Consider the following 144,179-nt stretch of genomic DNA (forward strand, 5'->3'; position numbering starts at 1 on the left):
CTAGCCTTTTAGGGGTACAAACAATAGTAATTGGGGCCTAGTGTGGTTGTGTACGTGTGATATACATACACTTTTTTTGGATCATATTTTCTATTCCGCTATTCAATAAAAACCTTTCTAGGGCAAGATCTTAAATTACAGAAATATGAGGAGACCGTCAAATAAGGGCCGTGGCCTGGGTCGTGGTGCTGCTGGTAGAGCTCCTGTTGCAAGGAGAGGACATGGTCGATCTGTGCCAGCTACACGCACAAGTGAAACACCTTCCTCAAGTGTGAGTAGGCGACAGAACCTGCATCAGTATTTGGTAGGGCATCAAACGCCCCTAGAAGTGATGAGGCCAGAACAAGTTGAGGCGATAGTAGATTGGTTTGCTGCTGACAGTGCCTCCAGTTCCTTCACATTGTCTCCCACCCAGTCTACTGCAGAAAGGTCAGAGTTGGCACCTGCAGCCAATGTCCAACCGTCTTTCACCTCACCCCCTTGCAAATCAGGCCAGCAGTCTGAGCCCCAAGCCATACAGCAGTCTCTTATTCTTTTTGAGGACTCTGTCAGCAGGGTTTCCCAGGGCCATCCACCTAGCCCTGCCCCAGAAGTGGAAGAGATTGAGTGCAGCGATGCCCAACCACTTATTTCTCAAGATGAGTACATGCAAGGATCATCGCAGCACGTCTCCGATGATGACGAAACGCAGGTGCCAACTGCTGCGGCGTTCAGCATTGTGGAGACCGACAAGGAGGGCAGGGGTGAAGACTGGGTGGAAGATGATGTGGAGGACGATGAGGTCCTCGACCCCACATGGAATGAACGTCATGCAGGTGACCTGAGTAGTTTGGAGGAAGAGGCGGTGGTCGCACAGAGCCACCAGCACAGCAGAAGAGGGAGCAGGGTGCAGAAGCGGAGCGGCCGTGCCCTAGACACTACGCCCGCTACTGCCCAACGCAGCAAGGGAACGAGCGCACCAAAGTCAGCTCAAAGGAGTTCTCTAGCGTGGAAGTTCTTTAGAAAATGTGCTGATGACAGGACACGAGTGGTTTGCACCCTGTGCAATCAGAGCTTGAAGCGAGGCATGAACCTTCTCAACCTGAGCACAACCTGCATGATCAGGCATCTAAGTGCAAAGCACGAGCTGCAGTGGAGTACACACCTTCAAAACCAAGAAACGTCTCTGGCTCATCCTGCTTCCTCTTCTGCTGCAGTCTCGGCCGCTCCAGCCACATCTGTAGTGATACCGGCACCTGCCACCCCGCAAACAGACGATCTGTCAGCAACACCACCACCTGGGTCACCAACAACCATCTCCACAATGTCCCGTGGAAGCGTTCAGCTTTCCATCTCCCAAACACTTGAGAGGAAGAGGAAGTACCCCCCTACCCACCCGCGATCCCTGGCCCTGAATGCCAGCATTTCAAAATTATTGGCCTTTGAAATGCTGTCATTCCGTCTGGTGGAGACGCACAGTTTTAAAAACCTTATGTCGGTGGCTGTCCCACAGTACGTCGTGCCCAGCCGCCACTACTTTTCCAGGCAAGCCATCCCTTCCCTGCACAACCAAGTGGGGGAAAATATCAGGTGTGCACTGCGCAACGCCATCTGTGCCAAGGTCCACCTAACTACGGATACGTGGACCAGTAAGCACGGTCAGGGGCGTTATATCTCCCTAACGGCACACTGGGTAAATGCAGTGGCGGATGGGCCTGAGGCGGATAGCAATTTGGCGCATGTCCTTCCACCACCGAGGATTGCAGGGCGCTTCAGTTTGCCTCCTGTTCGTAACTCCTCCTACTCCGCTTCCTCATCCTCTACCGCCTCCTCATCCGGACAGCGTAACACCTTCACCACCAACTTCAGCACGGCCAGGGGTAAACGACAGCAGGCAGTTTTACAACTTGCCTGTTTGGGGGACAAACCACACACCGCGCAGGAGTTGTGGAGGAGCATGGAACAGCAGACAAATGAGTGGTTGCTGCCAGCGAGCCTCAAGCCCGGCCTGGTGGTGTGTGATAACGGGCGAAATCTCATAGCAGCTCTGGGCCTAGCCGGTTTGACGCACATCCCTTGCCTGGCGCATGTGCTGAATTTGGTGGTGCAGAGGTTCCTTAAAAACTACCCCGATATGTCAGAGCTGCTGCAGAAAGTGCGGGCCGTTTGTGCGCACTTTCGGCGTTCTCACCCTGCTGCTGCTCGCCTGGCAGCGCTGCAGCGTAACTTCGGCCTTCCCGCTCACCGCCTCATATGTGACGTGCCCACAAGGTGGAACTCCACCTTGCACATGCTGGAAAGACTGTGCGAGCAGCAGCAGGCCATAGTGGAGTTTCAGCTGCAGCACGCACGCGTGAGTCGCTCTGCGGAACAGCACCACTTCACCACCAATAACTGGGCCTCCATGCGAGACCTGTGTGCCTTGTTGCGCTGTTTTGAGTACTCCACCAACATGGCCAGTGGCAATGACGCCGTTCTCAGCTTAACTATCCCACTTCTATGCCTCCTTGAAAAAACAATTCGGGCGATGATGGAAGAGGATGTGGCACAGGATGAGGAGGAGGAGGAGGATGAAGAGGTAACATTTCCAAGGCTTTCAGGGCAGTCATTCGCAAGGGGCTCCGAGGGTGGGTTCCTGCACACGCAAACGCCAGGGATGCAATTGTCCAGCAGGGGCACAGTTCTGGAGGATGAGGAGGATGAGGAGGAGGAGGAGCTGGAGGAGGAGATGGAACCATGTTCACAGCAGGGTGGCACCCAGGCCAGCTCATGGCCATCACTGGTGCGTGGCTGGGGGGATACAGAGGACACGGACGATACACCTCCCACAGAGGACAGCCTTTCGTCGCCTCTGGGCAGCCTGGCACACATGAGCGATTACATGCTGCAGTGTCTCCACAACGACCGCCGAGTTGCCCACATTCTAACTTGTGCTGATTACTGGGTGGCCACGCTGCTGGATCCCCGTTACAAGGACAACGTACCGTCCTTAATTCACTCACTGGAGCGCGATCGCAAGATGCGCGAGTACAAGCGCACGCTGGTAGACGCCATGCTGCTGGCATTCCCATCTGACAGCGGGGCCACAGTGGAAGCACAAGGCAGAGGAGGAGGAGGAGGAGGTCGCCAACGCAACCAGGGCACCGCCAGCACCTCAGAAGGCAGGGTTAGCATGGCCGAAATGTGGAAAAGCTTTGTCAGCACGCCACAACAAACAGCAGCACCAGCAGCTCAGATGGAACGTCTTAGCAGGAGGCAGCATTTTACCAACATGGTGGAGCAGTATGTGTGCACACGCCTACATGTAGTGAATGACGGGTCTGCCCCCTTCAACTTCTGGGTCTCCAAATTGGGCACATGGCCTGAGCTTGCCCTTTACGCCTTGGAGGTGCTGGCGTGCCCTGCAGCCAGTGTATTATCTGAACGGGTATTTAGCACGGCTGGGGGCGTTATAACAGACAAGCGCAGCCGCCTGTCCAGAGACAATGTGGACAAGCTCACGTTCATTAAAATGAACCAGGCATGGATCCCACGGGACTTTTCCGTACCTTATGCAGAATAGCAATGGATACCGACCTTACCCACCCATTGTTCCATTTTTGCTCTTTCTCACTCTTTTGGGGTGTACCCTCATTTAAAATTTTTGAAAAGAAGCAGTGTTGGCTACCTCGTCCTCCTCCTCAGGGCCAGATTAATGTAGGGGCTATTGGAGCTGCAGCTCCAGGCCCCTACCTTTTATATAGGCCCCGGGTTGGCCATATTCACTGTTACCGCTCTTCTGTCACTTGTAAACACAGAAGTCTGGCTTCTATGCTCGCTTCCCCAGGCAGCACCCTCAGAACCTCCCCACACAGCGTGAAGGCCGGACAAGGAGGGACAGTTGGCGATGCATGGATGTGTTTATGGGCTTCAGAGACAGCATCCCATGTTGAATTAGGCATGCATGGCTGCACCCTTCCTCCTCTGGGTGCATGGCAAGGCACGGCCCTTAAGGCCCTTCAAAATCCTCAGCACCAAGCCCATGATGCTGTTAATCCGGCCCTGGTCCTCCTCCACCGCCGCTTCCACCTACACCGCCCATAGGTGTGCGCAGCCTATTGCATTAAGGTGTGCACCCCAAAGTTGAAATACACATGCATGTGTTTGCCAGCAGGGAGAGTAATGTATCGGGGCCATGTACCTGTAGGCAAGGAGAAATAGAGCAGAGCAGGTCCCAGGGAGATCTTTCCCATCTCCTCACTGGCAATGCTATGTGCCCTAGGTGATTAGGGTGTGCCCAGGCACACCCAGCACACCCTGTGCGCACGCCTATGTCACCGCCACATCCACCACCACCTCAACCTCCCTCCTACTCCATATGGGCCTCGTCCTTCAGAGATGAAGAAGAACATTGTTTTATTTTTCTGTTTTTTTTTGTTGTTTTAAGTTATTTCCCTATCCACATTTGTTTGCAGAGCACTTGCCATGCTCTTAATTACGTTTTGCTGCCATTTGCAGCACTCTAGCCCTTTCCTTTGGTGTTTTAGAGCCATTTTAGTGCCTTAAAGTTCGGGTCCCCATTGACTTCAATGGGGTTCGGTGTCCGGGAAAAGTTCGGTAAAAGTCCGGGACACGGACCCGGACTTTTTTTTAAAGTTCGGCCGAACCCGTCGAACACGGACATCTAGGTGTTCGCTCAACCCTAGACACTATGTATCTAATATAGATTGCTCATTTTTTTGTGTTTTCCACCAAGCGCTGCATACTCTTGTTTTCATTCTACTGGGTTGAGGTACAACAACTTTCTTATGCCAGCAGCTGGTAATATCAAAACACTATTTTTCTTTGATCTAGCGCAGTATATACCTGTTTTTATCTATTGTATCTGATCTCCTGTGTACCGACCCGGCTTTGTTTCTCCGTCTACGTTTGTCTGCTGCCTGTCCTGACCTCGGCTTGTCTCTTGGATCTCCTTATAGTCTCCTGTTTACCCTACACAAACCAGTTGTCTCCACATTCTCAGCTGGGCCTACCTGGGGGCGGCGACCTGGTTCCAGTCTGCTGCAAGTCCATCCCCACCATTAGGGGCAAGGGTGAAGAAGCAGGCTGGGGCTTAGACTCCGCGCCCTGGGGAATCCTGAGCTGGGGATCTATAAGGGCTCACTACCACAGACCCGTTGACAAGGAGATGAAATGACAGGTGAAATAAAAATTGTAAATCCACCGGAAGTCTCCACTGAGCATAATCCGCTGATGCAAACAGTAGTGGGATGCGTGTTGAGGCAAAAGAATACTTGGGAAAAAATTGGTATTTGACTATTTTTTCATTACTGGGTATAATGCACATGTCAGAATAATCCTAATAACAAATCAGAGCCAGATTGTCACATTATATTATGTCACAAATGATTTGTCCCTTTTAGATAACATGTAACTTTTTCTGTTCATGTACATCTTTATCCACCGCTCTGCTGACAATGCCTGTCATGGTATTGCACACTGTACAGCAGGCTTGTCATATACAGTAATGGCTTCTACTTGAAGTCAGCTTGTTAAATTAGAAGACAAGGTTTTTATTTGCACAGATGCTCACCAAAAAAATGCATTTACGCCAACATTTCACAGTGTATGTCCAAAACGATGTTTTATTTTAGAATAGTGGTGGAGGGAAAACCTGTTTTTCTCTATCACCCTTCCAAGACGGCCTACATATGAGAGATTGTGGCTCCACCCTGCAGAAAACACAACTAATTTGCAGCTGTTAAAAAGGTCCCACCCATACCTTGAGCCAGTTCAGTTATGTTTCCAACCTACATCGGAACCTTTTTTTTTTTCTCTTACCTGAAGGCTCTGTATATCTGATAGGTACCCCTGTAAGGCAGGTATGGATGGCCTCTGGGTGGTTCCTCCCTATCTGTGTCCTTGTACAAGGAGCTTACAGGTTGCCAATACATGCCAGGTAGTCGGTTACCTTAATGAGAAGGTCCCTCTATACCTGAAGTCCTGTTGTCTCTGCAGGAGGAGTCTCCTCCATTGCTCCTCTGTAGCTGGTAAGCGGTAAGGATTTCGTAATTCCCGCCAGGTGAGTGTGCCTCAAGCCTCGTTTTGAAGACCGGAAGTTCCGGTCAAGAGGGGAGGAGCGAGCAGATCCTGGAAGGAAGCTCAAGAATGGAGGAGACGCCGGACTCACAAGGAGTGATGGCAGACTCTCTGGCTGCTAAGGGGCAGAAGCACCCCAAAGAGACCCAAACAACCGCACATCCCATAGAGGAAAAAGCGGCGGTACAGGTGGCTGTAGGGAACTCAGATAGACCGAGTAAGTGACTATACCGGTGATGTCTATGGCTTTGGGACAGGCATGCCTTTTTTTCCCTTAGTAGCAGCCGCTGTGTTTAACAAATGGTGTCTTTTTAGAACACACATGTTTTCTCTCTTCTGTTTTTGTGTACAGGTCTTCCCTCAACCCAGGAGGCCTCTGTCAGACCCCATCAACTTCAGCTAGCACCAGCATGTCTAAGAAGTGCGGTAACTATGGGGATAGACTGTCTAGATCTTACACAAAGCCATTTTGCCATACATGTATTAATAAGCTGGCTGGGCAGGAAGCATCTGTTTTAATGAAGGATTTTCTTAAATCAGTGCAGGATGAGATGTTTGCTAATTCAGGACTACAGCAGCTACCCCTCAGACCCCAACACAGGCAGAGGAAATCTCCAGGAAGAGTCTATCCTCCCAGGATAGTGTTTGGTCTAGAACAGGACCCTCTTCTCTTCTTTCAGGATCCCAGCCCTTTCCCTCGGCACAAGCAAGGGATGAGGAGGATCCAGGAGAAGGTACCAGTCAGGTCAGATCCTTTTCCAGTTCTGATGAAATCTCTGACAGTGACAGTGAGAAGGAAAGGGCTGGTTCCAAAAGGAACAAAAGTGTCTTTCCTTTAGATAGCATGGAAGGTCTCCTTAAAGTTGTGTATGCCACTGAAGGGATCCCGACACCAGCCAAAGAGTCTTCCATTCAGGATAAAATGTACAAATGCTTGGGGAGAGCCCAGTACAGAGTAATTCCCATTCACCAATCCTTAAAAAACATGATTCGCCAGGAATGGAAATTTCCTATGAATGCTCTGTCCAGGCCTAAGACCTGGAAAAGGAGATATCCGTTTGAGTAACAACAGCTTGGATCGTAAAATCGAGTCCGTATTAAAAAAGGCTTGGTCTAAACATATCTCAACAATGGAGGGATCACAAGACATACTAGATTCCCTATCTGTGATTGTGAAAGCGGTGTCTTACTTAGCAGACGTAGCTGTAGAGTCGGTAATAGCCTCTGCAAGAACAGCGGCTCTTGTGAATTCTGCTAGGAGGGCAGTTTGGGTTAAAGCGTGGGAAGGAGACGTATCTTCCAAGTTAAGACTTTGTGCTTTGCCTTTTGAGTAGTCCTTTTTGTTTGGCTCTGGTCTGGATGATGTTTTATCCAGATCCTCAGAGAATGGGAAAAAATTCCCCACTAAGAGGAAGGACAAGTTAGGGAGGTATTCCTTTCGGAACTTCCAAGACAGAAACCAACAAAGGCCCTTCAGGGGACAAGCCAAGAGAGGGGGTTTGGCAAGAGGTAAGCAAAGAACTAACTTGCTATTCCTCAAACCTGGACTCAACGCCAAGGAGACCAAGTGACGCCAGCGTCAGGGTAGGGGGCAGGTTAGCCCATTTTGTTCCCCAATGGGAAAACATCTCAATCAGCCCCTACATTCTCCAAATCATTCGGGAAGGACACCGACTGGAGTTTTCCTCTCTGCCAGTGGCAGAAATAACGGTGACATATCCCTCAAGAGATATGCCAAAAAGGGAAGCCCTGCTAAAGGGTATTCAAGAGCTAGCGGAACAGAGGGTAATTACCCCTGTACCGTTAAGTCAGGTATTCCAGGGCTTTTACTCTCACATATTTGTGGTGCCAAAACCCTCAGGAAAATTCAGTCTGGTCACCAACCTCAAAAAGCTAAACAAATTTCTGATATACAAAAAGTTCTCTATTGAGAACATTTATGCAGTCAGAAAAAATCTGTTAAAGGATGTCTTCATGTCTACCCTGGATCTAAGGGATGCCTACCTTCATGTCCAAATTCATCCGGAACATCAGGCATTACTCAGATGCGCAGTAGTGACGGAAGGAGGGACTGCACATTGGCAGTTCAGAGCTCTTCCATTCGGCTTAGCGGCCAGTCCAAGGATCTTTACGAAAGTCCTAGCAGAAGCGGTAGGTCATCTTCATCTTCAGGGCCTAAACTTGATTCCATATCTGGACAATATTTTGATCTTTGCAAGTACGGCGGAGCAAGTCACGGCAGACACCCAAAGAGTTCTGTCTATCCTACAGACACTAGGGTGGATTATAAATGTGGAAAAATCTTCAATGGAACCAGCGCAGGTTTAGGTCTATCTGGGATACCAAATAGACTCCAGAGTGAAAAAACATTTTTTCTCAGAGGAAAAAGTGGAAAAGGTGGTCTCGGCTGGGAAAAAATGTCTGTTCTCGCCCTCTGTGTTCCAGGAGACAGATTATGAGGATTCTGGGTCTGATGACAGCTTGTATTCCAGCAGTAGAGTGGGCCCACCTTCACTCACGAGACCTCCAAATTTTCCAGCGGTTCTCTTGGAACAAGAGACAGGAGTCCCTAGACGAGGAAATTATTCTCTCTCCACAAATAATATCGTCCTTACGGTGGTGGACAGTTCCTCAAAACTTGAGGAAAGGCAGACATTGGGGTCAAGAGCAACCCTTAAGGATCACCACGGACGCGAGCACCGGGGGGGTGGGGAGCTCATTTAGAGGCAACTCATGCCCAGGGCACCTGGGATATCCAGGTAAGTCAGGCCTCATCCAACTACAGAGAGCTGAAAGCGGTGGAAGAAGCCATAAGGGCAATCGAAAGGGACATTTCAGGAAAAGAAGTCCAGATCCATTCAGACAATGCTACAACAGTAGCTTACCTGAACCATCAGGGAGGGACCAGGTCCAACACCCTGTTATGGTTAGCTCAGGAGATACTGTGCTGGGCAGAAGAGAGAGTGATTTCCCTATCAGCGGTACACATAAAAGGGAAGGACAATTGGGAGGCAGACTTCCTCAGTCGCCATTCCATCAAGCAGACATAGTGGGAACTGAATCCCAGAGTGTTTCAGCTTTTAGTTTGGAAGTTTGGTCAGCCGGAAGTGGATATGTTTGCCACTTGGCAGAACAAAAAAGTAAGCCTGTTCTTTTCTCTGTCACAACAGAAGGACATGTTGGGCTTGGATGCTCTGGCGCAGCCATGGCAGTTCAAGCTAGCATATGCATTTCCTCCTCTAAGTCTGATCCCGAGAGTTCTACGGAAGCTCAGTGGATGTCCGGACCTATGTCTCATTTTGATTGCGCCTTGGTGGCCCAAGAGGACCTGGTTCACAACTCTGATGTCCCTGTCAACATCAGCCCCTAAGATTCCAGACCTGTTACTACAGGGACCATTTATTCACCCCAGACCGCAATATTTTTCAATTAACAGCCTGGTTAGTGAGCGCCAAATTCTGAAAGACAAAGTTTGTTCAGATAGGGTCATTGATACCCTCCTCCTAAGTAGGAAACCTGTGACAAGGAAAATTTATTCCAAAATTTGGAAAAGATTCTGTACTTGGCAGAGTCAGAAGAAGAATTCCTCTGCCTCGATCCCCGTGGTCCTGGAATTTTTACAGGATGGGGTAGATAAGGGTGTGGCAGTTAACAACCTTTAGGGTACAGGTAGCGGCACTTTCTGTTTTTCTAGATAAAGGCCTTGCCAAGGAACCTTTAAAAGATATTTGTTAGCAAGGGGAAGAGCTACCCCAATTAATAGGGCTAGTTTCCCAGCGTGGAACTTAACTCAGGTACTAGAGACATTATCTAGTGAACCCTTTGAACCTTTAGATAAGGTTCCCCTGAATATTTTGTCTGTTAAGTTAGCTTTTCTGTTGGCAATTACCTTGCTGGAAATGAGGGAAAAACACTATATAACTGCGCAAACTGTTGGCGCTATATAAATCCTGTATAATAATAATAATAATTACCAAAACTGCCTTTACACACACATGAACTTTAATGACATCCCAGTCTTAGTCCATAGGGTTCAATATTGAGTTGGCCCACCCTTTGCAGCTATAATAGCTTCAACTCTTCTGGGAAGGCTGTCCACAAGGCTTTTTACACAGAAGTGGCTGCCTGCTCACCGGTGACATGGCCGACATGTTCACCCGTCCTGCTTCCTGGTTCGCGTCATCCGGCCATCTGGTTTGCCGGAGGCTCGATGACATCACTGCCGCGCATGCGTGGGAGCCGCCGTTCACGGCACAGGGCTCTGAAGGAACGGCACGGGTGCATTGAAAGTAAACATCTCCTAAACGGTGCAAGTTTAGGAAATATTTACAGTACCTATAGGTAAGCCTTATTAAAGGCTTACCTATAGGTTATAAGAGAGGGTTTACAACCTCTTTAACTCTGTTAGCCCTAATCATCTCCTTCTCCCCCTAGCTATTACTTTCCCACTATTTTTCTCTTTTTCATAAATCGTTTTTTTGTTTTCATTAATTTTGTTACTTTTTTCAGTGTGACAAAACAAAAAAATGAACAAACTAAAAGAAACACCATTTATTTAATTGTTATTTTAGAAGGGCACACAATATATATATATATATATATATATATATATATATACCTATATATATATATATATATATATATATATATATATATATATATATATATATATACACACACACACACACACACAGTATCTCACAAAAGTGAGTACACCCTCACATTTTTGTAAATATTTTATTATATCTTTTCACGTGACAACACTGAAGAAACTACACTTTGCTACAATATAAAGTAGTACACCTTGTATAACAGTGTAAATTTGTTGTCCCCTCAAAATAACTCAACACACAGCCAATTAATGTCTAAACCGCTGGCAACAAAAGTGAGTACACCCCTAAGTGAAAATGTCCAAATTGGGCCCAAAGTGTCAATATTTTGTGTGGCAACCATTTTTTTTCAGCAATGCCTTTACCCTCTTGGGCATGGAGTTCACCAGAGCTTCACAGGTTGCCACTGGAGTCCTCTTCCAATTTCCCATGATGACATCACGGTGCTGGTGGATGTTAGAGACCTTGAGCTCCTCCACTTTTTGTTTGAGGGTGCCCAACAGTGGTCCTTATCATGTTGGAATACTGCCCTGCGGCCCAGTCTCTGAAGGGAGGGGATCATGCTCTGCTTCAGTATGTCACAGTACATGTTGGCATTCATGGTTCCCTCAATGAACTGTAGCTCCCCAGTGCCGGCATCACTCAGACAGCCACAGACCATGACACTCCCATCACCATGCTTGACTGTAGACAAGACACACTTGTCTTTGTACTCATCACCTGGTTGCCACCACACACATTTGACACCATCAGAACCAAAAAAGTTTATCTTGGTCGCTTCAGACCACAGGACATGGTTCCAGTAATCCATGTCCTTAGTCTGCTTGTCTTCAGCAAACTGTTTGCAGGCTTTCTTGTGCATCATCTTTGGAGAAGGCTTCCTTCTGGGGTGACAGCCTTGCAGACCAATCTGATGCAGTGTGTGGGGTATGGTCTGTGCACGAACAGGCTGACCCCCCCACCCCTTCAACCTCTCCAGCAATGCTGGCAGCACTCATATGCCTATTTCCCATAAACAACCTCTGGATATGACACTGAGCATGGTGCTCTCAACTACTTTGGTGGACCATGGTGAGGCCTGTTCTGAGTGGAACCAGTCCTGTTAAACCACTGTATGGTCTTGAACACTGTGCTGCAGCTCAGTTACAGGGTATTGGCAATCTTCTTATAGCCTATCTTTATGTAGAGCAACAATTATTTTTTTCAGATCCTCAGAGAGTTCTTTGCCATGAGGTGCCATGTTGAACTTCCAGTGACCAGTAAGAGAGAGTGAAAGCGATAACAGCAAATATACAACACCTGCTCCCCATTCACACCTGAGACCTTGTAACACTAACAAGTCACGTGACACCAGGGAGGGAAAATGGCTAATTGGGCCCAATTTGGACATTTTCACTTAGGGGTGTACTCACTTTTGTTGCCAGCGGTTTAGACATTAATGGCTGTGTGTTGAGTGATTTTGAGGGGACAGCAATTTTGAACTGTTATACAAGCTGTACACTCACTACTTTACATTGTAGCAAAGTGTAATTTCTGCAGTGTTGTCACATGAAAAGATATAATAAAATGCTTACAAAAATGTGAGGGGTGTACTCACTTTTGTGAGATACTGTATATTATAAATATATTATTTACACAGGTTAAAACCAAAAAAATGCATCCTTTTTTTTAATGATGCTCTGTATATAAATTTCACAGAAAATAAATCGACTTTTGGAAAGATATTGCCAAATGACAGCCTACCCTCAAATCAAACTGCATCTTTCACTTTGTTATCTGAAGGAATGGACAAGTCATCATCAAATAAACAGGCCCTTAGTGGAACTATACAATAACTCTGGGTCCTTAAAAGCAAAGTTTACCTTTTCCAGAGAATAGCCTATGAAGTCCAGTTTTGTAAAATGTTAAATGATTTTATTGTCATTTCGGTAGGCCGTTTGGGTTCCCCCATGAAGCCTGGCTGAAAAACTCCCAGTTAGCAACTCCTACGTGTGGCCTTGTTACTAGAGCATGAACATATTGTGTTTATGTTCTGATGCCCAAATACATTTTTTTTCTTTCCCTAAAATGCTCTGTTTAAAGTGGCACTCAACCCCCCATGTTGTTTTTCCCCTCTTACCTGTAGCGCTGCATTGATTACAAGACACATACTCACCTGCACAGTGTTATCCCGCTGCAATCTGCTGTTAGAGTGACATTAACTGGGTCCTGCACCGCCACTTTGGTCCTCTTCAGCCGGCTGCACCTCCTGGGGGCAGGAAGCCAGCTACCAATGATGCATCAGGCTGCCCCCCTGCAGCCTTCTGGGAAATGTGATGTAAGTATCCTAGTAGTTATTCTATCTATTATTCACAATGATCAAACAGAATTTATGCTTGGGAAATCAACATCAATAAATATAAGAAGAACACAAATAGTGGCGCAGTTAAAAGATTATATCCCAGAAACAAGTGCATTGGCATCTTTGGACACGGCAAGAGCATTTGACTCTATAGAATGGTTGTTGCTAAGGGTGACAATGAAGAGATTTGGATTTGGGGAAAAAATTATAAGATGGATTGGTATACTATATAAGCAACCTTGGTCAAATATACTGGTAAATGGCAGGTTATCATCTTCTCCTGTAAGACTGTATAGAGCAGTGATGGTGAACCTTGGCACCCCAGATGTTTTGGAACTATATTTCCTATGATGCTCAACTACACTGCAGAGTGCATGAAGATCATGGCAAATGTAGTTCCAAAACATCTGGGGTGCCAAGGTTTGCCATCACTGGTATAGAGGGACTAGACATGGGTGTCTTTTATCTCCCCATCTGTTTGATATTGCAATAGAGCCATTAGCTTTAACCACTTTACCACCGGAGGATTTTGTTGTCTTACGTCTGGGCCACTTTTTGCGATTCGGCACTGTGCGACTTTAACTGACAATTGCGCTGTCATGCAACGCCGTACCCAAACGAAATTTACGTTCTTTTTTTCCCCACAAACAGAGCTTTCTTTTGGTGATATTTGATCACCTGTGCAATTTTTACTTTTTGCGCTATAAACAAAAAAATAGCAACAATTTTATAAAAATAACAATATTTTTCACATTTTTTTATATGAAATCCCCCCCCCCCCCCATAAAAAATGTAAAAATCAAAATTTTTTATCATTTTAGGCCAATTTGGTTTCTGCTACATATTTTTGGTAAAAAGAAATTGCAATAAGCGTATTTTAAATTGGTTTGCGCAAAAGTTATTGCGTTTACTAACTAAGGGAAAGATTTCTGTCGTTTTTGGTGTTTTTTTTTTTTAACGAGTAATGGCGGCGATCTGCGATTTTTTTGCGGGACTGCGACATTGCGGCGGACAGATCAGACCCTTGACTGACATTTTTGACACTTTTGGGGTTACCAGTGAGATTACTACAGTAATCAGTGCTATAAATATGCACTGTTACTGTAAAAATGACACTGGCAGGGAAGGGGTTAATTTTATTGGAGAGGGAGGGGTTAATGTATGCCTGGTGCTTACTGACATGTGTGGGGGGAGGTGACTGAGTGACACAGGGACAGATCATAGGTTCAGCTATGCTGAATCCTGCAATCTGACCCTGCCTGTCACTTAGGAGATCCGCCAGCTTTGTTTACACAAGCGGGCGGATCTCCAGACTCGATTCCCCGACGATCGGGGAAGAGCAGCGGCGATCGCTGACGCTCCTCCCCTGGCCCGACTCCCGCTGTGACTGAATACAGCGGGTGCGAGCCTCCGGCGGCGCGCGCGCGCCGCCGAGAAGGGGGAGTGTCTAGCGACGTAGTACTACGTCGCCAGACGATAACGAACCACTTTGCCGCAGTAGAGCTCCAGTGAGCAGCGGCAAAGTGGTTAAGATTTAGACAGTCCAGGAAATATAGAAGGATTACTGTAGGTGGGAAGACAGAACATATTGGTTTATATGTGGATGATATGATATTATATATGAGGGATTCCCAGAGCACATTAGAGGAAGCAATGAAGATTATAGATGCCTTTGGAGAATTTTCTGGTCTAAAGATAAACTGGCAGAAATCTGTGTTGATGCCATTACAGCAAGAAATACAGTTGGGGTTTGAGAGAAATTCCCCACTTAGAATAGTTGATATTTTTAAATACTTGGGAATTTACATTACTCTGCAACCATGGGATTAGTTGAAGGCTAATGTATATCCCTTAATAGAACATATTAAATATAAATTGGGGATATGGTCGAAAATACCATTGTCGGTGGTAGAAAGAATACGTTTGATTAAAACAATAATATTACCGAAATGCTTATATGTATTTTCACATTCACCAGTAATAATACCTAAATCAATACTTAATAAATTGAACTCCCATTTTACAAGATTCATATGGCCTAATGGAAGATGGAAGTTGAATTTAACAACACTACAACTGTGATCAAGGTTGGTGTCACATGGTGAGACTTTATTGCCTTTTACTATACCGATTATGGAAAGTTCTTATTTTCACATATTGATATCAATCTATGTGGTACAAAACAAGGTTGGAGAACTAGATCATTTTTTACCGATTGTGGTCAGTATTTTCTACCTATATTCACATATATCATTTGTATGTGCAAAGTAACATTGGAACATGAGAATTATATCTCTCACACTTATATAGATTGTAGATATTACATTTCTCAGATAATACATTTGGATCTACCCAGATTATCTGCTGGATACTAGAAGTGACCAAGAATTACCATTTATATGCGCTTTCCACATACACCATTTGCTGGAGATTTGCATCTGTAAGGGTTTGCTTGTTCCATCGTCATATTACAATTTATTTCATACCAGTATGCCTGGAGTGTCTTTGAATGCAAATATCCCTATATCAGACCGTTTAACCCCATTATCCACTTTACCTCTGGAAGCTTTACCCCCCTTCATGACCATTTATTGCTTTTTGGCACTGCGTTATCTTAACTGACAATTGCATGGTCATACAACGCTGTACATTTATGACATTTATATTATTTTTTCCCCCTATATATGAAGCTTTTTTTTCGGGTGGTATTTGATCACCAATATTATACATATAAGTCGCGCTAAATATTAGATGGAGATGTGAAGTCCATAAAAGTCCAAAACAATATTATTGATAAATTCCAGGACCAAACTCCCTTAAGGGTATGTGCTTACCAGATGAAGGTAAGGAAAAGGCAGTCTCGCTGCGTGGAAACTTGTCACCTTGACAGTAGATCCAAGCTTCTATGATCGATCAACTCAGTGGACATGGGATCATGAAAAGCAAAAAAAAGTACCGCAATAGCGTAAAACCCAACAAACAAATTGTGACTATCACCAAAGGTGTGGGTAAATGAAAATTGTGATGTGATATGACCTCCACCACAATAAATGAAATAAATAAATCATGCAAAAATATAGGGGACTTAGGGTGAATAACCCCTACCAGAGAGGTTAAGGGTTGATGCCTTGAGTGATTAATGTGTATCGGTTGGAGTAGCCTCTTACCAAACAGAAAAAATAATGACACAGTGAAGAAAACGTTGAAAAAAAGGTAATCGTGCTGAACCACCACCAGCTGAATTCGCCTCTTACCCTGGATAGATATAGATTAGCCAAAGTGCACTAAACAAATCCAGTGTACCACTCAGGAGCCAGCAATTTCACACCTGTGAGAGTTGCCTCTTACCACATATGAAGTTGTATCAAGCCTGTAGGGTAAATCAAGTGGCCAAAGACCGACCCCAAATTGAATCCAAGCCTGTGTGTATACGAATAACCAGGGGATCCGACCAGAGGTGTAGGTAACTGGGTCTCAGAAGTTTCAGCAATATAGGATATCACCACCATAAGAAGAAAGAAAGGGCTCCCATAGCGTAAAACCATAAAAGCATTTTATTCCATAAAAGCAAAAAAACTTACAAAGACCAGGAATGGGTGAGCAATGGAGGTTGCCGCCGGCCGGACGGCTCCGCTCGTCCGCACTCGTGGGTCGCAGTCAGATGACGTCAGTACGCCGTTGCCCTGACGACGTTTCGTCACAGATGACGTTATCAAAGGTGCGGACGGCGTACTGACGCCATCTATTTATAAGAAGAGAGGACTGGATGCCCGGAAGTGGGTGAAGACCGTTCCGCCATCATTGAAGAGGTAATCAGAACTATTACGATCATACATCCACCATCGGGCAAACAATTTAAACTAAGCTGTTCTACGCAGCACAAATAACACCCATAGGGTTGTCAACCCGTGCAAACAATACATTGGTGCAATACATATATAATAAACAATAATGTCAATCCCATAGAGAGGGCTGGCTGCAACGCCATCTAGTGGATATTTGATATATTAAATATGAAAGGTCCATATATATGATCTTATTCACATAGACCCCATCAAGACAACAACAATATTAACCTATTGAATATAATCAAAGGTTGCTGATATATGAAATAAAGTTAATCCTGACAAACCGCTCTCAATCATTGTGTATATTGGGTCAAGAACCGAAACCAACTCAAAAAATTTTGGCCCCACCCTACATCAATAAATGTCACATATACCAGTTATATATTGGTGTTGTCCTGTTACAATCTCAAATGAAATTTAAATGATATACATATTTAAAATTTGTAAAATTATAATAAAAACAATATTTGGTCAAGTGAACTTAATCCAAAATGTACAGGTGATATCATACATCTCCATCAGATGATGAAAATATATTAATAACAATGGAAATAAGGGCTTATATGACTGAATAACCGGATCAAACTAAGCATTATTTATGAACGCATTCACTTCTATATCCACATTCAGTCCAAACGGTACATAAGTTTTGACTCGGTGAATCCAGGTCATCTCTAATTTAGAGATGCCTCTAACTAGGGGTTCACCTCTCCAGTGTGGTGTGAATTTATCTATCCCTAAAAATAAAGTATTAGCGGGATTTTTACCATGGACAAGAGCGTAGTGTTTGGACACTGAGTGTTTAGGAAATCCCTTAAGGATATTGGATATGTGTTCATTGAGTCTCACTTGTAGCGGTCGTTTAGTTCGGCCTATGTATTGTAACCCGCATGGGCACTGGAGTAGATATACAATGCCAGTGCTCATGCAGGAAACAAATGGTCTAATGGCACGAACTCTACCTGTACTGGTAGAAGTGAATTCTTTAACTTTTTTTGCTTTTCATGATCCCATGTCCACTGAGTTGATCGATCATAGAAGCTTGGATCTACTGTCAAGGTGACAAGTTTCCACGCAGCGAGACTGCCTTTTCCTTACCTTCACCTGGTAAGCACATACCCTTAAGGGAGTTTGGTCCTGGAATTTATCAATAATATTGTTTTGGACTTTTATGGACTTCACATCTCCATCTAATATTTAGCGCGACTTATATGTATAATATTTATTAGGGTGTGGTCACACTTGAAGTTGCTGCTGTTCTAATTTATCTGTTCCTTTAGCGCGGTTATTATTCCCTTATTCCACATTTGATCACCAATGTATTTTTTTTGCGCTATAAACAAAAAAAGACCAATGTTGAAAAAATAAAATAAATATATATATATTTATGTTCTGCTATAAAACATCCCAAATTGTTTTTAATTTTATCATAAGTTTAGGCCAATATGTATTCTGCTACATATTTTCTGTAAAAAAATCCCAAAAAGCATATAGTAATCGGTATTTGTGAACTTATAGTCTACAAACTATGGTATATACAGTGCCTCTCGAAAGTATTTGACCCCCTTGAACTTTTCGACCTTTTGCCACATTTCAGGCTTCAAACATAAAGATATAAAACTGTAATTTTTTGTGAAGAATCAACAACAAGTGGGACACAATCATGAAGTGGAACGAAACTTATTGGATATTTCAAACTTTTTTAACAAATAAAAAAACTGAAAAAATTGAGCGTGCAAAATTATTCAGCCCCCTTAAGTTAATACTTTGTAGCGCCACCTTTTGCTGCGATTACAGCTGTAAGTTGCTTGGGGTATGTCTCTATCAGTTTTGCACATCGAGAGAATGACATTTTTGCCCATTCCTCCTTGCAAAACAGCTCGAGCTCAGTGAGGTTGGATGGAGAGCATTTGTGAACAGCAGTTTTCAGTTCTTTCCACAGATTCTCGATTGGATTCAGGTCTGGACTTTGACTTGGCCATTCTAACACCTGGATATGTTTATTTGTGAACCATTCCATTGTAGATTTTGCTTTATGTTTTGGATCATTGTCTTGTTGGAAGACAAATCTCCGACCCAGTCTCAGGTCTTTTGCAGACTCCATCAGGTTTTCTTCCAGAATGGTCCGGTATTTGGCTCCATCCATCTTCCCATCAATTTTAACCATCTTCCCTGTCCCTGCTGAAGAAAAGCAGGCCAAAACCATGATGCTGCCACCACCATGTTTGACAGTGGGGATGGTGTGTTCAGGGTGATGAGCTTTGTTGCTTTTACGCCAAACATAACATTTTGCATTGTTGCCAAAAAGTTCGATTTTGGTTTCATCTGACCAGAGCACCTTCTTCCACATGTTTGGTGTGTCTCCCAGGTGGCTTGTGGCAAGCTTTAAATGACACTTTTTATGGATATCTTTAAGAAATGGCTTTCTTCTTGCCACTCTTCCATAAAGGCCAGATTAGTGCAGTATACGACTGATTGTTGTCCTATGGACAGAGTCTCCCACCTCAGCTGTAGATCTCTGCAGTTCATCCAGAGTGATCATGGGCCTCTTGGCTGCATCTCTGATCAGTCTTCTCCTTGTATGAGCTGAAAGTTTAGAGGGACGGCCAGGTCTTCGTAGATTTGCAGGGGTCTGATACTCCTTCCATTTCAATATTATCGCTTGCACAGTGCTCCTTGGGATGTTTAAAGCTTGGGAAATCTTTTTGTATCCAAATCCGGCTTTAAACTTCTCCACAACAGTATCTCGGACCTGCCTGGTGTGTTCCTTGTTCTTCATGATGCTCTCTGCGCTTTAAACGGACCTCTGAGACTATCACAGTGCAGGTGCATTTATACGGAGACTTGATTCTATTTATCATCATTAGTCATTTAGGTCAACATTGGATCATTCAGAGATCCTCACTGAACTTCTGGAGAGAGTTTGCTGCACTGAAAGTAAAGGGGCTGAATAATTTTGCACGCCCAATTTTTCAGTTTTTTATTTGTTAACAAAGTTTGAAATATCCAATAAATTTTGTTCCACTTCATGATTGTGTAACACCTGTTGTTGACTCTTCACAAAAAATTACAGTTTTATATCTTTATGTTTGAAGCCTGAAATGTGGCAAAAGGTCGCAAAGTTCAAGGGGGCCGAATACTTTCGCAAGGCACTGTATACTGGAGACTTTTTTTTATACCAGTAATGGCAGTGGTCAGCAATTTATAGTGGGACTGTGATAGTATGGCAGGCACTCTGAAACGCTTGGTGTGTGTATCTTGAGGTTCTTTCACTAAGGGATGTGTCGGCTTTTATTCCCTGCTTTGCAGGAAAACAAAAACTGGCACATCCTTGCTGACAGGACAGAGCATTGTAAACAATGCAGAGCTCCGTCATGTCTTCCTCCTCGTTGATCACCGGGTGCCAGCAATCATTCATTGGCCGGCACCCTCTAATCGGCTTGTGCTGTGACTAATCACACCCCCACGCACGCACCCCCTTCACAGAAGTGCTGGATTACGTACTAGGTACAGCATCCGGCACAGGAGAGCAACTCTGCCGCTGTACTCGTATCTGAGGTGGTTGGCAAGTGGTTAATAGGGAAAATCCCAACCATATGTAGCACCCTCCTAGTAAGGTAGGTGCTAGGTAAATGCATCTGTGCTCTTTCTGCTTATCAGGGGAGCCTGATCTATTAGTTTGCCTGTCACATGTTAACAGGTGTGATTCACTGGGTCTGAGGGAGTGTCCCCACTATATCCAATAAGGGAGCTTGTTGGGCAGTGGAGGAAACCGAACCAGTGACATCCTGTTTTATGGCAGTCCCAGTGGGAGGGCATGTTGCAATGCATCCTGGGATTGGCCATAAATAGGGAGGGGACATGTGACAGTGCGTCTTTGGCGGGAAGCAGAGTCCCAGGAGGAGGCAGACAGCTGGTCTCTCCTGCAGTGTGAGAGGAAGGTGGTTTTAGGCAGTCGGCCTAGTGAACCGGGTGTGGAGCTGAGCTGCAGAAGGACCAGAGTGCTGACAGTGGAGTTGGTAGCAGAGTCCCTCAGGAAAAACAGTGTCTTGAGTATTTGGGGATTTGCCACAGGGTCTGCCTAGGAGAGGGGACCACTCCAGAGAAGTCAAGGGATCAAGGAGCCAGCTCACTCAGGAAGCTTCACAGTAAAGGGGGTGCCCTGTAGTTGACCCTGAAGAATAGGAACAAAGGGGGTGCCAGGAAGGGCCCTGAAGGTTGTTCTGCAACTCAATTCTACGTCACTGCTTGTGACAAAGTAAAGCAGCGGCCTAGCCGTGACTAGCGTTATACAGTGCTATTCAGCGTTACTCAGCATTAATCAGTTGTCCCAGCTAATTGTGTATAGTTATACAATTTGGAGTATCCCACTCATTCCCTTCTCCTACCCAAGTTCTAAAAAAAAACACAAAAACCAAAGCCATTGGACTGTTTCCTGACTGAGCTAAAACACTTGGGAAAATGTTGAACTTTCATGCTGTTGCTAATGGTAACCCAGGGGAACCCATAACCAGCAGCTCCCAAGGGAGTAGTGCTACACATACATTTTTTCATTCAGTCCGCCTGGCTGAACAAAAAAAAAAAAAAAAATGAAAGGATTCCCTCACCTACACATTCAAGGAAGATGCAGGAATCCTCCCCAATGCGTCATTGTATACTGACAGTGGGACTCCTCCACCATCAGAATACACCGATCAGCACTGCAGCTGATTGGCTGCATATGGTGAATAAAACAAATATTTCCACCAAGCCAATTTCATGATATGTAGATTCATAGATTGAATTTTCATAATTGGGAACAGCCATACATGGACTGAAATTCATCTGGTTCCTGCTAAACAGGCTGAACTTCGATCCATGAATAGCCAGTTTTACTCTTCCTTTAGGCTCTATTCACATTTAGGCGTTTCGGATTGGGGGCAGAATTGCCACGATTCTGCCCGCGATCCCTAAATCATTACAACTTGCGGGACGCCCGTGAGATTCCTGTGACTTGCAATGGCGCAACTGTCGCCCGACGAATCATGGTAAAATAGCGCAAACAGAATCCCAGGATGCCTGTCGCCCAAAAGAAGTACAAGAATTTATTTTATATTGTCATATTCCCAAAGAACCTGCTCTCTTTCTGCTCCATGCCCCCAGCATACCGATACAAAATTATAAAAAATCCATTATACTGCTGTTTTGACGGATACAGTCGAGAAATATGATAGAATCTGGCAACCTTGGGTTGACAATTTTCTTCCCCCCAATTTTGATAGCTCCCTACTGCTGCCCTGAACCAAACCTGGGGACCCAAAACCCCCACTCCTTATATACTGGCCCCCCCCGGCGATCCTTTTTTTCTTCCCCCTCATTCTACCCCTTCCCCTTTCCTCCTTGTCCCCTCTTGTTACCCCCTTCTCCCTGTCCCCCCCACGCCCTGCTTCCTTCCTTCTGCATACATATGTTGTAGCTCCTACAACGTCTGAGTTTGTTCTACCTTGTCATTTTAACTACAGTTTACAGGTTACCCGTTCGACTTGTTCCCTCATTCTGGCTTACTGTAGCCTATGTTTTCCCTGTTTGGTAGATACCCGTGAGGATCCTCTCATCCCCCTGCCTTTTCCCACACGATACGGTAGACTTGGGTACTGTTCCCTTTTAGTTTAACAATTGGTTGGTTTTGCCTCCCCACCTAGGCACAGTGTGATCCCTATATGGGGTGCCGGTGGGTTGGTAATGCCAATCACTACTCTCTCGTGACAACCCATTTACCACCCCTTGTCTACTAACCCTCACGATTTGCTGTAGTTACGGTTATTGGTCATGCTCTGTTACCGAGCTTTGATTACATTACCTTGCATTATTCTGTATGTCAAACGTTGTTACTCACTTGCATTATTTAATAAAATACTTGAAACAGAAAAATCCATTATACCACATCTGGTGAACGCAGCCAAGATATGTATCCCTCTCAAATGGAGAGAGACTGAACCACCTAATATAAATATCTGGCTAAGGAAAGTTGAGGAAATAAATAATTTAGAAAAATTGGTTTTATCTGCCCATCAACAAACTGATAAATATGAGAAGAAATGGAAACAGTGGAAAGAATATGTTAATTCAGAAGAAAGGTAATCTTTAAGTATAGGATAAGAACTTGCTCGCAGAAAATAGATATATAATAATATAGGAGTGATGAGACCCATGCGTGCCCTTTTTTTTTTTTGTTTTTTGTTTTTTTTGTGTTTCTGGGGGAGGCGGGGGGAAGAGGGGGAGAGAAGGAAAAGGAACGAAACGGGAGTTTTGGGTTCGGTTATAGAATGTCAAAGAAAGGTTAGCGCTCCTTTCAGTGGAAATAAATGTTTTGTAAATTGTAACCTTGAAAGTTAAAATGTAATTGAATATAATTTATATGTAACTGAACTTAAGGAAATAAAGATATAATTAAAAAAAAAAAAAAAAGAATTTATTTTGGGCGACAGGCATCCCGCGATTCTGTTTGATCGATTTTACCGCGATTCTTCGGGCGACAATCGTGGCATAATTGCGCCGTGTTTTGGGTGCCATTGCAAGTCACAGGAATCGCACGGGCGTCCCGTGACTTGCAGTGGTTCGGGATAGCTGGCAGAATCGCGGCAATGCTGCCCCCGATCTGAAACGCCTAGATGTAAATGGAGCCTTATAGTAACTCTTCTTTTCCATTGCAGGTAAATAATGGATTCCAAGCAGAAGCAATGTGCTGCCATTGGGTTCTTAACACAAGAGGCTGTCCAATATCTACAACAGGCTACAAAATGTTAACAGAGAGGACACCGTTGACAAGAGCAATGTCTTGTCATTGGTGACTCTTTTCAGTGGAGTCGTTTCTATGGATGTCGGCCAGCCTGCACCACTCTTTCATGAAGAACTTGATGATGGCACGTTGCCTCTGCTTGGAATACATAAAATGAGCTTCAATTCACTTGCAATGTTCATTTTTAACTACTAGAAAATTTGACTAGCACAGTCCCCTCCTTGTTGCATACGCTATATTATCAAAAGTATTAGGACGCTTGCCTTTACACGCACATGAACTTTAATGGCATCCCAGTCTTAGTCCGTAGGGTTCAATATTGAGTTGGCCCACCCTTTGCAGCTAGAACAGCTTCAACTCTTCTGTGAATGCCGTCTACAAAGTTTAGGAGTGTGTCTTTGGGAAAGTTTGACCATTCTTCCAAAAGTGCATTTGTGAGGTCAGGCACTAATGTTGGATGAGAAAGCCTGGCCCGCAGTCTCCGCGCTAATTCATCCCAAAGGGGTTCTATCGGGTTGAGGTCAGGACTCTGTGCAGGCCAGTCAAGTTCTTCCACCCCAAAATCGCTCATCCATGTCTTTATGGACCTTGCTTTGTGCACTGGTCCAAATCATTTAGTCGAAGGGGGATTATGGCGTGGGGTTGTTTTTGAGGCGTTGGGATTGGCCCCTTAGTTCGAGTGAGGGGAACTCTTAAGGTGTCAGCATACCAAGACATTTTGGACAATTTCATGCTCCCAACATTGTAAGAACAGTTTGGGGATGGCCTCTTCCTGTTCCAACATGACTGCGCACCAGTGCACAAAGCAAGGTCCATAAAGACATGGATGAGGGAGTTTGGGGTGGAGGAACTTCCCATAGACACACTCCTAAACCTTGTGGACAGCCTTCCCAGAAGAGTTGAAGCTGTTATAGCTGCAAAGGGTGGGCCAACTCAATATTGAACCCGACGGACTAAGACTGGGATGCCATTAAAGTTCATGTGTGAGTAAAGGCCGGCGTCCCAATACTTTTGGTAATATAGTGTATCATAGCCCTCTCCTCTTCTAGAAGTGTCTGATTACTGCCCAGCACCTCCTCGTCTCCCTATATAACCTTTTATGACTGGCAGGGTAGGGGCAGAGGAGAATACCATAGAATGTCAGCTCTGAGTTTGCTATCTCCGCCTCCATGATGGAGGCATCTGGCAGCAGTCTCAGGGCTTTGGGATGTCCACACCAGGCTTTTATAGGTAAATAACATGCATAACACATATTAATTGCACATTTTATCTCATGAAAAGATTTTTGCTGAAATCAATGATCTGGCAATGTGTTCTCTTTAAAATAAAGTGGGATTTTCCTTAAATACCAGCAAACATCTTTAAAGTAGTTCTAAAGGCACCAGGTTTTTGCCCTTCATACATTCTCTGTGCAGCAACCCCCCCCTCCCGAATACTTACCCGAGCCATATCATGATCCAGCGATGTGCATGAGAGCTCTCTGGGGACTCTCCCTTCTTATTAGCGGAGACAGCAGTGGGAGCCATTGGCTGTCAATCATAGCCAGTGAGCCAATGAGGACAGAGAGTGGGCGGGGCTGAGCTGTGGCTCTGTGTGTGAATGGACACACAGAGCAGCTGCACCAGAGTGAGCCTGCTCAGGTGCCCACAGGGCATCCTACTTGCTCAGGGGACAGTTGGCAGGTGGGAGGGCCCAGAAGCACCGGTGGGGGACCCCAAACCACTGCTCAGAAAAGGTAAGTATAACATGTTTGTTATTTAAAAAAAAAAACAAATAAACGAACTGCCTTTTATATCACTTTAATACCAAAAAAAATAGCTTTCCAGAGCGGAAATCTTTATTCCTTGCAGTCTATGTCTTCTTTCCCGAATCTTCGACCACCTCAAACTGCTGTTTAGGTTTAGTGGCCTCCTGCATGAGTTCATGTAACTGTCCAATCTGCTCTGCGCTAAGTAAATCCAGCTTCTCTTCTGATAGGCTGGCTCCAAACGCCATCTTCTGTGTGTCTGGATTATGGAGAGAGGATTTGGCTTGTTCCCACATCATTGCAGCATAACTCTGGGAAATAAAAGATCAGCCGGTGACTCCAGGATAGATGAAAACTTAAACAATTGTTCAAGGAAATAAAAGACTTATCAAAGAAATGCCGGCCTGTCACAAACCGAGGCAAGCAAAGCAAGCCCACCATCAAAGGTTGCATCAGCGCAGGTTACCTTCTCTAAAATCTGCACTACAGTAAGCAGATAGGGAAATATCAGAAACTGAAGCTAAACACAAGCCTTGACTCCTCCTGTAATAGTCAAACTTGGCCCTGCCCCTGCTTATTTTAAAATGTTTTTAATTGGGTAAGGAAGCTACATTAGGGTTGACACTTTTTCCCAAGCCCGAACCAGTGTTAATATCGTCGACTAAAACGTTTACGTCGACTAAAATAACACAATTTTAGTCTACTAAAATACAATTAAAACTAAAACAATTCAGATGACTAAAATACGACTAAAACTAAAATGGCATTTTTTGTCATAAGACTAGAACTAAAACTAAATTGAAAATTGACATCAAAATGAACACTATTCTGCTGGCCATTTCTAAAATCGGCAACACAATTCCATCTACAGCCTGTAATAATAGCACATTAAAGTTTAAACAGGTATTGGCAGCATCACCCGGCTTCGCCCAAGGCGTGTAAGTAGATGCTTTTTTACTCTAATGTAGGTGCAAAAACTTTAATAAATGCTTGTTTAAACATACTACACCATGAGGATGCCCTTTGTTGTATCAGTCAGTACACAGTGGAGGAATCACACATTTAAAGGACATACACATAATTAGTAGAAACAATCCAGGACTTTAGGGAGTATATAGTAGAAGGAGTAAAGAGGAGCTTATTTCTTGTGCCCCACAGTATGGGAAAGTGTAACTTAACTTGTCATGACAGGTCAAATGTGGAGGTGAGCGCATTATTTGTGTAGCACCCTCCTAGGTAGGGGCTAGAGAGAGTGAGTATAGTTTTTGGCTCTGTCTGCCTATCAGAGGAGCAGCAGGCAAATTCTATATTGCTCTTTGCTTAACAGGGAGCAGGATCTGTGAGCTAGGTCTGCTCATGGTGCTCAGTGTGTGATTCATCTGGTCTAAGGAGTGTCCACACTGGTCCAATAGAGAGGCACATTGGACAGTGGAGGAAACCAGGCCAGTGGGTACACAGGCTTTGATACAGCCTCAGTGATTGGCACAGACTGGTTGTCTCGGTGCATTGTGGGGTGTGGTATAAAAGCCAGGAGCACATGTGCTGCAGGGTCTTTGGCTGGTGAGCAGAGTCCCAGAGGGAGGGTGGCAGCTGCCTCCTTCTCTGTAGCTGTTGGTGTGCATTCACAGGCCGTCGGCCTGCTGGACCAGAAGGAAGGAGCTGAACCCAGAGGTCCAGGAGAACTGACTGGAGTGGTTGAGACACTGGAGACCCTGAAAAAACAGTATCGTCAGAACAGCGGATTGTGTCTAGGGGCCTGACCTGAAAGGGGGCCACTCCGGAGTGGAATAGTCAGAGGACGGGTGTCAGCTGGTGGAGTAAAAGAGGGTGCTAGGCGAGTACCCTGAAGATAATTATCCAATTAAGGCTTAATCTTAAAGTTTATCTAGTGGCTGCATCTACAGATAGGAGTCCTCATCTTTTGTGAATAGTTCAATTCTGGATTATCCCACTCTTCCCTTCTTCTATCCCTATTTAAAATAAAACCACAAAAAACAACTACAACCCCTAGACTGTTTATTGACTGAGCCAGAAGAAAAGAGTTAAATTGTGCATGCTGCAGTTGCTAACGGTAACCCAGGGGAACCCAAAAGTGTAATATCCAGCAGTCCTCAAGGAGGCAATGCTACATTTCAATGGTGGTGGGAAGCACTGAAGCATTGGCACATTACTGTGGATAACATTGGTTGACTATGAATTGCATCACATACTTGGACTATTGAAAGGACACTTGAAAAGTTGCAATTTATTTATATCTATTTTGTTGTTTTTTATTACACTTTCAATTTCTTGCATTGTTTATATCTTGGATGTGTGTATGTGTGTGTGTGTGTGTGTATATATATATATATATATATATATATATATATATATATATATATATATATATATATATTTATCCATTGGGACACTAAGTGCTGGTTCACATACAGTGGGTACGGAAAGTATTCAGACTCCCTTAAATTTTTCACTCTTTGTTATATTGCAGCCATTTGCTAAAATCATTTAAGTTCATTCTTCTTCCTCATGAATGTACACATAGCACCCCATACTGACAGAAAAACACAGAATTGTTGACATTGTTGCAGATTTATTAAAAAAGAAAAACTGAAATATCACACGGTCCTAAGTATTCAGACCCTTTGCTCAGTATTTAGTAGAAGCCCCCTTTTGATCTAATACAGCCAGGAGTCTTTTTGGGAAAGATGCAACAAGTCTTTCACACCTGGATTTGGGGATCCTCTGCCATTCCTCCTTGCAGATCCTCTCCAGTTCTGTCAGGTTGGATGGTAAACGTTGGTGGACAGCCATTTTTAGGTCTCTCCAGAGATGCTCAATTGGGTTTAAGTCAGGGCTCTGGCTGGGCCATTCAAGAACAGTCACGGAGTTGTTGTGAAGCCACTCCTTCGTTATTTTAGCTGTGTGCTTAGGATCATTGTCTTGTTGGAAGGTAAACCTTCGGCCCAGAGCACTCTGGAGAAGGTTTTTGTCCAGGATATTCCTGTACTTGGCCGCATTCATCTTTCCCTCAATTGCAACCAGTCGTCCTATCCCTGCAGCTGAAAGACACCCCCACAGCATGATGCTGCCACCACCATGCTTCACTGTTGGGACTGTACTGGACAGGTGATGAGCAGTGCCTGATTTTCTCCACACATACCGCTTAGAATCAAGGCCAAAAAGTTCTATTTTGGTCTCATCAGACCAGAGAATCTTATTTCTCACCATCTTGGAGTCCTTCAGGTGTTTTTTTAGCAAACTCCATGCGGGCTTTCATGTGTCTTACACTGAGGAGAGGCTTCCGTCGGGCCACTCTGCCATAAAGCCCCGACTGGTGGAGGGCTGCAGTGATGGTTGACTTTCTACAACTTTCTCCCATCTCCTGACTGCATCGCTGGAGCTCAGCCACAGTGATCTTTGGGTTCTTCTTTACCTCTCTCACCAAGGCTCTTCTCCCCCGATAGATCAGTTTGGCCGGACGACCAGCTCTAGGAAGGGTTCTGGTCGTCCCAAACGTCTTCCATTTGAGGATTATGGAGGCCACTGTGCTCTTAGGAACCTTAAGTGCAGCAGAAATCTTTTTGTAACCTTGGCCAGATCTGTGCCTTGCCACAATTCTGTCTCTGAGCTCTTCAGGCAGTTCCTTTGACCTTATGATTCTCATTTGCTCTGACATGCATTGTGATCTGGAACAATCAAGTCCAATCAGTATAATCAAACACAGCTGGACTCAAATGAAGGTGTAGAACCATCTCAAGGATGATCAGAAGAAATGGAAAGCACCTGAGTTAAATATATGAGTGTCACAGCAAAGGGTCTGAATACTTAGGACCATGTGATATTTCAGTTTTTCTTTTTTAATAAATCTGCAACAATGTCAACAATTCTGTGTTTTTCTGTCAGTATGGGGTGCTATGTGTACATTCATGAGGAAGAAGAATGAACTTAAATGATTTTAGCAAATGGCTGCAATATAACAAAGAGTGAAAAATTTAAGGGGGTCTGAATACTTTCCGTACCCACTGTATATGCGATGCAGGAACCCTGCGAATCCACTGCGTTCCAGCATCGCATTCAAATCACAGGCAGTCCATACTATCGTATGCGAATGTCTGGGGGTGTCAATACAAAGTTAACGACACCCCGAAATTAGTTTGCATATCGCAGTGCGAACTGTCAGTTCAGGCATGAATCGGATTGCATAGGTGTAACCACCATGCGATCGGATTCTGCTGCGGACCCAAAAAAGGGCTGTGCGAGTTGTGTCAGAATCCAATGAAAATTCCACCATACAATCTGTATGGCTGAATTCGCATTGCACAGACATCGTATGTGATTTTCAGAGCAGTGCGCTCCGAATCACATGCAATGTCTGTCATTGCACTGACGTGAACTGGGGCTAAGGCTCCGTTCACATATTGGCGTCCCGGATCGCAGGCAGCAGTGGCGGCCCGTCCATTGGGGGCGCAGGGGCACCCCCCCATCCATGCATCCGGCCCCCTAATCTACATGCAGGGCGCCGGATGCATAAATTCCAATAGGGTTTTTTTTTTTTTCTTTAAGCACCCGATTAGAGCCAGAGGCTCTAATAGGCTTCAAAAAAAGGGTGGGCTTGGGGCATAGCCCACCCAGTTGTATGACAATAGCGAAATAATATTCGCTATTATCACACTAATTCTCCTCCCAGCCAATCAGGAAGCGGGTCGTGAGACCCCTTTCCTGATTGGCTGAAAAGAGAAGCGATTAACTGGCCATTGGCCACGAAGAGGGTGGAGACATACGGCCGGAGGAGGTAAGAATGCTGGCTGTCCGGCCGGCCCGCTGGGGGGGGGGATGGATTTGCCGCCCTCCCCAAATTATCATGCACCTGCCGCCACTGGCAGGCATAATTACCTCAGTTGGATGCCTGATGCCCAAAATAAGTTCTTGTACTTTTTTTGGGCGACAGGCATCCAACGATTCTGTTTGCACGATTTTACCCTAAGCGCATCACTATTTTGCTGCGATTGTCGCCTGACAAATTGCGGCAAGACAGTGCCGCATTTAGGGTGCTGTTAAAAAAAAATCGTGCGGGTGTCCTGCCATTTGCTGTGATTCGGAATCGTGGCCAGAATCACACTGATTCTGCCAGCAATCCGGGATGCCAATACATGAACGGAGCCTAAGGGAAGGTTAATTGCATCTTTTTTTTTATCACCAGTGCACATATTATAAAGGGATATTTATAGCTGATTTGTTATAATTTTATGTATTTATTATTCTGCACAAGCAAGGGAATAGGCGCAGCAACACTTATTTGTTTTTTAATTCTCAGACAGAACAATGTACATTTCAGTATAGATACCGGTTATGTAAATGTCATCCTCCCTCTGAATAGAGAAAAGCTGCTCCGGCAGGAAGAATTCTAATATCGCCATTAATTTACTCTCTGCTTAGGAACATAAACAATCTCACTGTGGCACATATACAGCAAAACAAACATATATTTGGAAAATGATGATCCCTGACAGGCAGTTCAGTGACTGTGTCCATCTGTTCTAACAAGGGAGGTGCTGACAAAACCACATGAATTTTTTATAGGATGTTGCTATTTTTTGCAGATCCTGTTTGTTGCAGTTACTCACCAGAAAACACATAACGAATGGAGGTGTCAAAAAAAAAGAACACTCAATAGTAAGTTAACCACTACTGGGTAATCTTACCCCCTTCCTTCCCAGGCCAATTTTCAGCTTTCAGCGCTGTCGCACTTTGACAATTGTGTGGTCATGCAACACTGTACCCATATGACATTTTTATCATTTTTTTCACACAAATAGAGCTTTATCTTGGTAGTATTTAGTGCCGGTTCACACTAGGGCGACCTGGTCGCCTCACAGGTCGCCGCAGGTCGCCTCCCATAGGGAAGCTGCGGACCCATTCTAATAGGAGCGACACAAGTCGCTCCGACCTAGAAAAAGGGTCCGGAGCTTCTTTGGGGCGACCAGGAGGCGACCGCCATAGACTTCAATGTTATGAAGTCCGTGGCGGCCGCTCCGAGGTCGCGGCGCGCTGCTCGCACCGCGACCTCGGAGGTCGCCGCCTAAAGTAGCGTCGCGGTAGTGTGAACCGGCGCTCAATCACCACTGGGTTTTTTATTTTTTGCTAAACAAACGAAAAAATAAAAAAAAAATGTTTTTCATAATTTGGTATAAAATTCTACAAAACAGGTAATTTTTCTCCTTCGCTGATGTGCGCTGATGAGGCTGCACTGATGTGCGCTGAAGAGGCTGCACTGAAGACGCTGCACTCATGTGTGCTGATGAGTCTGCAATCATGTGCACTGAAGAGGTTGGACTGATGTGCGCTAAAGAGGCTGCACTCATGTGAGCTGAGGAGGCTGCACTGATGTGAGCTGAAGAGGCTGCACTAATGTGCGCTAAAGAGGCTGCACTGCTGTGTGCTGATGAGGCTGCACTGATGTGAGCTGATGAGGCTGCACTGATGTGAGCTGATGAGGCTGCACTGATGTGAGCTGATGAGGCTGCACTGATGTGAGCCGATGAGGCTGCACTGATGTGCACTAAAGAGGCTGCACTAATGTGCGATAAAGAGGCTGCACTGCTGTGTGCTGATGAGGCTGCACTGATGTGAGCTGATGAAGCTGCACTGATGTGCGCTGATGACGCTGCACTGATGTGTGTTGATGACGCTGCACTGATGTGCGCTGATGAGGCTGCACTGATGTGCGCTGACGAGTCTGTACAGATGGGCACTGATGAGGCTACACTGGTAGGTGGCACTGATGGGCAGCACTGACAGGTTACACTGATGAAGAGGCACTGACTGGCAGCACTGGTAGGCACTGTTGGAACTGCACTGAATCAGGACACTGATAATCACCCTTTTACACAAGCCTGTTATCGGCATGAGGAAAGGAACATTGTGATCAGCTGTGATTGGACACAGCTGATCACAAGGTAAAAGGTTGATGTGTTTGGCTCTTTACCCCGATATATGATCAGCTGTGTCCTAGTCATATGAAGCCCTCCCAGAACTGGCCGGCCATGCTGTAGCCGTCCTTTGGCTATAGCATGGTCAGCAAGTGGTTAAAGCCATAGTCTATCAGCATAATAAGTCAAAAGTATGTAAGTAAAACCCCCAACTCAGGTAATATTCTCTACTAAAAAGTAGAAGAAAGGGCAACAGACAAACAAACATAGGATTTCCCAGCACACTTACCAACCTCTGTGTGGTCACATGATAACTCTCCCTGACTCCCCAGTGAGCAGTGGACGGAGATCTCTGAAGCATACAAAGTTTTGTCTGACACGTCAACCACGCATGTACACTAGAGGAAGCCTGACCAGTGATAATGCCTTACCAATAGAGTGGAGCAGCTTCCAGGTGCTGACAACCCGTGGGGGAATTAAACATTTCATTATCAGCTAATTAGCAATGTGCGACTGGCCCCCAAAGACACACCTTATTGCTGGTCGTGCTGCCAGCCCCCTGCAAACATTACCCCGTACAATAAAAGACCACCTGTCTTGCAGTGTACATGGGAATGTCTAGGACCCGGTCACATTCCAGTGCTGGAGCACAGAAGCGAAGAGCTCCAGCTGCCCCCAAAGTGAGAAATAAAGTAAGAAGCCCTTTAAAAGGCAACTATAGTCTTTTCAATGTTTTTAAGATATTTATGTGAAACAGATTAGCTAAAGCAGTGGTCTTCAATCTGGGGCTGGATGTGGCCCTTTGCTTGTCTCTATCCGGTCCTTGGGGTACTATTTCATTCACAACTGACACCAGTAGTGGGGCACTATTCCTCCCACAGAAACAAATGATGGGGGTGCTATTCCTCCCTATGATATCAACAATGGGGCACTATTCCTTCCACTGACACCAAGGATGGGGTGCTATTCCTCTCTCTGATATCAATGATAGGGCACTATTCCTTCCACTGACACCAATGATGAGGCACTATTCCTTCCACTGACACCAAGGATGGGGTGCTATTCCTCTCTCTGATATCAATGATAGGGCACTATTCCTCCCACAAACACCAATGATAGCATGCTATTCCGACCTCCGATATCAACAATTTGGCACTATTTCTCCCTGAAACATCAATGATGGGGCACTATTCCTCCCACTGATACCAATGATGGGGCACCATTCCTTCCACGGACACCAATGATGGGGTGCTATTCCTCCCTATGATATCAACAATGGGGCACTATTCCTTCCACTGATACCAATGATGAGGCACTATTCCTTCCACGGACACCAATGATGGGGCACTATTCCTTCCACTGATACCAATGATGGGACACTATTACTCTCACTGATACCAATGATGGGGCACCATTCCTTCCACGGACACCAATGATGGGGCACTATTCCTTCCACTGATACCAATGATGGGGCACTATTACTCTCACTGATACCAATGATGGGGCACCATTCCTTCCACAGACACCAATGATGGGGTGCTATTCCTCCCTATGATATCAACAATGGGGCACTATTCCTTCCACTGATACCAAAGATGGGGCACTATTCCTTCCATTGACCCCAATGATAGCATGCTTTTCCTCCCTTTGATCTCAACAATTGGGCACTATTTCTCCCAGAAAGACCAATGATGGGGCACTATTCCTTCCACTGACACCAAAGATGGGGTGCTATTCCTCCCTCTGATAAACAATGGGGCACTATTCCTCCCACAAACCCCAATGATGGAGCACTGGTGTGCTACTAAATTGCACAGCAGCTACCTGTTAAAAAAAAGGTACTTTCTCCCAAAAAACCCCAAAGGCGGATTAGTGCTACTTTCAGTGAAGGTCTGGTTTAACCACTTGGCCTCCAGGCCTTTTCTGGCACTCTGTTTACATGCAACAATCAGTATTTTTTGCTAGAAAATTTCTTAGAACCCCAAACATACTTTTTTAGGGACCCTAGGGAATAAAATGGCGATCGTTGCAATTTTATTTTTACATCACACAGTATTTGCACAGCAGTTTTTCAAATGCAATTTTTTGGGGGAAAAATAATGAATTGAAAAAAAAAAATACAAAACTCAATATATATCCCAATTTTCTTTTTTAAAAATGTGAAAGATGAGGTTACGCCGAGTAAATAGATACCGAATATGTCATGCTTCAAAATTGCACACGCTCGTGTAATGGGGACAAACTATGGTACTTAGAAATCTCCATAGGTGATGTTTAAATGACTTTACAGGTTACCAGTTTAGAGTTACAAAGGAGTTCTAGTGCTAGAATTATTGCTCTCCCTATAAAATTTGCGGTGATACCTCACATGTGTGGTTGGAACACTGTTTACATATGCATGCACGACTTAGGTATGAGTTTGCTTCTTCACAGCACAGGAGGGATGGGGGCGCTTAACATTTTTTTTTTCTTTTTCTTTTTACGTGGCCCTTTATTTTATTTTTATCACTTTTATTCCAATTACAAGGAATGTAAACATCCCTTTTAATAGAAACAAGGAAAGGACGACAGGTCCTCTTGATGTAGAGATCTGGGGTTAAAAAGACCCCAAATTTCTTCTTTACCTTTTAAAAGCAAAAGATCAAAAAAAAAGAAAAACGTTTGATCTTTTTCTTTAAAAAAAGAAGATTTATTTCTAGCTTGAACCGGAAGTGACATCACTCTCTTTCTTCTTGTTCACACCTGACACAATGTTTGCCCACTAGAGATCTTTACACTGGGCCAACAAGGGACACCTCAGAAACTTTCAATTCCCTTTTATATATTTTTTTTAGTTACATTTTTTACTTTTTCATGGGGGGGGGGGCGCCAGTACAGCTCCTCACCAAGGGCGCTGGAGACCTTAGGTACGCCTCTGCCGGCAAGGGGGCCCGCCGTCCAGTATAAAATCAACTCACCCGGCCGGAAATAAGTAGTGGATGGAGGGGAGGGGCCCGGCGCTGATTCAGTGCGAGGAGGGGAGCTGGGGAAGGGCTCGGCGGCGGCGCTGCTTCTGTGTGAGGTGGGGAGGGGCCCGGCGGCCGTTGCTGCTTTAGTGAGAGGAAGAGGGGCCCAGGCTAGCGCTGGATTTCCATTGCTGATGGTGTCCTGTGTGCGGGGGCGTGTCAGCGTCGCATACTGACGTGACGTTGACGTGCCCCGCCTCCATCAGGTACAACGATCCAGTACAGAACTTCAGTGGATTCCTGCAATGGTGTTCTTCAACAAGCCCTTCATCCATGGCAGCGGTTTCATTGTGAGTAGTTCTTGTGGCCTGAAATCCAGCTCCACTCAATGGTCTCTCCTGTGAGGAATGATATGTACGTACATTTGCATTATCCCACACAATTTTAATAAAAATATATGAATCATATATTTTTCATATATTTTTATTAAAATTGTGTGGGATAATGCAAATGTATGTACACATCATTCCTCACAGGAGAGACCATTGAGTTGAGCTGGATTTCACATAGAGGCCATATGTTACAAGAACTACTCACAATCAAACAGAAACCGCCAGGGATCATCAGCATGCGACGCCGACACGCCCCCGCACACAGGACACCATGGAAATATATATATATTATACCTTTTAGCTGATAAAAAAAAAAGGCTTTGCGTGTGTGTGGGGGGGTCGGGGGGGGGGGCCTCCATGTCCATTTTGCTTGGGGCCCCCAAATTCCTTCAAACGGCCCTGGCTGTCGGCAAGAGGTTAGTTCACAGTACCTGTCCCTCCCCCAGCCTGTGACTGGACAGTAAACTGAGAAGCAGCAGACTGATAGGCTCATCTCTCCATCACTCTGCTCTCTCCTTCTATGAGCAAGATCCTTGCACTGCAGCTTCTCACTCCCTTCTCTGAGCTCTGCTGCACAGCAGACTGCTCAAGGCGGATACCAAGTCAAATCCAGGTACTTACACTGCTTGCAATAAAACATACATTTGATGATGCATAAATGATTTCACAGCTGCAATAATTTGTTTCTCTTACATCTACCTTTAGTTTGGCTTTAGCTTCCTTCGTATAATAAGCTGCTACATCACATTTCCAGCTGAAACTTTGCTTGCTAATGTCATCTGTTACCACGCTGTGAGTTTTTCCTTCTCCTGATGTTCCAATTTCTCCACGCACTAGGAGTTCATCACTGATCAGTGGCCATAACCCTCCCAACACCAACACCTCTGTCCTGCCACCTCCCATCTACTGTATATTTTCCTGCTTGGCAATACCGGCATTATAAAGTCAAAGAAAGGGCATCAGCTGTACAGTACTGACTGTGTGTGCCCGGCCACATACAGCTATGATGATAGAATGCCCTATGAGGCCTTGAAACCTACGAGGCTTCAGGTATCAGCTCAATATATTTGTAAGATGAACCAGACTGGGAATCACAGAGTAAAGTCATAAGACATATGTTAGTGGAGACAGTAAAACAGGGTTCAGTGACTTTGTCTCATGTACTTCTACATTTGTTTTATAACATTTCAAAAATATCTCTAAAATAATGACCTTTAGGCTGCATTCACATGTCAGCGTATTGATCGCGGGCAGAATTGCCGCGATTCCGCCCGCAATCCGGAAATCATTGCAAATCGCGGGACGTATGTGCGTTGCCCGTGATTTGCAATATCACCCCAAACGCTGTGCGATGTTGCCGCGATTTCCGCCTGCCGAATCGCGGTAACAGCACGCAAAAAAAAATGCGGGACGCATTACGCCCAAAAAAGTACAAGAGCTTCTTTGGAGCGCAATGCGTCCCGCGATTTTTTTTTTGCGCGATGTTACCGCGATTCAGCAGACGGAAATCACGACAACATCGCACAGCGTTTGGGGTGCTATTGCAAATCACTGGCAACGCACCGGCGTCCCGCGATTTGCAATGATTTCCGGATCGCGGGCGGAATCGCGGCGATTCTGCCCGCGATCAATACGCTGACATGTGAATGCAGCCTTACATAGCAAGCCTGTGAGTGAAATGTTCCCACACTGGGCTTTTAGAAGCTAAGTCCACCCAAAACTGATATTTCAGTGTTTTAAAAGATGCCCAGTATATCTCATGAGGGTCCTATTGGTTATATCTCTGTGCTAAGTTCCTGTACATGCTGACCTGCTGTGGCCATTGAAAGGGGCTCTCACCATGCCTGCTGGATCTTTATATTATGGAGAATGCTGCAGGAGGCGAGGGAATAATTCAAGGTCAGAAGAAGCTGACCAAGAGTCACACTCAGAGGTCAGGCTCAGAGACCAGGAGTTATAGCAATAGAGAGGCTTCCACCAACCAGCTGGATAAGTACACAAGCAGGTCACTCTGGTGGATGACATGGGCTCCTAATGATGGAGATGGGATTTGCTGCATGTTCGTGCCAGTTCACAGTCCTCTCAATTGCCACACCAGGAGGTGAGCAAGCCAGGGTCCAGTAACAGATATGATCTGCAGTCCCTAACACAGGGTGCCTTGTCGGGGCCTGCAGCTTACGCATGTATTTGCAAATGTGTGCAACCAAACCCCTGTTTTTAACGCATACTGTTAAGACAGGTCAATTCGGTTGGTCGCTGGCTGGTTGGTAAGTTGTGACTGGAAATCTCTGTTTTTTTGTTTTTTTTGATCAAGGTAACAAGTAGCAGTGGAGATAAGGACAGCTATAAGTAAGCAAAGGAGAAAGCTATTGGCTGGAGAGAGCACAATAATCTGGCACAATAATCTGGCAAACAGGAAGTGCAAATGCATGGATTATATAGGAAGTTCATGGGAGGAGCAAAAGGTTAAAGGTTCAAGAGAAACAAGGTGCAAGGCAAGATTGCCCAATGAATTGTCCAGGGAGTGGTCCAGCATCTAAGGTGGCAAGGAGAGATACTGCCAGGCACAGCAGAGGTTGCAGGTTCAGATCCGGGTCCTTCTGACAACAAGGTGGTTTGCCAGGAATACCTTCCAATTAGTAAGAAGGCAGAATTGTTTATGAGGGGAGAGACCCTTTAACATGTAATTACACATAATTTTAATAAAAGCAGGAAAATAAGATTTTTAAGGTGCTACACAGAAAAATTACTTTCAAAAATAGCAAAATTTTATTTCAACAATTGTTTGTCAACATTTTATATGTAACATCATTATACAATACTTATGCCATTACAGGACAGATGCAGTGACTTCGGCTGTACATGTTTTCAAGATAGAGATACTTTGATTCATACCAAAAAATTAGAACCTCAGGACCAAAAAGTTAGATTGGTGACTCGCTATTTGGGTCAGCTTAAAGACATTCGCCAAATCATTCAGAGATACTGGCATCTGTTGGTGGCTGATGATGTGGTCTCCAAATATGTTAGCCCATACCCTCAGACTGCATATAAAAGATCGCTGAAGGACCAATTGGTAGTTTTGTAGTTACACAAACTGAAGGCTCATAAGACCACAGGTACATCGTCCTGTGAGAAATGCAATTTCTGCAGTTTTATGATGAATACCACACTCTACCAAATGGACACCAATACAGACCCAATTTTTATGCTGATTGTCAAACTATTGGTGTAGTTTACTACATGGATTTTGAATGCAAGACTTTCTACGTCAGAAAAACAAAAAGACTATTGTTTCACAGAGTCAGGGACTATGTATCCCTGGTCTCTAAGAAAAAGCTAGAGACTCCCATTAGCCGGCATAAGGGCCTACATTAAGGGTTCCAGTTATCTAAAATGAAAGAGATAGGAGGGAATGTAGAAAAGCTGCTACTGGAGTGTGAAACCAAATGGATTCCCACCTTGGAAGCTACTAAACATCCTGGAATAAATGAATCTATTAGCTATAAGCCCTTTCTTCAAATGAATGTGCTGATTCCACTGAAAATCCAATGGATCTATTTGTATATAATGATTTGTTTATGAAGGTTAATGCCTTGATTGTGCAATTTTTCTTATAAACACCTTGTGTTTATCTGTGACTCAATGATGCATATGGTTATTTGAGGATCCGCCAGGGACCCCACATCTGAAAAAGTTTTCAGATTTGTTTAATGTGTAATGCTCATATATTGTGTTTTTTTTTTTGTTAAACTATTTAGTGGTTGAGTTTTTTTTGTTTTTGTCCACTAGATGGTGGTTTTTATTTTGAGGGTTGTCCATGGGGAAGGGTGATCATACAGCGCCACTTGAGGGAGCAGCAGGGTGGAATGTTTGTAATCCTAATGATGGTGCCATATGCCTATCTCCATGCGTGCCCCCATAATATGGGCCATACCTTACGTGTGTTGCCTGTCCAATGTTAGGGCGCTGCCATAGGCAATTTGCCGTGGGCGTCACTGTATGCCTCTGGCCATTCCTAAGTATGGGTAGATTTTCCAATATGGCGCCGGAGACCCGTCAGGCATGCGCATGACTTCACCTCCGGTGCGGATCACGCATGCGTGATGGCTTTAGTTGGGCGTCCGCACCTCCGTCCGCGCCATTGGACGCCAGAGGGGGTAAAGGGGGTATTCAAGGGGCCTGTTTGGTCACTGATACTGCAGTGGTCTGTTTTAAGAGAAAGGGGATGCTTCCTACCATACAATACTAAGGTAAAAAAAAAACTTTAGACATTTAAGCTCTTGTTGGTCAGTTTGTTTTAGTGTGTTGCCCCTATTGTGATGTGCAATCACTATATGTATATTCTTATGTTTGTTCTTAGAGTGACTATACGGGATTCTCAGCATCCTAATAACATCCTTTCTGAGATCCTATATCTTACATCCACAATGGAAAAATAGTGAATCTTCCTGAATTATACCATACTTTTCTGGCTGTGTTCCTTCTGGCATGTGACATATTGGCAGGTTAAATATTGATGGATGGCTGAGATGCCATTATTAATGAATTTATGACTCATTATTGATTCCCTTCCCAGACAGGCTTTTGTGGGATCTTGGTACTCTCCTCTATGGTTTCACTGTATATCACCTTAAACACTCTCCTGATATACGAGTCACTATACTGATTTTATCATATATTTATATATTGATATTCAGGCAAGAGGGTTCTCTGGATGGTCTTCAAATATATGCATTTTTGAGAAATTGTATACATGTATAACTATTGTCATAACTTACCTTGTATAATCCATGTGCTGTTTGGCACTGGTTCTATAAGTGCTAGCCGCTTAATTGACTAATATGTTATTCTTCATTTGTAGCGATTAAACATGCAGTACTTATAAAAGTCTCCTGAAGAAGCCAGAGTCTGCCGAAACATGTAGAGCCGAAGTCACTGCATCTGTGCTATAATCGCATGGATATTGTATGATGATGTTACATATAAAATGTTGTTTTTTAACAATTGTTGAAATAAAAATTTTCTATTTTACAAAGTAATTTGTCTGTGTGGCACCTAAAAAATCCCATTTTCCTGCTTTTATCAAAATTCTGATTATTAAGGGATGTGGTGCTGATGATTCTCGGACATCCAGCAAGTTGTCTAATGTATTTACACATCTTGCAGGACTGCCATTAACCTGTAAGAAGGCAAGTGTCAGTGGGTGGGGGTTGGCAAAGAAAGGAAAAAAGGCACCGCTGAGTGTAGCTGATGTAACTTATTTCATGACAAACACATAGACTTACATGAGAGCTGGTGTGTATCCTCGTAGCTCAGGGGTCCCTTCCTGGTCCACGATGATCCCGTCCTCTAACTGACCAGCAGCCGGGAGATGATGCTGCAGGGAGGAGCAATCGGAGGGACTGAATCAGACCAAGGCAGCGTTGGAACGCATGCCTCACTGATGAACCGCACGAGCGTGATGGCGTGGAGAGGCAGTAACGCGTTTCGGAGTGTTACCGCCCCTTCACGTCATCATGCTGGTGCGGTTCATCAGTGAGGCATGCGTTCCACCACTGCCTCAGTCTGATTCAGTCCCTCCGATTGGTCCTCCCTGCAGCGTCATCTCCCGGCTGCTGGTCAGCTAAAAGGACGGGATAACCGCGGACCAGGAAGGGACCCCTGAGCTACGAGGATACACACCAGCCCTCATGTAAGTATATGTGTTTGTCATGAAATAAAGTTACATAACTACACTCAGTGGTGCCTTTTTTCCTTTCTTTGCTGCCAGTGGGACTTTGCTTCTGCCTTCAAGAGCTGCCCTCAGTGTTATCGTGACACATCTGTGCACCCCTGAAGTTTGTCCATCAGTCTGGTTGCTCTTCTCCCACCAAGACTGCCTCATTGGAGACCCATCTCCCAGCGGAAGCACCCAACAAACTTTTCTCTCTTAGTGGGTGGGGGTTGGATTATTAAGAGGGCTTTTTAGGACTCACTTTAATCTCAATTTGTGGGGTAAGCAAGGCTCTGTGTAAAGCCTATGCCTTGAATCCAAGAAGCTCAAAAGGAACAATTTGAAGACTAAAGCTGGCATTAAAGGGTTAAAATTTTGCGAAATTCCTGCGGAATCTATAAAGCAGCATGTTGTGTTCAATTGTTGGACATTCCGGAAAAAGAACACACAAAAAAACTTGCACGTTTGTAATCTTAGGTGGTACAGCATTGTCTGTAGGACTTGGGAAAGCGTGCGATTCCGGAACACAGGCCATCTTTAATCAAATCACGAATAATGTGCATTTCAGAGGTGAAGGCCAAAAACCCAGAGGGAGAAAATTAATGAAGGTGGAAGTGATCCTACAGACAGCAATTAGAGTAATTAGCGAGGTGCAGACTGATGGCGCGGTGTTGGCTGGCTGCACAGGGTTACTTGCAAGTCTTACAACTGGAGAACCTGAAGCTAATGTTCCTGTGACCAAAGTCCTCGTTTCAGCTTACAGATCAAACTTGATGGTTGTTGGGGTGACAGCCTCATTTTTTCTTCAGTTTAAAGCGGTAGTATCCCGCTTTTTTACACTTTTACCTACAGGTAAGCCTATAATAAGGCTTACCTGTAGGTACAAATAATATCTCCTAAACCGGCATGGTTTAGGAGATATTTACAGTGCATGCAGCCGCTCGTGCGAGCGGCGCATGCGCTCTGAAGGTCCGGGGGGACCTTCAATCTATTTGCCGGGAGCTTGCCGGAAAATCACTCCCGCGCGCATGTGCGGGAGTGACGTCATCGCGGCTCCGGCCAATCATCGCGCCGGAGCCGTCTCTTCCAGCCAATCACCGCGCCGGAGCCGCCGAACCCGGAAGAGACGGCGAGGGATCATGGCAGCGCCCGCAGAGATGTCCGGGGGTCCGTGTCGGGGCTTCGTTCTAAGGTAAGTAATACATAATGAGCTAGTATGCGATGCATACTAGCTCATTATGCCTTTGTCTTGCAGGTTTTTTTTTTTTGATCTGTGGGTTTACAACCGCTTTAATAAATCAGCCTCACTATTTAAAGTGGAACCTCACTCTCTCAATCAACACTGATTACTGTTAATCCTTATGCTGCAAGTAAATAGGAAATTCTACAGTTACTTCCTGGTTTTAGACCTAGGCAAATTATGTCATACATCCCAGGAGTCTTCAGAGAAGAAACACACCCTCCTGCCTGCATGCCTGAGCTAAGGGAAGATGGATTCCAGGAAGTTTAATGCTACATGAATCACCTGCACTTACTCAAGATGACCCCAGTCAGAAATTCTAGGGTGGGGGTTTAATTACTTCCATACCGGGCCATTTCAGGCACTCCACTCCTACATGTAAAAATCATCTTTTTTTTTTTTGCTAGAAAATTACTCTGAACACCCAAACATTGTATATCTTTTTTTTTTTTAGCAGAGACCCTAGGGATATGTGGCAGCGACGTACACATGCGTTCGCTTCTGCATGCCAGCATGCGGGGATGGGGGCACTTTACATTTTTTTATTTATTTTATTTAAATTTGTTTCATTTTTTACATTTTCCCTTTAATTTTATTTTTTTTTGATCACTTTATTCCTATTACAATGAGTGTAAACATCCTTTGTAATAGGAATAGTGCTTGACAGGTCCTCTTTATGGGGAGATCTGGGGTCAATAAGACTGGAAAGACTGAAATCAGAAGTAAAATAAAAAAAAAAACAACGATCTTGGCTATCCAGCTGTGATCACGGAAATATTGACAACTGCCAGGCCGGGCATGACGTCATAACGTCGCGCCCAGGCCTCCAAGAGTCATAGAGACTGTTGGGGAATGTCTGTTCCTAGGGAGTCTCTATGGTGTACTTCCGCTGCCGGTGGATTCCTTCTCCGGCTCACCTCCGGCTGAGATCACGGCAGCATTGGCAACTGCCAGGCCGGGCATGACGTCATAACGTCACGCCCGGGCCTCAAATAGTTATAGAGACTGCCGGGGACCGCCTGGTCCTCAGTGGTCTCTATGGTGTACTTCCGCCGCCGGTGGATTCCTTCTCCTGCTCGCCGATCGCACGGGTGAGCCGATAGAAGCCCCGGTGGGCAGCGGGAGGGGGGCGGGATGTCCCCTCCTGCCGCCAGTAAGAACGATCAAGCGGCTGGACAGCCGCTATGATTGTTCTTATGGTGCAGGGAATCGCCAGCTAAAAAAAAATGATGGCATCATTCAGATATCCCCACTTTAAGCCCAGGATGTCATATGATGTCCAGCGGTAAGGAAGTGGTTCAAGTGATTTCCAAGCAAAATAAAACATGGAGACATGGATGGTGGATGGGGGAGTTTGCTTATATAAATCATGTTTTCAGTTTGTGGTTCTCAGATACAGTGTAGTTCCGCTTTAAGCATGAAGTACATCATGCCACAGAGTGATATCACAAATTTCATGTAAACTACAACTCAGGCTAACACAACCAACCATATACCATATCTTTATTTGAAAAGTCTTAAATCAATGCAGTCGCTAGCCAACACATTTGGGACCAGGAAGGGCCCTAAAAGCTCAACTGACCTCAGTCTAAATCAGCTAAATTAATTTGAGGTGCGTCAAAGCCAAAGGTGTTCATTGTCAACAGGTTGTTTTCTTTCTAAAGCAGCTACAGCCTGAGTAGAAAAGTCTGTCCTCTGTGAGCCTGCTGCAGAGAACAGCTCTTGCTGCGTAGAAAAGCAGTGGTCTCTCTGCAGAGGTCTAAAATGCACCCTGTGAAGACAGACCTATAGCTCTGCAATCAACAAAGCTCATGCTTCCTATTGAATGGAGAGCCCTAGCTCTGAGTTAATGTCAGACTTCCACACAGACAGCAAGGGTCTCACTCCGCAGAATGCTGGTAGGGGATAGGCTTTTCTTCTCAGGCTGTGGCTGCTTTTAAAAAAAAAAATAAGACTTTGAAGGTCTTTTGTTTTGGTTCACCTTGAATTAGACTAGCTGATTTAAACCTTGAACAAATCATTCCACAAGTTGTTTTTTAAATCCCTCCAAAAGAAGTGTTTACTATTTCAGTCTACCACCCTTTATAATCCACCATACCACCTATTCCAGGAGCAGATAGGTCACAAAGATGAAGTGAATTGCCATGACCGAAGATCTGCATGTGTGCATAGTGTTATACACGCATATTAGTGCATGTAGTAATATACATTTGCATTAGGGTGAAGTAGCATGCATTTCCAGCCTGACTCTGCTTTTTTTTTTTTTTTTTTCTCTGTCTTCTGTTGCTGACCTTGATTTGTGCCCTGACTTCATTCTCTGCCTGCTGTTTTCATACTTCTGCTCATATGATATAGATTCCGGCCTGGCTTCTGACCCTGAACCTGCCTTCTGATTTGGCATGCTTGCTCCCCGGTTGTTGTTCACCCTGGCTTGTTTTGACTATGGCTTTGCTTCCTGCACCGGCAAGATTCTGAGGTCTTTGACTTTGACATTAGAACCACTTTACATTCAGCACCTCTTTGAACTCCAAGGGACTGGATAAGAAGTTCCTTGCAGCCAGGACAAGGGGTGGGGGGGGGGGGAAGGAAAGCTGCCATGGGTGCAATGGTTTACTGTTGTGATGGGGGCACCTTCCTTCTGTTACAAGGCTGACAGGGATAGTGTCAGGAAGGTCCTGCCAGAAGACAAGTTGGCAACCGCAGGCAAGGTCCTGCCTCTTGAATCTCCCAAGGAAGAAGTGCAGTTAGCTAACGCCACGCGCTAGTGTGCGCTAATTGGCAAACGCGAAAGCGCCGGGATGCGAATTTAAGTGCGCATGCGCACGGTAATGTGCACGGCGCACCTCATGACAGTTTAGGGGCCAAAAGGGCTATTTAAGCTGGATCTGCTCCCAGGATCATTGCTGTCTCGTCTACAGCGTTCCGTGCCAGTCCTGCTTCCTGTTACCTGTGTTGTTCCTGAAATCTTGACCTGGCTTGCCTCTGACTACTCCAGTTCTCTGCCTGCACCGACCCCAGCCTCTTCTTTGACCATTCTCCGTCTCTTCACTTGTACCTGATCTGACCTCTCTGTGTATGACCCGGCTTATATGACTCTGCTTACCTTCCAGTATTCCCCAAGGTTTCCTAGTTGCTGCATTGGTCCAACTACTCCCAGGACACCTGCCTCCTTCTGGAACTCTACGCTACCTGCAGTCCTGCAGCCTGCACGTCCACCGTCACTCGTGCAACTCTGCGCCTCCTGTTTACTCTATCAGGGGCTCTGAGTCAGAGGTGTAAGAGAGGCCTTCCTCCGCACATTCAGGCTCTACCTACCAGGTACGTGACAGATTGTGACAGCTGCAGTGATTTTGACAAGCGAGGGACTACTCGGCGTAGGATCCCTAAGCTTACACATCATGGAGGGAGTGGGCGCAGTTTGGCCTGTTTGCCCTGGGCCCTGGATGACCTTTTGCAGGCAATGCTTGCAGCATAATAGTATTCCATTTATCTACTTTCATTTTTTTTTGGATACCGAATATCGAAGTTACATAAAACGTTCCATCTGTGTACCAAGGGGAACATGTACGAAATTCCTCTCCTTACTTCTCTTATTGTTTTACCTAAATGGCACACTAGGGGCCAATAAAAAACCATGAGCCTCCATACATACAAAATTCTCATCCATGGTATCCGCTACAGGGTGCAGAAATACTAAACAAATGGAAAAGCTGTTATGTCATGTTTATTTATAAGAGAAGAAAACTAGTAAGAGCAAGCAAACAGTAAGCAAAGAATAACAGAGGCGGTTTAAAACCTACGAGAACCTCAAAGCCAATTCGCCAAAGTGTTGTTTACAGGGAAGACTCCTGAGCAGCTTGTACAGAAAATATTAAAACAGAGGATGAAGCATTGGACTGATCTATAATATCACCGGGAGGCTCGGAGGCGATCCATCGGCAACAACTTTACCTCCTACTCCCTTGAAACTGCCATAACCTTCTCTATAATAACTCTCATTATTCCTCTTCGCTCTTATAACTCGCGGTCTAATGAAATCACTTTACATAAGTTAAAAAAAATAAATGGCAAAATAAAGGGAGATCTCTCGCTCAAGATTTGCCCCCGCCATGAGTGCATGCAGGGATCTGTTACATCCGGGAGTCGCCAAGAGCAAAGCTGTCCCTTGTAAACAAGAATGCTTCTGTATTTACAAGTGACAGCGGGGAGCAAAGGGCGAGAGGCAGAGCTGGCGAAATAGAATTCCGCCATGTACCGACAGCAAAACTGGGTGCGAGGGCCACATGACAAGTCCTGGTGGGCCGAAATCAGCCCGCGGGCCTTGTGTTTGAGATAGGTGAATTACACTGTAATTTTGCTCTGAACAGGTAATGTGACCATGTCTCTTGAAAGCAGACCGGTACTCAAATGTTAAAGCTGAATTTTAATCTGCTTATAGTTTGCCTTCCTTAGTTCCTCCCTTCCCCCATCAGGCTCTATACGACTTGCTGCAGCTTCTGGGGTCTGTACAACTGAATAAGACTGAAGGGAAGGCTGGAGGTCTGCTTAAAGAGGTTGTAAACTCAAATTTTTTTTTCTTTTTTTCACCCCGCAAGAGAAAGACATAATGAGCTAGTATACATCGCATACTAGCTCATTATGCAATACTTACCTTAGAACGAGCCCCCGCCGTGCCGCTCACTCACCTCTATGACGGGCGACACATGTCCAGTCGCCCGTCTTCCAGGATCGCGGCATCCGGCCATCTGATTGGCCGGAGCCGCGGTGACGTCACTCCCGTGCACGCGCACGGGAGCCGACAGTCACGGCACGGGTCTCTGAAGAAACGGCACCAGCGGCCGTTCCTTCAGAGCGAATGCGCCAGTGAGGTCACTGGCTGCATGTAAGGTAAATATCTCCTAAACGGTACATGTATAGGAGATATTTACAGTACCTATAGGTAATCCTTATCATAGGCTTACCTATAGGTACAAGTTGTAGAGGAGGGTTTACTTCCACTTTAACCACTTAAGCCCCGGAAGATTTTACCCCCTTCCTGACCAGGGGGTATTTTGCGATTCGGCACTGCGTGACTAACAGACAATTGCGCGGTCGTGCGACGCTGTACCTAAACGAATTTGACGTCCTTTTTTTCCTACAAACAGAGCTTTCGTTTGGTGGTATTTGATCACCTGTGCAATTTTTTGATCACGCGCTATAAACAAAAAAAGCGTCAATTTTGCAAAAATAACAATATTTTTCACATTTTTTTATATGAAATTCCCCAAAAAAAAAAAAGTAAAAATCTAAATTTTTTAACATTTTCGGCCAATTTGTTTTATGCTACCTAAAAAAAAAAAAAATCGCAAAAAGCGTATTTTGATTGGTTTGCGCAAAAGTTATTGCGTTTACTAACAAAGGGAAAGATTTTTGTCATTTTTGTTGTTTTTTTTTTAACGCGTAATGGCGGCGATCTGCGATTTTTTTTGCGGTACTGCGACATTGCGGCGGACAGATTGGACCCTTGACTGACATTTTTGACACTTTTGGGGTTACCAGTGACATTACTACAGTAATCAGTGCTATACATATGCACTGTTACTGTAAAAATACACTGGCAGTGAAGGGGTTAACTTTATTTGAGAGGGAGGGGCTGTGTGTCCCTAGGGGCGTGATTCTAACTGTGATTGGCTGTCTGTTGAGCTGTAGTTACACTGATCAACAGTCCTACATAGTAGAACCTTATGATCGGTGTTTCTACACAGGGGAGAATGACAGGCAGCTTGTTTACACAAGCTGCCTGCCTTTCTCCCTCTCCCACGACGATCGCAGAGTGAGCGGCGGACATCGGGTCCGCCGGTCACACGTGCGGGGGGGGGGGGGTCGCGCTCGCTCCCCAGAGCCTCACAGGCTAGTGACGTATATTTACGTCCCTTTGCCTGTGAGGGGCTGACCGCTGCAGTAAATCTACTTGCGGTGGTCGGCAAGTGGTTAAAAAAACAATGCTATACAGTTCTGCTGGGAGGGATGGCCACGATAGTAACAGAATTAATGAAACCCCCCCCCAAAAAAAATACTTTGACTTGATCTGTCTAGCAACCAAAACCTTGGCATTAGGTCACATGATACCTGGGGAAAGGAAAGAACTGTCACTCTGATCATGTAATTGTCTCCAGCACAAGCAATGTCTTCCTTTCACTCACAAGATGGTGGAGTGTGGGTCTTCAGGTCTAGCCTGAAGTCAAGGAGGAGATGTGCAGGAGAGCCCCCCACCTAGTACCCCATTGGTCGGCTGACAATGAGTAGTGGGGTCTGCTGGGCTTTTTGGCTATGTGGTCCCAAGTGTGCCTCACCCTCACCTCCATCAGGAGTCTTGTGCCCCTAGGGATCAGGAAAGGGTCCAATTTCAGGTGGGGACCATATGACATCATAATTGCACTTTTTTGTGTGTGTTTACACTTTTTTGGTTCACTTTTGGTCTTTTGTTTTTGCACACTGCACCTTGGGTTCAAAAACATATAAAATAAAAACAACCAAGCAAGGTCTTCCCCAAGAAAGCTCAATATTTCAGCTGTTTTATCCATCGAATCAACTTTAACCTTGTCTATAAGGAGCTATAGACGGTATCAATGAATGAAAGGATTTGGACATTATGAGAAATACCATTTATTGATGGAGAATCTCTTTAGAATCTCTTCTGCCTAAACAACTTTTCACAGTGATGCTTTTTTTTTTTTTTTTTTTTTTTTTTTAAAGGTCGTGTAACAATAAAACCAGTGGGAGTCTCTTATTGAATTCCATCATATGCTGGAGTCAAGCCTAGAAAATGATATATTTTCAGTATTTCTACTTATAAAGAGATTCTGTGCTGGAATGCCAACCTATTCATAAGAAATCTTTTTTTTTCTGGCATTATTAGAAGTGTATCTCTATTGGTACAGTACAACCGAATACTTTGTTTTTAATAGCTCTGTAATTAAACAGGATTTTTTTTTTTTTTTTTTTTTTAATTAACCACTAAACGTTCTCAGACTGTTTAAAAATGCCCTGGACTTAAAGTGGTTAAAGCAAGCTTGTTATTTCTTTCAGCCAGGGATCAGGTGTTAAGTAAAAGTGATCTGGGCAACTCTATAGCCACCTGATCACTGCTATAGTAGTAAGAGGGGCAGACTAACCCCCCACCCCCCCCACTCCCTTTACTGCTGCTGTCCGCTCTTATCTTTCTTCTACAGCTATAAAATGCCCCATCCATTAAGCAAGTGGAGATAGAGGAATATCTGTTCCTGAAATACCCCTGAAGGTAATGGAGCCATCAATTCTGGTTTCAGAGCTGGCTACTGTAGCCACTAAACGTTCTTCAGACTGTTTTAAAATGCCCTGGACTTAAAGTGGTTAAAGCAAGCTTATTATTTCTTTCAGCCAGGGATCAGCTGTTCAGTAAAAGTGATCCGGGCAACTCTATAGCCATCCGGGCAACTCTATAGCCACCTGATCACTGCTATAGTAGTAAGAGGGGCAGACTAACCTCCCCCCCCCCCTCCCTTTACTGCTGTCCGCTCTTATCTTTCTTCTACAAATAAAATGCCCCATCCATTAAGCAAGTGGAGATAGAGGAATATCTGTTCCTGAAATACCCCTGAAAGTAATGGAGCCATCAATTCTGGTTTCAGAGCTGGCTACAGTAGCTGGGAAAGCTGCAGTGGAGGGTAGGGGAGGCATTGGTGATCTAAATTGACCTGTGATGTCTTCATGAAGATGACCTGCCACTGGCCCATGGCATGCACTTGTACTGTATGTAAACAGCAATTGCCCCACACATGTAAGGGCTTTGTGGAATACAATCGCTGCTAGAACGTGAAAGACATAACCGACCCGTTGATGGCATCACCAAAGAAGATGGCAGGACGGACCCGGCATTTGGCAGCATTGAGCGGATTACTGCAGGAAAACACACTGGATTCCAAAGTGGTGGGAAGGTGGAGGGGAAAAGGTCATCTCTGTCAGTTGTCTACTGCTACTGCGACCACAAGATGTCTGATTTTTGACATTTCACAGATGTGCAAAATTTTGAATCTTAACATGTTTGGGATCTATTTATTCAATGCAATCCATTTTTTTTATATTTTACCAAAAGTTAGGTATTAAATTGTGTTTGTGTGCACTAATATTTATTATCACATGTGTATTTTTTCCTAAAAATATACATGTGATAAATGACTGCGCATATACTATGTGTCTACTATAAGCCCCCAAACATATATTGTATTTTCTGAAAGCACGTTTCTAGAAAAAAAAAATGCAGATTTAAAAAATTTTAAAAATTGTCCCGGATGAGAAGTTGTTCTGTAGCATTTTGTTAAAAAAAAATAAAATATGTTGATGAATTCTTTCCCTGTGCATGTTTGTAGACTTTTCTATGAGCATTCTGTGGCTGTATGCATTCTCCCTGAACTTCGTGGTTTGGAATGCGGCAGAGTAATCTGTCGTCATGACTACTTCTTGTTCAAGTTCTGACAATACAGGAACATGTTCAAGGGCACAGTGGCTTAGTAGGTAGCACTTACTAAGTACGTAAGGTAAGTACTTACCTAATTTCTATCTCGATCCAGCGTTGTGCCTGAGAGTAGCCTCTCCTCACAGGACTCAGTGGGAGCCATAGGCCCCTGCTGCTGTCAATCATATCCTGTGAGGAGGGGTGCAATACCATTGCAAAGAACAGCTAAGTACAACATGTTTATTATTTTAGAAAAAAAAAATGAAGCTTTACACTTTTTAAAAGATTTGCATCCACGTGTCCAACTGTAAGGACTCAGGTCTGAACCTATGACCTCTGCTGTATCTGGCGATGTCTCTTCTTGCTGAGCCACCTGAGATGCTGGACAGCACCTTCTCTGATCCATTGGAAATTCCTGCCTCACGTCTTTCTGCTGAACCATAAACGCTTTGCTCCTTCCATCAATTTCCTTTTTTTAAGCTTTATCTCTGAGCTTTCTGTTTTGCAGATTATTGTGCTCACTCCAGCCAATGGCTCGCTCTTATCACTCCTACTGCCTATCATTTCTCTGCTACCACTCACTACGGACTTTTGGTTTGGTCCTCAACTACGTTTCCGCTTAATCCCAACCTGCGACCACCTGTAATCTACCTTTGGCTTGTTTGCGGACTACACTTTTGCTTGATCCCCACCTGCTATAGCAGCTACTGGACCCCAAAGCTCTGGTGAACACCTGTTAGTGCTTAGACTGTGTACCTCAGGTGAGCCTGTGTCTTCCATCAGGGTAACCTGCTGTTGAACTTATCCAGCTGGTCGTGGGAGCCTCTCTACTGCTATAGCTACCGGCCTCTGAGCCTGACGCTGGACCATGACACCAAGCATTCTTTGTAGCCAGTTTCTTCTTTGGTTGGACTTCTCATGTGAGGACCTTGTCTGCTTGTTTGCTTGACTTTTGGCCTGTATTCTGGTTCTCCTTCATCTCCACCATGTCCAATTCTGTTTCGGTGGTCTGCATTGACGCTGCTTGGTGTGGTCCACAGCTCACCCCATATACTTTTGGGCTGAAATCCGCAGTCTCCTAGTTTAATATGATTTGCAGTTCATCTGGCATGCTCTTGTGCTGGGGTCTGCAGTCCTTCTGCCTGGTCAATTTCTCAGTTTCCTCACGCAGGCTTCAATTCCATTTTCCAGCCTGCTCCAGTGTGTCCGCAGTCCTATGTCCCTCACAGTTCCTGTTTTCACCTCTGCCTCTAGAATGCCCATGTGCTCATCTGCTTCTGTAGTCGTAGTGTAGTTAGTCTCCACACATTGGGCAGGGTGGTCTTAGGGGTTGGCCAAGGGTCAGCATGCATCTAAGTCCAAACCTCTGGGACAGGGCCTCTGATAGAACACTGGCTGGGCTGGAGACTCTACATCCTGAGGAATCTCGCATCACCTGCTCACTCGTAGGTTCACTTTATTTACCTCCATGATAAATATCCTATTTCATTTGGACTTTAGTACTGCACAGGAATTCTGCAGACGTGGTCTTCCTTGGATCATTATAGACCTGTCAGTGCCGCCTAAAGCGGCTCTTATGCCGTAATTTGCCATGTCTGTTGCCTTGGTATACCAATGCAGATGGTTCGGCCCCCCGGGGCCGGCGGTGTTACGGTTGGACTGGGATTTGGGTGAACGCTCTCCTCCTTGGGGAGCAGTGTCTTCCCATGGGGGCGCCGGAGGGGGGGCAGGCCCGGGCCTGGTTGGCGTCGCCCCGGTCCAGGGGACAACCGGAAGGGTGTTCTCTAGCCTTGTATGCCATTGCCATGCGCTCCTTAAGGGGCTATGTCATCTGTTCAACATTGTTCTGTGTTATCTTTCATTGCAGATGTTAACTCTATGTATTCTTGTGCATTTTCCTTTGCACATAAAATTAATAAAAAATTATTGAAATCTAATTTGGACTTTAGCTTCTGTTTAACCCACTGCCCAATCCCAATAACACCAAAGATCTTGCAGCATAATACTGTTACATGCATCTACTTGCATGTAGCAAACTCAATACTTCTATACTGAATATTGAAGCTACTAAAATGTTCTCCCGATCTACCCCAAAAGAAAACACAAACTAAATTCCTATCCTAACTTTTCTCTTATTGTTTTAATCAAACAGCACACTGGAGGACATAGTAAACCATGCAATTCCACATATACCTAAATCTTCATCTTCGGTACCGGCTACGGGGTGCAGAAACACAAAACTCTAGAAAAAAAAAACTTTTGCGTCATGTTTATTTATAAGAGGAGATAACTAGCAAGATCATTGAGGCAGCAAGCGATGAATCACAAAGCCGGTTTAAACCTTCTACAACCTCGAAGACAATTCAGCAAAGTATCATAAACAGGGAACTGAGCAGCCTGTCAGTCAGTTAAGTGATTAATTTTTTCTTCCCTTTTCACGTGCCAGGCTTTATTTTTCAGATTTAATCATTTACTTTTTGTTTTTATGGTTAAATTCTGTCAGTCTTGCATGATTGAATTTTGTTTGCATTGACAGTACCCCAAATGGACTGCGCCTAAATAACTAGAGTACAGGGGCATCAGACTTAATAGGAAATCAAACACAGTATGCCATACCAGATGGAACTAAAAACCACTCTGGAACCACCACAAAAACTTTTGAAACATGTAACGGAAAAGGGCACCCCTGAGCGGGTACCTCCATTGACAGATGCTCCTAGTGCTTCCCGAGGGTTCCAAGCACTTCACCAGACACCGTAAGCACTTCAGACTCCACGAACCGCCGCAGCTTGGTTAGGGTCTTGGCATCTCCTACCCACCCTGGACCTACGACAAGGCTCCAGGTTCCTGTGGGTGAACCTCTCTTTCCCCAGAGAGTGCAGCACGAACAAGCTCTTACACAAGCTCTTACAAGAGCTCAGTGATTATCCAAGGGACTATGGAGGACATAGCAATCCCTTGCAGCAGATTCCCCCAATAAGAGACAGAACTCTAGATTGAGGTGAAGGAACTCTAAACAACTTTATTGAACAAGACTTATATACAGAATTTGGAACATCCCGCCCCCAACAACCGCTTTCCTATTGGTCAATTGTAAAGTACCTGCAGTTCCCCTTCAGGTCCTCCTTAGCCATGCAAATGAGGACTTGAAAATGAGTCAGCAGGGATTGGTCGGATAGCTTGAGTAGAAGGACTGTTCTGTGTAATGAGACAGAAGCCCCCAGGGGGCAATCAATGTACACAATAGCCAAACACAGAACAATGGGAGGTCATTAGCACTTACAATGAGACAGGGCAATCCACATTCCCAATACACAAACAAAAGGAAAACCTTGCTGACATTGAAAGATATGTAATATACACAGCATTTAGGAATTAGATTTCATGGCAAATGGGAATAAATCTTAATATTTCTATATGGAGATATTGCTGGCAAAGATGAAGAAATCCAAACCATTACTTATCTGTCTTTAAATTCCAGTGACGGTGAATACTGTCACAAAACATTTTTAGGATTCTTTATTTCAGGCTGCATCCTTTTGCTCCTGCTTTCATTTTTTTTCGATGGTAGACTGCGTTTAAAGTGACATCAAACAATATCTGCCATCCTGGCAGATGGAACTCCAGCGGTGGCCTGTCCCTCAGCGTCATCACAACCAATGCAGGGCTTTGAACCCTACTTTAATCTTGATGATGTCAGGACTTTAGACATCTGGAGAATGAGGGAGAAGAAGCTGCGGAGACTAGTCTAGCTGCGGGGTGGAACGAAGGTTAGGGTTTTTTTTGTTTCTCTAGACCAGCCTTTCTCAACCTTTTCAACACATAGGGACCCTCTGAAATACACTTTTCAGTATCTGGGGACCCCTGCTAAAATGACTATATCTACAGCTCATGATACATTAGTGTGATGGTCAATTGGAAAAATGCTCCCTAAATGTGTGGTCATTGGGAAGAATCAACCCTTTACAGATAGCTAAAATGGTCACTGGTGTCAGCGGGAACTTATCTAAGAGGCAGGGATTGCTCATTGCTCAAGGAACCTCTAGCAACCTCTGGAGGAACCCTAGTCAAGAAACTCTGTTCTAGACCAAAATGAGCAATGAAGCCTTGCAGTGCAGGCACAGACACACACAAGGTTAATTTTTTTTTCTCTGAGTTGCTTCGGCATTCACATAGACTTGTATGGGGAATAAAGTATAGGGAATAAAGTAGCACAGAGACACCAATTTCTTTGTACAATAAAGCTCAACTCCGGGCAGCTAAAAAATTATCCCTTGCAGTGTGGTTGTGCCTGCACTGCAAGGGTTCATTGCTCGTTATGGTCTAGAACAGGATTTCTCAACTAGGGTTCCTTCAGAGGTTGCTATGGCTTCCTTGAGCAATGAGCAATTTCTGCCTCTCAGATAAGTTCCCACTGACACCATTGATCTTTTTAGCTATCTGTAAGGGGGTGATTCTTCCTAATAACCACAAGTTTAGGGAGCATGCTTTCCACTGACCATCACACCATAGTAACTTTTAGCAGGGGTTCCTCTGATACCGAAAAGTGTATTTCAAGGGTTCCTGTGTGAAAAGATTGAGAAAGGTTGGTTTAGAGCAGGGGTCATCAAACTATGGCCCTCCAGCTGTTCAGGAACTACAATTCCCATCATGCCTTGTCATGTCTGTGAATGTCAGAGTTTTATAATGCCTCATGGGATGTGCAGTTCCGCAACAGCTGGAGGGCCATAGTTTGAGGATCCCTGGTATAGAGAAACAAAAAAAGATGTACCTACCGAACCTTCACTCCGCTCTGCAGCTGGACCAGTCCCCAAAGCTTCTTTACCCCCATACCTCAGCGGTCTAAATTCATGGCATTATCAAGATTAATGTAGGGTCCATAGCCCTGCATTTGATGTAATGACAACAAGGGACAGTCCACCGCTGAAGTGTGGGGAAGTGCCATTTGCCATAGCAGGGAAGCAGGAGCAAGAGGATGCAGCCTGTAATTAAAAAACAAATACTTAAAATGATTCAAAATTTATTGTGGTGGGTCCAGAGTGGTTTCTAGTTCATCAGGTATGGTCCTGTGCTGGGGTCTGCAGCCTGACTGCCTTGTCTGAAAGGGGGAATTTAAACCCACAGAAACTTTTTTGGCCACTTAACCACTTATGGACCAAGCCTATTTCTGACACATGTTGTTTACAAGTTAAAAATCAGTATTTTTTTGCTAGAAAATTACTTAGAACCCCCAAACAATTACATATATTTTTTTAGCGAAGACTCCCTGTAGAATAAAACGGTGGTCGTTGCAATATTTTTTGTCATGCGGTATATGCGCAACGGGCTTTCAAACACAAAAAAAATATATTTCACTGAATTTAAAAAACTTAACAGTAAAGTTAGTCCAATTTTTTTGTATATTGTGAAAGATGTCATGCCAAGTAAATAGATACCTAACAAGTTACGGTTTAAAATTGAGCACACACGTGGAATAGCGACAAACTACGTTACTTAAAAATCTCCATAGGCGACGCTTTAATATTTTTTAACGGTTACCAGTTTAGAGTTAGAGGTCTTTTTCCGGAATTATTGCTCTGGTTCCGACGATCGCAGTGATATCTCACATGTGTGATTTGAACACCGTTTTCATTTGAGGGCGCGACTTACGTATGCGTTTTCTTTCGTGCTCGAGCACACGGGGACGGGGGCGCTTGAACTGTTTTTTTTTTTTCCTATTTATTTTATTTTTAACATGTTTAAAATAATAAACAAAAAAAAATCTGATCACTTTTATTGCTGTCACAAGGAATGTAAACATCCCTTGTGACAATAATAGGCAGTGACAGGTACTCTTTATGGATGGATCTGGGGTCTAAAAGCCCCCAGACCCCTCCACTGCACTGCACTTCAAAGTATTCAAAATGTTTGAACACTGACAGTTTTGAAATTGGCGCCATTGGCAGCTGAGTAAATGGGGTTGGCAGACTTCACTTCTGGGTTACATGATCGGAGACACGATCAAAGCTGAATCTGGCTTCGTTCGGGACTCCAAACAGCCGGCGGACGTGGCGGCTGGTTGCTTGGGTCTCCCAGTGGAACGTCCCCTCCCGCTTGCTGAGATAACGGCCGAGTGGCTGCTGAACATCATCAGTTAGTATCTCCTGAAAGCCAATCACTGGCTCTAAAAAACAGTGCCGGGTGATGCATGCAGCTGCAGGCATCATCCCGGTACAACCACTTCTTCACGGCTACGTACAGGTACGTCAGTTTGCAGGAAGTGGTTAAAGCGGAGATCCGGCCTCAAATACCTTTTTTAACTAAAAATATCCCTATAATACTAATCCATCGCCCTTTACAGAACCGCTATACTCATACTTACAAGGTGTACAGTATTGGATTTTAGTCAAAATCTTACTTTTAAAAATGCTGCCTGGGCGCGGCCATCTTAGACGTGGGCATCTGAAGCCGCAGTGTAATCTGCTGTGTCCTTCTTCCTGATTCCAGGGAGTGTTCTGGGAGTTCTTCCTGATTCCAGCCTCCTGGGAGTGATGACAAACAGCTCCCAGGATGCAATGCAAAGGCGGAAGTGATGTCGGTGGCCGTGGCCATAGAGGGGGGAGAAGGAGGAAGTACAATCAAAAATGCCCAGAAAATAAGGTAAGGGGCCCCCCGAAAGAAATGCCCAATTGTTGATCAGCATAGCGAGCACTCCAGGAATCAATAAAGTTGCAAAATAGGCCGGAACTCCACTTTAAAGCTCTCTTTTATTGCACCAAGAAATAATTTCCAAAACCCTCTGCTTTAAAATGATTCTAAATCTTCTCTTTTTTTAAAAAATAACATACACTTTATACTTACCCCTGTGTAATGGTTTTGCACAGAGCTTCCTCAATCCTCCTCTTCTAGGGTCCCCTGCCTGTGCTCCTGGCTCCTCCTGCCTTCTGAGTGCCCTAATAGCAAGCCGCTTACTATGTGGGCACTTGAGTGAGCGAACTCCCAAGCTGTGTGTTTGTCGCCCCACCCCCTCGTCACTGGATTTGATTGAAAGCCAATGGCTCCTGCTGCTCTCACTGAGTCCAGTGAGGAGGGAGAGAGCCGCTGCTTTTGGACGCAGCACTGGATCAAGATCAGGCCCAGGTAAGTATTTAGAGGGAAGTGGAGCGGGGCAGGCTGCTCGGGGAATGAATTAATCACTTCTGGATCGGAAGGATTTGCCCCTTAATGACCAGGCCATTTTTTGCGATTCGGCGCTGCATTACTTTAACTGACAATTTCGCAGTCCTGCGAAGCTGTACTGGAAAAAATGTCCTTTTTACCCCCCACATATTGAGCTTTGTTTTGGTGGTATTTGATCACCTGTGCGATTTTTATTTTTTGCGCTATAAACAAAAAAAGAGCGACAATTCTGAAAAAAAAACAAAAAAAACAATATTTTTTCACATTCTGCTATATAACATTTCCCAAAATTTTTTTTTAAAAAAAATCTAAATTTTTCATCCTTTTAGGCCAATTTGTATTCTGCTACATATTTTTGGTAAAAAAGCGTATTTTGAATTGGTTTGGGCATAAGTTATCGTGTCTACAAACTAGGGGAAAGGTTTATATTATATTTATTTCTTTATTTTTTACTAGTAATGGCGGCGATCTGCGATTTTTAGTGAGACTGCGACATTGCGGTTGACAGATCGGACCCATAACTGACATTTATGACACTTTTGGGTGGACCAGTGGCATTACTACAGTAATCAGGGCTAAAATATGCACTGTTACTGTAATAATGACACTGGCAGGGAAGGGGTTACCTAGGGGTGATCAAAGGGTTAATTGTGAGCCCAGGAGAGTGTTTTCTAACTGTATGGGGGCGTGGCTTGTGAAATGAACACAGAGACCTGTGTTCCTATATAGAAGGATCACAGGTGCTCTGTGATCATTTCAGAGAGAAAACACAGCTGACCGTCCTTCTCTCTCAGCGAGGAACGATCGCGGGTGCCCGGCGGCAATCGTGGCCACCGGTCCCGTGGATCGGCATCTCCACTGCCTAGCGGGGGGGCGGGAGCGCGGCGCCAGTGGCTTGTCCTCACCCCCCCCCAGCACCACTCCCGCGAACTGATGTACCCGTACGTCGATCCTGCCTGCCGCAGTATATATGCGGTGGGGGGGGGGGGGGGTCGGCAAGTGGTTAAGGTAAAAAAATAATTAGCTTTTAAAGACAACTTTAAGGCTCCGTTCACATGTTAGCGTATGGATCGCGGCGCGATTCCGCCCGCGATCCGGAGATTATTGCAAATCGCGGGACGCCTGTGCGTTGCCCGTGATTTGCAATAGCCCCCCAAACACTGAGCGATGTTGCCGCGATTTCCGCCTGCCGAATCGCGGTAACATCGCGCAAAAAAAAAAAATCATTACGCCCAAAAAAGTACAAGAGCTTCTTTGGAGCGTATTGCGTCCCGTGATTTTTTTTGCGCGATGTTACCGCGATTCGGCAGGCGGAAATCGCAGCAACATCGCTCAGCGTTTGGGGGGCTATTGCAAATCACGGGCAACGCACAGGCGTCCCGCGATTTGCAATAATCTCCGGATCGCGGGCGGAATCGCGGCGATTCTGCCCGCGATCCAAACGCTGACATGTGAATGCAGCCTAAGGCCATTCTGTGTCATGAAACTTTAAGCACGTTATCCAAAGGGCTGAAAACTAGAGGAGGGGGGAGATCTGTCTGGTGGGCTTTTTAAAGAACTGGTCCTCTTTACCAGAGTCTGACGAGTAAATTATGGTCGACCATCTGAATAAATTCTGAGCTCTCCATTAAAACAGCAGCCTGTGCATTAAACAATCTCCGCACATTCCGTATACCACCCTCTTTATGCACCTACTTGTTATTATTGGCTCCAGTTATTTCTGAACACAAGACATACATTTCAAATTCCCTGCTAGAAATCACTATGAGCAGGGAGTGCCATCTACTGAAGAGTTTATGGAAAAAGAGCTTTTTTTTTTCCCATCTTCGCATCCCTTTGTACCTCCATCCTATTATTTCTTCTTATATATTACAATTCATATTTATCCATCATGCCATACCATCAGGGAGGCATGTGATTGGCCCCAAATTTATTCTGCAGCACTAACGACCCTAAATACAATGTCAATAAGAACTATGTTCAGTGTAACGAAGAACAAGGAGTCCTGGAAGTGACCATGACGATTTGGCCCCCACAGAGCCCTGATCTCAACATTATCCAGTTTGTTTGAGGCTACATGAAGAGACAGAAGGATCTGAGGCAGCCTTCATACACAGAGGATCTGAGGTTAGTTCTCCAAGATGTTTGGATCAACCTACCTGCCGAGTTCCTTCCCGTGTGTAAGTGTACCTAGAAGAATTGATGCTGTTTTGAAGGCAAAGGGTGGTCACACCAAATATTGATTTGATTTAGATTCTCTTCTGTTTACTTTTTTTTTTACTCTGTTTGGTAATTAATAAAAAAATAAAAGAGATATTAACACTTCTATTTCTAAAAGCTTTCTTAATTTACAGCATTTATTCACACCGGCCTAAAACTTTTGCACAGTACTGTAAAACAATAAATCAGTAAAATTTCATGAGCTTTAAAAAGGAGAAAAAGTACAGTCAAAGCTGGTTTGGCCATACTTCTCCTGTGGATCACTGGAGTGCAGTTCAATTTGCACTCCTGTGACCAGTTTTCAGCTGACAGCGGGCTGAAGCCCCCTGTCGGCTGACGTCACAGAGACGGTCCAGGCTCAGGAAAGATCGCGTCCAAATGGTTGGGATCCGCTCACATGCCTGGACCGACACCCAGCTCAGCCTCTCAACGTGCCGCTAAGAGCCTGAGCTGGAGACTAAAGCCCCCCACAGTCCAGCGCTCCAGTGAGCAATGCAGGGCCAGAGCAGAGAGCTACTGACTGACAGTCACCAGCTCTCTGCTTGGGGGGCCTGTGAGAACAGAGTGATCTGCTCGGTTCTCAGTCTTAGACGCCAAGGGGCAGATACAACATCGAACAGATGCGCTAGGCAAATATGGTTTTCCTGTTGCTCCCTTCACCCTCAGTGTTGAACAGTGGCGGCTGGTGCTCCATGGGCCGGGGGGGGGGGGGGGAGTGGCAGACGGACCACACCATAACCCCCCCCCGACCACACCAGCATGCACACCATAACCACCACCCTCCTCCCCGGCTCACTCACCCTGGACATGTGGAGGGCAGGCAGCAGCAGCTTCCCCCTCAGTCTCCTGTGTCTCCTCGCTCCTCCTCCTTGGCCAATGGCATGGCTTCTCCTTTCGGCCAATCTGGAAACAGGTCTCAGGACCCGCTTCCTGATTGGTCAGGAGGAGAATCCATGTGACAATAGCGAATATTCATTCGCTATTGTCACACAACTGGGTGCGCTCAGGGCGCAGTGCTCTGTGCCCCGAGCCCACCCTTTTTTGAAGCCTATTACAGCCTCTGGCTTTAATCACATGCTTTAAAAAAAAAAGAAAACCCCATTGGAATCCAAGCGTCCGGCGCCCTGCATGTAGATTAGGTGGCCGGACGCATGGATAGGGGGGTGGCGCCCCTGCGCCCCCAATGGACGGTCCGCCACTGGTGTTGAATAGAGGAAGTCCTCACACAGAGCTGAAGACTCTCTCCCTCACCCCATATGATAGAAGGTTCCCTTTAAACAAGAATATGCTCTATAAAAATATATTCTTCATGTGTCAATTTCACTAAGCTATTATCTATTAAGAAGTGATTAAATATTAAACACAGACAAAAAGCGTAATAAATCAACATCTCCAAAGTACTGAGAGTTTGCTGAAAGCAAGGAAGTTTACAATTTACAGTGACCCCCCCCCCCCCCCAAAACCCCCCCCCAAAAAAACGATTATCAAACCTTCAGTATGCGGTGGGTGTGATTTTAGCCTCTGTGTTTCATATAAAATGGCTTCATTTGAATAAAATAAATAAAACCCCCGAAGCTCTCCGCTTGCATACAACATCTTCAAATAATTAGAGACAGGCCTCTGATTAATAGCTCAGAATATTGGAGGAGAAAAATAAACTCCAGGCAAATTTTGAAAAAAAAAAAAAAAAGAACCCAATAATTAAAACCTCACATAAAAGTGGTTGTAAACCTCAGACATGAAATATGAACAAAGCATATCCCTCTATAGTGTGTACTTGTCTCAACTAAAGGGTTACTAAACACACAACAGTAAAATCAGTCTGTATATGCAGTAAAGCATGCTTGTTATACTCACTGAGGAACCTAAGGGGTTAATCCTGCGCATTGTGTAAAAAGGCTGTTTGATCCTGTCTTCTTTGATCCTCCCCTTCTTCTACAGTCCCCAATCCATCTCCTGATAGAACAGAGCCCTAGGGACACTCTGCACCTGCTCAGTTTGGTGTGTATTGCTAAAGAGGTTTTTTCTTGAGAGAGTGCATGTGTGCAGCACAGGGCCAATCAGCACCGTCCAGACAGAGGGTCAGGGGGCATGCAGCCTCATAGGACTATCCGGGGGGGATGAAAACTCCTCCTACAAGCTTTAACCAGTACTCTGCTGGACACTGATAGAAATTAAAGACTGCTATATGCTGCTGATGAGAAAAGGTATTTAGCAGTTTATATTTACTAAAATGATTAAATTTCCATGTTCTGTGTACTCTGGGAGACCAGATATAGTGACTGCAGGCTCCTGGGTTTAGTAACACTTTAACCACTTAAGCCCCGGAAGATTTTACCCCCTTCCTGACCAGGGGGTATTTTGCGATTCGGCACTGCGTGACTTTAACGGACAATTGCACGGTCGTGCGACGCTGTACCTAAACGAATTTGACGTCCTTTTTTTCCCACAAACAGAGCTTTCTTTTGGTGGTATTTGATCACCTGTGCGATTTTTTGATCACGCGCTATAAACAAAAAAAGAGCGTCAATTTTGCAAAAATAACAATATTTTTCACATTTTTTTTATATGAAATTCCCCCCAAAAAAAAAGTAAAAATCAAAATTTTTTAAAATTTTCGGCCAATTTGTTTTATGCTACATATGTTTGGTAAAAAAAAAAAATCGCAAAAAGCGTATTTTGATTGGTTTGCGCAAAAGTTATCGCGTTTACTAACAAAGGGAAAGATTTTTGTCATTTTTGTTGTTTTTTTTTTTAACGCGTAATGGCGGCGATCTGCGATTTTTTTTGTGGTACTGCGACATTGGGGCGGACAGATCGGACCCTTGACTGACATTTGTGACACTTTTGGGGTTACCAGTGACATTTCTACAGTAATCAGTGCTATATATATGCAATGTTACTGTAAAAATACACTGGTAGTGAAGGGGTTAACTTTATTTGGGAGGGAGGGGCTGTGTGTATCCCTAGGGGCGTGCTTTCTACTGTGATTGGCTGTGGCTTGAGCTGTAAGGACACTGATCAACGGATCTACATACTAGATCCGTTTGATCAGTGTCTTTACAGCGAGGAGAATGACAGGTGGCTTGTTTACACAAGCTGCCTGACATTCTCCCTCTCCCCCGCCGAGTGACCGGCGGACATCGGGTCCGCTGGTCACATGCGCGGGGGGGGTCCGTGACCACGCGGGAGCGCGCCTCCGGGGGCGCGCGCTCGCTCCCTAGACCCTCACAAGCTAGTGACGTAGCCCTACGTCACTTTGCCTGTGAGGGGCTGACTGCCGACGTAGATCGGCGTTAGGCAGTCGGCAAGTGGTTAAGAGCACCAAGTGTAATTTCTGTCTGCTGCTTCATTCCTCGGGTATCTGCATGAATCACTTCTGACAAGTTTTCCTGACACCAAGCGGAAAAAATAGTGACAGGGAGGGACCCCCAGCTGATTGACAGCCTTAGCTCTATTCCTGTGTGCTGTGTGAAGGGGGTGTGTCCCTTCCCTCCAATCAGCTCTCAGAGCTCTTCTTGCTGAGCTCTGCAGAGTATAACCCAGATCCCATCCGCCTGCTTTCTGACATCTCATACTAGCTTTATAAATTCTGCACTTTGAATTGACGTGGAGAAGAGAATACAGCAGATAAACATGTACAACTTATGAAGGAGGATTTGTTTCATCTCTGTGTATCACCTCAAGCCAGTCACTTTGCTGGGTCTATGTAAGGGTTTACAACCACTTCAATGTTGATTGAGAGAGTAAAGTTTGCTTTGAACATAATGAATGAATTAGTGTGTTTAGCTTGTGGTGATCGCGGTGTAGTTCCGCAATAAATGAAAACGGCCTTTTTAATCGATCAACAAATAGGAAGTTGAAGCTATTAGCAACTCCATACTTTTCCTGCAAAAATAAAGTTTAGCCTCCCCTTCAGTCTCACCAACCTCATTATTATCCTTTAATTTGCTATGTAGCTTCCTTAACCAATTAAAAACATTTTAACCACTTCTGGACCGGAAGGTTTTACCCCCTTCCAGGCCAGGCCATTTCTTGCGATAACGCACTGCGTTACTTTAACTGACAATTGCACGGTCATGCAACGCTGTACCCATAAATTGATGTCCTTTTTTTCCCCACAAACAGAGCTTTCTTTTGGTGGTATTTGATCACCTGTGCGGTTTATTTTTTGCGCTATAAACAAGAAAAGAGCGACAATTCTGAAAAAAAAAATAATATTTTTTACTTTCTGCTATAAAACGCAGCCAATAAAAAAAAAAAAAAAAAATCTAATTTTTCATCCTCAGAGACATCAATGGGGTATGAGGAGCGGCTCTGGAGGAAGCATGCAGAGCCGATGCTCCCTGTATTTCTCCTCTCACAGGCGGAATGCATTTGATATCACTCCGCCTGTGACAGGACACAGCCGGAACTACACAGGAAACATCCGCTCCGCTCTGACAGCTGACAGCACGGAGCTGAGATATCGCACGGCACTTGTCAGGAAGCCGCAGCCCGCGTGCGGGAGACTTGGGATGTCTGTAAACAAAAAAAAAGACCGACAATTTTGAAAAAAATAAAAAAAAAAAAAAATATATATATATATATATATATATATATATATTTTTTTTTTTTACTTTGTGCTATAAAACATACGCAATAAAAAAAAAATGTAAAAAAAAAAAAATGTAAAAAAAAAAAATCGAATTTCTTCATTAATTTAGGTCAATTTGTATTCTGCTACATATTTTTGGTAAAAAAAAAAAAAAAAAAAACATCCCAATAAGTGTATATTGATTGGTTTGGGCAAAAGTTATAGCGTCTAAAAACGATGTGATTTTTTTTTTAAGGATTTTTTTTTTAAGGATTTTTTTTTAACTAGTAATGGCGGCGATCAGCGATTTTTAGTGGGACTGCGACATTGTGGCGGACAAATCGGACACCTGACGCTTTTGACACTTTTTGGGGACCAGTGACACTAATACAGTGATCAGTGTTAAAAAAAAAAAAAGCACTGTTACTGTACTAATGACACTGGCGGGGAAGGGGTTAACACCAGAGGCGATCAAAGGGTTGTGTGTGTCCCTAGGGAGTGCTTTCTAACTGTGGGGGGGGGTGAACTGACTGGGGGAAGACAGAGATCCGGGTTCCTGCTTAGCGGCTGGCGTGAATTCTTGTACCATATGTGGTTTATGACTTCTCTGTTATCAGAGTGACATATGCTGTAGGTTTGGGAAGCCCGCAGTTTTGACCACCTGGTGGAGGTCTCCTGGTCTGATGTGGAATCTATTTTAGGATTCTTCGGTGGAATAATTCCATTATTTAAATACCTACACATTGGGTTGAGTTACTAAAGGCAAATCCACTCTGCACTACAAGTGCACTGCATGTGCATTTGGAAGCGCAGTCGCTGTAGATCTGATGGGAGGATCTGAAATGAGGGGGAGCTCTGCTGATTTCTATCATCCAATCATGTTCAGGCAAAAATGCGTTTTTTTAAATTTCCTTGCATGTCCCCCTCAGATCTCCAGTAACTGCACTTCCACGTGCACTTGCAGTGCAGAGTGGATTTACCTTTAGTAAATAAACCCTATTGTGTGGACTTTTGTACTACTGTTTTGAGGACATTCTTTTGTTTTGTATCTTTTATGTGCAAATTGTGTGTTGATGAGCGCAACACAATTGGCTTGCACTGCTTTTAACCGCTTCCCGCCCGCCCGCCCGCCACAGTTATACTGTGGCAGGGCGGCCCTCCTGCATGAACTGATGTAGGTATACGTCGGTCACGCGCCTGCAGCTAGGGACATATATTTTAGGTACAACGTCGCACAACTGCGCTAACGCAGTGCCGAATCACAAAATAGGGCCTGGTCATTAAGGGGGAAAATCCTTCCGGTCCAGAAGTGGTTAAAAGAGCATTTAAGATATTTTATATATACAGTGCCTTGCGAAAGTATTCGGCCCCCTTGAACTTTGCAACCTTTTGCCACATTTCAGGCTTCAAACATAAAGATATAAAACTGTAATTTTTTGTGAAGAATCAACAACAAGTGGGACACAATCATGAAGTGGAACGAAATTTATTGGATATTTCAAACTTTGTTAACAAATAAAAAACTGAAAAATTGGGCGTGCAAAATTATTCAGCCCCTTTAATTTCAGTGCAGCAAACTCTCTCCAGAAGTTCAGTGAGGATCTCTGAATGATCCAATGTTGACCTAAATGACTAATGATGATAAATAGAATCCACCTGTGTGTAATCAAGTCTCCGTATAAATGCACCTGCACTGTGATAGCCTCAGAGGTCCGTTTAAAGCGCAGAGAGCATCATGAAGAACAAGGATCACACCAGGCAGGTCCGAGATACTGTTGTGGAGAAGTTTAAAGCCGGATTTGGATGCAAAAAGATTTCCCAAGCTTTAAACATCCCAAGGAGCACTGTGCAAGCGATAATATTGAAATGGAAGGAGTATCAGACCACTGCAAATCTACGAAGACCTGGCCGTCCCTTCAGCTCATACAAGGAGAAGACTGATCAGAGATGCAGCCAAGAGGCCCATGATCACTCTGGATGAACTGCAGAGATCTACAGCTGAGGTGGGAGACTCTGTCCATAGGACAACAATCAGTCGTATACTGCACAAAAAGAGTGGCAAGAAGAAAGCCATTTCTTAAAGATATCCATAAAAAGTGTAGTTTAAAGTTTGCCACAAACCACCTGGGAGACACCAAACATGTGGAAGAAGGTGCTCTGGTCAGATGAAACCAAAATCAAACTTTTTGTCAACAATGCAAAACGTTATGTTTGGCGTAAAAGCAACACAGCTCATCACCCTGAACACACCATCCCCACTGTCAAACATGGTGGTGGCAGCATCATGGTTTGGGCCTGCTATTCTTCAGCAGGGACAGGGAAGATGGTTATAATTGATGGGAAGATGGATGGAGCCAAATACAGGACCATTCTGGAAGAAAACCTGATGGAGTCTGCAAAAGACCTGAGACTGGGAGGGAGATTTGTCTTCCAACAAGACAATGATCCAAAACATAAAGCAAAATCTACAATGGAATGGTTCACAAATAAACATATCCAGGTGTTAGAATGGCCAAGTCAAAGTCCAGACCTGAATCCAATAGAGAATCTGTGGAAAGAACTGAAAACTGCTGTTCACAAACGCTCTCCATCCAACCTCACTGAGCTCGAGCTGTTTTGCAAGGAGGAATGGGCAAAAATTTCAGTCTCTCGATGTGCAAAACTGATAGAGACATACCCCAAGCGACTTGCAGCTGTAATCGCAGCAAAAGGTGGCGCTACAAAGTATTAACTTAAGGGGGCTGAATAATTTTGCACGCCCAATTTTTCAGTTTTTTATTTGTTACCAAAGTTTGAAATATCCAATAAATTTCGTTTCACTTCATGATTGTGTCCCACTTGTTGTTGATTCTTCACAAAAAATTACAGTTTTATATCTTTATGTTTAAAGCCTGAAATGTGGCAAAAGGTCGAAAAGTTCAAGGGGGCCGAATACTTTCGCAAGGCACTGTATATATATATATATATATATATATATATATATATATATATATATACACATATATTATTAACCCGTAAAAGCCTCCCTGGTGTAGACATCTCAAAGCCCTAAGACTGCTGCTGGGTGACACCATCTTGGATATGATGTCATCAGCCGCAGCAGACTCTGAGCTGTCACACTTTATAGTATTCGTCTTCGTTCTGCACCTGGTAGCTACATAATAGGTTATGCAGAAAAGGGAAAGGCAGGGTGGAAGAGCTGGGCCAGCACAGACAGCAATTAGTGAGAGCTATGACATGCTAGGAGAGAGGGGGCTTTGCTAGGGAATTGACTCTTCATGGAGTTGTCAAATCTTCTAGCAAGGGCAGAGGCCCACTGCAAGTGAATAAAAATTTGTATATGAAAAGGAAAAAATGCTGCACATTAGAATGTAAAATACTTGATGTTGCTGTGCTTTTACCTGCAACGTTTTAGGTTAGCAACAAAGTCTCTTTAAGGAGTTAGCTGGTACTTTCTCTACAGCACTTCTCTATGTGTCTTTGCTGCCATCTGGTGGATTGTACAGTTATTGTACCACTATGATGACAGTCCTGTGTCTTTGCTGCCATCTGGTGGATTGTACAGTTATTGTACCACTATGATGACAGTTCAGTCACTTGTATGTAGAATCTTTTCAATGTGAGAATAAACAGAACATGAAGACAAATTTGTTTGGACGTAAAAAATGATGACCAAACTTTGTGTCATTGTATTTAAAAAACTTTGTTCCTTTGTTTAACCACTTGCCCTGCGGGACAATTTCTCACAAAAGTAAGTACACCCCTCACATCTTTGTAAATATTTTATTATATAATTTCATGTGACAACACTGAAGAAATGACACTTTGCTACAATGTAAAAGTAGTGAGTGTACAGCTTGTATAACAGTGTAAATTTGCTGTCCCCTCAAAATAACTCAACACACAGCCATTAATGCCTAAACCGCTGGCAACAAAAGTAAGTACACCTCTAAGTGAAAATGTCCAAATTGAGCCAAAAGTGTCAATATTTTGTGTGGCCACAATTATTTCCCAGCACTGCCTTAATCTTCTTGAGCATTGAGTTCACCAGAGCTTCACAGGTTGCAACTGGAGTCCTCTTCCACTCCTCCATGATGACATCACAGAGTTGGTGGATATTAGAGATCTTGCGCTCCTCCACCTTCATTTGAGGTGCCCCACAGATGCTCAATAGGGTTTAGGTCTGGAGACATGCTTGGCCAGTCCATCACCTTTACCCTCAGCTTCAGGCAGTGGTGGCCTTGGAGGTGTGTTTGGGGTCGGTATCATGTTGGAATACTGCCCTGCGGCCCAGTCTCCGAAGGGAGGGGATCGTGCTCTGCTTCAGTATGTCACAGTACATGTTGGCATTCATGGTTCCCTCAATGAACTGTAGCTCCCCAGTGCCAGCAGCACTCATGCAGCCCCAGACCATGGCACTCCAACCACTATGCTTGACTGTAGGCAAGACACACTTGTCTTTGTACTCCTCACCTGGTTGCTGCCACACACGCTTGACACCATCTGAACCAAATAAGTTTATCTTGGTCTCATCAGACCACAGGACATAGTTCCAGTAATCCATGTCCTTAGTCTGCTTGTCTTCAGCAAACTGCTTGCAGGCTTTCTTGTGCATCATCTTTAGAAGAGGCTTCATTCTGGGATGACATCCATGCAGACCAATTTGGTGCAGTGTGCGGCGTATGGTCTCAGCACTGATAGGCTGACCCCCCACCCCTTCAACCTCTGCAGCAATGCTGGCAGCACTCATACGTCTATTTCCCAAAGACAACCTCTGGATATGACGCTGAGCACATGCACTCAACTTTTTTGGTCGACCATGGCAAGGCCTGAGTGGAACCTGTCCTGATAAACTGCTGTATGGTCTTGGCCACTGTGCTGCAGCTTATAGCCTAGGCCATCTTTATGTAGAGCAACAATTCTTTTTTTCAGATCCTCAGAGAGTTCTTTGCCATGAGACGCCATGTTGAACTTCCAGTGACCAGTATGAGAGAGTGAGAGCGATAACACCAAATTTAACACACCTGCTCCCCATTCACACCTGAGACTTTGTAACACTAACGAGTCACATGACACCGGGGAGGGAAAATTGCTAATTGGGACCAATTTGGACATTGTCACTTAGGGGTGTACTCACTTTTGTTGCCAGCGGTTTAGACATTAATGGCTGTGTGTTGAGTTATTTTGAGGGGACAGTAAATTTACACTGTTATACAAGCTGTACACTCACCACTTTACATTGTAGCAAAGTGTCATTTCTTCAGTGTTGTCACATGAAAAGATATAATAAAATATTTACACAAATGTGAGGGGTGTACTTACTTTTGTGAGATACTGTATATCTACTTTTTTTTTTGCTAGAAAATTACTTAGAACCCCCAAACATTATGTATTTTCTGAAAGCAGACGCCCTGAAGAATAAAATGGTGGCAGTTACACAAATTAAATTTAGTGCACACAAACACAATATTAAACCCAATTAAAATATACAAAGGGGATGTTTTCTTGAGTAATTAAATACTGAACATGTCAAGATTTAACCACTTAAGCCCCGAAAGATTTTACCCCCATTCCGACCAGGGGGTATTTTTGCGATTCGGCACTGCGTGACTTTAACGGACAATTGCGCGGTCGTGCGACGCTGTACCTAAACAAATTTGGCGTCCTTTTTTTCCCACAAACAGAGCTTTCTTTTGGCGGTATTTGATCACCTGTGCGATTTTTGATCATGCGCTATAAACAAAAAAAGAGCGTCAATTTTGCACAATAGCAATATTTTTCAAATTTTTTTATATGAAATTTCCCCCAAAAAAATGTAAAAATCAAAATTTTTTAACATTTTCGGCCAATTTGTTTTATGCTACCTATGTTTGGTAAAAAAAAAAAAAAAAAAAAAAAAAAAAAAAAAAAAAAAAAAAAAAAAAATCGCAAAAAGCGTATTTTGATTGGTTTGCGCAAAAGTTATCGCGTTTACTAACAAAGGGAAAGATTTTTGTCATTTTTGTTGTTTTTTTTTTTAACGCGTAATGGCGGCGATCTGCGATTTTTTTTGCGGTACTGCGACATTGCGGTGGACAGATCGGACCCTTGACTGACATTTGTGACACTTTTGGGGTTACCAGTGACATTTCTACAGTAATCAGTGCTATATATATGCACTGTTACTGTAAAAATACACTGGTAGTGAAGGGGTTAACTTTATTTGGGAGGGAGGGGCTGTGTGTGTCCCTAGGGGCGTGATTCTAACTGTGATTGGCTGTGGCTTGAGCTGTAAGGACACTGATCAACGGATCTACATAGTAGATCCATGTGATCAGTGTCTTTACAGCGAGGAGAATGACAGGTGGCTTGTTTACATAAGCTGCCTGCCTTTCTCCCTCTCCCCCGCCGATCGCCAAGTGACCGGCGGACATCGGATCCGCTGGTCACATGCGCGGGGGAGGTCCATGACCGAGCGGGAGCACGCCTCCGGCGGCACGCGCTCGCTCCCTAGACCCTCACAAGCTAGTGACGTAGCCCTACGACACTTTGCCTGTGAGGGGCTGACTGCCGACGTAGATCGGCGTTAGGCAGTCGGCAAGTGGTTAAAATTCTGCATGCTTGTAAAATGGCAGAAAATGACAATACCTAAAACTGTCCATAGGTGACATTTTAACCTCTTCTGCACCGCCTGCCACATATATATATATATATATATATATATATATATATTTATTACGGCAGGGTGGCCTGGCTGCGCAAAATCACGTACATGATTTTGTAAACGGGATTTGGGGGGGCGCATGCGCCGCCGAAGCGCCCATCCCGCTGTGATTAGACACAGCAGGAGCCAATCAGCGTGTCCAGTTAGCCGCCAGGACCCATCGATTGCTCAGCGGAAAGACAAAATGGCGGTCTGTCTATGTAAACAAGGCAGATAGCTGTTCTGTCAGGGAGGTATAGAGAGCTCTTGTGTTTCAACTAAGCTAAAACACAGATCTCTCTTTTCCTCTAGCACATCCATCCCCCGCAGTTAGAAAGCACTCCCTGGGAGCACACTTAACCCCTTGACCCCCCCCCCCCCCTAGTGTTAACCCCTTTCCTGCCAGTGTCATTTATAAAGTAACAGTTCATTATTTTTTTTAGCACTGATCAGTGCATTGGTGTCACTGGTCCCAAAAAAGTGTCACTTAGTGTCAGATTTGTCAGCCGCAATGTCACATTCCCGCTAAAAATTGCTGATCGCCGTCATTACTAGAAAAAAATAAAAAGTGAATAAATGTATCCCATAGTTTGTAGACGTGATAACTTTAGCGCAAACCAATCAATTTACACTTATTAGGATTTTTTTTACCAAAAATATGTATCAGAATACATATTGGCCTAAATTGATGAAAACAATTGAGTTTTTAAATTTTTTTATTGGGAACATTTTATAGCAGAAAGTAAAAAATGTTGTTTTTTTTTCAGAATTGTCGCTCTTTTTTTGTTTATAACGCAACAAATAGAAACCACAGAGGTGGTCAAATACCACCAAAAGAAAGCTCTATTTGTGGGGGGGGAAAAAAAGGACATCAATTGTATTTGGACCGCGCAATTGTCAGTTAAAGCAATGCAGTGAATATCGCAAAAAAATGGCCTGGTCATTAAAGGGGGGTAAAACCTTCCAGAGCTGAAGTGGTTAAAAGCCTTTACAGGTTATCAGTTTAGAGATGAACGTTAGCTCTGGTGCTGGAATTATTGCCCTCACTCTGATGTTCACTGCAATACGTGAGAAGACATTCCCATCGGGGCCTGCAGGGGGCGCATTAGAGACACCAGTTAAAAAATGAAAACAAAATATAAAGGGTAAGGCTGGCCATAAATTATACAATTTTCTTCTACAACTTTACTTTAGATTTACCAAAACCATATAATATGAGGTCACACCTAGACACTTTCAATGTTGTAAGGCAGGGGATTTTCCAAATATGGCCCTCCAGTTGTTCAGGAACTACAATTCCCATCATGCCTAGTCATAGAGGACCTATGTGCGCATTTGTATTTGAACAGGAGGGGACAGGGGAGCTTTTAACCACTTGACCTTCAGAAGGTTTTACCCCCTTCATGACCAGGCCATTTTATTGCTACTCAGCACTGCACTATTCCAACCAAATCAAATAAAAAGCTTTATCCGGAGTTTCGCTTTAAACATTTTGAGCTTCAACAGAGAAGAAGGAGTCCATACCTCCCACTCCTTCATAAATAGTTTGGCTTCTGCTGGGCTGATAGCTTTGTGTCTTCTGAACTCCTCCTTCACATACTGGTCACCAAGAGCTTTCAGGTGGAGGGGCAGTGTGCGGTGCAGGAGAAGGATCTTCCTGTAGAGGGACCTCACCCGGGACACGTGAGAAGACATTCCCACCAGGGCCTGCAGGGGGCGCATAAAAGACATCAGTTAAAAATGAAAACAAAATATAAAGGGTAAGGCTGGCCATACATTATACACATTTTCTTCTACAACTTTCCTTTAGATTTACCAAATATGAGGCCACACCACAACACTTTCAAACCAGGCGTCTCCAAACTATGGACAAATATATATACAGCGCTATATAAAATCAAATAAAGTGACAATGTTCATAATACAAATCAATGACTCTTTTAAAGTGCAATATATATTCCTCTTAGGTGCAATATATAATGTCCATAAAGTGCATTTAAAGTAAAGTGCATGAAAGTCCACTAAGACATAAATATAACCGTGGATTTAAAATTCAATCAAGGTGCTTGATAGATGTTTCCATATATAAAGTGCAAGTGACACCACCACCGTTTAGCCGCAAGATGGCCTCTCACCTCACTGCAGCATAAAACCAACAATGAATCCTCAGTAAGACCAGTGTAAGGGATGCCACTTCCTGAATCGATCTCTCACCATCCCATGGATATAATATGTGAATAAAGACTATTTTCCATCCGTTTATCGGATCGGATGATCATCCGATTCCCCCATAGAGGAGAGCGGGGACCTGACAGCTGTGTCTCTGCACACAGCACGGAGACAGAGCTGCCATCCTCCTGCTCAGCGGGGGATTGGCGAATCGATCCCCCGCTGAGAAAAACGTAGTCCCCCGATGGACTACCATGTGTGAAAGGGGCCTTAAAGTGCCACTAGAAACATATATAATATATATATATATATATATATATATATATTTTTTTTTTTTTTTAGACATTTCTTGGGTATTAAACCCAAATCCAAAAATTTAATATATTGCAGCTTACCAATCATTAGATGTGGTAGCTGCATTAGTTTGACCCCTTTTGGGCTTTTTTCCCCTCTGTTTTCACCTGGTGATCTGACCAGTAACACACCTCCTGTTTTTGGTGAAACACAAATCTGGATGAATGAGCAAAGGAGGCACAGCAGACAGTAGGATTGTCATTCTAGGAGGGAGGGTAGTGTTTGATGTATTAGCAGATTTATACAGGGCCGGCCCTACCATGGGTCCCACTGGGTCCATTGGACCCAGGCAGCACTTGGGAGAGGGGCAGCAAATTGGATCCCAATATTTTTTTCCAGCAGTTTTGTGTGTCATCAGTTTGTGGCGCATTACGGGTGGCATTTCCCCATCTCATACTGCCATCTATAGTGCAAACTGATGAGTATGAGGAGGCGGAACGTCTCCTCCGGGGAACGCCCCTCATGTGATTGAGGTGTGCGCAATGACGTCAGACATCAGCGCACTCCATCTCACTCAGGGCAGGTATCATTAGTACAGTGACAGTGTATATTTTTAGCACTGATCACTGTATTAGTGTCACTGGTTCCCGCAAAGTGTCAGTTAGTGTCTGATTTTTCGCTCTAATATCGCAGTCCCACTATAAAAAAAAAAAAAAATTCAAAAATAAAAATTCCATAAACATATCCCAGAGTTTGTAGACTCTATAACGTTCACGTAAACCAATCAATATACAATTATTGTGATTTTTTTTTTTACCAAAAATATGTAGCAGAATACATATTGGCTTAAATTTATGAAGAAATTACATTTTTTTCATTTTCTTTTATTGGATATGCTTTAGAGCAGAAAACAATAATTTTTTTTATTTCACAATTGTCGCTTTTTTTTTTTTTTTTTTTTTAGTGCAATGAATAAAAAATGCAGTGGTGATCAAATACCACCAAAAGTAAAGAAAGCTCTATTTGTGAGGAAAAAATTGCCTGGTCATGAAGGGGGGGGGGGAAATCTTCCGGAGGTCTAGTGGTTGACCTTTTTAAGGGTTTCCAGAAAGCTGCTCAAAGTAGTGCTGGATTCAGATCTTGGGGGGTCCGGGGTACTGCACGTTTGGGGGCAGCTCAACATAGAAATTAATTTTATTGACAAATAAAAAAGTGATGTGACATGAATGATAAACTGTATTCATGGGCATCCGCAAGGGGGGGGGCAAGTGCCCCCCCCCCCCCCCCCGGAATCTCAACTTCCCCTTTGAAGTGGTTGTTAAGTTGCTTTGGTCTGTTTAATAATCACGTGTGCCCGTGCCCCTGCGTTTGTGTTTTTAAAAAATAAGCCGTTCTTTACCAGTTTTCAGAGCGCCGATCGCCGCACACGTGACCCACCCGCTCTCTCCTCTCCCCGTCTAAAAGCTACCTGCAGCGAGGATTCTCTGCTGACGTCAGTCGGGAGGAGAAGAGGCCGAGAGGATGGGAGAGGTGGCGGTTCACGTGAGCGGCAATCGGCGCTCTAAAAACTGGTAACGGCTTATTTTTATAAAACAGAGACACGGGGGCACACAAGAAATTTTAAACAGACTGGAGACAGGATATGAAACTTGAAATGAAACTACAGCAGTGGGGGGGGGGGGGGGCAATGACACAGGAGCAGACAGGCAGGGAGGTGGGGGGGGGCAGGACAGAGGAGGACAGGAGGGCTGCGGATGATGGAGGCACATAAACTGACCAGGGTGTCAGGGCTTTCCAGCCATGGTATACCGTGGTCAGTTTACAGAGAGGAGGAGCCAGGCAGGATCCGCCAGGTATTTTCGGTGTTAGAAGCGGCCAAATTACACAGCACAAGCACTGTGCTGTATAACATGCTTTACCACTTGAGCCCCGGAAGGATTTGCCCCTTTCCTGACCAGACCCTATTTTGCGATTCGGCACTGCGTTACTTTAATAACGGACAATTGCGCGGTCGTGCGACACTGTACCCAAACTAAGATTACGTTCTTTTTTTTCCCACAAATAGAGCTTTCTTTTGGTGGTATTTGATCACCTCTGCGATTTTTATTTTTTGCGCTATAAACAAAAAAAGAGCAACAATTTCGAAAAAAAAAAAACAACTATATTGTTCACATTCTTTTATATAAATTCTCAAAAAAAAAAAAATTAAAAAAAAATCAAAATATTTTAACATTTTAGGCCAATTTGTGTTCTGCTACATATTTTTGATACAAAAAAAAAAAAAAGAAAAATCACAATAAGCGTATTTTGATTGGTTTGCACAAAAGATATTGCGTTTACTAACTACGGGAAAGATTTATGTCATTTTTATTTATTTATTTTTTTACTAGTAAGGGCGGCGATCTACGATTTTTTAGCGGGACTGCGACATTGGGGCGGACAGATCGGACCCCTAACTGACATTTTTGACACTTTTGGGGGGACCAGTGACATTACTACAGTAATCAGTGCTAAAAATATGCACTGTTACTGTAATAACGACACTGGCAGGGAAGGGGTTAACAGTGTTGGTGATCAAGTAATTAAATGTGAGCCTAGGGGAGTGATTCTAACTGTGGGGGGGGCGTGGCTTGTGAGATGATCACAGAGACATGTGATCCTATATAGAAGGATCACATAGTCTCTGTGATAATTGCAGGGAGAAGGACAGACGGCTGTGTTTACATCAGCCGAGCGTCTTTCTCCCTCAGCGGGGAGAGATCGCCGGTGTCAGGCGGCAATCGGAGATGCCTGACACACGCACTGGCTTTCACGGGGACGAGCCAAGGCGTCGGCACGCGCTCGCCCCCTAGCGGCCTTCAGACGGGCGCTGTACATGTACTGCGATTTGCCTGTAGAAGCCAACCTGCCGCAGTATATCTGCTGCGGCTGGTCGGGAACTGGTTAAAGGAAACAGGATCAATATATATATATATATATATATATATATATATATATATATATATATATATATATATATATATATAATTTTTTTTTTTTTAGGTTAACAAATAAATTCTGCCGTTTCCCCTAATAAAAAAAATACTCACGAGTTGCGGCTCACGCAGTGACTGACGTCGCCTTCATGACATTGTTGAAAAGGGGCGGAGAATGGGTGACCTTAAAATGACCCCCCCAGTGTTTCATGGGTCATCGTGGTTCTCAGATATTTCTTTATCAGTGCCAATTTCCTGAACGAACTTTCTCCCGAGCAACTAGTGACCATCATGCTCAAATATATTCCAAGAGCCACGTGAACACCTGGAAGGGTATCAGCAAGCCCTTCACCATGTAATAAAACTGCCTGTTGAGATGGAGTCAGACATGACCGGAGCTTGGCAAAGGCTGCAACCTGGACAATTTCCTCAATGAACACCCTACTGAAGTCTTGGAGGGAAAATAAGCTTCATTTTTTATAAAGGAAGTCTGGCAGGGAGGCCTGGGGCAATTGCTGATGCCGGAGGTGATGTCACATAGGGCCGGAAGTGTGCAGAGGACGCTGATATCTCTCAGGAGGCACAGAAGGAATGGTTTTTGGGCCAAACGTTCTTTCAAAAAGTGCAGAAAAAAACCAGAAGGGGATCCGTCCCCTTCCATCTGAGTGGATTGGATTGGAGGGCCCATAGAATAGCTGTGTCCGTGTCTGATCTGCATATGCAGAGTGGACACGGACCTGATATCCGCCCCCTCCGCTCATTATAGCTCGCGACCGGTTACCAAGTTGCCCTCGCTCTTCAAACGGTTGAGCACCTTTGATCTAATTGATGCCTTTTGGTATGTTTACTTAACCATTTCTGGACCGGTGTTCCGTGAGAATTACCTACCCGTGAGAAAAACCTACCCCCCGTCACTTCCGGTTCACGGCAGTGTATGTAACACGAGCAGTTACATTAAAACAGCTGTGCTGCACTATGAGTCATCCCCGCTCCTGTCACTGTCACTTCCCTCATCTCCGATAGTAAATATAAAAGCGGCGGCGGCTGTATTAAAAGATAAATCACGGAGCCGCCAGCCGCTTTTATATTTACTTGCCGAGAGCAGGGAAGTGACAGGGACAGGAGCGGAGATGAGTGATATTGCAGAACAGCTGTTTTAATGTAACCCCCGCGTAGGTAGGTTTTTTTCACGGACACCGTGTTCGTTTCATACTAGTGCGCATGCGCACTAGTCTGATTCTCAGCTGCTCCATTAAGTATCCGGGGATGTGAGCATGCGCACTGCTGCGCTGCTCAGCTATTCCTCGCCGGAAGTGACGAGGGTAGGTTTTTCTCACGGGGTAGGTAATTCTCACGTTACACCGGGCCTTTTTCTAAAACTTGTTGTTTACAAGTTAAAACCAGGTTGTTTTTTTTTTGTAGAAAATTACTTAGAACCCCACAAACATTGTATTCTCTAGGGTCTCTGCTAAAAAAAAAAAAAAAAAAAATATATATTTTTTTTTTTTTAGCAGAGACCCTAGAGAATAAAATGGAGATCGTTGCAATATTTTTTATTATGCGCAGCGGTCTTACAAATGCAATTTTTTGGGAAAAAATTCACCTTTTTAAATTAAAAATTAAAAAAAAAAAAAAAACAGTTTTTCTATAAAGTAAATAGATACCCAACATGGCATGCTTCAAAATTACGTGGAATGGCGACAAACATTGGTACCTAAAAATCCCCATAGGCGACAATTTAAAAATTTCTACAGGTTACCAGTTTAGAGTTACAGAGGAGGTCTAGGGCTCAAATTATTGCTCTCGCTCTAACGATCGCGGCGATACCTCACATGTGTGGTTTTAACATCATTTATATATGTGGGCACGACTTGCGTATGGGTTTGCTTCTGCGCGCGAGCTAACGGGGACAGGGCGCTTTAATTTTTTTTCCTATTTATTTTATCTTTTAATTTTTTTATACACAGTTTTTTTTTTTTTTTTTATCACTTTTATTTCTATTACAAGGAATGTTAACATCCCTTGTAATAGAAATAAGCATGACAGGACCTCTTTAATGTGAGATCTGGCTTCAAAAAGACCTCACATCTCACATCTCCACTAAAAAATAAAAAAGTCATTTTTTTCATGGTCCAAAAAATCAGACTCTTTAAATCCGTTGCTAGGAAGCGACGTATGACATTGCTCCGGTCCTCCATGGCCATAGAGTCGAGTGAGGGCCATCTTGACCCCATTCGACTTCCTGCCGGAGGGGAGAGTGGACGGATCGTTTTCCTCGCTACCAACGGCTAAGGTAAGCCAAGAAAACGACCGGGAGAGGGGGGTGGGGGGGGGGGGGGGGACACCTCTCCAGCCGCCCATAAGAATGATCCCTTATCCCTTAATTTTAGAACATACTTTATCACCTGTAAATGGCATTTCCAGATGTTTGACTCAAGCACTTGATCTCTTGTTGTTTTTAACATGTGGGCAGGCTATGTTAATCACTACAGTGGACTATGTAAGTCTTTTTCTATATATTTCCTTAAAATGTGTTTTATAAGAATATGCATTGTTAGCATTAGAAAATAATCTTCCATTTTGTACTCATTACTTACAGACCACTTTCCAAGGGCACCCCTGAAGAAGGAGTACCTATTGACACTCCGAAACGCGTCGGGTGTTCACCCTGGGCTATGTGGTTATTTTCCATCTGTATTATGTGATTTATTATACAGCTTGCCAATTCTTTTATCTTTTTTGTATTGAATTCTCTAATAAACATTATTTAAACGTTATTTTTGTGTCTATTATAAATCAGTGCCTAAAAAGTCCCACCCAAAGGGGAATTCTTTTTCTTTAGAAGGGTGATCCCGTGGTGAATCCGCAGCTGGGACCAGCCTTCTGTTAAAGCAGACTGCCCACCGTTTAAAAAAATACCGGGGTTGTGGCAACTATGTCAAATTACAGACGTAAATACACGGTGGGCGCTCCGGAAGTGTTTAAAGGTACCACGGCTTTACATCCCACACAGCAGCTTCAGCTTAAAAGGGATTATAAAGTCAGAAGGTTTTTTTTTATCTTAATGCATTCTATGCATTAAGATAAAAAGCTTTTGTGTGTGTGTGTGTGTGGGGGGGGGGGGGGCATAACCTTTTTGTCCATTAGGAGGACTCTCCCTACTCTGTGTAGAGAGGGGGACAGGTAAATTACCCTCTGGGTTAGAACTGGATAGTGTGGGTGGCACCGTCCCCGGTTCATCTATCGTGGTATCCTCCCTTTTTATTTGCCATTTAAAGATAACGGTGATGTTTATGAATACATTGGCGGTACTAAGCGAGAATTACACATACGTCTTTCTGAACATATTGGTAACATTAAATGAAGTTTCAAGGGACACAATCTGTCCAAACATTATGCGAAACATCATGATAAGAATTTATTGGGCACTTCCTTTTTTGTTTTGGATAGAAGGTTGTGCCCCACTAGAGTGGTACCAATATGGTCAGATCTATTTCCAAGTTGGAAGCTCGTTGGATTTTTGATATGAAATGTCCCTTTCAGCTTGAACGTCAATTGGGACATTCATTATTTTTTATTATTAACGCTTGATGTTCTTTTTTTATTATTTTTTTGAGATGATAATTTTGTTTGCGGTGTTCCTGTGCTTCCGGTTTCGCTCTGTGCTCGTTAAATAGTATTTACAAATTTATTATTGCATGTTTATTTATGCTATTCCACTAGGTGGCAGTATTTTCCCCTTTCTTTTGTTCCTAAGCAGCCTTTGCTGTCTCTCTCCTAATGTTTTAAAGCATGGGCAGGTAGCGGGCCAGCAGTTAAGATGGCGCCGATGTCCTATAAATGGTTGATACACGTGATGATACGCTGCCTTGGCTATCCCCAGGAAACTTACTTTGTGACGAAATGTGTAGGGTGGGGCCTACGATGGTGACGTCATCACGTGACTTCTATTCGATTAGTCTGTGCTTTCTTTTAGTCTGGAAGGAAGTCCGTAGGAACGCCGCACATGGTTGCCCTTTGTTTTATTCGTGATTTAATGCGATTATAAACTATAGGATCTTGTAGGTGCAAATATTTACTTTATTAATAAATTGGTATTTGGATACTGCACTATGGAAGCGCTTTTTTGATTTTGTCTTTTGAGTGTTGACCGAGTTCTGAGTGGATCAAGTATTTTGCGGTCTGAGAGAGACCTACTTCCATGTGCCTGGTCAGACCACCTTTAATTTAGTGGTCATTTACCTCTGGTAAACTGCTTATGTTACTCACTTCGGGTGCGGAGTAGGAACATCTTGGTCACCCTTCTGTTTACATCACTTGCCTCCTCCCTCACCTGTGGTGTTTTTTTCCATATGGATCAATAAGGACTTGGTTGTCTATCTGCTCCTATATTTTCTTCTGGCTTATATACTTTATACATACAGTTGTCTTCATAAGTTTACATACCCTGGCAGAATTTATGATTTCTTGGCCATTTTTCCGAGAATATGAATGATAACACAAAAACATTTCTTTCACTCATGGTTAGTGTTTGGCTGACGCCATGTATTATCAATCAACTGTGTTTACTCTTTTTAAATCATAATGACAACAGAAACTACCCAAATGACCCTGATCAAAAGTTTACATACCCTATTGATTTTGGTCTCATAACATGCACACAAGTTGACACAAAGGGGTTTGAATGGCTATTAAAAGGTAACCATCCTCACCTTTGATCTGTTTGCTTGTAATTAATGTGTGTGTATAAAAGGTCAATGAGTTTCTGGATTCCTGACAGACCCTCGCATCTTTCATCCAGTGCTGCACTGATGTCTCTGGATTCTGAGTCTGTCAGGGTACCAATAGCAGGAGGTCTCTAGGACCCAGTATCCGTCAGAATAGGAGAAGGGCTCTAGGACCCAGCAACTCTGTCAGCCCATTACCTGGGCCTTTATAAGGAAGCCAGCCCTTCTCTAAGTGCTGTTTGATCTTCAGCTTCTACCAACATCCTGTTTCCTGTGATTTCTGGTTCCTGACTCGGCTTGTTACACCTCCATCTCCAGCTTGCTTCCTGACTTTGACCTCGGCTTGTTTAACGGATCTCCTCTGCCTGCTACCTGTCCAGACCTTGGCTACCACTTGACCTTGTCTCCTCCGCTACCCACCTGGCATTGAACCTTGGCTTGAATCAACCACCCTCTGTCTCAGTGATCCCAAGTACCTGCTTCATCTCACAGGTGCCACCTGCCTGCAGTAACCCCGAAGCACCACAGCGGTATTCCTGAACCCTTTTCTGCAAGCAACTCTGCAGGCGACCTGTGCGACTTTGGGCCTAACTCCTCCTGTCTCATCTCCAGGGGAGTTTGGCACTTAGCTGCAAGGGAAGCCCTCTCTCCATTGGCCTCCAGCACTTGATACGTGATAGAGTCATGGGGAAAGCAAAACAATTGTCAAAGGATCTGCGGGAAAAGGTAGTTGATCTGTATAAAACAGGAAAGGGATATAAAAAGATATCCAAGGAATTGAGAATGCCAATCAGCAGCGTTCAAACTCTAATCAAGAAGTGGAAAATGAGGGGTTCTGTTGAAACCAAACCATGGTCAGGTACACCAACTAAAATTTCAGCCACAACTGCCAGAAAAATTGTTTGGGATGCAAAGAAAAACCCACAAATAACTTCAGGATAAATACAGGACTCTCTGAAAACATGGGGTGTGGCTGTTTCAAGATGCACAATAAGGAGGCACTTGAAGAAAGATGGGCTGCATGGTCGAGTCGCCAGAAGAAAGCCATTACTACGCGAATGCCACAAAGTATCCCGCTTACAATACACCAAACAGCACAGAGACAAGCCTCACACCTTCTGGCACAAAGTCATTTGGAGTGAGGAGACCAAAGTTGAGCTTTTGGCCACAACCATAAATGCTACAAAGTCAACAAGGCCTATAATGGGCGTGCACTTGCACCTCCGATGGCACGCGCATGCCCCCAGGATCGCTCCCGCGGACCGCCGTACACCATTCCTACTGTGAAACACGGAGGTGGATCGCTGATGTTTTGGGGATGTGTGAGCTACAAAAGGCACAGGAAATTTGGTCAGAGTTGATGGTAAGATGAATGCAGTATGTTATCAAAAAATACTGGAGGACAATTTGCATTCATCAGCCCAGAAGCTGTGCATGGGACGTACTTGGACATTCCAACGTGAAAATGATCCTTAACACAAGGCCAAGTCGACCTGTCATTGGCTACAGCAGAATAAAGTGAAGGTTCTGGAGTGGCCATCTCAGTCTCCTGACCTCAATATCATTGAACCAATCTGGGGAGATCGCAAAAGTCCTGTTCATGCAAGACAGCCCAAGAATTTACAGGAAATGGAGGCTTCTGCCAGGAAGAATGGGCAGCTTTACCATCTGAGAAGATAAAGAGCCTCATCCACAAATACCACAAAAGACTTCAAGCTGTCATTGATGTTAAAGGGGGCAATACATGGTATAAGAAACTGGGGTATGTAAACTTTTGACCAGGATCATTTGGGTAGTTTCTGTTGTAATTATGATTTAAAAAGAAAGTTTTTAGATTGTAAGCTCTAACGAACGGGCCCTCTGATTCCTACTGTATTAAAATGTATTTTATTTGTACTGTCAAGTTGTAAAGCGCTGCGTAAACTGTTGGCGCTATATAAATCCTATACAATAATAATAATAAAAAAAAGAGCAAACACAGTTGATTGATAATAAATGGCTTCAGCCAATCACAAACCATGAGTGAAAGAAAAATGTTTGTGTTATCATTCAAATTCTCTGAAAAACGGCCAAGAAATCAAATTCTGCCAGGGTATGTAAACATATGAGCACAACTGTATTTTTAATATTTTTTAGGGATGTATTTTTTTTTTTTTACAATTCATGTATTGTTGTTACCCATGTTCAATTATTTTTTTAAATATTTGTTTAATTTTAGCGCTGCACTTATTTTTCTTACATCGATTTGGAGTGTGTATTTTTACTCTAAGTGCTGGCGGCTCTTTTTACTCTAGCACAGTGTTTCTTTGTTTCGGATTGTACATAATCCTCACACTCAGTAAGTGGAAGCCAGCCTTAGGGCTCTTTCACACGGTCCGCCTCCGTAGGCGGATCCGTGTTGCTCAGCGGGGATCGATCCGCGATCCCCGCTCGACGGCGGATGACATCTCCGTCTCCGCTTGCAGAGCGGAGAGGGAGGTGTCACAGCCCCCGCTGCCCTCTATGGGGGATCGGATGAGAGTGGACCGCCTGTCCGCTCTCATCCGACCCGATCTGATCCGATTACTGAACGGATGGAAAAATAGGGTTTCCATCCATCCAGATTTCACGGACAGGATCGGATACGGATGGCAGCGGGTGTCAGCGAAGGTGTCTCCGCTGACACCCGCTGCCCCATAGAGCTGCATGGAGGATCCGATCAGATCCGCCTAAAAAACTGACAGGCGGATCTGATCGGACCACCCGTGTGAAAGAGCCCTTATTGTAGGAACATGTAATTTGCTGCCACTCCTCGGGCCAACACCTCCATGGGTATCGGTCAAACAAGGCCCCTCCGGCAGGCAATGAGGCCTGCTGGACAACAGCACATAAAAAAAAAAAAAAAAACTTTTTAATTTATTATTTTTTTTTACATGAAAAATTGCATTTTACAAGGTAAGTATGTAAGGATTATAATAATGCACCAACCAGTGAAATTTTAGGTGGTGTATATCTTCACAAATACAGTTCCCAGGTGCCCATATATGGTGCATTTTATGTCAAAGGTCCAAGGAATACACATGGGACCAGATTTTATCTCTATTGGGTTAACCAGTTCTGGACCGGAAGATTTTCCCCCTTAAAGACTAGGCCACCTTTTGCGATTCGGCACTGCATTACGTTAACGAACAATTGCGCGGTCGTGCGACACTGTACCCAAATAAAATTTTTGTCCTTTTTTTCCACAAATAGAGCTTTCTTTTTGTGGTATTTGATCACCTGTGTGTTTTTTGCGCTATAAAGCAAAAAAGTGCGACAATTCTGAAAAAAAACAACAAAAAAAAAAAACAATATTTTTCACATTCTGCTATATAACATTCCCCAAAAAAAAAAAAAAAAAAATCTAAAAATCTAAATTTTTTCATCATTTTAGGCCAATTTGTATTCTGCTACATATTTTTGGTAAAAAAAAAAAAAAAAAATCCCAATAAGCGTATTTTGATTGGTTTGCGCAAACGTTATTGCGTCTACAAACTAGGTGAAAGATTTTTTTATGTCCTTTTTATTTTTTTACTAGTAATGGCAGTGATCTGCGATTTTTAGCGGGACTGCGACATTGCGGCGGACAGCTCCAAAACAAATTTGCGATGCATAGCACCTTGCTCCTGCGCTTAGAACAAGAGCCCCCCCCCTGACCACTCCTTCCACGGAACTTGCACTTGGCATCCCAAATGGCTAAGGCCTTGCTGCCCTATTAGACCGGGGTAGTCTGAAGGTGCTAAAAAAAAAAAAAAAGAGAGCGCACCGGCCTAGCGCATTATCCTCAATACAGGCTATATTAGTAGAAAATAAAAAGTGACTACTCACAAACAATGGTATAAACCAGCATATCAAATCCAAACATCAGGAGCAGTCTATATCAATGGCCACAGTCCTTGACGAATGATGGCTGACGCGTTTCGAGGCTTCGCCTCTTCCTCAGAGCCAATGGGCCATGTCGAGACCACCAGTTTATATAGCAAAATGACCCATGCCTCATCTGTGGGGCCAGAAATCGGACCCCTAACTGACATGTTTGACACTTTTGGGGGGGACCAGTGACATTACTACAGTAATCAGTGCGAAATCTACTGTAATAATGACACTGGCAGGGAAGGGGTTAACCCAGGGGCGATAAAAGGGTTAAGTGTGGGCCTAGGGGGGTGTTTTCTAACTGTGGGGGGGGGGGGTGGACTTGTGAAATCAATACAGATACCCGTGTTCCTAAATAGGAGGATAACAGGAGCTCTGCGTTGATTCCAGAGAGAACAACGGTCTGCTGTGTTTACAACAGCAGACCGCCGTTCTCTCATCACGGAGGAGTGATCGCGGCCAGCCGACGGTTCTGTGGACCGGCTTTCCCGCTGGCGAGTGGGCGTGCACTCGTGCCTCCGACAGCACGTGCGCGACCCCAGGATCGCTCCCGTGGACTGCCGTACAGGTTTTGCGGGGGCACCTGCCGATCTGCCGCCGTGTAACCAGTATACGGCGGCTGGTTGGCAAGTGGTTAAATAATCTAAAAAAAATAATAAGTCAATAAGTCAGCTATTTTTGATCTCATGAGGGGAGAGAAAATGATCCCATAGTACACCTAACCATCCCATCTATATACATAATCATCCATCAAACACAAAGACAGACATCCACCTATGACATCTCAGACATAGAAGCGGTGCGTTTTCACTCCCTGTCCTCTACTTATTATATGTTTAGAGGACAGGCACCGCTTCTATGTCTGAGATGTCATAGGTGGATGTCTGTCTTTGTGTTTGATGGATGATTATGTATATAGATGAGATGGTTAGGTGTACTATGGGATCATTTTCTCTCCCCTCCTAAGAGAGTGCAAATGCTGACTTATTCACATATTAGAAGTAGATTATTTAACCACTTCAGCCCCGGAAGATTTTGCTGCTCAAAGACCAGGCCACTTTTTTCAACTTGGCACTGCGCGACTTTAACTGACAATTGCGCGGTCATGCAATGCTGTACCCACACAAAATGTACGTCCTTTTTTTCCCCACAAACAAAGCTTTCTTTTGGTGGTATTTGATCACCTCTGCGCTTTTTATTTTATGTGAGATTAATAAAAAAAAAAAAAAAGAGCAAAAATTTTGCGAAAAATTGACATTTTCTACTTTGACTGTTAAAAAATGTCCGATATATTCAATTTTTGTCATATATTTAGGCCAAAATGTATTTAGCTACATGTCTTTGACCAAAAATTTTTTTAACCACTTAAGCCCCGGAAGATTTTACCCCCATTCCGACCAGGGGGTATTTTGCGATTCGGCACTGCGTGACTTTAACGGACAATTGCGCGGTCGTGCGACGCTGTACCTAAACGAATTTGGCGTCCTTTTTTTCCCACAAACAGAGCTTTCTTTTGGTGGTATTTGATCACCTGTGCGATTTTTTGATCACGCGCTATAAACAAAAAAAGAACGTCAATTTTGCAAAAATAGCAATATTTTTCACATTTTTTTATATGAAATTCCCCCCCCAAAAAATGTAAAAATCAAAATTTTTTAACATTTGCAGCCAATTTGTTTTATGCTACCTATGTTTGGTAAAAAAAAAAAAAAAAAAAAAAAAAAAAAAAAAAAAAAAAAAAATCGCAAAAAGCGTATTTTGATTGGTTTGCGCAAAAGTTATCGCGTTTACTAACAAAGGGAAATATTTTTGTCATTTTTGTTGTTTTTTTTTTTTAACGTGTAATGGCGGCGATCTGCGATTTTTTGTGCGGTACTGCGACATTGCGGCGGACAGATCGGACCCTTGACTGACATTTTTGACACTTTTGGGGTTACCAGTGACATTTCTACAGTAATCAGTGCTATATATATGCACTGTTACTGTAAAAATACACTGGTAGTGAAGGGGTTAACTTTATTTGGGAGGGAGGGGCTGTGTGTGTCCCTAGGGGCGTGCTTTCTACTGTGATTGGCTGTGGCTTGAGCTGTAAGGACACTGATCAACGGATCTACATAGTAGATCCATGTGATCAGTGTCTTTACAGCGAGGAGAATGACAGGCAGCTTGTTTACACAAGCTGCCTGACATTCTCCCTCTCCCCCCGCCGATCCCAGAGTGGCCGGCGGACATCGGGTCCGCTGGTCACACGCGCGGGGGGGGTCCGTGACCACGCGGGAGCGGGAGCGCGCCTCCGGGGGCGCGCGCTCGCTCCCTAGACCCTCACGTTAGTTTGCCTGTGAGGGGCTGACCGCCGACGTAGATAGTCGTGCGGCGGTCGGCAAGTGGTTAATGAGCGTATTTTTATCCACTTTAAGACCGGAAGATTTTACCCCATTCCTGACCAGGCCATATTTTGCGATTCGGCACTGCGTTACTTTAACAGACAATTGCGCGGTCGTGCAATGCTGTACCCAAATGAAATTTATGTCCTTTTTTTCCCCACAAACAGAGCTTTCTTTTGGTGGTATTTGATCACCTGTGCGATTTTTACTTTTTAGTAAAAAATTTTGAAAAAAAAAAAATATATATTTTTTCACATTCTGATATATAACATTCCCAAAAAAAAAAAAATTTAAAAATCAAAATTTGTTTTCTGCTTCATATTTTTGGTAGAAAAAAAAAAAAAATCGCAATAAGCGTATTTTGATTGGTTTGCGCAAAAGTTATTGCGTTTACTAACTACGCGAAAGATTTGTAATTTTTATTGTTTTTTTTTTTTTTTTTACTAGTAATGGCGGCGATTTGCGATTTTTTGCGGGACTGTGACATTGCGGCGGACAGATCGGCCCCCTAACTGACATTTTTGACACTTTTGAGGGGAACCGGTGACATTACTACAGTAATCAGTGCTAAAAATATGCACTGTTACTGTAATAATGACACTGGCAGGGAAGGGGTTAACACTGTTGATGATAAAGGGGTTAAATGTATGCCTCATGCTTACGGACGTGTGTGGGGGGAGGGGGTTGTGTGACACAGACACAGATCGCAGGTTCAGCTATGCTGAATCCTGTGATCTCCTCCTGTCTGTCACAGAGAAGATCCGCCTGCTTTGTTTACATAAGCGGGCGGATCTTCTCACACTTTCCCAGACGATCGGGGAAGAGAGGCGGTGATCGCCGCCTCTACTCCTCTGGCCTGACTCCCACTGTGTCTAAACACAGCGAGCGCACGCCGCCGAGACCGCTAGGAGTCCAGCGACGTAGGTCTACGTCGCTGGATCCAGGGGAGCCACTGTGCCACACTAGCAGCACAGTGAGCGGTCGACAAGTGGTTAACCCAATAGACATAAGATCCCCCTATAATACTATATTCAGTCACCGGCCACTTTATTAGGTACACCTGTTCAATTGCTTGGTAACACAAATTGCTAATCAGCCAATCACATGGCAGCAACTCAATGCATTTAGGCATCTAGAGCAGCCTTTTTTCAACCAGAGTGCCCAGACACCCTGGGGTGACTTGAGCTTTTTTCAAGGGTGCCTTGGCAAAATGCCGAAAAATTGCCCAAAAATGTAAACAAGCCAGCAGGGGGATCAAGCCTTCCTTTTAGTTAGACAAAACCACAGGTTTTTATTTTGCACCATTTTTACCTTCCAGACACCGGTATCCTAAAAACCAGTGATGTCATCAGTGTTGATAAGAAGGGTGTTGCTCATCCTTATTTGACCCTCCCCTGCCCCTCTCCATCAACTCTGGGGGTCACATTGGCTAAATGATGGAGAGAAACTGAGGGAAGAGGTGAAGAGGAGAAACACTGGAGTAATAGTCAGTACTAGTGTGCAAAAGTGTATTAGCTTTGGAAGAATAAATTACCACTAACGATTAGTGTTCTATGTGTGTCAATGCTGCCACATTATGTAAAACTATTAGATAGTTTTTTACATTTTAAAATGGGGTGCCGTGAGAATGTCCATAATTTTAAAGGGTGCCTTGACTGAAAAAAGGTTGAGAAAAACTGATCTAGAAGCTCAAACCGAGCATCAGAATGGGGAAGAAAGGGGATTTAGGCGACTTTGAACATTACAAGGTTGTTGGTGCCAGATGGGCTGGTCCGAGTATGTCAAAAACTGCTGATCTACTTGGATTTACACACACATCCATCTCTCGGGTTTACAGAGAATGGACCGAAAATAGAAAATATCCAGTGAGCGGCAGTTGTGTGGATGAAAATGCCTTGTTGATGTCAGAGGAGAATTGGCAGACTGGTTCCAGATGATAGAAAGGCAACAGTAACCAAGGTATGCAGAAAACCATCTCTGAACGCACAACACATCGAACCTTGAAGCAGATGGGTTATAGCAGCAGAGGGCCACCCTGGGTGCCACCCCTGTCAGCTAAGAACGGGAAACTGAGGCTACAATTTGCACAGACTCACCAAAATTGGACAATAAAAAATTGGAAAAATGTGACCTGGCCAGACGAGCCTCGATTTCAGCTGCAACATTCAGATGGTGGGGTCAGAATTTGGCGTAAACAACATGAAAGTATGGATCCATCCTGCCTTGTATCAGTGGTTCAGGCTGGTGGTGGTGTAATGGTGTGGGGGATATTTTCTTGGCTTCCCCGCTGAGAGAGAATAACAGGCAGATGTTGAAAACACAGCTGACCGTTCTTCTCTCTGAAATGATCACAGAGTGTCTGTGATCCTTCTATATAGGAACACAGGTCTCTATGGTCATTTCACAAGCCCCTCCCCCCAAATTAGTAAACACACCCCCTAGGCTTACATTTAACCCCTTCCCTGCCAGTGTCATTATTACAGTAACCGTGCATATTTTTAGCACTGATTGCTGTAGTAATGTCACTGGTCCCCCAAAAAGTGTCAAAAATGTCAGTTAGGGGTCCGATCTGTCCGCCGCTGTATAACTTCTCTTACAGAGATTTCATCTGGTACCACGTGTATTCCTTGGACTTTCTTATAAACAGTGCATCTGGAAAGTGTTCACAGCGCTTCACTTTTTCCACATTTTGTTATGTTACAGCCTAATGCCAAAATGGATCAAATTCATTATTTTTCTCAAAATTCTATAAACAATCCCCCATAATGACAATGTGAAAGAAGTTTGTTTGAAATCTTTGCAAATGTATTAAAAAAAAAAAAAAAGAAAAAAACATAACATATGTACATAAAGTATTCACAGCCTTTGCTCAATACTTTGTTGAAGCATCTTTGGCACCAATTACAGCTTCAAGTCTTTTTGAGTATGGTGCTACAAGCTTGGCACACCTATTTCTGGGCCGTTTCTTCTATTCGTCTTTGCAGGACCTCTCAAGCTCCATCAGGTTGGATGGGGAGCGTTGGTGCACAGCATTTTTCAGATCTCTCCAGAGATGTTCAATTGGGCTCTGGCTGGGACACTCAAGGACATTCATAAAAATGTCTTCTAGCCACGCCTTTGTTATCTTGGCTGTGTGCTTAGGGTCGTTGTCCTGTTGGAAGATGAACCTTCACCCCAGTCTGAGGTCCAGAGCGCTCTGGAGCAGGTTTTCATCAAGGGTGTCTCTGTACATTGCTGCATTCATCTTTCCCTCGATCCTGACTAGTCTCCCAGTTCCTGCTGCTGAAAAACATCCCCGCAGCATGATACTGCCACCACCATGCTTCACTGTAGGGATGGTATTGGCCAGGTGATGAACGGTGCCTGGTTTTCTCCAGACATGATGTTTGCCATTCAGGCCAAAGAGTTCAAACTTTGTTTCATCAGACCAGAGAATTCTGTTTTTTATGGTGTGAGAGTCCTTCAGGTGCCTATTGGCAAACTCTAGGTGGACTGTCATGCCTTTTACTAAGGAGTGGCTTCCTTCTGGCCACTCTACCATACAGGCCTGATTGGTGGAGTGCTGCAGAGATGGTTGTTCTTCAGGAAGGTTCTTCTCTCTTCATAGAGAAATGCTGGAGCTCTGTCAGAGTGACGATTGGGTTCTTGGTCACCTCCCTGACTAAGGCTCCTCTCCCCCTATTGCTCAGTTTGGGCTGGGTGGCCCGCTCTAGGAAGGGGTTCTGGTGGTTCCAAACTTCTTCCATTTATGGATGGAGGCCACTGTGCTCATTAGGACCTTCAATAATGCAGAAATTTTTCTGTACCCTTCCCCAGATCTGTGCCTCAATACAATCCTGTCTTGGAAGTCTACATGTCTTGAACTTCATGGCTTGGTTTATGCTCTGACATGCACTGTTAACTGGCAGACCTTATATAGACATCTGTGTGCCTTTCCAAATCATGTCCAATCAACTGAATTTACCACAGGTGGACTCCAATCAAGTTGTAGAAACATCTCAAGGATGATCAGTGAAAACAGGATACACCTGGGCTCAATTTTGAGTGTCATGGCAAAGGCAGTGAATACTTATTAAAACTTAATTTTTAATAAATTTTCAAAGAATTCAAACAAACTTCTTTCACTTTGTCATTATTGGGGATTGTTTGTAGAATTTTGAGGAAAATAATAAAGTTTATCCATTTTGGAAAAACGCTATAACATAACAAAATGTGGGAAAAAGTGAAGCTCTGTGAAGATTTTTGTGCTGTTGTCCAGGGGGATTCACTGCCTGCTGGAGGGGCCTTGATTGACCGATAGCCATGGAGGTGTTGGCCGAGGAGTGGCAGCAGAGTGCCAGTGGTGGACCTGCAAATTCCGGTGTTCAATGGCAATCGAGCTCCATGGTGCCGGGCAGTGAGCACAGGGCCCACTAGAGGATGTCAGTGTAAGATTCTGGTACCTTTGGTACCCTTATTTACCATTTTCCTTTCAACATTGCGTCCCACCTTTCTAGTTAGGTGGAACGCATACACCTTTAAGACGGATGACGTCATCGCTGAGCGCCGCTGATCGGCTATTTCAATCGCCGGCGTTCTCTCTCACGTTGTTCGTTCAATGTGTGCCTACATGCTTACAAGCCTTGTCTTGCTGTCGGAACCTCCAGCTATTTGCCTTTACCTGGAACAGACCGGAACCTCGCAACTGATCCCGTATCTCGCTACCGGATCACTCCCTCACTACTGGACCCCTCTACTTACTGAACCTTACTAGTGATAAGTACCCCACAGGGGAATCCTCCATAACTAACTTACACTATCATCTTCTGCACATTAAGGACTGTTACTATCTATGCATACTAATTCTACCATCTGCACTGTTACATAGATTGCTAGCTCTTGAGTCTACTACCATCTATCCTTGCACTGGGTTAGTCTCTCCTGTATATGTCATCTGCTGTCCTTACCACCTGTTACCATACATGATTACTAACCTATCTGCATTCTACCTATTACCATCTACTACTCTCCTGAACATTACTATCAAGTGCTTATCATTGCTGTCACTGCTCACACCTGTCCCTTCAGCACATCACCTCCATACTGTCATATACATCCTATCACTCCAGGAACATCTTATTGAGTGTGTGTATATCTGTATGCTGAAGCAGACAGGCCCACAGTGATGAGTCTGGAGAGTTGGATCTGGTATTCCAACACATCTCTACATGACTACTGAGTGGAGATTCTGCAGCTGCAAATCCAGCTTACAATAAAAACGCAGGAGCGTTACAGTCAGGCCCTTAGGCTACCCTCATGAAGTCTGTTTCTGATTGTTTGTTCAGAGACATTCACACCAGTGGCCTGCTGGAGGTCATTTTGTAGGGCTCTGGCAGTGCTCATCCTGTTCCTCCTTGCACAAAGGAGCAGATACCGGCCCTGCTGATGGGTTAAGGACCTTTTACGACCCTGTCCAGCTATCCTAGAGTAACTGCTTGTCTCTTGGGATCTCCTCCATGCTCTTGAGACTGTGCTAGGAGACACAGCAAACCTTCTGGCAATAGCACGTATTGATGTACCATCCTGGAGGAGTTGGACTGCCTGTGCATCCTCTATAGAGTCCAGGTATCGTCTCATGCTACCAGTAGTGACAATGACCCTAGCCAAATGCAAAACATTCAGAAAAGATGAGTAGGGAAAAAAATGTCAGTGGCCTCCACCTGTAAAACCATTCCTGTTTTGAAAGCTGTCTAACTGTTGCCAATCTAGTGCACCTGTTGTTAATTTAATGAACACCAAAGCAGCTGAAACAGATTAACACCCCTCTCTGCTACTTAAATGACCAGATCAATATCCCAGAGTTTACCTGACTTGATGCTTTTCTCTGCTTAAAAAGTGTTCCTTTTATTTTCTTTGAGCAGTGTGTATACAGTACATATACATATATATGTGCGAAATTGTAAAAAGTGGTCACCTCCCCCACCTATAACTGGTCTTAACAGTACGGAGCACTGGAAGGGCAAACGCAGATCAAAAAAGCAAGGGGATTTCCAGTCACTACTTACCAACCAGCCAAATTAATCTGTCCAACTACTGTTAGACAGGTTAATTCGGTTGGTCGCTGGGTGGTTGGTAAGTAGTGACTGGAAATCCCCTTGCTTTTTTGATTATATATATATATATATATATATATATATATTTATTTATTAGAGATAGACTAATGTTTTTTCAGGGCCGATACCGATATTTTTGCCCCAACATATCGGTATCGGTGACATGGGCCGATATTTTGCACGTTTGAAGTTTTGAAAAATAAAGACAATTTTTGACACAAATCTGGTACTGAACATATTAATTTTTGTTTAATGCTTAATAGCTGGATGGCTGGCACCCTGTGGTGGGTGGGTGGGTGGCTGGCACCCTGTGGTGGGTGGGTGGGTGGCACCCTGTGGTGGGTGGGTGGGTGGGTGGCTGGCACCCTGTGGTGGGTGGGTGGCTGGCACCCTGTGGTGGGTGGGTGGGTGGGCGGCTGGCACCCTGTGGTGGGTGGGTGGCTGGCACCCTGTGGTGGGTGGGTGGCTGGTACAGGGGCTGTGGATGTGGGTGGGTGGCTGGCACCCTGGTACAGTGCCTGTGGCTGGCTGGTACAAGGCCTGTGGATGTGGGTGTATGGCTGTGATTCACTCCCGCGAGACTAGTCCTGACTCCAGACGAGGCTGTCCAAGGCGAGGGAGGCGGCCTAAGAAGGCAGAATGATGTCACAAAAATATCGGCAATATCGGCCAGTTCCGGGGCCGATACCGATATATCAGGGAAAGTGCATATCAGCCCTTGCCGATAATCAGTCTATACCTAACATATATATATATAAAATGTATGGGGGGTTCTAAGTAATTTTGTAGCAAAAAAAAATCTGATTTAAACTTTCAAACACAAAGTTCCAGAAAAGGCCTTGTTAGCAAGTGGAAATACTTGTTCCAGGTCATCGCTGAAGGCACGGGATCACCATGGCAGCCAGGCAACCAGCATTGTCCATATGGCTCCCCCTATCTTTCTCCACTGTAACACCAGCAACCCCATGACATGAATGCATTCAATTATAAGCACCCCCCCCTGAGCTCACAGGGAGCCCACACTGCTGTCTGCAGGACTATCACCTTCCTATATGACCTAGAAGGGGTCAGGGTCACATGACACACCTCAGTGCTATGGTATTCTGCAGTGCTGGCAGGAACCCTCCTGTGCTTCTATCACACAGGACCCTCAGAGGGGAAGAATACCTAGAAATCTATAAATACTAACAATGGCAGGAAGAAGGAAAACTCTCTTACCAGAAAACGCGATTTTCCTCCGCTGAAGTTTGGTCCACCGCGGGCACTGTAGTCAGCAACTTACATAAATAGCTGTTCACAATAAGGAAGTACTGCGGGCGCCATCTTTGCTATGGGCGCTTTTTCCCATAGCAGTGATTTTGAGAGTGTACAGCAGATGGCGCTGTTGTCTGCGAATTACTTTTTTGGGAACTGTTTTATTAAAGTATAACTAAAGGCAAAACTTTTTGGGGGGTTTTGGACAGAGTGGGGAGGGATTAGAACCCCTGTCAGTTTTTTATTGCTGTCTGTGCCCTCATTAGGGGGATTTATCCTTTCTATTTGTCCTGTTTACCATTATCACTGAAAGTATAAGATAATCCCAAATTTTGAATTGTCCCCAGAAAAGTAATAGCGAGGAAATCTTCCAATGGGGAGACTAGTTCTGGTAAATCTGGGGGGTCCCCAGGGAATTCCCTTAATTTGCAGGGATTCCCTCTCACTTCCTGTTTGGCTATGGGACAGGAAGTGAAGGGAAATCTCCGCAATGGGACACAGATGGTGAAAAAATATCTGACAGCAGTTATAATCCTCTCTTACCCTATGCAAAATTAAAAAAAAGTTTTTCCTATTGTTTTACTTTAATTTAACCAGTTCTGGACCGGAAGGATTTACCCCCTTAATGATCAGGCAATTTTTTGCGATACAGCACTGCATTACTTTAACTGACAATTGCGTGGTCATGGGATGCTGTACCCAAATAAAACTTATGTCCTTTTTTACCACAAATAGAGCTTTCTTTTGGTGGTTTTTTATCACCTGTGTGATTTTTTTTTTTTTTTGTGCTATAAATAAAAAAGGGCGACAAAACTGAAAAAAAAAAAAAAAAGATTTTACTTTCGGCTATTTAACCACTTTACCACCGGAGGATTTTGCTGTCTTAAGTCTGAGCCACTTTTTGCGATTCGGCACTGTGCGACTTTCTGACAATTGCGCGGTCGTGCGATGCCGTACCCAAATGAAATTTACGTCCTTTTTTTCCCACAAACAGAGCTTTCTTTTGGTGGTATTTGATCACCTGTGCAATTTTTACTTTTTTGCGCTATAAACAAAAAAAAGAGCGTAAATTTTGAAAAAATAACAATATTTTTCACATTTTTTTTATATGAAATTCCCCCCCAAAAAAATGTAAAAATCAAAATTTTTTTAAATTTTTGGCCAATTTGTTTTATGCTACATATGCTTGGTAAAAAAAAATCACAATAAGCGTATTTTGATTGGTTTGCGCAAAAGTTATTGCGTTTACTAACTAAGGGAAAGGTTTTTGTCATTTTTGGTGGTTTTTTTTAACGAATAATGGCGGCGATCTGCGATTTTTTTTGTGGGACTGCGACATTGCGGCGGACAGATTGGACCCTTGACTGACATTTTTGACACTTTTGGGGGTACCAGTGACATTACTGCAGTAATCAGTGCTATATATATGCACTGTTACTGTAAAAATGACACTGGCAGGGAAGGGGTTAATTTTATTGGAGAGGGAGGGGTTAATGTATGCCTGGTGCTTACTGACGTGTGTGGGGGGAGGTGACTGAGTGACACAAGGACAGATCACATGTTCAGCTATGCTGAACCCTGCATTCTGACCCTGCCTGTCACTTAGGAGATCTGCCCGCTTGTGTTTACACAAGCGGGCGGATCTCCACACTCGATTCCCCGACGATCGGGGAAGAGCAGCGGCGATCGCCGCCGCTCCTCCCCTGGCCCGACTCCCACTGTGACTGAACATAGCGGGAGCGAGCCTCCGGCGGCGCGCGCGGGGAGTGTCTGGCGACGTAGGTCTACTTCGCCAGACGATAACCAGCCACTTTGCCGCAGTAGTGCTCGAGTAAGCAGACGGTAAGTGGTTAACATTCCCAATAAAAAAAAAAGCGTAAAAATCTAATTTTTTTCATTTGTATTCTGCTGCATATTTTTGGTTAAAAAACACCCAATAAGCGTATTTTGATTGTTTTGCGCAAATGTTATCGCATCTACAAACCAGGAAAAAGATTTATATCATTTTTAGCAGGACTGCGACATTGCGGCGGACAAATCGGACCCCTGACTGACATTTTTGACACTTGGGGGTACCAGTGACATTACTGCAGTAATCAGTGCTAAAAATATGCACTGTTACTGTAATAATGACACTGGCAGGGAAGGGGTTAACACCAGGGGCAATCAAAGGGTTAAATGTGTTCCTGGGGAGTGCTTTCTAACTGTGCGGGGGGATGGGCTTTCTGCATGACCACATAGACCTGTGTTCCTAAATAAGAGGAACACGGGATCCCTGTGTTCATTGCTGACAGAACAGCGGTCTGCCATGTTTACAACAGCACAACAGCAGACCGCCGTTCTGTCTCCACGAAGAGCGATCGCGGGTGCCCGGCGGAAGTCGCGGCCGCCGGACCTACACTGGTGAATGGGCGCGCGCGTACCCCCTGCTAGCGGTCCCGCAAACTGACGTACCGGCACATCGTTTTGCGGGACAGAGCCAAACTGCTGCCACAAAACTACGGCGGCTGGTCGGCAAGTGGTTAAAGGGACAGGTCATTGCATCTACTGCTGCCTGGATGTCACCTGATCACACCAGCAAAAAAAGATTTGTATGATAATAAATTAAAATTCTGATACCGCTTTACACTTTTTTACTAATTACAATTTATGTGCAGCCAGAACTTTTTTTTTATCACTTCTTTGGGGTGCATTGAGGTGCATTGCATTAAGGCAACAGACCCCCTACATGCTTAGAATCACACATCACCGACCGTTTTATTACATAATGCAATATTACTGTGTATTGTGATGCCCTACAACGCAGATGTGTCACCTTAACGCAGGGGTCTCCAAAATTTTCAGGGCCACATTGTATATTTTACAACTATTCGGGGTGTTTTTCAGCATGTGTAGTGCATGTTAGGCTGACCAATAAGCAGAGATGTATAGTAACGAAGTAGAACTACTTAAGTACTGTACTTAAGTACCGAAATGCGGTATCTGTACTTTCCTAGAGTAGAATTTTTTTCTCCTACTTCTACTTTTACTTCACTACATTTTTTCGATGATTTCGATACTTCTACTCAAGTATTTTTTTTTTTGTGCTGCATAGTTACTCGTTACTTTTAAAAAAATTACCACTACCAGAACAGTAGATGGCAGGTTGCATAAAGCTCAAAAAAATGTGTATAATGTCATTTGTAAATCAGCGCATACGAAAATAAAGGCTGTGTATAATAAAAGCTGCTATACCAAATCTTTCCAATAAAAAGAAAATATGAATCAAACAAATAAATGGTGCTACAGCACTTAAAGTGCATCAAGAAACTACTAACAAACACAGGTTAATCATTTGAATAAATCATTTGAAATAATAAAAACAATATGATGTTCAAACTTTTGACTTATTTCTTTAATAACTACATAACACAGTACTTGTACTTCTACTTTCAGTACTTGAGTAGAAATTTTTTTTTCAAAACTACTGGTACTTTTTACTTTTAGTACTTAAGTAGCAAATTTTTTGAAAAAACTACTTGCAATACTTAAGTAAAAAAAATGTTGAATACTTTAGTACTTCTACTTAAGTAACTTTTTCTGCGAGCACTTCCACTTCTACTCAAGTAATTTTTTGATCGAGCACTTGTACTTTTACTCAAGTAGAAATTTCGAGTACTTTATACAAGTCTGCCAATAAGAAAGTCCAGCTTTAGCTCTTTTAATTTTTCACTGAAGATCTAGACTCCACTGCCTCCACCTGAATGGAAAGAGGGGGAAGAGTGTCCTGCATCATATTTATTTTTTTGCCTGAAGCAGCAATTCAAAGTCGCCTAGCTTAACCACTTAAGCCCCGGAGGATTTTCCTGCTAAACGACCAGGGGGTATTTTGCGATTCGGCACTGCGTGATTTTAACAGACAATTGCGCGGTCGTACGACGCTGTATCTAAACGAATTTGGCGTCCTTTTTTTCCCACAAACAGAGCTTTCTTTTGGTGGTATTTGATCACCCGTGCGATTTTTACTTTTTGCGCTATAAACAAAAAAAGAGCGTACATTTTGCAAAAATAACAATATTTTTCACATTTTTTATATGAAATTCCCCAAAAAAAAAAAAATGTAAAAATCAAAATTTTTTAAAATTTTCGGCCAATTTGTTTTATGCTACCTATGTTTGGTAAAAAAAATCGCAAAAAGCGTATTTTGATTGGTTTGCGCAAAAGTTATCGCGTTTACTAACAAAGGGAAAGATTTCTGTCATTTTTGGTGGTTTTTTTTTTAACGTGTAATGGCGGCGATCTGCGATTTTTTTTGCGTTACTGCGACATTGGGGCGGACAGATCGGACCCTTGACTGACATTTTTGACACTTTTGGGGTTACCAGTGACATTTCTACAATAATCAGTGCTATATATATTCACTGTTACTGTAAAAATACACTGGTAATGAAGGGGTTAACTTTATTTGGGAGGGAGGGGCTGTGTGTGTCCCTAGGGGCGTGCTTTCTACTGTGATTGGCTGTGGCTTGAGCTGTAAGGACACTGATCAACGGAGCTACATAGTAGATCCGTGTGATCAGTGTCTTTACACCGAGGAGAATGACAGGTGGCTTGTTTACACAAGCTGCCTGACTTTCTCCCTCTCCCTCGCCGATCGCCAAGTGACCGGCGGACATCGGGTCCGCTGGTCACACGCGCGGGGGGGTCCGTGACCGCGCGGGAGCGGGAGCGCGCCTCCGCGGGCGCGCGCTCGCTCCCCAGAGCCTCACAGGCGAGCGACGTAGACCTACGTCACTCTGCCTGTGAGGGGCTGACTGCCGACATAAATATACTGTGAGCAGTCAGCAAGCGGTTAAAAGCAAAACAAGTAATATTTTAATTTTTTAGTTGTCAAGATAACACATACATAAACGTATCATGTTGATGAACACATTCTAGGCTGTCCATTAACCACTTGCCGACCGCAGCACGACGATTTACGTCGGCGGTCAGCCCCTCACAGGCAAAGCGACATAGGGCTACGTCGCTAGCCTGTGAGGCTCTAGGGAGCAAGCGTGCACCGCCGGAGGCAATGCTCCCGCTCCCGCGTGGTCACGGACCCCCCCGCGCATGTGCCTGGTGGACCTGATGTCCGCCGGGCACTCGCGATCGTCCGTTACACCGGAAGAAAGGCAGGCGGCTAATGTAAACAAAGCCGCCTGTCATTCTTCCCTGTGTAAGAATGGAGATCACACGGTTCTACTATGTAGGACCGTTGATCTCTGTTCTTACACTAGTAGCCACAGCCAATCACAGTTAGAAACACGCCCCTAGGACACACTTAACCCCTCCCTCTCCAATACAGTTAACTCCTTCACTGCCAGTGTCATTTTTACAGTAACAGTGCATATGTATAGCACTGATTACTGTAGAAATGTCACTGGTAACCCCAAAAGTGTAAAAAATGTCAGTCAAGGGTCCGATCTGTCCGCCGCAATGTCGCAGTCCGGCAAAAAAAATCGCAGATCGCCGCCATTACTCGTTAAAAAAAAACAACAAAAATGACAAAAATCTTTCCCTTTGTTAGTAAACGCGATAACTTTTGCGCAAACCAATCAAAATACGCTTTTTGCAATTTTTTTTACCAAACATAGGTAGCATACAACAAATTGGCCGAAAATGTTAAAAAATTTAGATTTTTACATTTTTTGGGGGGGAATTTCATATAAAAAAAATGTGAAAAATATTGTTATTTTTGCAAAATTGACGCTCTTTTTTTGCTTATAGCGCATGATCAAAATATCGCACAGGTGATCAAATACCACCAAAAGAAAGCTCTGTTTGTGGGAAAAAAAGGACGTCAAATTTGTTTAGGTACAGCGTCGCACGACCGCGCAATTGTCCGTTAAATTCACGCAGTGACGAATCGCAAAATACCCCCTGGTCAGGAAGGGGGTAAAATCTTCCGGGGCTTAAGTGGTTAAAACATGGGGTACCTGACTCACTCTCGCCACCTGCTGTCTGTAAAAGGGTAAATATCAATTATTTGGATGAAGTATTTCAAACTTACCTACCTAAATAAAAATAAAATTGACATTTATTTTTTAAGTCAACAAGTAAAAAAAAAAAAAAAACTAAATCGACAGCATTCTAGGCTGTCAATTAAGAAAGCCCAGCACTAGCTTTTCACTTTTTATAACTGAAAATCCTGATGATATCATTTTTACCTGGAGATAAGCAAGTGTATGGGTGTCAATCATCTGAGTCATTCATCTGACTCAGTTGTGTGTTATCTGATCTCCTAATGTTCTGCTCCACAGTTACAAATATGGGGTACCAGACTCAATCTCACCACCTACAGTCTGCAAAAGGGTAAAATATGAATTATTTGAATGGAGTATTTCAAATCTAAGAAAAAAATAAAAAAGACATATATATTTTTTAGTCAACAAGCATATATATATATATATATATATATATATATATACTGTATATAAACTTGCTTTATGTATAGATTAAATTAAACCTGTCTGATCAAACCTAGCATGTAGCTTCACTTATGAGTGCATTCTACGCTGTCCATTAACCACTTAAGCCCCAGCCCTATTTCGGACACTTTTTGTTTACAAGTTTAAATCAGTATTTTTTCCTAGAAAACTACTTAGAACCCCCAAACATTATATATATATTTTTTAGCAAAGACTCTGGAGAATAAAATGTCGGTCATTGTAATATTTTTTATCACGCGGTATTTGCGCAGCGGTCTTTAAAGCGCCATTTTTTTGGAAAATTTTTGAAAAATCACATTTCACTAATTTTAAAAAATACTAAACAGTAAAGTTAGCCCATTTTTTTTGTATATTGTGAAAGAACATGTCACGCCGAGTAAATAGATACCCAACATGTTACGGTTTAAAATTGCGCCCCCCCGTGGGATCGCGACAAACTACGGTCAATAGAGATCTCAATCTGCGACGCTTTAAATTTATTTAACGGTTACCAGTTTTGAGTTAGAGTGTAGCTCTTTTTTTTAAATTATTGCGCACGCTCTGGCGATCGCGGCGATACCTCACATGTGTGGTTTGAACAGCGATTTCATTTGCGGCTCGACTTCCGTATACGTTTTTTTTTGTGCGCGAGCTAACGGTGACGGGGGCGGCTAAATTTTTTTTTTTTTTCCCATTTATTTTATTTATTTTTTTAACTTTATTAAAGTTTAAAAAAAAAATAAAAAATCTGATCACTTTTATTGCTGTCACAAGCAATGTAAACATCCCTTGTGACACCAATATGTAGTGACAGGTACACTTTATGGAGGGATCGAGGGTCTAAAAGACCCTAGACCCCTCCACTACACTTCCCTGTATGCAAAACACCGAAAACGGCATTTTTGCATACAGCCGTTTTTCAAATTTGCCGCCTTTTGCAGCACAGTAACCCGGAAGTGACGTCATGGACGCCGCCTCCGGGTTACGTCATCGGAGACCCGATCGATGCCGTTTCCAGCATTCATCGGGACTCCATCCAGCCGGCGGACGTGCCGGCTGGGTGCTCGGGGCTCCCGGTGGAACGGGAGCCCCGGGCAAAGCCACGGAAGGCGGCGGGAGGGGGGGGACGTCCCCTCCCGCCCCCCGGGTACCGATCGAGCGGCTCCCGAGCCGCATCGGTCGGTACCGACGGAAAGCCAACCGTCGGCTCTAAACCACGGTACCGGGATGATGCCTCTAGCTAGAGGCATCATCCCGGTACACTACCGCAAAGTTTACCGACGTAGACCTACGTTAGTATGCGGTAAGTGGTTAAGAAAGTCCAGCACTAGCTCTTCCCTTTTATGACTAAAGATCTATAAGACATCATCTCTACCTGGAGATAAGCAGGCGTAAGGGTGTCAATCATCTGACTCAGGTGTGGTATTATTATTATTATTATACAGGGTTTATACAGTGCCAACACTTTGCCAACATGAGGGCAGTCAATACAGTTACAATACCATTCAGTACAGGAGGAATCAGAGGGCCCTGATCGTAAGAGCTTACAATCTAGAAGGGACAGTCAAGTGAAACAAAAGGCAATATCTGTGATGGATGAGCTGATGGAGAACATGAAAATACAGTTGTTAGGTGTGGATAGGATAGGCTTCTCTGAAGAGGAGGGTTTTCAGGGATCATCTTAAAGCTAATAGAGAAGGAGATAATTGGACAGATTGGGGTAAGGAGTTCCATAGGATTGGAGAGGCTCTGGAAAAGTCCTGGAGGCGAGTATGGGAGGAGGTGACAATGGAGCTAGAAAGCAGAAGGTCTTGAGAGAAAAACGAAGAGATCGATTTGGTTGGTGTTTTGAGACTAGGCTAGTGATGTAGCTGGGGGCTAAGTTGTGAATGACTTTGTAAGTTTAATTTGTTGGGAGAGAGGAAGCCAGTGGAGGGATTGACAGAGAGAAGTAGAGGACACTGAGCGATTGGTAGGGTGGATGAGTCTGGCAGCAGCATTTATGATGGATTGAAGGGGGATTGGTGTATGTAGAGGTACAGTGAGGGGAAAAAAGTATTTGATCCCCTGCTGATTTTATAGGTTTGCCCACTGACAAAAAAATAATCAGCCTATAATTGTAATTGAAGGTTTATTTTAACAGTGAGACACAGAATAACAACAAAAATATCCAGAAAAACACATTTCAAATAAGTTATAAATTGATTTTCGTTTTAATGAGTGAAATAAATATTTGATCCCCTTTCAATCAGCAAGATTTCTGGCTCCCAGGTGTCTTCTATACAGGTGAGGAGCTGAGATTAGGAGCACTCTCTTACCACTGAGACAAAGCAGGATAAAGTTATAAAGGCATCTGCGGGGGCATTCACAAACACCTATTGGTACTGAGAATGCGGGTTACCCCTCTAGAGGGAGATTGATCTGGTGAATGCTACTACACACTTGGGGGGGATGGGGGGGGGGACAGGGGGGGGGGTTTCAAAAGTGTTACTTGGACACTGACCGCTTGTGTGGAGTTTGCAGCTTTTTCACGCACTTGTTTTCAAGGACTTTTAATATATTATTTTCACCTTTACCTGAGGACTTGCTGGCTTTATTTTCATTAACCACTTAAGCCCCGGAAGATTTTACCCCCATTCCGACCAGGGGGTATTTTACGACTCGGCACTGCGTGACTTTAACTGACAATTGTGCGGTCATGCAATGTGGTACCCAAACGAAATTTACGTCCTTTTTTTCCCACAAACAGAGCTTTCTTTTGGTGGTATTTGATCACCTCTGCGCTTTTTATTTTTTGCGATATTAATAAAAAAAGAGCGAAAATTTTGCAAAAAAATGACATTTTCAACTTTGTCTTTTAAAAAATATCCAATATACTCAATTTATGTATTTTTTTTTGGCCAAAATATATTTAGCTACATGTCTTTGACAAAAAAAAATTCAATGAGCGTATTTTTATTGGTTTGCGCAAAAGTTATAGCGTCTACAAACTATGGTGTAAATACAGAAATTTACGCAGCTTTAATTTTTGACTGCCTATCTCATTTCATGAAGTGCTAAAATGGCAGGGCAGTACAAAACCCCCCCAAACTACCACTTTTTGGAAAGTAGACATCCTAAGGAATGTTCTGAGAGGCATGTTGAGCTCATTGAATATTTCATTTTTTTGTCACAGGTGTTTGAAAAATGACTAAAAATTTTTTTTTTTTTTTTTTTACACAAAGTTGTCATTGAAATGATATATTGCTCACACATGCCATGGGTATATGTGTAATTACACCCCAAAATATATTCTGCTGCTTCTCCTGAGTACAGGGATACCACATATGTGGGACTTTTTGGGAGCCTAGCTGTGTACGGGACCACAAAAACAAATCCCCACCATCAGAATTTCAAAGGGCGTACATTTTTCATTGCATTTTCTCACTACCTCTAACGGTTTAGGAGGCCCTGAAATGTCAAGATACCACAAAACCCCCCCAAATGACCCCATTTTGGAAAGTAGACACCCCAAGCTGTTTGCTAAGAGGCATGGTGAGTCCATGGAATATTTTATATTTTACCACAAGTTTTGGGAATATTACTATTTTTTTTTTTTATTTTTTTTTTTTACACAACGTTGTCACTAAAAGATAAAATTCTCACACATGACATGGGTATATGTGGAATTACACCCCAAAATACATTCTGCCACTTCTCCTGAGTATGGGGATGCCCCATGTGTGAGACTTTTTGGGAGCCTAGCTGTGTACAGGACCGCGAAAACCAATCAACACTCCCAGGTTTTCTAATGGCGTAAATTGTGCATGTCACCTCTGCACTACCTGTCACAGTTTCGGAGGCCCTAAAATTCCAAGATAGCACAAACCCCCCCCAAATGACCCCATTTTGGAAAGTAGACACCCCAAGCTATTTGCTGAGAGGCATGGTGAGTCCATGGAATATTTTATATTCTGCCACAAGTTCCGGGAAATACATATATATATATATTTTTTTTTTTTTTTTTCACAAAGTTGTCAGTAAATGAAATATTGCTCACACATGCCATGGGTATATGTGAAATGACACCCCAAAATACATTCTGCTGCTTCTCCTGAGTACAGGGATACCCCATGTGTGAGACTTTTTTGCAGTCTAGCCGAGTACAGGTCCCCGAAAACCAGTCCCCGCTTTCAGGCTTTCCAAGGGCGTAAATTGTTGATTTCACTCCTGACTACCTATCACAGTTTCGGAGGCCCTAAAATTCCAAGATAGCACAAAACCCCCCCAAATGACCCCATTTTGGAAAGTAGACACCCCAAGCTATTTGCTGAGAGGCATGGTGAGTCCATGGAATATTTTATATTTTGCCACAAGTTCCGGGAAATATATATATATATATATATTTTTTTTTTTTTTTCACAAAGTTGTCAGTAAATGAAATATTGCTCACACATGCCATGGGTATATGTGAAATGACACCCCAAAATACATTCTGCTGCTTCTCCTGAGTACAGGGATACCCCATGTGTGAGACTTTTTTGCAGTCTAGCCGAGTACAGGTCCCCGAAAACCAGTCCCCGCTTTCAGGCTTTCCAAGGGCGTAAATTGTTGATTTCACTCCTGACTACCTATCACAGTTTCGGAGGCCCTAAAATTCCAAGATAGCACAAAACCCCCCCAAATGACCCCATTTTGGAAAGTAGACACCCCAAGCTATTTGCTGAGAGGCATGGTGAGTCCATGGAATATTTTATATTTTGCCACAAGTTCCGGGAAATATATATATATATATATATATTTTTTTTTTTTTTCACAAAGTTGTCAGTAAATGAAATATTGCTCACACATGCCATGGGTATATGTGAAATGACACCCCAAAATACATTCTGCTGCTTCTCCTGAGTACAGGGATACCCCATGTGTGAGACTTTTTTGCAGTCTAGCCGAGTACAGGTCCCCGAAAACCAGTCCCCACTTTCAGGCTTTCCAAGGGCGTAAATTGTTGATTTCACTCCTGACTACCTATCACAGTTTCGGAGGCCCTAAAATTCCAAGATAGCACAAAACCCCCCCAAATGACCCCATTTTGGAAAGTAGACACCCCAAGCTATTTGCTGAGAGGCATGGTGAGTCCATGGAATATTTTATATTTTGCCACAAGTTCCGGGAAATATATATATATATATATTTTTTTTTTTTTTTTACACAAAGTTGTCAGTAAATGATATATTGCTCACACATGCCATGGGTATATGTGAACTGACACCCCAAAATACATTCTGCTGCTTCTCCTGAGTATAGGGATACCCCATGTGTGAGACTTTTTTGCAGTCTAGCCGAGTACAGGACCCCGAAAACCAATCATCGCCTTCAGGCTTTCCAAGGGCGTAAATTGTTGATTTCACTCCTGACTACCTATCACAGTTTTGGAGGCCATGAAATGCCAAGACAGCACAACCCCCCCCCAAATGACCCCTTTTCGGAAAGTAGACACCCTGAGCTATTTGCAGAGAGGCATGTTGAGTGTTTTGCAGATCTCACTTTTTGTCACAAAGTTTTGGAAATTGAAAAAAGAGGAAAAAAAATGCATTTTCCTGTTTTTTCTTCATTTTCCAAAAAAAATTAGAGCTGCAAAATACTCACCATGCCTCTCAGCAAATAGATTGGAGTGTCTACTTTGCAAAATGGGGTCATTTGGGGGGGGTTTGTGCAATCTTGGCTTTTTATGGACTTCAAAACTGTGATAGGTAGTAAGGAGTGAGATCAACAATTTACGCCCTTAGAAAGCCTAAAGGTGCGCATTGGTTTTCCGGGTCCTGTACGCGGCTAGACTGGCAAAAAGTCTCACACATGGGGTATCATTGTACTCAGGAGAAGCAGCAGAATGTATTTTGGGGTGTCATTTCACATATACCCATGGCCTGTGTGAGCAATATATCATTTACTGACAACTTTGTGTAAAAAAATAAAAAAAAATAAAAAAAATTTTTTTCCTCGAAACTTGTGGCAAAATATAAACTATTCCATGGACTCACCATACTTCTCAGCCAGTAGCTTGGAGTGTCTACTTTGCAAAATGGGGTCATTTGGGGGGGTTTTGTGCCATCTTGAAATTTCAGGGCCTCTGAAACTGTGACAGGTAGTCAGGGGTAAAATCAGCAATTTACGCCATTAGAAAACCTGAAGATGTGGATTGGTTTTCGGGGGCGCGTACACAGCTAGGCTCCCAAAAAGTCTCACACATGTGGTATCCCTGTACTCAGGAGAAGCAAAAGAATGTATTTTGGGGTGTCATTTCACATATTCCCATGGCATGCATGAGCAATATATCATTTAGTGACAACTTTCTGTAAAAAAACAACAAAAAAAAAAAAAATAATAATTTTCCCGAAACTTGTGGCAAAATATAAAATACTCCATGGACTCACCATGCCTCTCAGAAAAAAGCTTTGGGTGTCTACTTTTCAAAAAGGGGTCATTAGGGGGGTGTTTGAACAGTTCCGGCATTTTATACTCAATCTTATCCACACATCACCCACTCTTCTAACCACTTGAAAACCAAGCCTTTTCTGTGCCTTTTTGTTTACATGAAAAAATATTTTTTTTTTACTAGAAAATTACTTTGAACCCCCAAACATTATATATTTTTTTAAAGCAGAGGCCCTATAGAATAAAATGGTGGATGTTGCAAATTTTTTTGTCACACGGTATTTGCGCACAGATTTTCCAAACGCAATTTTTGCGAAAAAAATACATTTTTTTTTAATTTATTGCACAAATACACTATATAATTCCAATTTTTTTGGTAAAATTTAAAAGATGATCTTATGCCGAGTTCATAGACACCTAACATGACATGCTTTAAAAATTGCGCATGCCTGCGCAGCGACAAAAACGTATGTACATTTTTGAAAACCTTTAAAAGTCTCTACAGGTTACCACTTTAGACTTACAGAGGAGGTCTACTGCAAGAATTACTGCACTCGATCTGGCGATCGCGGCGATACCTCACATGCATGCTGCAATTGTGGTTTACATATGACACTAGACCACCGCTTGCGTGCGCCATTGCGCGCAAGCACCGGGGGTAAGGGGGGGGGCTCAATTTTTTTTTTTTTTTTTTTTTTTTTCTTTTGCTTTTTTATGTTATTTTGACACCTTTCCTTTAATTTTTTTTTTTTTTAAATCATTTTTATTGTTATCATAGTGAATTTAAATATCCCCTATGATAGCAATCTGTAGTGACAGGTACTCTTTTTAAAAAAAATTGGGGTCTTTTAGACTCTAGATCTCTCCTCTGACCTTAACGCATCTGACCACACCAAAATTGGTGTGATAAAATACTTTCCCAATTTCCCAATGGCCCTGTTTATTTCTGGCGAAACAGAAGTCATAAAATGCTCGTAGCCTCCGGCATCTTAGGCCATAGAGATGATTGGAGCCATTCTCATCTCCAATTAGCTCTATGGTTAGATAATTGAACCACCGGCTGCACTCTCGGGTTAACCGGTGGGACAGGAGAGCCAGAGAAAAACCATGGAAGGCTGCGGAAGGCGGCGGTGGGGGGGGGGGAGGCCCCTCCCACTGCATGTAAAAGCAGTCTAGCGGCCAATTACCTGCTAGAATTGCTTTTACATGTAAGCCGACCGCTGGCTGTAAAAAACGATACCAAGATGATGCCTAAATCTGCAGGCATCATCCTGGTATAACCACTCAAAGTCCAGCAACGTACCAGTACATTGCTGGTCCTTGTTTGGCATATAGGTTTTTTTTTTTTTCATGCAGCCTGTGGGCTGAACGGAAAAAAAGAGAACCTATCAGAAATCAGCACAGGAATAATGCGTAGTATTACTCATCATTAACCGCCCAAACAACCACCCACTGAATTTAATGATGGGTATACACGACACTATCCACGTATACCAAAATAGGATTTTAACTGCAGTGCTGAAATCAGAAAATCACCACAGCTGCTATCAGCAAAGGTATCCATATATGCTGAGCGCAAACGCTGTTTGTGTCAGAATATATAAAATCAATGCGTGGTAGCCGACGAGGGACCTGCAAGAGAAACAGGTCACAAAAGAATGAAAAAACAAACAAAGGACATTGAAAAAAAGTATAGTAGGAAGGAGTAGAAGGACATATAAAATGACTGACAACAACAGTTTTTGGATTTTCATCATTAACCGCCCAAACAACCACCCACTGAATTTAATGATGGGTATACACGGCGCTATCCACGTATACCAAAATAGGATTTTAACTGCAGTGCTGAAATCAGAAAATCACCACAGCTGCTATCAGCAAAGGTATCCATATATGCTGAGCGCAAACGCTGTTTGTGTCAGAATATATAAAATCAATGCGTGGTAGCTGACGAGGGACCTGCAAGAGAAACAGGTCACAAAAGAATGAAAAAACAAACAAAGGACATTGAAAAAAAGTATAGTAGGAAGGAGTAGAAGGACATATAAAATGACTGACAACAACAGTTTTTGGATTTTCATCATTAACCGCCCAAACAACCACCCACTGAATTTAATGATGGGTATACACGGCGCTATCCACGTATACCAAAATAGGATTTTAACTGCAGTGCTGAAATCAGAAAATCACCACAGCTGCTATCAGCAAAGGTATCCATATATGCTGAGCGCAAACGCTGTTTGTGTCAGAATATATAAAATCAATGCGTGGTAGCCGACAAGGGACCTGCAAGAGAAACAGGTCACAAAAGAATGAAAAAACAAACAAAGGACATTGAAAAAAAGTATAGTAGGAAGGAGTAGAAGGACATATAAAATTACTGACACCACAACAGTTTTTGGATCCTTTTATTTTTCTTTCTAACTGTTCCTTTACTTCTTGATTTGGGAGGGACTGCGATCATCTGCGATCTTCTCTTCCAGCTTGGGTCTCTCAAAATGTCGATGGACATCCAACATCCTTCGAGACCCTGTGTTTATGTGCCCTACACTGTGTCGTGCTGTACCCTACGCTAATAATCCACTAGTGTATGGTAGCGCTCGAAACATTCCCCGATGCAGAGACCAGGTTGGTCAGGACATTTGGGACAATAATAACGGGTGTCACGCCTAAATCCGCGCTTGCTACAGACACGACATCTTCTTTGGGGCCATCTTTGGGTAGGGGTACTCGGGAGGACATGTGAAAAATGCCTCTCATGCAGCCGGCTCACTGCATCTGGAAGGGGAAGTTGGGCAGGCATGCCTCCTGGGTACAGGTAGGCAAGGATGATCTCTTCCTGGAATTCCCGGAAAGATCCAGTTCGTCCTGACGCCCTGTATAGGACAAAGGCGTTCAGCATAGCCAATTGGTATAGGTAAACAGACACTTTTTTGTACCAGCGTCTGGCTTTACGGGCAACTAAATACGGCGCCAAAAGCTGGTCGTTAAGGTCCACCCCTCCCATGTTAAGGTTATATTCGTGGACACAGAGGGGTTTCTCCATAACGCCAGTTGCCGTAGGAATTTGGATCGTCGTGTCTGGGTGAAGGGAGGACAGAACATAAACATCCCGTGTATCCTTCCACTTCACCGCAAGTAATTTGTCCGTTTTCAAGCAGGCTCTCGCCCCCCGACTAAGACGGGAATCTACAAGCCGTTGGGGGAAGCCCCGGCGATTAGGTCGCACGGTGCCACATGCGCCAATTTGTAAATCAAGAAGGTGACTAAATAGTGGCACGCTTGTATAAAAGTTGTCCACGTACAAATGGTACCCCTTTCCGGATAAGGGTGACACCAAGTCCCAAACGATCTTACCGCTGCTCCCTATGTAGTCTGGGCAGTTGGGGGGCTCCACACAGCTATCTTTTCCCTCATAGACCCGGAAACTAACTGTATAGCCTGTGGCCCTGTCACACAATTTATACAGTTTGACCCCGTACTTGGCACGCTTGCTGGGGAGGTACTGTTTCATAGCAAGGCGGCCAGTAAATTTAATCAGGGACTCGTCAACGCAGACAACTTGTTCGGGGGTAAACAAGGCTGCAAACCGCTGATTGAAGTGGTCTATGAGGGGCCGAATTTTGTGGAGCCGATCGTATGCAGGGTCTCCCCGAGGACGACAGAGTTCATTGTCGCTGAAATGCATAAATCGCAGAATTTGCTCGTATCTCGTCCTGGACATAGAGGCAGAGTACATGCGCATATGGTGAATTGGGCTAGTGGACCAATATAGCCGCAATTCACTCTGTTTAGTTATGCCCATGTGGAGGGAAAGGCCCAGAAAGATCTTAAATTCGGAAACCGTTATAGGTTTCCAGCCGAATTGTCTGGCAAGGTGTGAATTTGGGTTGGCGGCGATGAACTGTTGTGCATACAAATTTGATTGATCCACAATAGATCTGTAAAGATCTTCCGTGAAGAACAGCTCAAAAAAGTTCAGGGGCGTAAAACCAGCTGTCTCCACGTGGATTCCAGGTTGGGCGGTGAATGGGGGAAGTACTGGCGCTGTAGTATCGGTGGGTTGCCAATTAGGAAATGCCAGCGCATCAGGGAGGGCACTATGGGCTCTACGGGCCTGTCTTCGAATACGCGGTGGCTGCGGGCCACTACTTGTGCTAGCCACCGCACCAGCTTCAACTGCACTTAGGGGACTCGCCACGTCACCAGGTCTTACTGCAGTGCTGGTTGTACTAGGTCCAGGTTGTACTAGGCCGCTGGCGCTTGCCAGGTCGCCAGAAGGATGAGCGGCACTAGTACCCACACTCTGCTCCATACGAGCACCCTGCGATTCCTGCATCACAACAACTTCAGAATGGGGTCGGGTACGCCTGGGTCTAACAGGGACCCATCTGTCGTCGGAGCTATCTGTCAGGGAGCCGCTGCCGTCATCAGGTTCATATACTGACACTAATTCGGTCATTGTAGCTTCCCCTTCGCTATCAGATGACTCGGTCAGCATATAACTGAGAAGCTCTTCATCCCTGTACGAACGTTTGGTCATTTTGGCAACTAAATTTACTCGTACAGTGATGCGACTCACAGGTAATAAAAGCACCTGGTTGTCGAAGACTATTTCAAGCGCTACAAAAAAAACTGCTAATGCTAGCAGGGATCAGGCCTGACTCTGCTAACACAGCGGTTTTGTGTCTTGTGTTTTTTTGCAAGTGACAGTAATCTATTGATTACTACACTTGCCTGGGTGAAAGGGTTAAATGCAGGTGCTGGCCGGAATCAGTACTGATCGTGCAAACACCGCGTTTTGGGAACCCTAAACTATGGGGGCGCTAGTATAGTTCTGATCAGATCAGATATTGATCTGTTCAAACACTATACTAGAAATGGAAGTGTAGGTGCGTGCGTGCGTGCGTGCGTGCGTGTGTGGCAATCAAGGGGTTACTTCTAAACTATGCGCTGGGGATCTGGGGGGGGGGTGGCGGGGACCCTAAACCTCCTTTGGGAAAGAAACTAGCTAGCTAGCGCAACCTCAAGTCACAATGACACCAATACAAAATACAGTAAAAACAGTATATTATGTGTGTATTAGTGCTAATGTGACAGAGGGTGTAGGGGTTAACGGGATGTGATCAGGGGGGGATCAGGGGTTTAAATCTTTATTGGAAGGGACTGGCGGGTATCCTAAGGATAAAAGGAACGGTGGCAAGCGCTAAACCTGGTCACAAGTCACACTTATACGGGTATATAGAAAATGCTATATACTGTATACAGTGTGCGTTGTGGCAGGGGGTGTAGGGGTGATCAGGAGGGGATCAGGGGATTAAATCTTTATTGGGCGGGTGGGGGGGACCCTAAACCTGCTTGGGACACAAACTTAGTCGCCTGCGCTAATTCTGATCACAATGACACTAATACAAAAATACAAAAACACAGTATATTACGTTTGTATTAGTGCTGATGTGACAGAGGGTGTAGGGGTTAACTAGCGGTGATCAGGGGGGGATCAGGTGGGATCAGGGGCTTAAATCTTTATTAGGGGGGGGTGGCGGGTAATTCAAGTGGAAAAAGGGGGGTCGCAAGCGCTAGACCTGACCACAAATCACACTTATACGGGTATATAGCAAAATGCTATATACTGTATACGGTGTGTGTTATGGCAGGGGGTGTAGGGGTGATCAGGGGGGGGTCAGGGGCTTAAATCTTTATTGGGCGGGTGGCGGGGACCCTAAACCTTCTTGGGACAGAAACTTAGTCGCCTGCGCTAATTCTGATCACAATGACACTAATACAAAAATACAATAACACCGTATATTGCGTTTGTATTAGTGCTGATGTGACAGAGGGTGTAGGGGTTAACGGCGGTGATCAGGGGGGGTTCAGGGGGGATCAGTGGGTTAAATCTTTATTAGGGGGGGGTGGGGGGTAATTTGAGTGGAAAAGGGGGGGTCGCAAGGGCTACACCTGTTCACAAATCACACTTATACAGGTATATAGGTATATGCTATATGCTGTATATAGTGTGTGTTGTGTCAGGTGCTGTAGGGGTTAATTGGGGGGGCGATCGGGGGTGAAATGTGCCTATCTAACTGTGTGTGGGTGTGCTTGGTGCAGTACTCACAGTAAGATGTGCTCTCCTCTCACGCTGGATCCGAAAAGACCGTTGTGGGGGGAGGGCACATCTCCTCTAAGCCTGTGTTTACATTTCACAGGCTTAGAGGATGATCTGATTGGGCAGGACCGATCAACAGGTCCAGACCAAAAATGATTGGCCTGGACCTGATGACTGATCGGTTCTGAACCCAATCGAGTCATCATCGGCGGCGGGGACGCGCGGGAGCGCGCACAGGGCCGGCAAATTGTGCTGACGTAGGCCTACGTCAGTTTGCCTGGCCGGGGCTGAGTGCCGACGTAGATCGTCGTGCGCCGGTCGTAAAGTGGTTAAAAGGCTTACTGCAGTGGTGTATTTTGGTTTTGTGCTGCCCTAGGCAAGACTAAAATTGGGTGCCCTTCCCCCTCCTAAGTAAATTTGCCCCACTCCTTCCTTTTTAATGGATGTGACTCCCTCCAAAATTGAAGAACTAAAAGTCCCAGCATGAACCCCTGAGATCTCAGGAGAGGGGGGTGAGAGGGGAAGGGAGTGAGAGAGGGGTGTGGGTGAGGGAGGGAGAGGGGCGATGAGAGAGAGAAAGGGGGATAAGAGATAGAGAGGTGCGGGATAAGAGAGAGAGAGAGGGGGGATGAGAGAGAGAAAGAGGGGGGTGAGAGAGAGAGAGAGAGGGGATAAGAGAGGCTGAGAGGGGGTGAGAGAGAGGGGGGGTGAGAGATAGAGGGGGGATTAGAGAGAGAGGGGGGAGAGAGAAAGGGGGGATGAGAGAGAGAGAGGGGTGAGAGAGAGAGAGAAAGAGGGGGAGTGAGAGAGAGATGGGGGAGTGAGTGAGTGAGTGAGAGAGAGAGGAGGGGGGGTGAGAGAGAGGGGGTGAGTGAGAGAGGCGGCTCTAGCAACCAGTGGCCAATAGAGTCTCAGATGGAGGGGGGGCGGCTTTTCTGCTGCCCCCCTGCAAAGTGCTGCCCTAGGCCTGGGCCTTGTAGGCCTAGGCCAAAATACAGCACTGGCTTACTGTTATGTATTATATTCACAATATTCACTGATGTTATCTCACTTCACCAATTGAGGTCCTATTAACTAGGGTCTAATTATGCACGTTTAATTATATTGTTTGGTATTTGATCTATTATGATATTTATGTTTTCTATATATTATTTGATGATTCATGGCACATTGATTGTATTTTATTAATACACATTGCATACACATTTATTAATACACATTTGTGGGATAAATAGCAGCGCCACACCCACTCCCCATTACTAATTTTTTGCACTTTAGACTAGGGTGACCAGACGTACCTGGTTTCCGGGGATAGTCCCCGGATTGAGGACATTGTCCCCGGTCCAAGTCTGTCCCTGGTTTTGTCCCCAGATTCAGAGCCGGATTAATGTAGACAGGGCAACCCATGCTGGCTGAGAAACAGCCTGGTGGCTCAGAGGCAGACAATCTCACTGCCGCTCCTGCTGCTGTTCAGTGGAGGAGAGGCAGAGCCAAAAATTGACTCTGTGGAGGGCTGAGAACGGGAGATGAGTAGATGGGGGGGGGGGCTGTTTGTACACAGGTGAGGGCAGTGGGGGAGCAGGGCTGCAGAGATAATCTGTGAGAGAAGGGTGCAGAGGTGAGCTATGTATGTGGGGGCAGAAATGTCCTCTGTTTATAGCAAACCTCTGAACCCTGTACTCTATGCCTAACACCCTCCTGTATATTATGCAGTCCTGTGCCCAGCGTTCTCTGTATTATGCAGTCCTGTACCCAGCGCTCTGTGTATTATGCAGTCCTGTGCCCAGCACTCTGTGTATTATGTAGTCCTTTGCCCAGCACTCTGTGTATTATGCAGTCCTGTGCCCATCGCTCTGTGTATTATGCAGTCCTGTGCCCAGCGCTGTGTGTATTATGTAGTCCTGTGCCCAGTACTCTGTGTATTACGCAGTCCTGTGCCCAGTTCTCTGTGTATTATGCAGTCCTGTACACAGCACTCTGTGTATTATGCAGTCCTGTGCCCAGCACTCTGTGTATTATGCAGTCCTGTACCCAGCACTCTGTGTATTATGTAGTCCTTTGCCCAGTGCTCTGTGTATTATGCAGTCCTGTGCCCAGTGCTCTGTGTATTATACAGTCCTGTACCCAGTACTCTGTGTATTATGCAGTCCTGTGCCCAGCACTCTGTGTATTATGTAGACCTGTGCCCAGCGCTCTGTGTATTATGCAGTCCTGTGCCCAGCACTCTGTGTATTATGCAGTCCTGTGCCCAGCACTCTGTGTATTATGTAGTCCTGTGCCCAGCGCTCTGTGTATTATGCCGTTCTGTGCCATTTGCCAATAAAATAAATAAATAAATATGTCCCTGGATTTAATTTTACAAATTTGGTCATCTTACTTTAGACACCTACTCTGGTAGTTTTTTAAGTGGGGGTAGCAGCTTTCTTCACTCTCTCTTTTTATATATACATTCAATTAATCTATTTTTAATTAGTCCATAGTGCGGAACTATTCCTTCCCCTTATCTCCTAATCTCAGCTTATTACTTGTATAAAAGACACCTGTCCACAGAAACAATCAATCAATCAATCAGATTCCAATCTCTCCATTATAGCCAAGACCAAAGAGCTGTCCAAGGATGTCAGGGACAAGATTGTAGACCTACACAAGGCTGGAATGGGCTACAAGACCATCGCCAAGCAGCTTGGTGAGAGGGTGACAACATTTGGTGCGATTATTCATAAATGGAAGAAACACAAAATAACTGTCAATCTCCCTCTATCTGGGGCTCAATTTCAATGACATGAGAATGGGGAGGAATCAGCCCAGAACTACACAGGAGAATCTTGCCAATGATCTCAAGGCAGCTGGGACCATAGTCACCAAGAAACAATTGTTAACACACTACGCCATGAAGGACTGAAACCCTGCAGTGCTCCTGATCAAGAAAGCACATGTACAGGCCCATCTTAAGTTTGCTAATGAACATCTGAATGATTCAGAGGAGAACTGGGTAAAAAGGTTGTGGTCAGATGAGACCAAAATCAAGCTCTTTGGCATCAACTCAACTCGCTGTGTTTGGAGGAGGAGGAATGCTGCTTATGATCCCAAGAACACCGTCCCCACCATCAAACATGGAGGTGGAAACTAGGGATGATCGAATTTTTCAAAAGTTTGGTTCGACCAGAACACCAGAACTTCCCGAAAGTTCGGCCCGAATTTCCGAACCCCATTGAAATCAATGGGACCCAAACTTCGGTAATCAAAAAACACCATTTTGAAGCCCTAAAACCCAATAAATGCCCCTAAAAAGTGCCTAGGGTTCTGGGTCATGCCCCAGAGACTATTAATCACACAAAAAAAAGTTGTTAAAAATTGTCATTTTTGATAGAGAGCCAATTATTGAAAAAAATATTGAAAAAAAAAATGAGATTTCTTTGGATTTAGTGTCTGGGGGGGTCTAAAAAGTGTACCTGTGAAGTTTCAGCCCTGTAGCATGTCCAGAACCAGAAAAGAAAAGATCGTTTCTCTTAGGTCACTTATAGAACAGGGATATGGCTCCACTATTTTCACACCTTGCCGGTTTTGTAGCAAGCGTTTTTTTTGGCATTTTTTGGGGGTTATTGGAGGCAGGTATAACATCAGAACTTCTGTGTAGGGGTATATAAACACACACACTTATATGTATATATACACATACATATATATAGGTGTGAAAGTAGCAGAACACTATGCTTGCGCTAATGAAATAATTAACACCCATATGGCTTCTCTCCTTTCACACCTATATATGTGTATAAATGCATATAAGTGTGTGTGTATATATATACCCCTATACAGAAGCTCAGATGTTTTGCCTGCCTCCAAAGACCCACAAAAAATACCCCAAAAAAACGTAGATGGTCGACCCGAACCGTTCGATCATCCCTAGTGGAAACATTGTGCTTTGGTGGTGTTTTTCTGCTATGGGGACAGGACAACTTCACTACATCAAAGCGCCGATGGACAGGGTCATGTACCGTCAAATCTTGGGTGAAAACTTCATTACCTCAACCAGGGCATTGAAAATGGGTCGTGAATGGATATTCCAGCATGACATTGACCCAAAACACATGACCAAGGCAACAAAGAAGTGGCTCAAGAAGAAGCACATTAAGGTCCTGGAGTTGCCCAGCCAGTTTCCAGACCTTAATCCAGTAGAAAATATGTGGAGGGAGCTAAAAGTTCGAGCTATCAAACATCAGCCTTGAAACCTTACTGACTTGGAGAGGATCTGCAAAGGGGAGTGGGACAAAATCCCTCCTGAGATGTGTGCAAACCTGGTGGCCAACTACAAGAAACATCTGACCTCTGTGATTGCCAACAAGGGTGTCTCCATCAAGTACTAAGTCATGTTTTGCAAAGGGGGAAAATTCTTATTTCACTCATTAAAATGCAAATCAATTTATAGCTTTTTTTAAATGAATTTTTCGGGATATTTTTGTTGTTATTCTTTCTCTCACTGTTAAAATAAAGCTACCATTAAAATTATAGACTAATCATTTCTTTGTCAATGGGCAAATGTACAAAATCAGCAGAGAATCAAATACTTTTTCCCCTCACTGTAAGCCTATGAGAAGGGATTTGCCAAGGCTTGAACTAGGAGCTTTGTTGTGTCATTGGTTAGAAAGGGGCGTATTTTGAAGATGTTGCAGAGATTGAGGCGGCAAGATTTGGACAGTGATTGTGGATGTGGGGCTTGAAGGAGAGTTTAGCGTCCAGGACTTCACCTAGAACCCTGGCATGCAGGGACAGGCTGATAGTTGTACCATCGATTTTGACAGAAAGGGTGGTGGAGGAAAAATTATAAGTGGTGTGGAATCCAGACTAATATATCTGCTAGTAAATTAGTAATACGTGAGGAGACTGAGGGAGTGAGCTGAGGGGTAGAGAAATAGATTTGGGTATTGTCAGTGTAGAGATGGTATTGGATTGTATTCAGCTGACCCAGAGAGGAGTTGAAGATTGAAATTAGGAGAGGTCCAGAAACAGAACCTTGGGGGACCCAAACAGAGAAAGGAATAGGAGAGGAGGAAGTAGAACTGTAAGTAATGCTAAAGGTGCGGTTGGATAAGTAGGAAGATAACCAGCGAAGAGTACAGTCACAGAGATCAAAGGCATTACGTTTTTTGAGGAGGAGGGGTGGTCAACCGTATCAAAGGTAGCAGAAAGGTCCAAGAGTAGGAGTACAGAATAGTGTTCAATGGTTTTGGTCGTTAGTAGATCATTTGTTAGTTTTAGGAGACCAGTTTCTGTGGGGTGTTGAGGATGAAATCCAGGCTGAAGGGGATCAAGAAGGCTATTCTAGGCAAGGTGGTCGCTTAGTTGGTTGTAGACCAGATGTTCAAGGAGTTTGGATAAAAAGGGGAGTGAGGAAATGGGGCGTAGGTTGTTAAGATTGGTTGGGTCCAGTGAGGGCTTTTTAAGTATGGGGGTGACTAGTGCATGTTTTAGAAAGTTGGGGAAGATGTCAGAAGAGAGGGAGAGATTGAAGATGTGGGTTAGAGAGAGCAGAAAAAAGCCAGAGGGTGAACGTAGCATTTGCGAGGCAACAGGATCCAAAGGGCAAGTGGTTACCTGGACGTTAGCAATTAGTTTAGCAACCTTATCTATAGTGGTGGGGTTTAATGAGGAAAGTAGTAATTGTACCTGTGGGCATGAAGTGTAAAGCCTGGAAGGTATCTGAACAGCAGAAATCTCCTCACGAATTGTATTAATCTTCTGTTTGAAGTTATTGGCGATCTTCTGGGCAGTGAGTGAGTTAGTGGGTGGAGGCAGTAGAGAAGAAAGTAGAGAGTTGAAGGTAGAGAAGAGTTGGCAGGAACGAGATGATACGTTTTTAATGAGAGTGATAAAATGGGTTGGCTTGGCAGTGCGAAGGAATTGTATTTTTGGAGGGCAGATTTATATTGGTTGAAATCTTTCTGAGACCTAGTGATACGTCATAGGCGCTCAAGACCACGGCTATGCTTTTTCAGACTTGTAGTGTTATCTGTTTGCCAAGGTTGAAGGGGTCAGGGCCGGATTCGGTGTGTAGCGAGGGGGGCCAGTGTGTCCAGGCAGGCTAAAAGTGAAGCGTTGTAGACAGAAGTAGCTAGGTCAGTGCAGGACAGGGGTGAGATTTTGTCATAGAGGTGGTCGGTAGCAGAGTAGAGAAGAGAAGGGTTGAGATGGCGTAGATTTCTATGGGTAACTGTTAGGCGGTTAGAGGGAGAGGAGTTGTAGGAGAGGGAGAGAGTGAAACTAATAAGGTAGTGATCAGAGAGAGGGAAAGAATAGCTGGAGAGGTTGCACGGAGTGCATAGGTGGGAGAAAACAAGGTCAAGGATATTGCCTTTAGAGTAAGTAGAAGCATGTATCCATTGCTTCGAGTCAAAAGAGGAGGTTAGACTGAGAAGTTTGGAAGTGGCAGGAGTATTAGCATTAATAGGGAAGTTGAAGTCGCTGAGTATGATTGTTGGGATTTCAGAGAGAGTAAGTGGGGTAGCCAGGCAGAGAAGTTGTCAAGAAAGGTTGATACCGTTCCAGTGGGCCGGTAGATCACAGCTATCCTTAGAGAAACTGGAGAGAAAAGATGAATACAGTGTGCCTCGAATGAGGAGAGTGACAGAGAGGGAGGTGGGTGAAGTACCTGAAAGGTGCTATATGTGGTTAGAAGGATTCCGACACCCCCTCCCTTGCGTCCACTGGGTCTGGAGCAGTGAGTCCAGAAAAGACCACCATGGGATAGGGCAGCAGAAGATGCAGTGTCAAATTCATAAAGCCAGGTTTCAGGTTTCGGCGAGTAGATTAAATGAGCTAGCAATAAAGAGGTCATGGACAGAGTGGACATTCCAAAGGGCACAAGAGAAAGGGAGTCTGGTCTTGGGAAGAAGAGAAATCGGAACTGAATTGTGTGGATTGCGACTGCTTCCAGAGGGTGCAGAGTAATGTGTGTGTGTTGAGTACAGTTAAATGATGGAGGCCCAGGGTTTGGGGATATGTCTCCAGAGGTTATGAGAAGCAGAAGGGTGAGGACGGTGAAGTGAGAGTGCGATTTATATGAAGGGACATGCCCCAGCGTCCTGGAGTTTTTTTGTGCGTGCGGATTTAGAAAAAGCAGGAGTTGGTGAGTGCAGTAATAAGGAGAGGACAGAAGTGAGGGTGATATATATATAAGCTGTGGGGTGGAGTAGAGGGGTGAGGGAGAGAGGGTTTAAGGATAGAGGACACGGCTGTCAGAAAGAGTGATAGAGAGTGCATGTTACAAGAAGAAAGAACTGAAGGGGTAAACAAGGTCACCTGTAGTCTATGTGGTGTTTTTCTCAGTATTTTCTGTGTTAATTCGCTTTGTGCATTCCCTGAAGTGCAGAGTCAGAAGTGCTCCCACTTATAGAAATACCCCCACTTTGGGAAGTAGCCCCAACAGCAAATGTGCCACCCCTTTGCAAATGTGTTATCTGTGTTATCTGATAACATTTGTGTCATCTGATCTCCTAATGTTCTGCTCCACAGTTACAACCCTGGGTACCAGACTCAATCTCACCACCTACAGTCTGCAAAAGGGTAAATATGAATTATTTGAATGGAGTATTTCAAATTTACCTATCTAAATAAAAATACAATTTCCATTTATTATTTTGGTCAACAAGCATATATATATATATATATATATATATATATATATATATATATATATAAAAAAACTTGCTTTACTTATATATTTTATTAGATCTGTCTGATCAGAACCTAACATGTAATTACACTTATTCCTTGGATCTGATGGCATTTACCATCACCGACAAAATAAGACTATCTAAAAAAATAATCTTGCAATCTGATCTTAATCTTACTCCAACAAATAAAGGAGTCTGCTAATATTATTAACACCTCTGTATGACTTTCATTGGGGTTCCCCCCCGCGACTTCTCTCCAACAAGTTACTTCTGCAAACAGAACATTGTATATAGTCTATATTACCTGTTGGCCAGGAAACATTGGAGAGCCGTTCTCCTTTCACTTTCTTCTTAAAAGCTTAGGTAAACTTTTCATGAATCTTGGCTGGGAGAGAGCGGAAACCCGAGCCAGGGTTTTTAAAATCCAAGTCTTGCACTTTTCACCTCCAGTTAACACGTATTTTTCAGCATAAATGCGGCAAGTAAGCCTATTCATTTCAAAGGAGTTTGTGTACGTGCAGGTATTTTGTGGCCTAGTTTAGGCTGAAGCATAAGTTCACCTTTGTAACATTTACTACCTATTACATATTTGCTGGATACTTCCATTTCTCAGTTATATTTACTTAGTTTTTTTTTAATTTAGTATTTTGGGGGTTTTTTTTTTACAAATTTTCTGCTTGTCGTTTCTTTTGGTCATGACTCATGAACGCTTTGTCAAATGTTACAAATCTTTAAGAAACTCTCTTTTTTAAAACTGCTGTTTAGATGCCTTGAAATGTGACCTAGAACAGCGCAAAAATAATTTATAAAAGGAAAGTTGTGTAGCAATATTTCCAGGCATTGGGCCTGATATGGGTCTGCCATTGTTACCAGAAACACTTCCAACACATTTAGGTTGAAAACCCAAGTGTGAGAACTGAGACAATGACCATTCCGGCATCTTTGATTTGTTTTATTTATTTTATAATGGGGATGGGAGAAGGGAATGAGTGGGATACTCCTCTGGCTCAACTAGGTTCAACTGGGACACTTTGTAGAAAAATGCCTATCAGCGCTGTCCTGACGCCAGCTGAATGCCGACCAACGCTTCCTGGCGCTTTTGAATACTTGTTCTGCCGAAAGTGCTGAAACTTCGATTTTAACTCCTTGGTTAACTCAGAAGATCTAGGACTGTAATGACCTTGACTCTTGACACTCTGTATAGCTCAACAAGTCCTGTATATCAGTGGTCCTCAACCCTGGCCTATAGGGCCCACTAACAGGCCAGATTTGCGAGATAACTGAAATACATCCCAGGTGATATAATTTGCTGCTCAGTGATTGCAGTACTCTAGTCTGCATCTCCCCAAGGTAATACTTAAAATCTGGCCTGTTAATGGGCCCTGAGGGCCGGAGTTGAGGACCACTGCTGTATATGACTCCCTCCAGCCCTTCACTGACTGGGGTAGTTCCTTGTAACTGCTTGTACTGCTGCAACTCTTAACACTGCACACTTAACTCTTCAGGTCCCAACCGCTGGCGCCCCCTCTACACTTCCAGGGTCCTTTCACTAGGCAACCCCCCTTTACACTTCAGGGTCCTTTCACTAGGCAACCCCCCTTTACACTTCAGGGTCCTTTCACTAGGCAACCCCCCTTTACACTTCAGGGTCCTTTCACTAGGCAACCCCCTTTACACTTCAGGATCCTCTCACTAGGCAACCCCCTTGACACTTGCAGGCTGCAGGATCCCTGGGACCTTCACCGGAGTGGTCCCCCTCTACACTAGGCAGACCCCAGGGGCAGTTCACAGTATTCACGATCTTGGAAGGCTTTCCTGGAACTGAACCCCTCTTTCTCCACTGGTCCTCGGCACACCGGATCCCCTCTGCAGCTCAGCTCTCCCTTCTGGATACTCAGGCAGCCACCCGAGACACCCGATCCTTTTGACAGGAGGAGAGACAGCCGTACCCTCCCTCCTGGGACTCTGCTTCCAGCCAAAGACGCTGCGTCATGCGCTCCCCTCAGACTTATATCCCCTCCCAGAATCCTCTGCGGCAGAATCTGCCTTCTGGGGTAGATACAAGCCCGAATGGGCCACTGATTGGATTTCCTCCACTGCCCGATGAGAATCCTCTCACAGTGGGGAGACTCCCCTCTCAGTAACCACACCTGGGAGACATGACAGCCCAACTGAAATCATGGCCCTGCTGTTAGGCAGCCTATGCCCATTATACTCTACCTAGAACCTACCTGTTGCATTTGGTTATTATTATTATTATACAGGATTTATATAGCGCCAACAGTTTGTGCAGCGCTTAACAAAATGAAGGCAGGCATTACAGTTACAATACAATTTTGTACAAAAGGAATTAGAGGGCCCTGCTCGTTAGAGCTTACAATCTAAAAGGGGGGGTCAATTGATACAAAAGGTAATAGCTGTGGGGGATGAGCTGATGGAGAAAGTGAAACAGTGTATTATTTAATAGCCGGATAGGTTATTGCTTTAGTTATTTTTTTGCTTATTTATTGAGATTCTGATCAATGATTTCATTCAAGGTATGTCTGGATCAATCAGTACATAAATAAGAGTCTTTGTTTATTTTGAAAATTACATACACTTTTCTTTATAGGTGAATTGGTATTATTATTGATTATGTAGGTTTTTTATTTGTGTGTGACTGTGTTAATTATTTAACGTACCATTCAGGGAACAGAAATTGAAATTTTGTTGTATGTTTTTATACAATGTCAGTAAAGTCTTAAATAATAAAAATAATAATAGTTGTTGTTATTATTTTTATTATTATTATTTAATGTGTATATATTATTATTCTTATTATTATTATTATTATTATGCAATGTATTATTATTTTTATATAAATTATTATGATAGTATTATTATTATTATTCAAAGTATTATTTTACAAATTATCATTATTATTATTTTTTTTTTTCTTTTGAAAGGTGTTTATTTCTTTTTTTTTTTTTCCACATTACATTATCCACATTACGTTTGAAAGGTGTTTATTTTTTTTATTTATTTTTTTTTCCACATTACATTATACATTTTTACACATTTTACAAGGGCAAATGTATAAGAAAATTAAAGTCACAGTAAGCCTTGAGGCCAATAGTCAACAAAAGTAATGATATAATTGGTTTGTTTCCCCATAGGAAAAGACAGTACTTAGGATAACAGAGCTAGTTCGGTTGGACTACATTGAGCCCGGAATATAGCTTAGCCATCTTTGTACAGTGAAAAAGTCAAAGAAAACAACAACAACCTCAAAACAACTAAAACAACTAAAACAACCAGCCACCCACCCACACACATACAACACTCATGACCCCTCCCATTCCCTCTAACAGGAGAGCCAAGAAGCCCACAGCTTGGGTTTTGGCACACCATCAATATATAGGTATTAAATCATAGCTACCTTTTACAACTTTTGAGATAGTTGGGTATCTTTCCAAAAGGAGTCTGCAATATCAAGCCAGGGCTGCCAGATTTTATAGAATTTATTGGGGCAGGCCCTACCCTTATATATCGATAGGTAGATCTTTATTCACCAAACTATAAAAGTTTTGTACCAAAGGTGCATCAGCATTCTTCCATCTCAACAGATTCAATTTCCTAGCATAGAACAGTAACACACAAACCAGAGTCCGAGCATCTGTCTGGTGTATAAAGTCATGTAGATTACCAAGCAGCCCAACCTACGGGGCATGAGGGACAGGCAAATGGAGGGTATTATCAAAAAAGGCGAAAACTTCTTTTTTTTTGCGATTCGGCACTGCGTTATTTTACTGGACAATTGCGCGGTCATGCGACACTGTACCTACATAAAATTGATGTCCTTTTCTTTCCCACAAATAGAGCTTTTTTTTGGTGGTATTTGAACACCTCTGAGATTTTTATTTTTTGCGCATAAACAAAAAAAGAGCGACAATTCTGGAAGAAAAAAAAAACAAACAAACAATATTTTCCACTTTCTGCTATATAACATTCCAAGAAAAAAATGATTGGTTTGCGCAAAAGGTATCGCATCTACAAACTAGGGGAAAGATTTATGTCATTTTTATTTATTTATTTATTTTACTAGTAATGGCAGTGATCTACGATTTTTAGCGGGACTGCGACATTGCATCGGACAGATCTGACCCCTAACTGACATTTTTTACACTTTTGATGGGACCAGTGACATTACTACAGTAATCAGTGCTAAAAATTTGCACTGTTACTGTAATAATGACACTGGCAGGGAAGGGGTTAACCCAGGGGTGATCAAAGGGCTAAGAGTGATCCTAGGGGGTGTTTTCTAACTGTGAGGGGGGTGGGCTTGTAGAATCAACACAGAGACCTGTGTTCCTAAATAGGAGGAACACAGGCGCTCTGTATTGATACCTGAGAGAACAATGGTCTGCGGTGTTTACAACAGCAGACCATCGTTCTCTCTCCACGGAGAGCGATCGAGGGTGCCCGGAGGCAGTTGCAGCCCCAGGCTCCGTGGATCGGCTTCCCCGTGTAGGTAGGCCGATTCGCGCAGCCGAGCCAGCCTGCCGCAGTTTATCTGCAAGTGGTTAAAGTTTATCTAGGTTTTTTTTGTCAATAAAGTCAGTAAAGTCTTAAATAAAATAAAAATAATAATAAATTAATTATTATTAAATTTACTATTTGTATATATTAATATTATTATAAATTGTATTAAAATATATTAATGTAAATTATTGTAATGTAAATTATTAATATTATTATATTTATTATTTGTATATATTAATATTATTATAAAATGTATTAATATATATTAATGTAAATTATTGTCATGTAAATTATTAATATTATTATATTTATTATTTGTATATATTAATATTATTATAAAATGTATTAATATATTTTAATGTAAATTATTTTAATGTAAATTTTGGTTAGAAAATTGTGTGACTCTTGGGTGAAAATATGGATAAATAGACACATAGGTATATTTTTTCCCAAAGGTAGTTTTGCATTATAGTAAACCTGTCCCCACACTCTGTCATCAGTGTTTTCACCAAACATTTAGATAACTTTCACTCACAAGTTGCACATTTTCACTTAAAAGTCAGACATGCTCTATATAATATTGCATTATATTTTACACTTTAGGACGCTCCATTAATCTTATTCTGAGTCGCAATTCTAAATTTCACCACGAGGTGGAGACATCGTCCATTATATATTTTCTGAATACTAGGAATGAATGTTCCTTTAAAAGTATAACATGTTACCATTTATATCTATCATGTAAAATGAAATATATATATTTCTATATATATATATATATAACCTCCTATAAGAAAGCAGATCAGTCAACATTTGTACTATGAAATAAAGCTCTTTAAGCAGACATGTCATTCAAATTGTTACATTCTCCCATTAGTGTCACAGCCGGAGCACCCTTCCATTTTTTTTAGACATATGTAAGCCCCTCCCACTATGTCACAGAAACAGCTATTACACTAAACACAAGGTGGCGTGTTGAGAATCTGGGTTGCACTTCTTACCTACATGGAAAAAGGTCAAAGGAACCATCCAGGAGTGACACTGCCTGCAAAACTGACATTTAAAGCAATTAAAGTGGATGTAGCATAAGTATATACATGCTAACTAATGTGAAAGTGTAACACTTCCAGGTATTTATGACATCTTACAAAGATTACAGTATTCCCCCTAACTAAACCTTCATCTGTTTTTATCTCCAGAAGGACGGAGCCACCTTTGTTCAGGTATCATTCAGGGGCGGCTTTCTGGACTAAGATGGTGGCTCAAAGATGACTCAGTCATGGTTAATCCTGATGATGGTGCAGGTCTTGGCTGTATTCACAAATATCCAACACAGTTTAGCCTCTGCTGCAGCCTCTTATCATGTGATGTGACTTGCTACAAAGTTACAATGTACAGTCTAAGCACTGGGGGGAGGGGTGACTGAGGAAATGCCTCCCTCTGCCTACAACAGACTAATGACATCATCTTATTATAGGTAAAGTCACAGACTGGAGCCTAAAGTGGTTGTAAACCTCTGATATGAAAAATGAACTAAGCATTTCCTTCTATAGTGTGTACTTATCTCAATCCAGAGCACTAAGTGTAATTTCTGTCTGCTTTCTCTGCTATCTGCATGAGTCACTTCTGATAAGTTTTCCTGACACCAAGAGAAAAAAAGGAGACAGGGGAGGGAGCTCCAGCACACAGCCTGTGATTGGCAGCCTCAGCTCTGTTTCTGTGTGAAGGGGGGGGGGGGTTGTCCCTTTTCCCAATCAGCTCTTACTGAGCTCTGCAGAGTGTAAGGTCAGCTTTTCTTAGTTTCTGTTACAAAATTTTGTAAATCGGTAATTTTTCTCCTTCACTGGTGGGCACTGATAGGTTGTACTGATGGGCACTGATGAGGCGGCAATGATAGGCTGCACTGATGAAGCGGGAATGATATGCGGCACTGATGGACACTGATAGAAAACACTGATGGGCACTAATAGGCAGCACTGAAGGGCACTGATAGTTGGCACTGAAGGGTACTAATAGGTGGCACTGACAGGCACTGATAGTTGGCACTGGTGGGCACTGATGAGGAGGCACTGATATGCGGCACTGATCGGCACTGATAAACAACACTGAAGGGCATGGATAGGCAGCACTGAAGGGTGCTGATAGGAGGCACTGATATGCAGCACTGATGGGCACTGATATGCAGCACTGATGGGCACTGATAGACAACACTGATGGGCACTAATAGGCTGCATTAAGGGCACACTACACATCCCATGGTCATTCAGGCTAGCCATCTTACACTATCAAACATGTGGGAAAAGCCCGAGGTTCAGCTGCATTTTTACTCCCCCATCAACGGCTCCTCCTTTACCTTGGGTGGTACACATGCCATGGCCACAATGCTTTGCTAATTGCAAAAGGAATTACACCTCCTGTTACTTTATACGGGCATAGTGCTCACTGACCTTGACCCAGTGAATGGGGCCGCTCTGTAAGCACCCAACAACCCCGTGCCATGAGGTTCAAGCGGTTAAAGCAGGCAGCGAGGAGGTGGTACAACACCACATAGGGATCACTCTTTATAGATCAAGGCATGTGTGAAGGAGCCCTGACAGAGCTAAATCAGGTGGAGTTTTTGACTGTTGCCGAGGATCTGGGCTCTTGTAATCCTATTATATGGGGGCTGTACCCTAAAACACAAAACCCACTCTACTGGCTGTGGGAAAATAAGGCCGCGAGAAAATACTTGAGGGGGTTCAAAGCAGCTTGGGAGCACTCACCGGGGGTCCCAGGAGCAGACAGACAATGGCCAGATCTGTTTATTGAAATCTTCATTAGGCAAATTTGCCGATCCAGGACAATCCTGATTGGTGCAAAAGAGTTACCTGTTCTCCAATGGAGACACAATTTCAATGGGAAAGCTCATCAGTGACGTAAAAAATTTGGTGAGGTAAGAGGCTGGCAGGTGATTATACTAATCTCAGGTGAAAATTGAATTACCTGTTTTAAGGTGGAGCTAGTAGTTACTTAGTCACATGTCAACTGAGCAAGTTCTGAAAAGTTGAAGATGTTTTGTAGCTTCTCAAAGCCACTTCTTCAGTTCTAATGAGTGTCAGGAACGTACCCCAACATTTATATCCACACCTTAATCCACGGAATCATGAATCAAGGCAGATGTTGATTGTCCAACAACAAGATTGGAGGTATAACAGTTGTGGAACCACCTTGTTCTAGACACGTAATCCCATCCTTGGTGGCAGCAGTCTGAGTAGGTGTCAATCATTCGAGTCACGTGGCTGAAATTGTGAATTGTTGTCAAATCACTGGGGTAGAAATATTAGAACTGCATTATATGTGGAATACAGATGTTCTCTAATAGTTGTTCCAGTTTGACATGGTAGATGTCCTCTTTCACGTCTCTTGTCAACCGATTGTCCTCCCTGCCCAAAATGTGCTCCTCACTGCCTTTAGAAAAATGTCTCCATTCCTTAAGGTGTAGGAAAGCTGCTGAGTCTTGACCCGTAGAATCTCCCTTCCTACGTTGGACCATTCCTTGGTTGGGGAGATGTTTAATCTCTCCAATGGGTCTTTCCATTCCTCCATACACTGCACTGCATATACCAAGTCACCTTTTAGTTGTTTGGAGTGGAGTTGGCTTTTAAGGCGTCAGAATTCCTAAATGAGCATCCTACAAATCTGATTCACTCTCAGTCCTCTCTGCCTCTGATGCCAAAACTAGATAAGCCACACACTGCGTTTCGGAAATTTTAAAGTATAATTAGTGTGACGGAGGAAGGATAATGATAATGTACCGTGTTTACTCAGAGCCATTCACTGCCAGTAAAACCACGCAGCTTGTATTTAGACACTCATGTAGACAACATATCTCATTATAGAAAATGGACAGGACAACACTTGTTCCTCAACAGAATCTTACGTTGTCTGAAAATTCTCTGTCTTTAAAGGGAACGTCTAATGTGTTTTTGGGGGACACCCAGGTACACACAATTGGTCAACAAGGAGACAATTAAAATATATTGCATTTTACAATTCTTTAGATGTGGTGGTTGCATTTGTTTCCTCTTTTAGACTTTTCTCTCTTTATTTTCACCAGATCTTGCCAGTAACACGCTTTATTTTACTGGGGTGACTCACTCATCATACTGTATTTAGGCATGTGTTTCTATGGCTATTTTCGGGTTTTTTATAGTCTAAATATAAGAATGAGGCATTTTAGTTACATGTTTTGTTTTTAGAAGCTAGACTTCCCCTATTGATATGCTAATGAACTCGCTGGACTGGTTCATGAGCTCAGGACCCGAAGTAATGCTACAAGAAGTAGGGGGGAGGGAAAAAAAAACTTGAGGACACAAGGAAACTGGTAGTAGCTTTGAAGGACTCCAAGAAGTAAGAAGCAATCTGGAGAGATCTTGGACACAAGAGGAAGATCGCCAGGAAAAGTTAGGTAGCTGCTTAGTGTAATTGCACACATTTTATTTATTTAATACAGCTACTTATATAGCATTGTCAATTTACGCAGTACTTTACACATATAAAAAAAGTACATTCACATCAGTCCCTTCCCTTTAGGAGCTTACAATCTATAGTCCCTAACTCATATTCATACATACACATGATAGGACCAAATTAGACAGGAGACAATTAACCTAGCAGCATGTCTTTGTAATGTGAGAGGAAACCCATGCAGGCATAGGGAGAGCATGCAAACGCCAGGCATGTAGTGCTATAAATGTCCATGCTCATTTGCTAGGAAGGATAGATAGTGTGTGCATGTGTATGTTGTAAGCATGTTTTGTAATACTCTGCAGGCCTTTTAATGTTTTCCTAAAATCCTACTTAGTTTGTGTGAGTACAGCATTTTGTATAGTAAAGCAAACATTACTACACTTCAGAGGTTTTTAGGCTTCCTTGCTTTTACCGCAAAGTACCTTAAAAGCCACAAAACAAAACAGAGCAGAAACAGCTTTGTCAACCTATTATAGGACGATGGAAACCATTCTCTTAATAACACATTATCTGTGGGACTCAGAGATAACTGGGAACAATGTAACTGATAAGACTGCAGCACAGATTGAGAGAACAGTTGCATAACTATAGCCATGGCAGCCCAGGCAGCTGCTTTGGGGCTCGGGTAGGAGAGGGCCCCACTGATGAGTAAATTTAAAGTGGTTCTAAAGGCAGAAGGTTTTGTACCTTAATGCATTCTATGCATCAAAGTTAAAAAAAACCTCTAGGTGAAGCTCCCCGGCAGCTCCCCCCCCTTATACTTACCTGAGCCCCATCTTGATCCAGCGATGTCCATGAGAACCGCAGCTCTCCTGGGTCTCTCCCTCCTCATTGGCTCACACAGCAGCAGGAGCCATTGGCCAGTGAGCCAATGAGGAAAAAGCAGGGAGCGGGACCAAGCCACACTCTGTGTGTGAATGGACACATAGAGCCTGCTTGGGAGTGAGCCTTCTCGAGTGCCCCATAGCACTCAGCAAGGGGGAGGAGCCAGGAATGCTGCTGGGAGGATCCAGAAAAAAGGGGTTCAGGGCTGCTCTGTGCAAAGCCATTACACAGAGCAGGTAAGTATAATATATATATATATATATATATATATATATATTTTTTTTTTTTTTAAATGTTTCCTTTAGAATAACTTTAACCACCTGCCAACCGTATAACTTAGATATGGGGCAGCAAAGTAACACAGCTCTGGGGTGCGCATGCGCGCTGGTGGCGGCTTGCTCCCGCTGTGATTATACACAATGGGAACTGATTGGCGGCTACCGCATAGTTACATAGTTACATAGTAGGTGAGGTTGAATAAAGACAATAGTCCATCCAGTTCAACCTGTGTAGGTGTGTGTGGCTGTAATCATCTCGCATACCCCTGAATGTTCTGATTCTTGAGATTTACGTCTAAGAGTCTTTTGAAAGCCACCATACTACCCGCAGAAACCACCTCTTGTGGTAGAGAATTCCACAATCTTGTAGCCCTAACAGTAAAGAACCCCCCACGTTGCCTGAGGTTAAAACGCTTCTCCTCTAATCGCATGCAATCCCTGCGACTGAACAGCTTTTCTTCTAAGCCTAGATCCCCATTGAGATATTTAAAAATTGCTATCATGTCCCCCCTCAGGCGTCTCTTCTCCAGGGAGAATAAATCAAGCGATTGCAGACGCTCCTCATAATCAAGGTCCTCCAATCCCCTAATTAGTTTAGTTGCCCTTCTCTGGACCCTCTCCAGCTCCAACACATCCCTTCTGAGGACTGGTGACCAGAACTGGACAGAATACTCCAGATGCGGTCGGACCAGAGTTTTATAAAGTGGAAGGATTATAGTCTTATCTCTGGAATACATCCCTTTCTTTATGCATGCTAATATTCTGCTGGCTTTGGCAGCTGCCGCTTGACATTGCATGCTGTTGCCTAGTCTATCATCCACCAATACTCCCTGATCTTTCTCCATTTTTGATTCTCCCAAGGGTTCCCCTCCTAATGTGTATTGTGCTTTTATGTTGCTAGTCCCCAAGTGCAAAACCTTACACTTCTCCACGTTAAACCTCATTTGCCAAGTCGTTGCCCACTCCGTTATTTTGTCCAGGTCATCCTGTAGGATATCTGCTTCATGCTGTGCAGTTATTGCCCTGCCTAATTTTGTGTCATCTGCAAAAACTGATATTGAACTACAGATCCCGTCCTCAATGCTGTTTATGAATAAATTGAACAAGGTTGGTCCTAGGACTGAGCCTTGGGGGACCCCGCTTACTACCTCAGACCAGTCTGAGTATGCGCTGTTTATTACCACCCTTTGGACACGCCCTTTTAGCCAGTTCCGTATCCAAGAGCAAACCCTGCTGTCGATACCCGCAGACTCGATGTCCGCCGGCACCCGCTGATCATTGGGTACAGAGGGAGAACGGCGGTCTGCCCATGTAAACAAGGCAGATTGCCATTCGGTCAGTAGGGAAGGCATGGATCCTGTGTTTCCAGATCCAGGCTTTCCCCTAGTAAAAGCACCTCCCTACAGTAAGAAAACACCAGCTAGGCACATAGTTAACCCTTTGATCATTAGTACAGTGACAGTGCATGTTTTTAGCACTGATCACTGTTTTAGTGTCACTGGTCCCCAAAAAGGTGTCAAAAGTGTCAGTGTCCGATTTCTCCGCTGCATAATCGCAGTCCCGCTATAAGTCGCTGATCACCGCCATTACTAGTAAAACATTTTTAAAAATAAAAACATATCCCATAGGTTGTAGACGCTTTAGATTTTGCACAAACCAATAAATATACTCTGGGATTGTTTTTGCCAAAAATATATAGTAGAATACATATTGGCCTAAATTGATGAAGAAATTAAATGTTTTAAATTTTTTTTATTGGATGTGTGTTATAGCAGAAAGTAAAAAATATTGTTTGCTTTTTTTTAAAAAAAATTGACGGTCTTTATTTGTTTATAGCACAAAAAAATAAAAATCTCAGAGGTGATCAAATACCACCAAAAGAAAGCTTTATTTGTGGGGGAAAAAAGGACATCAATTTTGTCTGGGTACAGTGTTGTGCAGCCATGCAATTGTCAGTTCAATATCACAAAAAAATGGCCTAGTCATGAAGAGGGGTAAATCTTCTGGAGGTCAAGTGGCTCAAGTTAATTCCCTGCTCTGCAAATTAAAAAAATGTACATAAAAATAACATAATGTAATTACAATTTTAATAACATAAAATAATAAAAATATATGAATAAATAAATGTAAAATAAATACCCAAATAACTAAAAATCATCATAAATAATTTAATAATGTGCAATAATACATGTGGGGGATTTTGCCATCAATAACATGACTATGTCAAGCAGAAACCATAGGATATGAGCTCTAAAGTGTATATGTATTCTTTTCATTTTTTTGATATGCAAAAAAACTAACTGTTTTTTTTAACTATGTTCAAATAGATTGATTAATTTTTAATGTATCTAGTGTTTGTGTGATGCAAAGCACTTAAAATGTCCCAAAAACCTCTTTAAATCCAATTCATATAATAATACATAAATAAATAATTATTAAACCCTAAGCTTAAATTATTAAATAAATGAATAATAATAATAGTGTATTTATTTATTTTATGTTAGGCCTCTTTCGCATGGGCGCTCCACTTTTGTCGTCCGTTCATTCACTTTTTTTTTTTACGGACACGGATGACACTTGTGTCATCCGGTCCGTATGTCCGCATATCATCCCATCCGTTTGCGAATGATATACGGACATAATGTATGTCTATGGGATTGCGGATGTCAGTGGATGACACCGCTGACATCCGATTTTGCGTCCTTTCCGTTTTTTAAAGAAGAAAAATAGGGTTCTGTTCCATTCCAAAAAACGGAACAGAACTGAAAGGACGCAAATCGGATGTCATCGGATGGTCATCCGCTGACATCCACAATCCCATTGACATGCATTATGTCCGTATATCATCCGAAAACTGATGGGGTGATAAGGACATACGGAACGCCCGTGTGAAAGAGGCCTTAGGGTTAGGGTGATAAGTAATTTATTATTATTGTTTTTTTTTTTAATGGTTAGGGGTTAAATCTAGGGGCTAAATATTTATTTATTATTACATAGTATCCATTTATTGAATGTATTTATTATTTATTTATGATTATTATTATTATTATTATTATTATTATTAGTAGTAGTAGTAGTAGTAGTAGTAGTAGTAGTAGTAGTATTAACACCCTAACCAAAAAAATAATAAATAACCAAATCCCCTAATCCTAACCCTAACCCCAATTCCTAATCCTAACCCTAACCTAACCTTAACTCTAACCCCTTACCCTAATGAAAAAAATAATAATAATAATAGAAAAAAAAGAATAATTAACCCTAACCCCTAATCCTAATCCTAACCCCAATTCCTAATCCTAACCTAACCTTAACTCTAACCCCTTACCCTATTAAAAATAATAATAATAATAATAATAATAATGAATACCCTAAACCCTAATCCTAACCCTAACCCCAACTCCTAATCATAACCTAACCATAACTCTAACACCTTACCCTAACTAAAAAAAAAAATAATAATAAATACCCTAACCCCTAATCCTAACCCTAACCTAACCTTAACTCTAATACCTTACCCTAATGAAAAAATAAATAAATAAATAAATTATTATTAATATAATAATAATAATAATAAATACCCTAACCCCTAATCCTAACCCTAACCTCAACTCCTGATCATAACCTAACCGTAAATCTAACACCTTACTCTAACGAAAAAAAAATAATAATAATACTAATAATAAATACCCTAACCCCTAATCCTTACCCTAACCTAACCTTAACTCTAATACCTTACCCTAATGAAAAAATAAATAAATAAATAAATTATTAATAATAATAATAATAATAATAAATACCCTAACCCCTAATCCTAACCCTAACCCCAACTCCTAATCATAACCTAACCGTAACTCTAACACCTTACCCTAATGAAAAAAAATAATAATAATAAATACCCTAACCCCTAATCCTAACCCTAACCTAACCTTAACTCTAATACCTTACCCTAATGAAAAAATAAATAAATACATTATTATTAATAATAATAATAATAATAAATACCCTAACCCCTAATCCTAACCCTAAACTCAACTCCTAATCATAACCTAACTGTAACTCTAACACCTTACCCTAACGAAAAAAAAAATAATAATAATAATAAATACCCTAAACCCTAATCCTAACCCTAACCTAACCTTAACTCTAATACCTTACCCTAATGAATAAATAAATAAATTATTATTATTAATAATAATAATAATAAATACCCTAACCCCTAATCCTAACCCTAACCCCAACTCCTAATCATAACCTAACCTTAACTCTAACCCCTTACCCTAACGAAAAAAGAAATAAAAATAAAAAAAGAAATAAAAGCTAATAGAAAAGCTAAAAAAGCTGAAATACCTAACAACAAATGATGCAACAGATGAGTTTTCTGTAATGGCTAATAAAAAAAAAAAAACCAAAGCTCAAAATCACGCATAAAAAAGTGCAAAAAAACACCGGAAAAACACTCAATGGCATGGCGCTACGCTCAGGTGTGAATGCAGCCTAAATAATATTAATATATAATATCATCTAAATAATAATATATAAAAAACGATTTTAGTGCAAGGCCGTCTCTAAGTCTTCCGATTCTCCCAGCTAGTCCTGGATAAGTTTTCATGAGATCCACAACTATAACAAAAGTACAGAACAAACATTTGCGTGGCTCAGATTACCGCCACTTATTGTTAGGAAAATAAAACGCTCTCTTTCGGAAGTGGGAGATCCATGTTTGTGATGTAAAACCTTCGCTAATCCAATATTCATCACAGCTAAACATGACCTCCAAATAATAGACGAGCAAAGTTTATTCGCAGGATACCAAAAAAAAAAAAAAAAGATATAGCTAATAAATGATTTAAACTGGTTTTTATGTGTGTTTTAATTATAGTCTGCACATGAAACCATGAAAGATCTTTATGTCATGAAAGCTCGCCACCCTGGTCCTGGCAATGGAGCCCCTATACCACCCACATTGCATGCTAAGTATGGACTCAAACAGGAGCAAGGAACGCTTTGGGTGTTTGTACAATTCCGTGGGTTCCCACCCATGAAACCTCAGCAGAATCAACACAAAGTTACATTTTAATATAGAAAAAAAAAAAAAAAAGTGTCGGAGGGGTTTAAAAATATGTCAGCAAAATACTGCAGAGACGTATAGATACTTATATCTGCATTCGTTTTATTAACCCTGCGCCTTGGAGTGTCTCACATATCTGGGTGAACACCACATCAAATGCTGGTATACACTATATTGTCAAAAGTATTGGGACACCTGCCTTTACACACACATGAACTTTAATGGCATCCCAGTCTTAGTCTGTAGGGTTCAATAATGAGTTGGTCCACCCTTTGCAGCTATAACAGCTTCAACTCTTCTGGGAAGGCTGTCCACAAGGTTTAGGAGTGTGTCTATGGGAATGTTTGACCATTCTTTCAGAAGCGCATTTATGAGGTCAGGCACTGATGTTGAAGAGAAGGCCTGGCTCACAGCCTCTGCTTCAATTCATCCCAAAGGGGTTCTATCGGGTTGAGGAGGTCAGGACTCTGTGCAGGCCAGTCAAGTTCCTCCATCCCAAACTCGCTCATCCATGTCTTTATGGACCTTGCTTTGTGCACTGGTGTGTAGACATGTTGGAACAGGAAGGGGCCATCGGCAAAGTCGGGAGCATGAAATTGTCCAAAATGTCTTGGTATGCTGATACCTTAAGAGTTCCCTTCACTGGAACTAAGGGGCCAAACCCAACCCCTGAAAAACAATCCCGCACCATAATCCCCCCTCCACTAAATGATTTGGACCAGTGCACAAAGCAAAACAAAAAAAACAGGATACTTTCTCATACAAGTACATGGTACAGCAGCCACAGATCAGGAATATGAAAAGTGTTGGGCTGACATATTCTTTAACCACTTAAGCCCCGGAGGATTTGGCTGCTCAAAGACCAGGGCCAATTTTGCGATTCGGCACTGCGTGATTTTAATGGGCAATTGCGCAGTCATGCGACACTGTACCCAAATAAAATTGACGTCCTTTTTTTCCCACAAACAGAGCTTTCCTTTGGTGGTATTTGATCACCTGTGCAATTTTTACTTTTTGCGCTATAAACAAAAAAAGAGCAACAATTTTGAAAAAATAACAATATTTTTCACATTTTTTTATTAGAAAATTCTCAAAAAAAAAAAAAATGTAAAAATCAAACTTTTTTAACATTTTAGGCCAATTTGTTTTCTGCTACATATTTTTGGTAAAAAAAATCGCAATAAGCTGATTTTGATTGGTTTGCGCAAAAGTTATTGCGTTTACCAACTACAGGAAAGATTTATGTCATTTTTATTGTTTTTTTTCTTAACTAGTAATGGCGGCGATCTGCGATTTTTTTTTTGCGGGACTGTGACATTGCGGCGGACAGATCGGACCCCTGACTGACATTTTTGACACTTTTGGGGGTACCAGTGACATTACTACAGTAATCAGTGCTATACATATGCACTGTTACTGTAAAAATTACACTGGCAGGGAAGGGGTTAACTTTATTAGTGATCAAGGGGTTAAGTGTGTCCCTAGGGGCGTGATTCTAACTGTCAAGGGGTGTGGCTTGTGATGTAACCATAGAGACATACGATCCTACATAGCAGGATCGTATGATCTCTGCAGTTACATCAGGGAGAATGACAGGCGGCTTTGTTTACATCAGCTGCCTGCCTTTCTCCCTCTCCAGCGGTAGATTGCGAGTGGCCGGCGGACATCGGAGCCGCCGATCACTTGCGCTGGGATGTCAGGGAACGAGCTAGAGGCTGGTGGGTGAGCGACGTACCGCTACGTCACTTTTTCCCAGAAGGGGCTGACCGCCGCAGTATATGTACTTGCGGCGGTCGGCAAGTGGTTAACCCTTGTTCACAACGCGTTTCACATGGGTTATGGTAAGTTAATAAATGCTGGCCAAACATCACCCCTGGAATCACTGGCTCACAGTCACCTCTCTAATTCCTCCCAAAGGTGTTCTATCGGGTTGAGGTCAGGACTCTGTGCAGACCAGTCAAGTTCCTCCATCCCAAACTCGCTCATCCATGTCTTTATGGACCTTGCTTTGTGCACTGGTACGCAGTCATGTTGGAACAGGAAGGGGCCATCCCCAAACTGTTCCCACAAAGTTGGGAGCATGAAATTGTCCAAAATGTCTTGGTATGCTGACGCCTTCACTGGAACTAAGGGGCCAATCCAAACCCCTGAAAAACAACCCCACACCATAATCCACCCTCCACCAAATGATTTGGACCAGTGCACAAAGCAAGGTCCATAAAGACATGGGAGCCACGCTCCCGCTATGTTTAGACACAGCGGGAGGCAGGCCGCGGGAGGAGAGGCGTCGATTGCCGCCTTCCTTCCGCGATCGTCCGGCAAGCAGAGAGAAGACCCACTTGCTTATGTAAACAAAGCAGGCGGATCTTCTTTCAGACAGGCAGAGACAGATCAGTAGTTTTAGCTAAACTGCAACTGTGATCTCTCTGTTCCTGTCACAGAACCACCCCCACCCCCCCCCCCCACACACACACACAGTCAGTAGGCACACAGACATTAAATTTAACCCCTTTGATCACCCCCAGTATTAAGCCCTTCCCTGCCAGTGTCATTTATACAGTAACAGTGCATATTATTTAGCACTGATTACTATATTAGTGTCACTGGTCCCCAAAAAGTGTCAAAAATGTCCGTTAGGGGTCTGAACTGTCCGCCGCAATGTCGCAGTCCCACTAAAAATCACAGATCGCCACCATTACTAATAAAAAAATAAATAAATAAAAAGTCCAAAAATCTATCCCGTAGTTTGTTAACGCTATAACTTTTGTGCAAACCAATTAAAATATGCTTTGTGAGATTTTTTTTTTTACCAAAAATATGTGGCAGAATACAAACTGGCCTAAACGGATAAAAAAATATTTAATTTTTTTTTTTAACCACTTTACCGCTGCTCACTGGAGCTCTACTGCGGCAAAGTGGTTCGATAACGTCTGACGACTTAGACCTACGTCGCCAGACATTCCCCTCTCTCGGCGGCACGCACGCTGTATTCAGTCACAGCGGGAGTCGGGCCAGGGGAGGAGCAGCGGCGATCACCGCCGCTCTTCCCCGATCGTCGGGGAATCGAGTCTGGAGATCCGCCCGCTTGTGTAAACAAAGCGGGCGGATCTCCTAAGTGACAGGCAGGGTCAGATTGCAGGGTTCAGCATAGTTGAACCTGCGATCTGTCCCTGTGTCACTCAGTCACCTCCCCCCACACATGTCAGTAAGCACCAGGCATACATTAACCCCTCCCTCTCCAATAAAGTTAACCCCTTCCCTGCCAGTGTCATTTTTACAGTAACAGTGCATATGTATAGCACTGATTACTGTAGTAATGTCACTGGTACCCCCAAAAGTGTCAAAAATGTCAGTCAAGGGTCCGATCTGTCCGCCGCAATGTCGCAGTCCCGCAAAAAAAAAATCGCAGATCGCCGCCATTACTCGTTAAAAAAAAAAAAACACCAAAAACAACAGAAATCTTTCCCTTAGTTAGTAAACACAATAACTTTTGCGCAAACCAATCAAAATAGGCTTATTGCGATTTTTTTTACCAAAAATATGTAGCAGAAAACAAATTGGCCTAAAATGATAAAAAAATTAGATTTTTACATTTTTTGGGGGGGGGAATTTCATATAATTTAATTTTTTAATTTTTTTTTGAGAATGTTATATAGCAGAATGTGAAAAATATTGTTTTTTTTTTTTTTTTTTTCAAAATTGTTGCTCTTTTTTTGTTTATATCGCAAAATCTAAAAACCACAGAGGTGATCAAATACCACCAAAAGAAAGCTCTATTTGTGGGGAAAATAAGGACATCAATTTCATTTGGCTACAGCGTTGCGTGAAGCGCAATTTTCCATTAAATTAACGCAGTGCCGAATCGCAAAAAATTGCCTGGTCATTAAGGGGGGGAAATCTTCCGGTCCAGAAGTGGTTAAGAGAGCAGAAAAAGTTTCAAAAGTGTAAAATTAAAGTGTTCATAGAGATTTATTTTTGTATTCAAATAAATCCTTCAGGGGCTGAAGTGGTTAATTGGGTTAAAAACAATCATTAGGATGAAGGCCATTAGGGCTCTTTCACACAGGCGGACCGTTTAGATCCGCCTGTCTGTTTTTTTGGCGGATCTGAACGGTCACCCCATGCATCTCTATGGGGCATCGGATGTCAGCGGAGACATGTCCGCTGACATCCGACCCGATCCGATCCGTCAAATCTGGATGGGTGGAAACCCTATTTTCCATCCGTCCAGCCAATCGGATCAGATGGGTCCATTCCCATCCGATTTCCCCATAGAGATGTATGGGGAATTGACAGCTCCGTCTCCGCACACAGCTGTCATTCTTCTGCTCAGCGGGGGATCGGCGGATCGATCCCCCGCTGAGATAAACGGAGTCCGTCCGACGGACGGATAGTGTGAAAGAGCCCTTAAAGTCCCATCCTGGGGGGGGGGGTATTTCCCTCCTCTCGTTCTAAACCTTGTGGACAGCCTTCCCAGAAGAGTTGAAGCTGTTATAGCTGCAAAGGGTGGGCCAAATCAATATTGAACCCTACGGACTAAGACTAGGATGCCATTAAAGTTTATATGTGTGTACAGGCAGGCGTCCCAAAACTCTTGGTAATATAATGTATCCTATTTTGGACCTGGTGGGTTTCTGCTCTTCTATATGCAATGCAGTCAGATGATGACTGATGAGAGGGGCTGTCAGGGTTCTGTACACTGACCTATTATATCACCACCATGTCACCCCCCTTGTGGTACATATTTATTCACTAACTCACACTATTCCCCCCCCCCCCCCACTGCATCATCATGCACATCATCACTCCCATATTTTGCTAATTTCTTATACAAATAGACGTTAATAGATTCCCTTTGGATGACTCTTTCCTGGCAGTGGCGTCCACCTTTGCTTGCCCTCGCTATGTTCACACTTTGCAGGTCTTCCAAACTCCTGCAGCCCGTTATAACTTGATGACTTTGGCCAACGATGACATTTTCCTGCGTATTATTTGTAGACTATCTCCGGGCCGCTCCAACTCACATATTTGCTGTTTCCTCTTTTGACAATTTTAGTTTTACCTTCCTTTTTAGCCAGAGTTTTTGTTTGCTGACTCCTGTCCTAGTTGTTGCCCCGTGTCGGAGGTGCAGTAATTATAGCACGCCTTGTCTCTGCTCTTGTATGCTATCGGGGAGGACAAGTATACAAAATAGGAATAGAAATAAATAGCAGGTAGTCCCAACATACTTGGCCTTGTCTGACCACCTCTGCTAGGGAATCAATTTTAGGAGCAAGGATGAGGTGGGATGGGGTGAGGGTGATGTTTTGTGTGCGTTTCTAGCAACGTTACTTTGCGGTACAACCAAGGAAACTTAGACCTTTGTGGTGTATAAATGTGCTTTTACTATGCAAAAACAATCTGTACATACAAAGCTATTACAATATTTAGGAGCATAATACAAGACTAGCAGATACAGATAAAGATAAAGCAAATATACTTAGCTAAAAGAAGTTTGCAGCCATGGAGTCCCGTTTGCTTTCACACATGGCACAGAGAAGTCATTCCTCGCTTCATGGATGTTTCGTTTGAGACTGACTTCTTGCAGCCATGTGCGAAAGCAAACGGGACTCCATGGCTGCAAACTTCTTTTAGCTAAGTATATTTGCTTTATCTTTATCTGTATCTGCTAGTCTTGTATTATGCTCCTAAATATTGTAATAGCTTTGTATGTACAGATTGTTTTTGCATAGTAAAAGCACATTTATACACCACAAAGGTCTAAGTTTCCTTGGTTGTACCGCAAAGTAACGTTGCTAGAAACGCACGCAAAACATTTGGGGGCTCGTGCCAGGATTGCGCTATGGATTCAACTGAAGCAGACCTGTTTTCTGTGGTGTATTGGGTAGCTTGTGCTGGGTAAAAATGCTGTGTAAGCTGTTTAGGAAAAGCAAGGCTGCAGAGAGGTCTGGTGTCCAGAAGGAAGTGTGCAGTTTACCTATCTGGGCCAGAGACAATGAGTGGGAGCCTCTTGCTAAAATATTTGCAAAGTATGCTTCTCCCGTGAATAAAACTTGGGGTGATAAAGTCTCAGATCATTTTGTAGATTTTAGCCTTAAGGGGTTTGGTTTAAGTAAAGCAGAGAAGAGGACATTGTCCACATTGGGTTGGTACTTTCTACATGCTCTCTATATAGAATCACAGAGAAGGGAGAAGGCAGAGGATGAACTTAAGGTATTAAAAGGCCAACTAGCAGTTGCTTCAGAGTGTGTGCGTTCAACTGCTAGTCGGGCTGATGATTTGCAAGAGCGGTGTGCAGCCCTCACAACCAAATCAATTAATGCCTTAAGGGAAAGGAAGGGCCGAAAACATGTTAGTAAAGCCAGGGTACGTGCCATTGTCACATCCCAAAACTGGGATTGTGAGGATATCTCCTCCAATGAGGATGAGGAGATAGAGTTTGATGTTTCAGATGATGACTATGTGTCTTATTCTGATGATAGTGATGATCTGAATGAGTTTCATGCAAGTCCAATAATGCGGAATAGTGCTTGTGATGAACTGAATGAAGTGGAAAAGGGGCCTATTCAAATTGAGCCCAAGGAGCAGCTTGCAGTGGTGACCGAAGAAACTGCAAGCGAGGTAAAGTATTTATGTAAAGTTAAACCTGCAGTGGCTTTGAAGTGTGTTCAAACTTCTGTAGGCAGAGCTGAAGATTTGAATGAGCGGTGTGCAGCCCTCATAAGCATTTCTAATGATGTAACAAAGTAACCTTGCTAGAAACGCACGCAAAACAGGTGAGCGGAGGGAAGTCCTATTACATTTCCATACACTCAACGGACAATTTATTAGGTACACCTTGCTA

The 144,179-nt window shown here is 43.5% G+C and overlaps 1 protein-coding gene across 1 annotated transcript; it reads right to left on the reverse strand.

Annotated features, from left to right (window-relative positions):
- Window positions 1-25,424: 25,424 nt before the first annotated feature.
- On the reverse strand, window positions 25,425-95,574 carry SDHAF3 (succinate dehydrogenase complex assembly factor 3). Its single transcript, XM_082258384.1, has 3 exons — window positions 95,463-95,574; window positions 73,237-73,419; window positions 25,425-25,692 (listed from the first exon to the last, which is right to left on the reverse strand). Exons 2-3 carry the CDS (start codon window positions 73,405-73,407, stop codon window positions 25,486-25,488), a joined length of 378 nt encoding a protein of 125 aa, XP_082114510.1. The 5' UTR covers window positions 73,408-73,419; window positions 95,463-95,574; the 3' UTR covers window positions 25,425-25,485.
- Between the last annotated feature and the right edge of the window lie 48,605 nt (window positions 95,575-144,179).

This window comes from Pelophylax lessonae (genome assembly GCF_965119305.1).
Source record: "Pelophylax lessonae genome assembly, chromosome: 5".
NCBI classification, from domain to species: domain Eukaryota; kingdom Metazoa; phylum Chordata; class Amphibia; order Anura; family Ranidae; genus Pelophylax; species Pelophylax lessonae.

What these genes read in the sequence shown, in the direction of transcription:
- SDHAF3 (XM_082258384.1), bottom strand. Translation starts at nt 73,407, where the DNA reads ATGTCTTCTCACGTGTCCCGGGTGAGGTCCCTCTACAGGAAGATCCTT. An exon ending in TATTTATGAAGGAGTGGGAG is followed by an intron (nt 25,693 to 73,236) that starts GTATGGACTCCT and finishes TTTATTTCCCAG; the next exon opens with AGTTATGCTGCAATGATGTG.